General features: G+C 37.5%; 4 protein-coding genes across 13 annotated transcripts; 2 read left to right on the forward strand and 2 right to left on the reverse strand.

Annotated features, from left to right (window-relative positions):
• Positions 1 to 2,183: 2,183 nt before the first annotated feature.
• agap2 (ArfGAP with GTPase domain, ankyrin repeat and PH domain 2) lies at positions 2,184 to 25,560 on the reverse strand. Of its 6 annotated transcripts, none has more exons than XM_056257996.1 (19): positions 25,246 to 25,560; positions 16,074 to 16,132; positions 15,424 to 15,511; positions 15,225 to 15,310; positions 12,996 to 13,137; positions 12,773 to 12,907; positions 12,565 to 12,680; positions 11,338 to 11,481; positions 10,788 to 10,868; positions 10,520 to 10,624; positions 9,036 to 9,219; positions 8,852 to 8,959; positions 8,019 to 8,156; positions 6,468 to 6,527; positions 6,065 to 6,213; positions 5,215 to 5,305; positions 4,883 to 5,105; positions 4,525 to 4,792; positions 2,184 to 2,928 (listed from the first exon to the last, which is right to left on the reverse strand). In XM_056257996.1, exons 1-19 carry the CDS (start codon positions 25,406 to 25,408, stop codon positions 2,722 to 2,724), a joined length of 2,547 nt encoding a protein of 848 aa, XP_056113971.1. In that variant the 5' UTR covers positions 25,409 to 25,560; the 3' UTR covers positions 2,184 to 2,721. The 6 variants fall into 6 exon arrangements, with proteins under 6 accessions (XP_056113971.1, XP_056113968.1, XP_056113967.1 ...); XM_056257993.1 differs by lacking the exon at positions 25,246 to 25,560 and adding an exon at positions 19,780 to 21,695 and having other exon boundaries at positions 9,036 to 9,207; XM_056257992.1 differs by lacking the exon at positions 25,246 to 25,560 and adding an exon at positions 19,780 to 21,695.
• A 1,899-nt stretch (positions 25,561 to 27,459) lies between these two features.
• On the forward strand, positions 27,460 to 35,172 carry tspan31 (tetraspanin 31). The gene is made up of 6 exons (XM_056258022.1): positions 27,460 to 27,666; positions 31,111 to 31,278; positions 31,415 to 31,495; positions 31,603 to 31,743; positions 33,383 to 33,493; positions 34,327 to 35,172. The coding sequence occupies exons 1-6, from the start codon at positions 27,604 to 27,606 to the stop codon at positions 34,399 to 34,401; spliced, it is 639 nt and encodes a 212-aa protein (XP_056113997.1). The 5' UTR covers positions 27,460 to 27,603; the 3' UTR covers positions 34,402 to 35,172.
• Positions 35,173 to 43,490: 8,318 nt separating this feature from the next.
• marchf9 (membrane-associated ring finger (C3HC4) 9) lies at positions 43,491 to 56,101 on the forward strand. Its single transcript, XM_056258015.1, has 4 exons — positions 43,491 to 43,904; positions 53,671 to 53,826; positions 53,955 to 54,147; positions 55,709 to 56,101. The coding sequence occupies exons 1-4, from the start codon at positions 43,557 to 43,559 to the stop codon at positions 56,041 to 56,043; spliced, it is 1,032 nt and encodes a 343-aa protein (XP_056113990.1). The 5' UTR covers positions 43,491 to 43,556; the 3' UTR covers positions 56,044 to 56,101.
• Positions 56,102 to 64,796: 8,695 nt separating this feature from the next.
• Positions 64,797 to 102,921, reverse strand: hipk1a (homeodomain interacting protein kinase 1a). Of its 5 annotated transcripts, none has more exons than XM_056258000.1 (17): positions 102,660 to 102,921; positions 100,728 to 101,464; positions 96,810 to 97,183; positions 95,884 to 96,007; positions 95,136 to 95,255; positions 94,948 to 95,034; positions 94,527 to 94,708; positions 94,265 to 94,415; positions 91,491 to 91,695; positions 91,228 to 91,346; positions 89,428 to 89,571; positions 87,143 to 87,297; positions 68,044 to 68,187; positions 67,751 to 67,909; positions 66,540 to 66,706; positions 66,112 to 66,221; positions 64,797 to 65,310 (listed from the first exon to the last, which is right to left on the reverse strand). In XM_056258000.1, exons 2-17 carry the CDS (start codon positions 101,460 to 101,462, stop codon positions 64,921 to 64,923), a joined length of 3,366 nt encoding a protein of 1,121 aa, XP_056113975.1. In that variant the 5' UTR covers positions 101,463 to 101,464; positions 102,660 to 102,921; the 3' UTR covers positions 64,797 to 64,920. The 5 variants fall into 5 exon arrangements, with proteins under 5 accessions (XP_056113975.1, XP_056113973.1, XP_056113974.1 ...); XM_056257998.1 differs by having other exon boundaries at positions 87,143 to 87,300; XM_056257999.1 differs by having other exon boundaries at positions 87,143 to 87,300; positions 102,634 to 102,921.
• Between the last annotated feature and the right edge of the window lie 420 nt (positions 102,922 to 103,341).

The following is a 103,341-nucleotide window of genomic DNA, read 5'->3' on the forward strand; positions in this document are numbered from 1 at the left end:
CACTTATGTGATATTTAGAAAGAAAACCTTGATTATAATCACTCATTACATATACATTGAAGCAGCAGTTTATTCCAAAATCCACACCCTTCACCCCCAAAATAAACATCATGTTTGCTGTCATGCTTTCTGGGTACTTGTCAATAATCTGATGGATTCAGTACCACGGACAGTGATATTTCTGCAGGACTGTAAACATCAATCAATGCACACGAATTGTGTTATTGTGAGAGTTTAATGTTAATTGAAGATGCTATACAACAGGAAAACATAAAATACTGTTAGGTCATTCTTTTTATTCAGCACCTGGAGAACACTGTTACTCTGTAAAGTCTTTATTGCACTTAAAAACAGAAAAACCGAGGTGGATAAAACAGCAAGACATGGGCTGTAGTGTGTTCTGTAGGGTCCAGACAAGACCATCCAACTTGCTTTGGAACAGTCGGCCCATCCTTTCAAAACCTATTGAAATAAATCATATGTCATTATTAAAACCAACACCAACACTGTTCTTGTTCATTTTGATTTCAAATGAATAAATAAACATAAATATAAACAGATGTAAAATGAAGCGATTAACTATTTTCAGGAGATTACACATGATTTTCCACTTTCTACAGTCTGGATTGTTACCAGATTACAGTTAATGTTGCCTACATGTTCATTCTTTATTACACCTTTTTAAACACCATCATTATAATGCAGTTTTTATTGTTGCTAAAGGACATTCTATTGCATTAGAACACATAATGTGAGAGATATTTGCTGGTACATCTGTAGTTGGCTAAGATGTAGTTGTCTGTTTGCACACGATGAAAAACAATATAAACTTTTTAGACGGTCCCTATCTTGGTTACCACACTACATTGAATATTCAACAAAGTGTGTATGCATTAAAAATATACTTGCCCATTTTGATCGATTGTAGAAAATGTTGTAGTTCACAATCTTTGTTGTCAATATTGTGTAGCTGCTTCGAATCTGAAAAAAAAATTGCTTCATTGACTATTTAATTGAAAAAGTTCTTTAACGCGAATGTGCGAATATAAAACCAACTTTACCTAAGTGTCCCCGCATAGACAAGGCGGTGTTTCAAAGCCTAGTAAGCTGCCTACCTAGATCACTCGGTTGTGTCAGAACGTATCTGTGATTCCCAAAACTACTGTCCAAGGTAAAGAGCTCACTATATGTTTAATACACGGCCATTGTGCCATAAAGGACTGAACAAATTCAACACCGAACACTGAGAAGGAGCGCCTCCCATGGAAATCCATGTAAGCTGGCTTGCTACTGTAAAACACGTCCACATTCCCTCAGCAAACATGTTTGTTTCTGTTCGAAATTGCGTTCAGCAGTAATTAAAACTAGTTGGTTTTACGATCATATTTATGTAATATCATGAATGTATTTAACTATAATATCGAAGATCACAAAGATAGCAATATCTGAAATCCTTGTCCTTGGGGGGCAATTTTTGGTCCCATTAAGAAAAAACGCTCATAAATTTAAAGTTTTCTGTGATGGGTAGGTTTAGGGGATAAATGTAGCCTACAGTATAAATCATTGTCTATGTCTCCATAAAACATGAAAACCCAATAGGCCTATGTGTCCAGTATTTTTCTTCTGACGGCCCAAATTGAAATTGATAATGTATTATGGCAACAGACAGATGGACATATTTGCCCCCATAATTTAGGGAATACCCAAACCACACATACACACCCACACAAATAAAATTCATTTTTTTTTCTGCATAAATTTGTTCAGATGTAATTAAAGGCATCCAGTCTTCTGTTGTCATCCAGGTTTAATGTTGAAGTCACAGCCACATTTTAATGTGGTCATTTGAAGGAGTGGTCTAATTTAAGGAGAGGTCAATTTAGGAACATTTTGGAAGAGCTGCAGCTAAGCAAACTATATGCTCATGACGATTATCAGATGTGTAAATCAATTCAAAATGAAAATATTAGATAATAAGGCCAAGAAACATTATTCTATGAAGGCAATCTAGCATTTATATGCATGAGCTCTGTCACATATAATAGCACAATTTATATTTTAACCAGTGGAATTCTCTGAAATCAAACAGGCCTTCAATGACAGTGAAGTATTGAGGCATTATAATGTGGAAACATTAGCTTTTTGATAAAAAAAGATGGAAACTTAACAAGCAGTACCAATGAGAGGTTGAAGATCAGAGTTTATTGTCTATATTATTTAGAAATGATGCACAACGACAAATACTATTTCTTCTGGAGTCTGGATATAAACATGTTCTTACATTACATTACCCTCAGCCATGATTTCTATTTTAAAGAACAATGGTAATGACAGTCATAATGGTAAATACATTCCCTCAGATTGCTTTGGGAAACTCTCAAGCTACATGTTTCCATGTAATGGATCTATAATACATATTAATCAGCATATTATAAATAATATTGCTTTTTAGTTGGTAAAACAGCTTCCATTTTCTTTCAAAAGGCATGTTGAAATTTTGTAGCTGTCATTCTAAGCCTTCTAATAAGGACAATTAAGAGTTTCTTTTTTTCTTTTTCCCTTTTCTGAGGAATCCGCAAGGATATACGTACAGTATATAAATACAGCGTTGTTGGCGATATTCGGGGTGGGGATTCACAGACGCACGGAACACACAACTCTGTATGAAGAAATAAAAATGGCCCTGGTGAAAATGTTTATGTGATCATGAGCGTTCATGGGTTACGAGACCCTCCTCCTGGAATTGACACGTCCGACACTCGTGATGCTACTTTTGCGGGAGAGAACAGGAGTCGGGGAGGTGGGTGACGTCTCACTGGGACAGCCGTGCTGGACAAGAATCTCAGCACACTCTTTGCTCCCGGCTTGGCGCGCCAACGTCAGTGCGGTTCGACCTTGTGGATCCTTTGACTTCACATCACTGCCGTACTGTAGAGCACAATTAAGCAAAAAAAAAAAAAAAAGTACCTGTTAGAAATGCGCAAACAATGCAATACTGAAAGTGCAAAAGCTAAAAGGAATGGTTCACACAAAAAAGAAAATTCTACAAAAAATTGTCATTTAACACTATAAGCCTACAGTATCTCATTTTTTATATGCAAATTTCTAATTATCAACATGATTAAACCTTTGCTAAAAAAACCTCTCGTACACAAACTACATGCCTTCTGTCGTCTGATTGATAGATTCTATTTTTTAGCAAGTAAAACGCCTTTTAATGTAATTCTAAAAATGTCCACCTTCAGGTCGCGGTACATGTGACTTTCTGCTGTGAAATCGAATGATTTTTATAAAGTAAACGTAAGAATAACTATTATCTTGTTATCAGTATTTCAAGATGAACATTTACTGGACTGAAGCAACTAAGGTTTGCTTGATTACCCAAAGAAAAATCATGTTACAATGTGAGTCTCAAATATGATCCATCAGGATTTTGAGGAACATTTATTTCTCTCAATCATTACATTGCATTATATGTTTTGCATATGTTTTATATGTAGTTTTGCAATAAAAACTACAGAGCTTTTATTATAAAACTAATCATTTAAATATGATCTTAATAAGACATATTATTGGGAGATATAGAGCGACAACTGATATTTATATGCATTTTGGGAGATATAGACTGACAATATGCATTTTATGCTAGTAGTCTGCTATACTGTTATAAAAATTTCATTGATTTACAATACAAGCTATCAGATTTTCATCTTACTTTTTGGCCATATAAATATCAGTGTCTGCACCAAATTGCACATTTTGCTGATTTTGGGCCTCTGAATAAAACTGAGATGTTTTTTTATTTTTTATCTTTGAGTATGAGCTCCATATTCTCCTATATCATACTATCTGAGCCATAAAAGCCTGATGTATCAAATATGATACTCGACAAAAACACACCCTCATCCTTCCCTCGGGTCATTTTGACCCGAAACTAATATATATATATTTTAATGTAATGTTCATCTGAGTAGTCCAAGACCTTTGGACTCTTGTTGAACCAGAATATACAAAAAGAGAGATAAGGGAACACTCAAGCTCGGACTTTAGGACCCAGGGAAACAGCTCATTTGCTCCATTTGCGCTATAAGGCAATCTAGTGGCAAGAGTCATGAATATCATGTTATATGTCTTTTCCCACAAGAGGTCGGTAGAGACACCCAAATTGACCCAATGTGAGATATTGTGAGCTGATTTGAGCTGGTTATGCATGTATTGGAGAGTTGAATTAAATTATATTATTTATTGATCAAATCTAGTCATTTAAAGGGTACATACAATAAAAAATCTCCAAAAAATTGCATTAAAAATAGAACAAATATTATGATACAAGCTTTCTGAACAAAAATAAAAAGTATAATTCTAGGGCGTCTGGTATTTTTGACCCGCGAGGGAAGGATTTGTTACAGAATGCGAGGAGAGGATTAAAAATAAGTTGTCTAAAGGTTCAATAAACTTTCAAAAAATGTCTAATTCAAAAAATGTTTGGGCTTTTTATATCACATGTCAGGCTCAATAACTCACCCAGACCAGCAGCTGTGTCATGACCACGTCGCCCAGCTGGCAGGACGCATGTAATGCGCTGTGATGCTGCTGCCCTGCTCCTTCAGGCGGGATGTTGATCAGGTCCTTGGTGCTGTGCGCGAGGAGCAGCAGAAGTCTGGGAAGGTCCCTGTCGATTACTGCTTTAAGCAACCAAGTCGACATTGTGTCCTCTGAACACTGAGCGGGCAAGGGCGACACAAATGCCCGCTGTTCGTATTTGGCACGGATCCACGACTCCCTCTGCTCTCTGAGACAAACACCAAGCAAAGGCTAAATTATTACCATAGTGGCTCTGAACCATTGTCCACAATGACATTCACGGTCAAAGCCAGCTCACCTTGTTGCCTCAGGTGTCAACTTCTGGCACCCTTGGGTACAGGTCTCCCAAATGCTGTTGGCCATATGATTGCCTATAGCCGAAAGCACTTTTGTAAGTTCACTGGGCCAGTCGTCCAGGTCTAGCGAGCGCACACGGGACAGGTGCGTCCCCAGGTTCCGGTGTATCCCCGAACACTCGATGCAGATCAGAGCACCAAGATTAAGACTCGCCCATGTTGGATCTGCAAGGAGAGCGTAATGTTCTCATAATACTGAATAATGACAGAGATCTCAACATTCACATTTTGTGGTTTATATTTTCAGAACAAGGCATCATTTCAGGACACTTACTTGGTGCTGCACAGTCCACACAGAGGTCGTTCCCTTTGGCATTTCGAATGGCCTGCAAGGCAACAGCTTCACTTTGGCTGTTCCTTCGAGCCTGAGAGTTAAAAATTAAGTCCATTATACTGTTAATATGTATAGAATATTGTTTCTTAACATGATTTACGTATATAGAAGGAATCAGTGTCCTTTATTGATTCTATTAACCAATTATTGCTCTTCGATTTTAGGGATATGGAAAAGTTTAAGTGCCACTATTATGCTATTTTAAAGGTTCCTAATTTTGTTTGAGGTCTCCTACAATAGGTTTGCATGCATCCAATGTAAAAAAAAAAAAAAACACTTTCATTTTCTCATAACGTACATTGCAGCATCACCTTTTTTCTCACAGTGTTTGATAAAGGATTCGGTTTCTCTAAACTCCTCCTTTCCGAGAGTCTACTCTGCTCTGATTGGTCAGATGACCCAGTCTGTTGTGATTGGTTGACCGCTTAACAAAACTCCCATTACCAAATCTGAATTTCAGCTCCGGATCTTCCTCAGCACTTGATACACAGTGATATGAACAGTAACAATGGCGTCAGTTTTACTGTATCAATTCCAGTGCGAGTCCTCATTCTTTGGAAAAGCAGCAAAGTGGATTTGCTTTTGCGGCGCAGAAAACATCCTCTTTTCGACATGTCGACAACACGAACTAAACTCTTCCACTCTCAGCTACAACTACAGCGTTTGAGGGCGGGTCAAAGTAGACGTGGTTCACAGGCCGCCAATGAAGACCAAGACCATTATGCAAATTTGATAGACGGATAGAGATCAGATTAGAGCTTCTTAGATAAATATGTATTGCCCTCTTTACCTTATTTCTGCTCTCACAGCTCTGTAGACTTGCAAGGATCTGGCTTTCGATGGCCTGAACCCAGGCGTCCCTGTCCTCTTGACTTTGGGCTTCAAAATGCCAGCTCTGTCCTGAGCTCGATATGATGATGAAGTCCGTGCTCTCTTCTTCTGTTTGGGTGAGAGCAAAGAGTTATTTACACAAGAGGAAGGGATCAATAAAAACACCCATTGTGTCCTCAGTCTAATGTATCGTCTCAGTATAATTATGTGTTTCAGGAGACAGGAACACAGACAGAAAGACTCAGATCCATTTGCTGTAATCTAATGATGTGACAAGAGATGGACATAGAGACACATTCAGCAGAAAAGACAGCAAGATGGAGTCAGCTCAGCCACTCATACATTTCACACATTCAGGTTACCTGTTTTGTTAATGTTTCTCAAGCTACCAAAGCTTTTTAATTTCCACATTTTGCGCTTGGCTTGCGGTGCAAGAAATTAGTCCAGGGCAGCGGAGGATAAGAGGAAGAAAGGAAAGAAGAAAGTAAGAAGTAAAAGAGATTGTAAGAGGACCTTACAGAAAGCAATTAATCAGGTCCATATACTGGATTCATAAAGGAAAAGGGAAGAAAGAAAATTTGCAAACTCTTCGCAATAATACATCTTTATGTATTGCTTTAGCAGATTGCTTTAGCAGTAAACCTGGATCAATGTACGGTGGCCGAGAGAGCTCAACTCGCTGCAACTGAAGAAAACACATGCGAATGGAAAAACACCCGCAAATTAAAAAAACATCTTCATCAGTTTCACAACACACGTGTGCTCCAAATACTCACAACACAACCAAATACAGAAACACACTGCAAATAGCACAGACCACAACGGAAACGTTTCCAGGGGACCCAAATAAGTGACGAACCCGGCTGGGACGTGCTTATTGCTCGTGAGCATCCCTATGCCCTACTCCCTTCTAAGGGCAGACGGCAGAGCCCTTGAAGTGGGACTGTGGAGTGAGCAGGGCTCTAGTGTGCCATTATGTAGCTGTTTGGAGCGCACTTGATGAAGGAGCAACGAAAGACAACGTAATTTCCTCATTATTTTCACCTTGGATGTTCCCATGACAACGCAGCACGGTGTCCATCAGCTGAGAAGCTGTTATTACCAGAACTGTTAACATAACTGTTGGAAATAAATATAGATTTTAAACAAAAAAAGGTTTTAAAATATGCGTTATATATCTGTGTGTGAGTGTCTCAACTTTAAAACTTGCCGTCTCATAATTGGACCCTGCATTACCTAACATTTCTTATGAAACTTATTTAAACCTAACATGACAACATTTGTACGATGTAACTGATGAATAGATTAATATCTTTCCCTCATGTTTTTTTTCTCTATCTTTTTTATTTATTTTAGTTTTCAGGTCATTGTTCTTTTCTCATTAGTATTCTGATGACATTGAACATATCGTTAATACATGTTGTATATTGTATAAACATCTCATCTCTGTATGTTTAGCAAAAAAATAAAATTAAAATAAAGTAGACTTTGAGCTGTAAGCACGTCCCAGCTGGGTTCGTCACTTATTGGGGTCCCCTGGAAACATTTCTGTTGTGGTCTGTGCTATTTGCAGTGTGTTTCTGTATTTGGTTGTGTTGTGAACTTTTGTAGCGTGTTCCTCTATTTGGTTGTGTTGTGAGTATTTGGAGTGTGTTTCTGTATTTGGTTGTGTTGTGAGTATTTGGAGTGTGTTTCTGTATTTGGTTGTTTTGTGAGTATTTGGAGTGTGTTTCTGTATTTGGTTGTGTTGTGAGTATTTGGAGAACATGTGTTGTGAAACTGAAAAAGATGTTTTTTTAATTTGCGGGTGTTTTTGTATTTGCATGTGTTCTCTTCAGTTGCAGCGCGTTGAGCTCTCTCAGCCACCGTATTAATGTGACGTCTGTCAATCTTTCATAAATCTGATCTCTCACCCTCAGCCTGTCCAGCCGCTGCGTCTCCTTTCAGGTTAATACTTCTGTTTCGTTTCTTCTTCTTCCTGTCAGTCATTGGAGAAGACGGGATGTGTTCTTTTCCTAAGGGAGGACTTGTAGCCCCCTCAATGCTTGACTCTATTAAGATAATACAAAAAAGAGGACAGAATTTTGTCAAAACTTTTCCTGAAAAAGATTTGTAACTATTCTGAAGATAAATCCAAAGCCAAAGCCAAAATTCGAAATAATTATATATGAATTAAATATATTGAGTATATTGATATATTTACATTACATTTACATTGACTCATTTAGCAGTTATATAATATACTATACTATACATATATAAAACATACTGCTACATATTATACTATAATAATATACTATATAAAATATTTTTTTTTATATAATTATATAATATCATTATATTAAGTATTTTCCTGCAACAACAACAAAAAAAGAATACATGTCTCAATTACAGTTACAGCATTAAACACACAAATTGACACTAAATGTAACTAATAAAACTAAAAATACTGAGTTGAAACACAGTCATGGACTGGTGTATTTATTTAACTAAATATTTCAGTGCAAAAACGGACAAGTAAATAGAAAAGGTAACACCACTAAGTGATATCAATCTTTAAAATGAACTGTCAAAATGATCAGATTTGCATATGAACTTGATATGAACTGAAATGAATCACTACACTTCACAACAATACTGAGCTACCTTCATTTCCAGGTTAGTAGCATTGCTACTTTTAATTTATTATTCTCCAAAACTGTTATAGAAGGAATAAATGGAAGGTGTAAACTAAATATTTACGCACCCACACTGAACCCTTTATTAGACACAGATGACGGGCAACGTTTCACCCGTTGATCATTATGAAATGACAAGCCAGTTCTGGATGCCTCTTCTACAGTCAGAAGATTTGCTGGAAAGAGAGAAACCATGACAGTGAGAAATCGTTCAAATTATTTTATTAGGACATTTTAAAAGATTTCACTTACATGTAGCGCCCCCTTCAGATGACTGCTTGTCTTTACTAAGTCCATTTACACCTGGCACAGGGACAAGAGCCGGGCCAGGGGACGGCCCACCCGGAGTGACAGCGCGATGAAGACGCTTTCCTGGCACCTTTACTGTTACTCGCAATAAGTCCATCTCTTTCCCTTGAGCATTCTGCATAAACTCCTAAAATCATAAATATATGCATAATACTGGCGTATTTGTGAGTTAGGTCCATGGATTGTATTGCTCATAATGTCAACAACACTATATTATGAGTAAAACAATCCATGGACCTAACTGACAAATGCGCCATTTCTCTTCTACAGCCAAAAATAGCAAAACATTCAAGCTTTTAGGTTTTGTAAATTTATCAGGCAATTTCATCAAAGTATCATTGATTTTTTTTTATACCCAACAACCCAGTCCTGCGTCGGACAAAACATTTGTCATTACAAATCATTACAACACAGATTAGCTGTAAATCCACACCCAAAATATAATGATATCATTTTGTATTAATTTGTAAAAAATATAATCATATTGAGTACTCTATAATAGTATTATATAATATAATAATATTGACAATGAAAATTGACTGGTTTAATATATTGTTTAAATGTAATTGAATTATATAATATGATATTTAAATTGGTATTTAAATCGATTAATCGCATCTAACATAAAAGTTTTCGTTTATATAATATGCGTGTGTATACATTATTATATGTATTACATATATATATATATATATATGTGTATGTGTGTGTGTGTGTTTGTGTTTTGTACATACACACACACACACACATATATATATATACTATATTTAATATAATTATACACTGCAAAAAATATTTTCATTACAAATATCTAAAATTCTTAAATCAAGATACATTTACTTGAGAAGCTAAATCACTTAAGATATTAAGTGTTTTTTTTTTTTTTTTAATCTTCCAAATTAAGTGAGTTTAGGCTTTAAAAAATCTGCCAGTGGGGTCAGAAAAATAAACTTAATTCAAAGGGAAAACAAGATTATTTATCTTACTTCACTGACAGATATTTTTCTTGTGTAAAGCATAAACTCGTTTTATTTTGGTCCATTTTTCTGTAAACAAGACTTAATACCTTAAGTCATTTTGCTTCTCTACTAAATATATCATGATTTAAGAATGCTTATATGCTGGAAAGCAACATGAAAATACAGAGTAAGAAAATAAGTTATTTTCCTGGCAAAAGGCACTATTAATAAATACAGTTACAGCATCACACCTGAACACACTATTTTATAATAAACTAATAAATCTAAAAAATACTAAGTCAAAAACACAGTGATGAACAGCAGTATTCATTTTGGTACAAAAAAGGACAAAACACAAAATGTGATTATAAAAACAGAAGCATGCAGGAAGTATTTGTAAATGAAGGATGTGTAAAAACACTAGTGCTCTGATGAAAACAGAATGGGTTGCAAGAGAGCATTACTCACGTTTAAATTTGAATGATACATCAGCATCCCGTTGTTTGACAGCGTCACATACTTCTTCTTCCACTCCTTATTTAAAGAGCGTTCACTGCGTTTCCACAAAGTTCCCTAACAAAGAAAAACAACATAGCGATTTATTTAATTATTCCTCTAATGCAAATGAGATTCATACATTTTTCCAGCACCTTCTACACGTCCAAACACTTTTCGGGGCCACTGCATTTCACAGAAGCCCCACGACACACCAGCAATGCTGAGATCTCACACGCACCTGTTTGATGGGAACCGACCGACTGCTCATGTCACTTCTGCTATCTGAAGCTCTTTTCTCAGAGTCGCTCCCACGGCGGTTCTAAAATAACAGACATGTTAGATAAAGTACAGACGAGAGGAAGGCAAAACACGTAAAGGAAGGAAGACAGATGTGACTCATGAGATGAAGTGAGTGTTAGAGTGACAGAAAGTTCACAAACACAATCTCAGACTGGAGATGCTGTCATACTTCTGTTTTTTTGTAACAACATTTGAAGGTGACGTATGTAATTTCACTAGTATCACCAAAACTTTTTCGAAGAGGTTTCCCCATCTGCCACAATTAATAGTTATCTTCACATATTCAAATTTGGATAGAAGAAATGATTTTACTGTAAAAACATTACACACATCACCTTAGATTACATTAATCATTTAGATATAAGGCCAACTATACTTTAAAATATGAATAATACAATACAACATTTTCCACAGCCAGTTTCACTGGTGTTGCACATAAAGTAACTGGCAAGATTTGACACTCTTTGTAATGAGCTCAAAGAACTAACCGCAAATAAAGAGGTCCGTCGTCGGGGCGGATTTCGTTGCGAGCCCCCGTCTCCACTTGCCCCACCCCGTATGTCTTTGTGACTTATCACAGGGGTAGAAGGCAAAGAGGAGGGGTAATCACTACTTTGACCCCCATTACTGGCCTAAGAGAGGATGATGGGACATTAAGAAGACTGACACAGAGGTTGGTGGAATGGTGAATGGTGCAGACAGACTGATGAAGTTCATAATCATTTAAAACAGTCAAATACTCAACAACAGGGGTATAAAAATGTGCAATGCATCAATCTACAATTAAAATGTATTGATATGGAATTTTATCATTTATAATTCATCTACAATAAAATATAAGCATGTCATTTTAACTTTTATTAATTGTATTATAATGATTACATTTGTAAATAATATTGAAATAATATTAATACTGATTTTGTAAGCAAAGAATATGAAAGAAATTAGATCAGAAACAACGTGATGGTATTTAATTCCTTATTCCATATTTCACCAGAATTATAATGATAAAGGGGTCAATCTCACAAAGAAATGTCTAGGTCATATTTCAAAACAAAACAAAACAAAATTCGAATAAAGAAAATAGGTATATTATATTTAAAAATATTTTCTTAAATTAAAATATTTTATAATCATACATCATTCAGTAAGGCCATTAAGATGTGAGGGTTCTCATCACAATTTTCTCCCCAAATTCACAATATTGTAATGAGAAAAAAAAACTATTTTTGGTAACACTTTACAATAAGGTCTCATTTGTTAACACTGGGTAATGTATTAACTAACATGACCTAACCATAAGCCATACATTTGTTAGTCTTTGTTAACGTTAAGTAAAATACTGCCGTTCATTGTTTGTTGTTTATGTTACTTCACAGTGCATTAACTAATGTTAACAAATACAACTTTTGATTTGAATAATGTATCCGCAAAAAGGTTAATAAATGCTGTAGAAGTGCAGTTTATTATTAGTTCATGTTAACTAATGTAGTTAATGAATGAAACCTTATTGTAAAGTGTTATACATTTTTAAATTCAATTCATGAAAAGAAATAATGATGACTTACAACTGCACTTCACAAATGTACTTTTTTTTTGTTGCATTATAGTAATGAAAATGAGATTTTCTTTGACCCAGAATTGACCCAGACATGTCTTGACAGCTTTCATGAGATTCATCCAAGCAGCAGAGAGACTCGTAAGCATTGAGATACCTGTCCGGGCCCTGACAGTGGAGTCGAGGCCCCTGAGTGACTCGGGGAGTTTGGGAGAGATTTACAGGATGCCAGAAGTGCGGCTTGCTTCTTGGCAGCAACAATCTTGTGAGTCACTAAGAGGGAAACAAGTTTGTCCAATCAAAACTGTCATCCTGTTTGGAAGTAACGTGCTATATTTTAGCCCCTATTTTGAGATGAAACTCACTTTCATTGAATACTCTGTCCACATTAAGTCCATAGGTGGCACAGGTCTCATAGTAAGTGCAGCGACGCACATCTATACACAGCTGCTGGACCCTCTTGTCCTCAATCACACGGGCGTTAGTGCTACTAATCTTATCTGCAGGAAGAAAAACACTCAGAGTTGGTACGCAACACCATATAGCTCAATTAAACATCCCTGAAACCAAGAAGAGTGTATCTCTTACCTTGCGTTCCAACCGCTATAATGGGGATTTCTGCTATGTTACGATTTGCACTTAGCTCACTGTAGTTCTTGTACACATCCTGGAAACTTGCTTCATTTTCCAGACTAAAAACCAGGATGACACCATCGAGCCAGTTGCAGATCTACAATCACAAATTTAGGAATGAAAAACAGGGCGGAAGGGAATAATGCTGAATACACTACTGTTCGAAGGTTTTTTTTAAAGAAACGAATACTTTTGGAATTGATCAAATGTGAAAGTAAAGATATTTATAATGTTACAAAAAAAATATTTCAAATAAATGTAGTTCTTTTGAACTTTCTATTAATAAAAATAGCCTAAAAAAAATGTCATGGTTTCTACAAAAAATATTAACTCTTTTCAACTTTGATTTCTTGAGCAGCAAATCAGCATATTAGAATGATTTCTGAAGGATCATGTGACACTGAAGACTGGAATAATGATGCTGAAAATTCAGCTTTGATCACAGGAATAAATGACATTTTAAAATGTATTCAAACAGTTCTCTTAAATTTTAATAAGATTTCCCAGTATTATTGTTTTTACTGTATTTTTGAGCACATGAATGCAGCCTTGATGGCTGCTTTCAATTTGAATGGTGGTGTACATACAAATATGCTCTACACACAAGTACGTGCAGGCAAATGCTTCCTGTAACACGAGCTCAATTTCACACATCATTACAAAATGTGTAAGAAGCAATTCATAACACAACATGAGAAAGCAGCATTCTCAATCTTTCCACAAGGGGCACTATAGCGTAATTGCATGAACTGTCTTCTTCTTCAGTTTCTAGTTAAAGTTAGTTAACCACATCTGTGGTTGCGTTTAAATCCATTTTTTTATGCCCTTCCCTCGCTAACTCCCCTCTGTCTCGTTCACTTGGACGTACGTCATTGCTTCCTTGCACAAGTGCCCACTACTGGCAGAACCCTTGCAATGTGTTTAAATGGAACGCCATGATCACTTAGAATCCGCTATGAAGCTGATTTATTATTTACAGCTTTTTTTCCCATAAGCACTAGGATAAACAATGCCGATTTATTTTTTAAAGCCATCTTTGATCATATTGCACAAACGAAAATACTAACAATACAATAAACTATAACTCTGTCATGATTTACTCACCCTCATGTCATCCCAAACATGTAAAAGCTTCGTTTATCTTCGGAACATGAAGAAGATCTTCTTGATGAAATCTGAGAGCTTTCTGTCCCTCCATTGACAGCTATGCAAATGCCACTTTGACGCTTCAAAAAGTTCATAAAACTAATCCCTATGTATGAGTTGAGCGATTTAGTCAACATTTTCTGAAGAGACTCGATCGCTTTTTGTGATGAACAGATTTAATTTAGGCTTTTATTCACATATAAACATTGATCAGCGAACATAAACAGATGATCAAATGTGAAAACAAACCTCATTGGTTCTTGAAGAAGCTCAAACGTGATGCGTAACACGAGAATAAACCTTAATGGTTCTCGCAGGTCAAGCGAACATGCTTGAACATGCTTCCGTTCATGTTTATTTGTGGAAAATATTCTGTTCATCATATGAAGCGACCGAGTCTCTTCAGAAATTTCGGACTAAACCGCTCAATTCATATGGATTAGTTTTACAATCTCTTTATGAAGTTTTTAAAGCGTCAAAGTGGTAGTTGCATGGACTGTCAATGGAGGGAGAGAGCTCTCAGATTTCATCAAAAAGATGTTTATTTGTGTTCAGAAGATGAACTTACTCTCTTACAGGTTTGGAACAACTTGAGAGTGAGTAAATGTTGAAAGAATTTTCATTTTGAGGTAAACTATCCCTTTAAGTGTGATCTGCTTTGGCGTCACAATCGTTTTGCATTTTGGTCTATGGATCTGCCTGAAGTGTACATATTGAGTAGACGCTTTCTCGGTCAAAATCAAGGGGTCGAGAGTCTGTCCAAATAAACTTCCCCCGACTTTCGACGAAGTTGGACGCACTTTAAAATACAGGCGGGGATTCCCCCAAAGGGGAAATGCTTAGGGAAGTTCACAAGTCTAAAAACGAAATTAAATGCAGCTCGGTTTAATGGCATGGACAACTTGCTGTAGGTTTTAATACCGCCACACTAATGTTAAGTATAAAAGCAGGAGATGCACACATGCATTGGCTAAATATTTTTGTTGTGCAGACAGGTATGTTCCTGACTTAAGTGTTCATAGGGAAACATTCACACACCTGTGCACTTGGTGGACCAGATTCCTCTCGAATCAGCAATAACTGACTGTGTCCCTCCACCAACACTTCTTTTTTATATCTTCCCCCTTCCAGAGAAGAAAAAGAGGACAAAGTCAAAAGACAAGAGAACAATTATAATGCCTCTAAACGGTTAAAATGACAGTCTTCGAAAAGGAGACGAGAAAGAACAAGTTCTCACCCTCATGCGATTCAAGTGGAAGGTAACTTCCTGTGATGAATCTGTTTACCAGAGCAGATTTTCCACTGCGAAGGCTACCCAGAACCCCCTGCAAGCGGCAGAAAGAATAATATTTTTAATCATCACTTTTAATCATGATCTGACATTGTTGAGATCTCATCTGAAACTCCTGAGGAGACTCATCTGAGACCTAATTGAAATTTAAGCAAAAGTCTTTTAATTTTGTCAATGTTTTGAAAAAAATTCAGATTTTTTTTCTTCCTACAGTCAAATATGTATCCTTTTTGACAAAAATGCAACATTAATCTTCTTAGTAACATTTTATTTTACAGTGTCCTTGTTACACGTTACATGTAGTTTCTATAGTAAGTAATTACTATAAATTATGCATAATTACATGCAACAAACCCTAAACCAAACCTAATCCCAATCCTAACCCTATAGTAATGTAATTAATATAAATTAATTAATATTAATATTACTCAGTACTTAAATGTATAATTACACTGTAACAAGGACACCTTAAAATAAGGTGCAACCATCTTCTTTTTAGTAAACTGAACCAAATGAAATATTGTTTTTATAGACGTATGCCTAAAACATTTTGTTTATATGCTTAAGGAGTAAAAAAACTGTTAAGGTGTTCTCACCAATCGCAGTTCTGGGATGGCGCGAGTTAAGGTCCATTCCTGGCTATTGGCACATGATGCTGAAAAAAGAAAAGTCAAAGTTAAGTCTTAACTTCAAAACAATGAAGACAATTTTTGCGTAAAACAAGCCATCCTACTGTATTCTATTGCCTTGTAGGTTTCCAGGGCATTGCTATGCAGTAGCAATATGTTTGGAGTGAATATTAATGTGTTGCTAGCTATCCAGTTGCAAGGGTGTTTTGAATGGCTTTTGATGTGTTGCTATGCAGTTGCTAGGGTCTTTTAAGTGGTTGCCCTAGTTAAAAGAGCCCGTCCCCAAGTTTGATATTTTATATTATTATTCTATATTAAAAAAGCTTCCCCCCTTTGACTGAAATGGTGGGGTTAGTGTTACCAAATTCGGTACATATACGGATCTCAACAAACTTAACAACTTTCAAAATTATATTCATTAGCTCCCGCCCAACAGGAGGTCAATTATTTTGGATCGAGATTTTTTTTAATACTTCTCCAAGGGGATTCATGTGATCATCATCAAACTTTGTCAACATTAGGCCAAGACATTAAAGATGCTGAATTGCAAAAATATTTTCTCAAACAGATTTGCCATGGTGTGGGATTAAATGAATAAAGAAAAAGGGAAACAGGAAGTGTATTATATCTATTATATGTATTATCTATAAGTGCACTGTCTCATTTAGATCACATTGAGGTTCTATATTTGTTCATATTCTGATCTGTATTTGAGGTGCTTAGCAAGCACCACTAATAAAAGTACAACAGAAAAATAGATGAATCAATCATATAACAAAAAAAAGATGGAATATGTGCTGATTTATTAATATTATGTCTTGGTATCCTAGTGAAAAGAAACGCATGCAAAAATGTATTTAAAATATATGTATACTATACAAATCCATTAACATATTTACTGAGACTTACTGATATAAATTTAAAATGACTTCTTTATTGAACTTTATTGATTTCCTAATATTAAGCCAAAAATGTGTTTCAATATCACTATTAGTAAGGATAGTATGATCTCTCTATAATATCAGTCTTTAAATGCAAGATATTTAAAGTGCACATAAAGTATACTTGCAATAGTTCCACTTTAGCACAATCAAATATACTTAAGTATATCTCTAGTTGGACCTCACTATTTCCGGATAACTAAAGTGCATTAAGGACAAAATTAGTTGTTCCAATTTAGCAGACTTTACCCATTTAGTAAACCAACAGTACAATTGCAGGGTATTTATAAGTACATGCATGTGTGAATGTATTTGCAGTATACTTAGCATAAAATAAAATAAAATGTTGGTATATTTATTTTTTCACTATGGGGTGGGCCAGCTACTGAATTTGTTTTCTAAAAAAAGATCTCTCATATTGATTTACAGCTTAAATCCCTTCGTTCTGACCCTTGATGTCAGTGACGTGACTCACTTACAGGAAGAGCGAGTTTGACACGACTGAATGATCATTCAGTGATCCCAACATTCAGAACCTCCAAGCACTGAGCAGCAGAGTTAATAACATTATCGCCTCCCTTCACGTCAAGCCACATTATCTAAAGTCAGTACAGGCGCAATGATACTGTTGGTTTCTTACGCCAATCTGTGACCATTTAAACTCAGATCATGCACATTTCTATTCTGCATCGAAGTGAAATTTGATTGCACCTTCGCCTCGGATGACAGTTCATCTGGAGGTGTTATAAATCTCTGGTAATTCACAGGCCGTGAAGGACTGCAGGTGTATCCGAGCAGCAGAGAGCATGGAGCACCCACACCCCTCTTCGCTTTATATTAGAAGTCTTATCACACTCTCACTATTTTTCACCAGAGGCTCAGACCCGGCACCCAGTGATAGACGGACACGTCACTTGTTTTTTGTGTAGCTGCACAGCTGTGAGGGCATCAAGCGGCGGATGAGAGGCAAAAGATGCTTTTGTTAAGGGGGGAGGATCGGTGCGATACACCCTTGTGACCGGCGTGGACTGATTAAAGCAGCTCACGACGCACAGATGCAGGAGATCGGCGTACGATCTGAGTTGGCACTCATGCCGTTTGCAGTTTCCTCTCTCACACGCCACCCACGACACAAACGGAAGAGGTTTAACCCCCCTCCGAATTCAGCGCAATTCTATGAGGTCATTGTACGGCGGGGCACATCAGGAGTCGAGCCAGTGCGGTTAGACAGTGTGATCCTTATGTGCCATATACAACACGCCACCCCCTCCATCTAAACGGACGCTCTATGTGACACATTCTGGTCTCTCTCTTTTTCAAAAGGACCCCTCCTCGCATACCCTCACTCCCATTCATTTCATGTGTGGCTCGTTCCCTCGCATAACACAGCCACACAACAGGCAACTCTCTCAGCCCTCCCTGTTGCCATGACAACCCCACCTCCAGCCGCTGCTTCTGTTCACTCGGAGAACACATACGTAAATATTTTGTGTGCGCATGCGTCGTGTGTGCAGACACATCAGACCTTTTGCTCGTAGCATATTGACCACACACACACACCTATATCGAGTTCCACTTGTGCAATTATTAATTGCATCCTACAAAATAGGAAACCTAATTATCAAATCTATATTGTCGAGAAATACAGACGTTTGAAAAGAAGCCTTTGTTCAACAAGCTCTGCATATAAATGAGTTAAACTTGAAGGCATCTCTGCAAGATCACACTAGATCATTTGAAGAAAAACAGACTTACTTTGCTTGGGTGGATTCAAAATGCATGTGGCAAATTTTAAGCTCATCCATCCAATTGCCTGTTGATTCAGATACTGCTTTATGTCATTTAAAATGTTTCCTCACTACAGAAATCAGTGCTTTCCCTTCAGTTTAGGGTGCTAAAATTGGCTGGATATGGCTTTAAATGAAGAGACTGGTGATGAAAGGACTGAAGCTTCCGTGAAAGAATGAGACCAGAATACAGGAAGTGGGCGGAACATCAAAGATGGGATTAGGATGTTGGGCAAATTTATGCTGCCTGTGGCATGGGTATTATCAAATTTATTTTACCATTCCAATTTTTCCAGTGCAGCAACAGAAACAGTAGGGGGTGGTTGTAAATAAAAGACCAGTATGCTTTCAGCACCTTAACTCTACAACCCTAGGCATTTACCAGAATTCCTTAAATGTGTGTACAGACTTCAACATGTCAATTTTTTTTAAATTAATGGAAACTAAAACATCAAGATACTTCACTTTAAAAGGATTGTTCACCAAATACTGAAAACGGTCACCATTTAGACTCATTTCGTACCAAACATGTATGTCTTTCAATCTTCTGTGGAACACAAATATGCTTTTAAAAATTTCGTTTTATTTTTTTGTCCAGACAAGAAAAGTCAATGGGGTCCAATGTTGTTTTGTGCGCTGATGACTTTCATTGCATAGACAAAAAAAGATGGTTAAAACATTTTTCAAAAGAAGAACGTAAGTCATTCAGGTTTGGAAATACATGAAGGGTGAGTTATTGATGAAAACATCATTTTGGGTGAACAATCCCTTCAATATAAAAACATAACATTTAGAAAACATTACACATTCTTTATGCAAAGAATCCCTCTTTTTCAAAATGCGCAAGCTACCTAGTGTGTCCCCCTCCCATTTTCAGAAACAATCCTGCTTCTACTTATCTGAGAGCTTGAGTTGTGTATGGGTGAGTAAGCCATGTTCTCCTACCTTCCTCCTCACTGGATTCCCTCTGAATGGTGCTATAGACTGGGGTCACAATGGTTGCACTGGTTGCAACTGGAGTGCTCTTGGTAAAAATGCCACTAATAAATCTTAGCATCTTGCGGTCACGTGCTGAAGCCCCCTGGGACTGAGCTGTTCTAAAGTCAGATACCATTTGACCACCTTTGCACTTAAGGAGGTCCTCAGACAGACAATTCAAGTCGCTGTTGTCCAGGGTGCGACTCTTTCCTTTGCGTTGAGGCTTGGTAATCAAGGCGATAGGGGTCGGAAGAGATGTAGATCCTGCCTTTAATCTCTCGGCTCGAGGGCTTTGGGTTCGCATGGCTATGATGTCCCCTTCAGTGGGCCTTTTCATCCCAATACCCCCTTTGAGGTCTTCATCGCAAGTTTTCACCTCGCTTACAGCCCATGATGCCCGGAATGATCCAGGATTCGGGCTGGTTGGGGACTGAATCCTGGTCCGACTGTCCTTACGGTCAAGGCTCTTTGAGGAGGCATGGATGCTCTCTCTAGACTCCTTAAAATCACGACCACCGCCATGAGCTTTAAGGAGAGACACGGGACGCTGGGTCGCACGGACCGGTATGTCACCCAGATGCCTGGCTATATCTCGGGGAAACGAGGTTTGGGACATCCCGGTGGATTCTCTGGCTCTTCCATTCTCTGTGGTGGGTGAGATCATTGATTTTTGTCTATCACCAGGGTGAACACCATCTGCAAAAAGTGCCTTGTCGTCCCTTGGGCTTTGGAGTATTTCCTGTTCCACTGAGAATTTGACAGATTCTCCAGCTTCCAGCTCCACAGCCTCACCCATTTTCTGGCGTTCCTGGCCCTCATTATTGGATCCAGGGTGCTTGAGATGTTTCGCTCCATCAGCATCATACACCGCTCCCTCCACAGCTGGCCTGGACTTTTCCAACTCATTTTCCTCAGTGGTTTCTACCTTCACCAAGGTGAGGGAGATAAGGTAGGTGGTTTTTGACTGTGATGTCCCGCTTCGGTTCATGTGGTCCAGAATTTCTCAGCAGATCAAGGACAGAAAATTAATCAAATAATCTTGTTATTTATTTGTTTAATGGCGTCCACAGCATGAAAAAAAAAATCACGGAATTCATAGAAAAAAAGACAGTTCAAGCAAGTGTGTCAAAAAGAAGTAAACCGTGACCTTGTTCCCTAAAGTGGGAAAAAAATCAGCTAATGTCCTTTGTGCTCTTTCACACCTTCATGTTTCTTCCCAGACTTCGTATTGCTGTTCTTTGGTCCTCTCACACCTATTTTAAGCATGCAGACATGTGCCCAGCTCTCCACACCTGCATGAAAAGCACTCTCCCGATTCCATTGACTACATTCAACAAGAGGCAGATTCAAAGGCAAAAATGACAATGCACAAGATGGAAACAGGATCGCAAATTCCTTCAAGGACGACAAAGAGTAAAATTACATCTGTGAGACATGCAGAGCTGTTAACCTCAGATCAAGGCACATCGTTTCACCAACCTGCTCCACAGTGTGTGGAGGAGATGCTGACAGACTGAAGAGTCGAACTGAGGAGTCAGTCTACATGCCACATGGATCGGTGGAAACGTTTACAGCAAGTCCACAGAGAGTGATCCTAGTGTCCCCAAACAGAGTCTATCCATCACGCCTCCGGTGATCGGTGCGTCAAGCAGTCGGAGATGTCAATAATGCAAACGCGCGAGGCAATCATGCTTCATTCTAGAGAAGAAGGTGCATCTCACGCTAAAGGTTTCGACGAGTCACGCATCATGAACAAGGGTCTCTAAGATCTCTCCAGTGGAAGGTCTTCTTCAAACCCACGCAGAACGGCACCGTGCAGGAATACCCTGCTTCTCTCTCCATCTCCTGCTTCTCTCTCTCTCTCTCTCTCTCTCTCTCTCTCTCTCTCTCTCTCTCTCTCTCTGCCCTTGTCACCAGCCAGACAGCTCCCAGCCCCTGCTTTCCACAGCCTGCTACCCCCTCCTCTCGTTCTCCCTCCCTCCCTCGCCTTCTCCCTCTCTTTTCTCTCGCTCGCACGCTCTCTCCTGCTTAAAAAGCGAGAATCAGTGATGTGTTAAGGAATAAAGACAGACTGTAAAGCTAGAAAGGTTCTGACAAGGAAAAGAGGTCAACGCAGCACAAGAAAAACACAAATATGAGTGGTTACGTGCAAAGCTAATCAAGACTGACACATCAATGAGGCAAATTTTGCACTCGATCCAGTGTTGTATCAGGCAGCAATGTGCCACATATCACAGTCACAGTCAGTACAGTGATTCAAGAGCCGCCGTGTCCCCCCACCTTTCCTGTCCTAGACACTGAGCTTGCTTGTTACCAAGGTATTCCGAGGCTAAACTCCTCCTCCTTCATGCACTGATTCCATCTAGTCTCCCGTTCGCTATCTCCATATCTAACCCCCTGCTATGTGCACCAACTGTCCTTGCAAAGGTGTGTATGAATGAGTAGGTGATTGAGTGAGGGCATGCAATATTATTGACAATTTATTGATTGATCTGTTTAAATGTGCTTGATTAGAGTCAATACTACACTCGAATTCATTCAATAACTGGGATGAGAGTAAAAAAAAAATCAATGTGTCCTACACAAAACACAAGACTATATATATATATATATATATATATATATATATATTACAAAAAATAATCTTGTAAAGGGAGGAGTTTAATTTTTAAAATGTTAATTAGCAGTCATATAGAATTCACAAATCAATAATATTTTACATTGATTGCTATCAATCATGAAGACAGGTGCCATACAGAACACAATTCAGCAACATTTAGGAAGAGGGCGTGCAGTTACTTGTATGTGAATGTATCTCATTTGTTGTTCTCTTTATTGATTTGCTACTTTATTGCATATAAAGAAGAATTTAGTGACTATTACTATTGCTCATAGTTAAGTTCAATAGACATTTTTAATTCCATCATCATTTACTCACCTTCATGTCCTTCCAAACATTACTTTCTTCTGTGGAACACAAAATTATATATTTTGAAGAACATTTGGAACCAAACTACATAGAACCCCTTTCAGCATTAGTGAACAAAATCCAAAATAAAAGTTTGTGTTTACATAATAAATGTGTGTGTACTGTGTATAATTATTTTGTATATATAAATACACACAAATGCATGTATATATTTAAGATTTATTTGCATGTTTATTATACTGTATATAAATTTATACATAATTTATATTACATATACATATAAATATTTTATATATAAATAACACATTTGTCTTAAATATATACATGCATGTGTGTGTATTTATATATACAAAATAATTATACACAGTGCACACACATATATTATATAAACAAACTTTTATTTTTTATGTGATTTAATTCGCAATTAATTTTTTTTTTTTTAAATCTTATTTTGTGTTCCACAGAAGAACAAAATGCATACAGGTTTGGAATGCCATGAGTAAATGATGACAGAAATTACCCTAGCAACCAACCAGAAGAACCTAGTAACCACATAGCAACACCTTGGCAACCACAGGCAAGCTCCACTCATATTTTTATCAGAAAATGCAAAGCTTTAGTTTATGTATATAGTATATATTCTACTATTTCATGGTAGAGATTCCTTGGACTCTTTCTTGGAGAACTCCCACTCATAAATATATTTTCCCCTTTCTCTCTCCCCGCTAAATCGCTGTAACTCCGCCTGTCTCCCACTCTCTTGGCTCCCTGCAGTCATCAACATTTAAATGTGTCAGTCCTATTCGCAAATCCCAATGCTCAGAAGCCAACCGCAATGACTTCTCCTTTACAGTTTCCTTCACTTTTATTTTATTCCCATCAAGCATAATTTGAATCATCATATGACTATGTGGGCTAAATGAATATATTCAAAGATCATCCATACTATTTCATCCTGTCTGTTATGCAACTTTATTTATAGAACATCATTAGTGATGCAGGTTAATGCAAGTGATCAACTTTCTCCTGGAAAATGATCAAATGGGTGAAAAAATCTGAGCAATATCTAGGGACTGCAATATCATAGAAACAAGAAATCCATAAGCATCCAGAATACAATCATCCAGAATACCCTAGCAATCATCCAGAATACCCTAGCAATCATCCAGAATACCCTAGCAACCATCCAGAATACCCTAACAATCATCCAGAATACCCTAGCAACCATCCAGAATACCCTAGCAATCATCCAGAATACCCTAGCAACCATCCAGAATACCCTAGCAATCATCCAGAATACCCTAGCAACCATCCAGAATACCCTAGCATCATTGTGGCAAGTTTTGCATGGGTAAGTAATACCATAAAAATCTTGTTTAATTTAGATTTTGGTTTAAAGAGACAAAATGTCGGTGAGATTATGCTGACTGAGAACGTCTTCATATTGAGCTGAAATCTAGAGTGACAGATGCATTAACGCTCAAGAGGAAGTGTGAGGAGGAAGTAAATTATAAGGAGCATCGACAAACACTATATTAAAGATGCATTCGTTTCTGTTACCATAAGTTCAAACCTAAAAAATATGCACTGCATGGATGTTTACTAACATGATTTATAAATGTTGCATCTTAAAATAAATGCTTAAACTTTACAGCCGGCTCATTTGGAGCTTCAATGGATGCAAGATTATTTAAAGTCAAACAAAGAAAAGCGGAATCTTATGGAAAACTAAAAATAATGGTGTCGGATATGGAGATTAAGAGTAGCACTGTATAGACAGGTAGTGACTGAGATGAAGAGGATGTGGCTTCCGTGGGCAGCAAGAGAGCGTCAGACAGGAAATGGACCAGCACTTCGCGTGTTCAGAAGCCTGCCACCATGACGACGTCTCTAAGATGGTGCTAATGTTTCAACCTGGCCTCTTTAAACTAACATCCACCATTCTGATTCAACATCCGGGCTGTAGTAACAGTTCATCATCACAGTCTAATGGTGGAGCATGTGCATTTGCAGACGTCTGCTGGATATATAATTCAATTTAACACGAGTTAAAGCATTTATATTCCTTTTTATATGTCTGCCTTCTCTAAAATATACAGTCGGGACATTTTAGAATTTGATATTATTTTAAAACTCAAGATAATGCACATAATACTGCAAAAGTGGAACAATCAATAGCAATCAAACCATGTAAAAAAGCCGAATTCCTTGAATTTTTATCTCACACAAGGAGGTCTGATTAACTCATTTCCAGAATGTTTAGTAAGCTTGTTCTCTTCTGAGAATTATTTAGATATGCCTTTCTATCAACATAGATTTTCAACTCTAACAACATGCTGTTTACGTGCGAGTCAGTCTCCTCTGTAAGTGAAAGGACCCCTAAGGACCTGAAGTAAACATCACACTTTGCAAAATGATACGGGAATCTATCAGCAACTTTTCTAGCGGACAAAATAAACAATCTCATGATATTTATGAGACTTTTCCAATTAACTCAGGCTCACCTTGTATGCTGTGAAGGAAAACCTTTAGTCCTGTCCTGAGCTGCTGGTCCTCAACCCTCTCCAGCTGTTTGAGAAATTTGTTTAGAGTTTTTTGCAAGCTTTCATGTCTTCTCACCTCAGCTCTAATTGCAGTCGAGTTAACAACTTTATTTGTGGTATTCATATTTAGACCAATGTGACTGCTTAAAAGGCATGGAGTTTCTCCTGTAACCCATCAGCATTTCCTGCCCGTTCTTTCATGTCAATGTCACGTACAGCAGCAAAAAGTTGTTCAAACTCTAAAGCATGCAGCTCAGAGCAGAAGTAGTTCTGCTTGCATGAATTTCCCCTCTCTCTCTCTCTCTCTCTCTCTCTCTCTCTCTCTCTTTCTGTTCAATTCACTTCCTGATTTTAAAAAGTGTCACCATCTCATAGGCTGCTCTCTCGCAAACAGGATTTTGTGGTAAATTCAAGACAACCGTTTCAAAAAATAGGGTTTCAAAAAGGCAGCCTCAAATGTATTATCAGATTTAGAGCTGGGATGGTAAAACCTCAGCACTGATAATGAGAAATAAATACATTATGAGGAAATTGCATGCTGTTTGACAGACAAGGGAATTTTTCATAAATGTCACATTTTGTGACATTAATACTGGGGGCAAGTGTTTACAGGTTTCTTTATTAAAAAAAAAAGTAATTTCACACAATTAATTAGGCCTAAGTATAAGAAATGTTGTTATCCCAATAATGCTTGGATTTTTTTAAATATCATATTACAGGGTTTTTAATATAAGGTTAAGTTAAGTGTCAATATGTAACAAATTATTTAATGTATGTGCCTAAACATAAATTGACATTCAAAAATAAACCTATCCTGAGAGATATTTACTGAACTGAAAAGTGTGACAATTAGTCTCAGCCTCCCCCATACAGTTCCATAAAATAAGAAGATATTTGGCATTTACGGGAATTTGTTGCACGAGATGAGAATACATACATAAACATAAATGTCGTAGTGTCTTCAGGCCTTCTTAGTGTCTGATGTAGAAAGGGCCTGTCTTTATCATCAGTCCTCAATGCAGCATCCTGTGTCTCACACGTCCGTGACGATAGAGGGCGGGGCGAACTGTGACGTTGTTTGTTGCTACTCTGCTCAACCAATGAAGCTCAAGCAGTAAACACGTGACGCTTCAGCGCTGGTTTAAATATCAGTCCACAAGGTTCAGGATTTACTATAATCTTTAAATCAGCGCCCCCTTATTATTACATCAGAAACAGTAATATTCAGAAGCGTTTAAAACAAATTCACGTTAAACATGAAAATGATAGCTTTGTGTGAAAATACATGAAAATACTTGGCTTTCATGAAGCACGCATGTTTGCAGACAGGAGAGCAAATGTACTATAAAATCGTCCATGATCATATCAAGGTTTTCAATTAAATGTCTTTAACTGAGTATGTTAACTAATTAACTTGGAACTACAGTATGAAAACATGCGCGTGGTATTTGCTATCAATATGATAATTTAGTGGGTTGATAATTTCGTGCTTAAAATATTAGAAAATAATAACTTAATTAATAATTTAATTAATAGCTGTGATATAAAACATTGCTATAAATGACAATTACATTTTAGACACATCCTTGATTTAAAACGATGTTAAGACTGGAAATTGAAGAAATATTTTGAGGGTTTTTTTTACACTCTGGCTGTTTGTAAAAATCTTAATATAGCAGGTTTTATTTCAGTGAAAATTATGTTTAAATTGTATGCTTAGGAAATTCCTACAAACAAAGCACATGAGTGAAACTTCTGCCGCTAGAGGGTCTGCGGCTCCGGTTGACGTCACCGGCTAGCTCAGCCCAGGCGATGGGAACCGATTTCCGCGAATCAGTTCTTTTGAAAAGTCATTTCAAAGAATCAATTAAAACGATTCAGTGATTCATTTATTTCATGACCCAAATTCGTCATCATCACGTCGTAGACATTCATTCAAAAAACGTTTCTGTTTTTTTTAACGTTTTATTTGAGGTTAATTAACAATGCAATTTATTGTGAATTCATGTGTCTTAGTTCAGTTTGCTGCAGCCGTGATTCATCTCATTATTTATTATAACCAAAAAATCATTTGCATTGGAATTAAACAAGATTCATTCAGTCGCTGACTCGCGTTTGGTACCGCGAATGATTCAGTTCAGTCGGTTTTGTGAACCGGTTTAATTGATTCATCAAAAGCATTCGACTGAAATGAACGAATCGGACATCGCTAGTGCTCACCACACGAGAAGAAGAGCAGTTTATAGCATACTCACATCAGCGAAAACAACATCAGCAGCACATCATTTCATCTCACCGGTAAATGCCTGAAGATTCAACATGGTTTGCGGAGGATTTACGTGCTCGAAAAACGCCCTCTGTTCGCTAAATGTAGTTTATATGGTGAGTCGTATGAATATATATATAGCTCAGCTAGCCTGTTAGCAACGGCTAATCCTGTAAAAAATACTTAACATTAAGTTCTACATTTATACTGGATATAATGCGTATTATGGACCTTTTTCCTTAATATTTACTCTCTTGGTCTCTTATTATTGCTTGGTCGTTGGTGAGGTCTTTTATTTATTGCTAACAGTAACGTAAGATGAATCAGCTAGCTAACGTTACTTATCGTCACAGGCTGTACTAGTTAAATCAAATATTATTGTTTTGCTGTTAGTAGTGAAAGAAAACATCGGTTTTATGTGTTAATATTAAGAATGTTTTTGTAGTTTGTTTTTTGTAGAATAATGATGTTTCGCCATGCAGTGTTGCATAATCGTCCTTATGTTTGTTTGTGTAATCTGTTTTTCATTAACTCGTTTTGTTTACTTTATGGATAAAGTGTATTTTTAAGTTATATACAAAATTTGTGTATTTATGTCTATTTCACGACCGATTAGACTGATTGCTCTGAAAGACTTTGGTCTGGCAGCTTCATGCATGTAACGTTATCTGTCAAAACTCAAATGTCATTTCAGATTTTGCCGAGTTAATATTCATGCTTGCTTAATATGATGCACACAGTACTGAGTCACTGATCATGTATCTATAATGCCTCTGACTCACATGCGATGACAATACTGGGTTAAGATCACAGTGGCACAGTCACACTCACACTCAGCCAAAAATGAAGGACGTTGCATTCAGCCAGAGCTGTAAATGAGAAGTGCTAAAAGACTTTGGGTGGTGTAGTGTAGATCTGTGCTAGTAACCCAAAGGTTAAAACCCTTTAAGGTAAAGACACTTAACCTCAGGTTACTCCACAGGGGCTACTTTTGCTATAAGTGTACTACTGTATGTCACAGAGCCCCAAATATGATCATCCTTGTGCTAGGGACCCCCATCCTAAATTTTAAAAGACAGCTATATATTTTCTTGTGTAAAGAACCAATTTATACTGTGAAAAAATAATATTATAAATATGTGTAAAATATTATTTATAACAAATATTATTGTTACATTATTTTTTTTCTATTCACTATAGTACTGTACTTTTAGATAATTTAGATTTCTCTTTCTTTAAAGCTGCAGTCCGTAGTTTTTCCTCTTTGTCGCCATCTGTGTTTGAAATCTGCAATTGCAGACATTCGCAGAATTATCAACTTATGTGAGTTGTGCCTCGACACGGCGCGGATGAATCTAACCAACATAATTTTCACCGGAAAATTTAATCTTAACAAGTAACATCCACTTTTGTTCTGACCAACTAAGGGGGAAAAAAGCATTGAAGTAAATGCGCTGATTAAATCTTCTGAAATTGTTAATGTTCAACATTGCATTGCGTGACTACATTTAATGCCCTTCTGATATTTATCCTTGTTTTAAAGCATGGGCCCGGTTGCAGTCTCTTCTTTTCTGTAGCCACTTCGAAGTCCAAACGAAGTCTTTTGCATTTTACAACGTATGAATCTCTAGTTGTCACTGGGGATTGTCGTTTGAACCTTTCTGGATCCGCTATCGAATTCAAATTGACATTCACCAGTACTACTGGAATTAAAAACATTATTAAAAGCTTACGGTTTTTAATCGAGCTAAGGCAAGCAGATGGGCTAGTTTTGAACACTGGCTGGTTATGTACTTGCTCAATTTATTTTGGATAATGTTTAATCCAAAAAAGTTACGGACTGGAGCTTTGGATTTTTTTATTTTCTTTGTTTGTTTCACTAATATATTTTATATTACTTTAATTTATTTGTTGTTTTACATTTTATCTCTTTTTTTTCCTAGCAGACCTAATTTATACTATGAAAAATAATATTATAAACATGTAAAATATTATTTTGACTAATTCATTTCTATTGTTAAAAGATTCTACATGCTAGTACTGTGCTGTTAGATTATTTACATTCCGTTCTTTCTCCTTTCTTTTGTTCCTTCTTTCGTTCCTTTGTTTGTTTTACTAAATTTATTTTGTTTAATCTTATTTTTATTTATTATTTCTCTTATAATTATTTTCTCAAAGTTTTTTCCCACTGACCCCCCTAGTATTCCCTAGCAGAACCATTTACATTTACATTTTTCTCTACTCATAGTACTGTACTGTTAGATTTTATTTATTGAAATGTATTTATTAATATTTACTCATTTAAATTAATAATTTATTTATGTGTTTAATCTTACTTTCATTTTTTTTATTTACAGTTTTACTCTTAAGTTTTCCACGGGCTCCCTAGAACTCCATTGTGGACCCTAGTTGGAAAACCCTTCTGTAAATCACTTTACAATTGAGTAAAATCATTAATTAAATATGCAGTTTGCACAGAATCCATCACTCAGACCATTTTATGGTGTATTTGACTTGGTTTTGGTTCACAATGTTCTTCATAATGTCATAATCGTACCCCTCATGCTGGCATTTAAGGAGGGACTGTGTGTGTACACTGTGTACATTGTTCGGCGCTGGGTTTGGCGCGTGATATGCTGCCCATGTGCTGCTGTTTGGTAAATATGTTGCTCTCTGGACCTGCAATCTTTATCCTGCTGCCCTTTGCTTTGGGTTATATAGATTCCAGACAAACCCTTGAACTGCAGATTGACACTAGTCACAGCTTAGCTTGTTGAAAGGAAGTGAAGTAGACTTGACTTGTTTCATGTTGCTGTCGCAGTAGTTGTAATGAATTGAAACACAATATTAAGTACTCATCTTGATGTATATATTTTTTTTAACAACTGTAGACGTCACTTCAAGTCAACATTAAATCAACTTTGACCTTATTTACTGGTCTTATTGTGAATGCATTCCAGAGGAAAAGGTTTTTTTTTTCGTTTTTAAATCCTCCTCTCCAACTACCTGTCATATGGAGACCACGCCCAGCTAGCTTTTGGTTAACATGATAATAATGGTTAGTCCCTACTGATAGTCATAACTACACTATCTGTGGACAAAAAGCATATTTTCCATTCATAAGTTGCCAGCAGTTCTGGCAAAATAATTTTTGCAAGCGTCAAATGAACTGTAATTTATTTTATTTTAGATGTCTTGCCAGTGTACTATTTTTAACCTTTTAACTTACAATTGTAAGTTAAATTAAAAATGTATAAAAAAATGAAATGAATTAATTGAATTAAAATGAAAGTTAATTGTAACATACTTTGTTTTAGATGTCTTGCCAGTGTACTATTTTTATTGTATTTTATATGTATTTTTTAATCAACTCTATGGATAAAATCAGGTCCCTTTTTTCTCTCGTTAATTATGCTGTTCAACTAGCTAACATCATGTCACATTATGGAAGTAAAATGGGTTGTGAATGCCATTTCATGTTGACTTGAAGCGCAATATAGTGTTATTTCAGTTTGTACTGTTGTGACATGTTTCTGATTGGTCTCTTGTTTCATCCTCAGCTGGTGGGTCTTCTGTTGATTGTAGTAGCAGCATGGGGGAAAGGCTTTGGCATCGTCTCCAGCATCCACATCATTGGCGGCGTGATTGCCGTGGGCTTCTTTCTGCTTCTGATCTCCATTGTGGGGCTCATTGGAGCCGTCCACCATCACCAAGTCATGCTTTTCTTTGTATCCTTTAGCAGCCTTGTACTGCGTGCCTTTTGTAGTTCTATGCCCATAGAAATGGTGTTATAATTGTAAATATTTGAATAGTTCTCCCATCCGAAAGTTGTTAAGTCCTTGACAACAAATGCTTTTTGTACAGTACATGGTCATTCTCTTCATTGTCTTCCTCTTCCAGTTTGGAGTTTCTTGTTCTTGCCTGGCCATGAACCAGGGTCAGCAGGTAGGCCGAATTCATTTTAAAGCACACTTGTTGTTGTTGTTGCACAATTGTTTGTTGAGAAACTGAGAGTGATTCCTGGTTTTTCTCATGTCCCATTACCAAAACAGGAGAAGCTGCTGACCTCGTCCTGGAGAATAATGAGTAACGATACAAGAATAAGTCTTGAGAAAAAACTGGACTGCTGTGGCCTGTTCAACAACACTCATCCCCAGACAGATTTTGTGTCTGACTTAAACCTCTGTGAATCTGTAAGAATACCTTCTTTGTCTTCTCCTTTTTTGTTTTATTTTGGCTTTCTACCACCTTATTGAATAGATAAAGTTGAGAGAGGACAGGATTTTGAGAAAAGGGAGATACGATGAGCATGAGTCACAAAAAAAACGATCTCATGGTGCGTTCAAGTCATGTCAGAAAGATTGTATTTACGAGTTGAATGCACATGAACGCTACCACAATGTCCTTAATACGAGTGGGAAGCTCACGATTTTCTTTAAGCACCGATGTTTACGAGTTGGGACTTTCTACTTTCAGACAAACACAATTAGAGTTATACCAAAAAAATATCCTTGATATGATCCTTAATAGCTCTTCATACAGCTCCAAGGGGTTAATAAAGGCCTTCTGATGCGATATAAGCAAAATATCCATATTTAAAACTTTATAAACAAAAATAACTAGCAGATGGCCTACGCTAGTCGACTTGCGCCAAAAGAGTAACTTCTGATGCGATGTAGAAGTAGCGTAAGCTTTGACGCCGTTCAAACAAATAGGGCTGGGCAACAAACTCAAGCGCCTCTTCTCTTATATCAAAATCCTCTGATATTAATCTTTAAAATTCTCATTTTAGACATCTAACTCTTGACTCTTAACTTTTGGGTAAGCTAACCCTAAAGGTATTTAGCATTGATATTGTCAGGCTTTTCTATTTATAACGAAGTAAGCTAATTACCTACATAAAATATGAGAGCATTGTAATATAACAACAAAATATGTAACGATAAAGTTTACAGTGGCTTCATAAATTAATTAAAAACATTAAAAAGCAAAACGCATCTGATCCACATTCGTGTTCTTAATTTTCTCGAAGTATAGAGTTAAAAACCTTGCTGTATTTTTGTGTAGTTAATTAAAAGAGTCTACACCGCCATCTTACTCCGACGAAAATAACTTGAACGCACCTGGTGTCGTAAACACGTCTTCCCACCTCGTAAATATGAACTTCCCATGAGGAATTGAATGCACCATTATTCTAGCAAAGAACTGTCACTTAAGCCCAGTATACTTTGGGTTTCGGCGTATCGCGACGGTCCACGTGACATAATTTTCGTCATTGGGAGTGTCCGCGGACGGTGTGTGTACGACAGGACATGCACAAGGTAAATGTTGAGACAGAAGAGTCCACTATAGGTGACAATATGCACAGTTGTGATGTACTGTGCAGTAGCCGAAAAAGAGTGCGGTTCAAAGAGTGATAGAAAACCGTAAACACAGCATATCCTTCTTTTTGTTTTGGTTCTTGTTCTAAACTTTGCATATGCAGTGAAGGATCCGCTACTTTACTTCTATCCATCCTTACACGACTCTGACGTCTGGTAGAGTATAAAAAAAAGCAATTGTACTTTGCATGCGTGTAGAACTTGTCCGTCCGCGCTCATCCGTGGTTGAGTAAACTGTGTGGACACGGCTGTGCGCAAGACAGAGCAGAATAAGGGAAAATGAAGTGAACCCGGGCATTTAGACAGGAAGAAATGGTCTGACCCAACAGGTAAAGGGTCACACTACTGTTTATTTTGTTCTAAGATGAACAGTGAATGGACCATTTATTTCTGATGATGACCTGTAGATGTGAAAAATGAGAGAATAACACCCTGCTTTCTTTTCCCGCAGCTATGTGTAGGAAAGAAATCCTGCCTCACCTGCGGTGAAAAGATGCTCCAACATTCATCAGAAGCTCTGAAGATTCTGGGAGGAGTCGGCCTCTTTTTCAGCTTCACAGAGGTCAGTTCAGATCACATGCTGTGTGGGCCGCACGTGAATGCCACAAAAAAGTTGAAAACTGGAGATCTGGACTTCTTTTTTGTCCTGTCTTTCCGAGGTCTGGGCATGTTAGTTAGAGAATAAAGCTTGAAATAAATTGTAATTGATCATAAATAAGTTGTAATTAAGAAAGTGGCGTCCTACAAAAAAATACATTTACAAACTACATCTTCATTAGAAGGGTAAAATACATTAAAAAGTATCAATTACACATTCTTCATTTTAGTTTATTTTCTATTTTTATTTCAGTTTTAGTCATTTTTCTAGTAATTTAATTGTATCTCAACTTTATTTTATTTCAGTAAGTTCCCAAGGTTTCGTTTAAGTTCATATTCATCTAATATTTGTTTTTTTTATTTTAGCTTTATTTTTACTAAAATATTATTTTTATCTTTATATTTATTTTTATAACAAACAAATTAACACAATTGTTTCTTTATTTCTAATAACAATTTTTTAAAATAGTTTTAGTTAACAATACTAACACAAACATACACACAATATGTTACTGTATGTATGTGTGTGTATATATACTGTGTGTATATATACACATTTAAATAATGTTAGAATATATATAATATTACTGAATATATATATTTATTGAACATTGAACATGGATCTCTTTTAAAATATTTCTGATATAGCCTATAAATAAGTCACTTCCAGTCATGCATTAGTGTTAATTTGCCTGTAATGATAAAATCATTTTATCACATTGACTTTGTCTCATTAATAGCTATATATTAAACTCCAGAACTGTATTTATAATATTTTTTTCCCCCTTTTTTTCTCAGATCTTAGGAGTTTGGCTGGCCATGCGCTACAGGAACCAAAAGGACCCGAGAGCGAACCCCAGTGCTTTCTTATAGTCTCTCAGACCGTCTGTCCTAAACTACGTTGAGTGTAGTCCAGCTATTCCAGTTCCCTTTTGCACAGGTAGAGTGGAGCGCACCAAGAGACATTTCAAGCATTAAACACAGATCCCCGACACCCCGTTCAGAACACACAAGATAACGCACCACACTCCACATACAAACACATCCATTTTGATGATAGATCTGACCCATTTTCCACACAAGGTCTGCAGAGGGCTAATTTAAACCAGCAGGAGGAGGGATCATGTATGATAGGATGCTCGTTCTGGCACTCCCTCCATCCTTGATGTGAGAAGCTCTTCCTGTTCTGTGTATGCAAACCGAAAATCTGCAATGTAAAAGCCATCGATGTCTGCATGTTCATAGCCTCAGAATAGTTTCCTGTGACATGGTCAGCTCACTTATGGACACATAACCAGGTATGTAGTGCTGAAATAGATTCAGAAAGTTATCCCACATCAACTATATTAATGTTTAGTATCAGTTAGGGTGAAATTCTGTCGCGTATCTCCCAGGAAAACAGCATCCAGGTCTGCCTCGAATGAGTGCAGACCTGATAAACACCGGTGTTTTGTGCAATGCTTTATGGAATCCGTCTCAATGAGGTGACCTGTCCAGCCTATGGGGTGTTAGTTTAGGAATTAGACGTAGAACGTGAATATTTAAAAAAAAGAAAATAAAAACTTGTGTAACTGAGCCATGTGAATAGGAGGATTTACCCTGCCGACGGACTGCAGCCTTCCTGTTGTACATATAGTGACAGGGTCGACGACGTTCACCGATTTACCGCTTCTTTTCCATCCTTATTTAAAACACAGAGACCCTACCGCCTCAGCCGGGCCTTGCTATTCTCACTGGACTTTTTAAGTTCTCCATTTCCTTTGAAGCTTAGTATTACTCAAGGATATAATGTTTTAAAATCGAATGCATTGTTTTGTGGATGTTTGTGTTGAAATAAGCTCGGCGTGCCATTTATTTCCAATCATGTATCGCTTCTTTTCAGCAATTTTTAAAAACTGTACTAACAGCACTATAGGTCCATAATTTTAGCACTGAATAATGTGCCATTTCAATTCAAATCCTTCTTATTTTGTGTTTTGCCAAAATCTCTCTCTCGGTTTATGTTGCATTTCTAATTTTTTCTTGTTTTGTGCTATAAGTGTTAAGTTGCCATTCACTGTGTGCGTTTTTTTTTTTTTGCAATGTTGAACATTGTTATTGTAGTAAATAGATCATTTGTAATAGCTTATGCGCACGTGCATATGTTGATTCCATATGTCCAATATGTTCTTGTGTTAATTTGCTTACTCATATTAATAGAGGAACATATTGGCTAATACTCTCAACCACTTTGGTTTCCACCCCGCATGATCGAGAAAATGGGAACACTGAACCATCACTCAGTACAGCTCAGATGTGTTCTGCTTCACTTGGTCATGGTATTATGAGTGTTTCACTGATGGATTTTGAAGAGGTGAAATCAATGTCTGTGCTATAATAGTTATTTATTGCCATTGTGAGAAGGCCACAGTACCCGACTCAGTGAGCTGTAAGCACCCTTTCCCCTGGATTTGCCTTGTATTTTTGAAACTGACTTTTCCAATTAAATATTCTAAGATCAATACCTGTGCAATTCTTTTTTCTTCTTCTTCTTCATGCATTCATCATGAGTTGTTTCTCAACTGGTTTTGCGTCCAAACCCAGTTTCAGAGCAGTTTGCACTCAACGAATAAGCAAATTCTTATTGTTGATGAATTATGAATATTTATCTTATAGTGTTTATATTATACTTTCAAAGTCGCATTTCTAAAAAGCGAAGCTGCGTTATACATTGCTTTGACTCATCGATTTTTTTCTTTAATAATGGTTTAAAGGCTGAAATGTAAGTATTTTAGTTGTTGTCCTACTTCTACAAAGTGAATTTGAGTTTGCTGGGACACGCAGCCTTTGATGTCAACTGCAACAAATATGGGAAGTGTTTCTTCTCCATTTGAAAAGTTGATATGCTGGTTTTATTTAGCATTTATTTGAATTGTACAAGATTAATGTGCATTGTGACATTTTATTATTTGTATTTAGCTTTGTCTCCCCCCCAACAAAAAATGGGTTGCAACCTATCAGTTGACAACCACTGGATTAGAATATCAAAGCAAACTGCCATTTGTTGTCATTTACTTGAGCTGGAAATCACAAAAAAACAGCAGGTGTTTACAGTTCATAAATGCATTAGAGTTACAGCATTTTATTTCCACAACTAATAATCCGTTATGACAAAAAAATACTTTTTTTTCTTCTCCAGCTCAGTCTGTGAGATCACTTACTTCCTTTGTTTTCAATGTTAAGCTGCTTATTTTCTTGCAAACAACTTACACTAAGCTGTTATATATAGATAATGCAACTTGAGTAGGATGAGTGTGTAAAATGATTCATACAGGACCTGAAAAAATATTTCATGTTGTTATCTTACAAAATGTTCCCCTAGTGAGAGACAAAACACTGTTAGTTTGCTGTAAAGGTATTTTCTTGTTGCAATGTCTCTCAGAGACAAACGATTTCTTTGTGTAATACTCCACTTCAACTCTCAGCGTCAACAACAAACGTCCTGCTGTGTGTCTGCGGATTTATATTGTGGCCATGCTCTGTGATTTTACATCATGGGTGAAGTCATTATAAGGCAAGTGTCTTTGTATCTTAAAATGCACTGCCCTCATGTGGTGCCCACTGGAACATAAAGCAAAAGCAACAAACCCTTTATATATATGATCAAAAAAGCAAAGGCTGGTCTAATATGTAAAAGCTTCACATAGGTTTTCAAAAACGCAGGTGGGGGAAGATACAAAGGTCAGATGAATGTCTGCAGTATCATCTATGCAAAGCCTTCCTGTACTTGTTCAATCTTTGAATCTTATCATTTGCAAGTTGTCACCTCATTTGCACTGATGAGATTTAGCACATCAATAATTGTTGCCAGTGGCCACAACAAACAGATCGAACGCGTCACAGCTGAAACCATAAGCACGTCAGCTGGATTTAAAATGGAAGAACGGTGCATTTTAATGTTAGAGTTTTGTGTTCGAATTATATGCAAAAATGTACAGCTGATCTAATATTTTTTTTGTCTTTCTGTGCTTCTGGGTGCTTATGTTAGTCAAATGTGCACTGTAAGGTGTCTGGTTTCCTTGAGTTTCCGGTCAACAGGACTTAGGTCATGCTCAGCAAAGCGAACCCCTATCTTGTCAGCACACTCAGGCTCCAGGTTGGGACACGTGCCAGTTCTCCCTCCTTTCCATGAGTGTCCATATGCACAAACCAGTCTGACCACCTGTCAAGAGACAGATATAGCAAAAGGTCTATGAGATGTTTGAGAAGCAAGGGCCTAAATGTAGAAGTGCAACATATTGAGTGTTATGACCAGTAATGGGAAAACATCTCTGCATCCTGACCTGGTGTTGTCTGCTATGACCAATGCTATATTTGTTGGCTGAGTTTGATCCGGACAGATGATGGAGCGGATCGTGATTCCTCATGCAGATCCAGTCGGACAAACAGGAAGAGTAATCTCTCCCATCAGGACGGGGAGGCGAGCGGGTCAACAGCAGCATAAATAATGAAGACGGACCTGCTCGGCTGTCTGTGACCAGCATCGAGTGTGTGTACTGGACACTCCGATTGGTCAGCGTGACCTGTTTGGAGAGGACGGTCCTGGGACAGTGTTTGGAGTATTAAGCCAACCTGTGCACTTTCTAAACTCACTAAGCTTCATTTGAAATTTACATTCCAGGTTCAATTCAAGTTAATCTCAACCGACAGCATATGTGGCATAATATTGATTACTACAAAATGACTCATACCTCCTTTAAAAAAAAATTGACAGCAGCAAAGTTGTGAAATTGGATATTTTACACAAAGGGTTAGTGTTTTTTTTTTTCCCCCAAACTGAAATTATAGCACACATATTGTTTTTATCTTATGGCTATATTGAGTTTTTTTAGTCTTTATGAATTGTCCCCCTTTACTTCCATTGTAAGTATCTATCTATCATTCAGTCTAGCTTATTCAGTTTATCTATCTATATTTCTGTCTGTCTGTCTATCTTTCGTTCAGTCTATCTATCTATCTATCTATCTATCTATCTATCTATCTATCTATCTATCTATCTGTCTGTCTGTCTGTCTGTCTGTCTGTCTGTCTGTCTGTCTGTCTGTCTGTCTGTCTGTCTGTCTGTCTGTCTGTCTGTCTGTCTGTCTGTCTGTCTGTCTGTCTGTCTGTCTGTCTGTCTGTCTCTCAGTCTATCTATCGCTCAGTCTATCTATCTATCTATCTATCTATCTATCGTTCAGTCTATCTATCTATCTATCTATCTATCTATCTATCGTTCAGTCTATCTATCTATCTATCTATCTATCTATCTATCTATCTATCTATCGTTCAGTCTATCTATCTATCTATCTATCTATCTATCTATCGTTCAGTCTATCTATCTATCTATCTATCGTTCAGTCTATCTATCTATCTATCTATCTATCGTTCAGTCTATCTATCTATCTATCTATCTATCGTTCAGTCTATCTATCTATCTATCTATCTATCGTTCAGTCTATCTATCTATCTATCTATCTATCTATCTATCGTTCAGTCTATCTATCTATCTATCTATCGTTCAGTCTATCTATCTATCGTTCAGTCTATCGGATATACTATATTTGGATCGGCATATACGTCTGCGTGTTCTAGGTCCTGCCCTTATCCAGCAACTCGGACCCCCCCAATACAGTAAAACTGCACATTTTAGAGTGGCTTTTTATTGTGGACAGCCTAAGGCACACCTGTGCAATAATCATGCTGTCTAATCAGCATCTTGATATGCCACACCTGTGAGGTGGATGGATTATCTCGGCAAAGGAGAAGTGCTCACTAACACAGATTTAGACAGGTTTGTGTACAATATTTGAGAGAAATAGGCCTTTTGTGTACAAAGAAAAAGTCTTAGATCTTTGAGTTCAGCTCATTAAAAATGGGGGTAAAAACAAAAATGTTGTGTTTATAATTTTGTTCAGTGTATATGTATATATATATATATCTATAATGGTTTCAGTTGTGAAAGCCCATCAGTTGCATACATTGCATCTTTAGTGTCTCTTTAGTCTTCACCAGTGAGTGAGAACAAGGTATTAGAACTTTATCATATAAATATTTCCCAGGACGTGTCTGTCTGTATTAATGTACGTGTGTGCGTCCACTCACTTGGTTCCAGTTAAATTATTGATGTGCAAAACGGACACCCTATATGCCTCTGTGCAGCATAGTCATGACATAACAATAAATCAACAATATGTCTGTGCTGATTTGTTTGAGATTGATCTGTAGTGCCAGAGAGGACAGCAGTGAGTCTGACTCACTGTCCATTATAACTGATGAGGATTTATCAAAGTTATGCAAGTATGTTTATGTACAGTATAGCCCCATAAGTATTTTGTGTTTCAAGGAAGAAAATAAAGTCATATAGGTTTGGAACGACATGAAGGTGAGTAAATGATGACAGAATTGAATGTCATTTTATTAAATTACAAAATATCAAACCAAGTGGCATCTTAGTGAACTAACCTTATACTTACGTTTTGGCTTTTAATTAACCGTGGCAGTGATTTTTAGTGGATAAAGTCAGTTTCTTTTTTTAAAATCAAATTAACATGTTCCGTAGTTAAACCTGTTATTTTAAACTTTTTAAGAATTTTATAACGACAAATTACAACGTTTTTTTAAGTGTTCATGTGCTTTAAAAATGTCTTAAAAAAATCTAACTTGGTTTGATATTTAGCTGTTTAATAATATTTAATACATATTGATAGGGCTGTCAAATCAAGTAATCGTGATTAACCGGATCTAACATAAAAGTTTGTTTTTATATAATATATATAAAACACATATAATATATATATATATATATATATATATACACACACATATATATATATATACACACACACATATATATATATATATATACACTCACCGGCCACTTTATTAGGTACACCTGTCCAACTGCTCGTTAACACTTAATTTCTAAGCAGCCAATCACATGGCGGCAACTCAGTGCATTTAGGCATGTAGACATGGTCAAGACAATCTCCTGCAGTTCAAACCAAGCATCAGTATGGGGAAGAAAGTTGATTTGAGTGACTTTGAACGTGGCATGATTGTTGGTGCCAGAAGGGCTGGTCTGAGTATTTCAGAAACTGCTAATCTACTGGGATTTTCACGCACAACCATCTCTAGGGTTTACAGAGAATGGTCCGAAAAAGAAAAAACATCCAGTGAGCGGCAGTTCTGTGGGCGGAAATGCCTTGTTGATGCCAGAGGTCAGAGGAGAATGGCCAGACTGGTTCGAGCTGATAGAAGGGCAACAGTGACTGAAATAACCACTCGTTACAACCGAGGTATGCAGCAAAGCATTTGTGAAGCCACAACACGCACAACCTTGAGGCGGATGGGCTACAACAGCAGAAGACTCCACCGGGTACCACTCATCTCCACTACAAATAGGAAAAAGAGGCTACAATTTGCAAGAGCTCACCAAAATTGAACAGTTGAAGACTGGAAAAATGTTGCCTGGTCTGATGAGTCTCGATTTCTGTTGAGACATTCAGATGTTAGAGTCAGAATTTGGCGTAAACAGAATGAGAACATGGAACCATCATGCCTTGTTACCACTGTGCAGGCTGGTGGTGGTGGTGTAATGGTGTGGGGGATGTTTTCCTGGCACACTTTAGGCCCCTTAGTGCCAATTGGGCATCGTTTAAATGCCACGGCCTACCTGAGCATTGTTTCTGACCATGTCCATCCCTTTATGGCCACCATGTACCCATCCTCTGATGGCTACTTCCACCATGTCACAAAGCTCTAATCATTTCAAATTGGTTTCTTGAACATGACAATGAGTTCACTGTACTAAAATGGCCTCCACAGTCACCAGATCTCAACCCAATAGAGCATCTTTGGGATGTGGTGGAACGGGAGATTCGCGTCATGGATGTGCAGCCGACAAATCTGCGGCAACTGTGTGATGCCATCATGTCAATATGGACCAAACTCCCTGAGGAATGCTTCCAGCACCTTGTTGAATCTATGCCACGAAGAATTGAGGCAGTTCTGAAGGCAAAAGGGGGTCCAACCCGTTACTAGCATGGGGTACCTAATAAAGTGGCCGATGAGTGTATATATATATATACACATACATATATAGCCTAATATAATTATAAATATATCATATAAACAAACATTTATGTTAGATGCGATTTATCACGATTAATTGATTTGACAGCACTAACATATATAAATACAAACTCTTATGTTAGATGTTATTAATCACGATTAATCGATTCGACAGCAGTAACACATGTATTATATAAACAAACTTTTATGTTAGAGGACTAATTTTGATATTTGTAAGTGTACCTTTACGAATCACAGTAGTTGTAAATCTGTATCAGTATCAGTACATCAAGTAGGCAGTAATGAAAGAAACAATTGCCATTTCATTCTTCTAGCTTAACACAGTATGCAATAAATGTAATGGCTGAGTGTGAAAGATCAATTTTTAGGGCTGCCCTGGTAAGGCAAAAATTGACAAGAATCTCAATCAATAAACTGCATTAGAGTGCTGACCCTTCAGCTAAAGCATATCTTTAGGTCATGGATCAATCCTGCATTTTTTATGACCCTTTCATATTAAAAAAAAAAAAAAAAAAAATCATATTTGTTAGTTTTCTTCTATCTCCAGTAAAGTTGCCTGAGCTTGATCAGAGCACATAGGAGTAATTATGTTTTAATCTTTATACAAATTCTTCCACTTTATGTTGCATAGCAGGAATGAATGACCCGTTAAGCTAATTTATATTTCCCGCGTCTCTTTGACACGTAGGGGAAACGTCACGGCTAGAGATCAGCACCTTGGACAGCGGCGCCCGTCAAAAATCAGCACACTTGGATTCTCCCACGGGAGACTCGAGCAGGAGCGCGCACGGCAGCGAGACGCTTGTAAATGAATCATTTTGATTGGGCGAGAGCGCGCCTTGGAAACAAGGGCCGTGTGTTGATGCGCACGGCAGAACGTCCATTTCGAGGATGAATCAGAGGGGAGCAGCATCAGCATCAGCATCCCCATCACATTACGATCCACAGTATCAGCCGCCCCGACTGACTATCACACCCTGCGAAGAAGGAAAATAGGCGAATCTGCGCACGGTGCCTTTTATTTTTCCCTTTCTGGAAGCTCCATCTTCCTTTGAACGTGAACGTGGCGAGGAACCATATCGGGCCGGGAGGGGGATGGTGATGAACTTCAAATGGAGACGAGATGCTGGCATTTCCCCACTGCTCCTCAGCCCAAACTCCCATGATTATGATGGTTATTTTTTAAAACACCAACCTAATGGATTCTTCTGAGCTCTGTGTTTGGGATAGGAGGTGGCGTTGGAATATGTCAATGGGGAGATGCACAAGGAAATGATGTGAAAGCTTCGTCATGATGCCTCTGATGAACAATAAACAAAACTATAGGATTGCACATGAATCCAACTTCCAGCTCTTTTGGATTATGGTGTTATGCTGAAAGTTCCGCGACGATGACTGTATGTGGCAGTGATGCTCTGAAATGCCATTTTGCATCTTCCTCGTCTCTCATCCGTGCATCCAGGCTTTGGCTGGCTGGGAGTTTATGAAAATTACATCTCTTTAGAGCTGAAACAATGCATTGCTGGCTATTCATTGCAATACCATAGACGTATTATTGTCGACCTGTGATGATTGTAACAGCATTTAGAGAAACAACATCGGCCCTAACAAGCACATACATGCCATCAGACGGAAAACAACAAGCCCAGAGATTTTTCTGACCAATTACCTTTGGTTTGGACACTTTCCTCTGAGGCTTTAGGGTAGCAACTGCATTTCTGCCGAGTAAAATATTAATAATAGGCCTAAACGAATCAATAACAACAACAATACTAATAAAAACAATAATGCATCATAATAACAATATATAAAAATAACAAACACAACAATAATATAATCATTCTATATAATCATATTTTTCTGTTAACAATTAAACAATTTCGTTTCAGCCATATAACACACACATGTAGTCAAACATGTTCAAGAACCGGATCCGCATGTTTTTTAACGAACTGAAGGTGCTGGTTTTCATGCGATCCGGTTCTTCTCGACGCTCCGACAGTGACGCAGAGCCGAACAACAGACGCTCGGACAGAATGAGGGGGCTCGGGATGGGCGGCTGCGGATGGCCGCCCTTCGTTGACTGCTCCAGCCGCGATGATGAGGAAGAATACTACGGGAGCGACCCGAGGCCCAGGAGCCTGGCGTTTGAGGAGAAAGACCCGAAACTGCAGGCGGGCCTGGACGCGGTCAGCCTCACCAGCAGCACGGCCAGCGGCATGAGGACACCCCAGTGTCGAATCTGCTTCCAAGGGCCCGAGCAGGTACCTTTATTCCCACAATAACAAGGCCTGTGTGTGTGTATTTGCTTTATTTTTTTACGGCCATATTTACTATTTTAAATGTAAATGTGGGTGGTTGCTACACCATATTGCACATGCTGCTTGTTATTGTTACTATGAATTACTACAGATCCAAAGTGCATGTTGTTCATCAGCATTGCTCATTGATGTTACACTTTATTTTAAGGTGTCCTTGTTACAGTGTAATTATGCATTTAATACTGTGTGATAATAAGTAACTACATGTACTTACTATAGGGTTAGGATTGAGATTTTCTTTACGGTTAGTTGCATGTAATTATACATGATTTATAGTTATTACTACAGTAAATACAGGTAACATTAAGGTGTCCATGTAATTATGCATTTAAGTAGTCTACTGTGTGATAAATGATTAGGATTTGGATTAGGGTTAGTGGCATGTATTTATTCATATTACTACAGTAACTACATGTAACACGTGTAACAAGGACACTGTAAAATTAAGTGTTACCCTCATTTTTTCTCAATGCACTGACATATAATTAAAATAGAATTATGCACTCCAAAATATCTCCTTGCATAATGCACTTGTCCAAAAAAATTTTTTTTTGATGTAAATACACTTACATGAACACTTGGTAACACTTTATTTTACAGTGTCATTGTTACATGTTACATGCAGTTACAATAACTATAAATTATGCATAATTACAAGCAACTAACCCTAAACCAAACCAAACCCTAATCCTAACCCTATATTAAGTACATGTAGTTAGATGTATAATTAACAAAGACACCTTAAAATGAAGTGTAACCGAACACTTTAATATGATTGGTTACAATAATAATAATAATAATTAATTAAAAAAACGATTATACACAGAAAAAAAAAAATAAAAAAAAAAATAAAAAAAAGTTTTATCAAGAGAACTTTAACTGGAACACGGCTCAACTATTTGTGCAAATATGCATTTAGTATATGCATGATATTGTGTTTATTAATATTGTTCTGTAGTATTGCTTGCTTACAATAAATATAAATCACGTAAATTGTCTTAAAGTTGCAAGAAATTGTTGGTGAAGTATCGATAACATGTTTAGCTCACGGAACAAAGACCACCGGCAACACATGACCTAATAATGCATTTCTCTTTTAATGGGATACAGGTATGCCATTGGAGCGTGTCGATTTACAGGTTCACACAATTAACCTCTCTATTGCTTTTTTATGAGCAATAGACGTCTCTTTGTGGAAATGTATAGATCCTAGTGTGGATGTTAAAGCCTGAGGCTGATTCATTTGCAATGCAAAGACAGTTGTTCACACAGCCCATAAGCTGGATTCACATGGTCTGAAAGACTGAAATGTTTGGAAAAACAATAATAATTACATCTTGAATTCTTTTTTTTTTTAGTTGTAAAGATGTTCAGGAGTAAAATAGCTGTTGGTCGCTGATAGCTGATGATGGATGACCTGCTTGATTTGTCATCCGATGAGCTGAACGTCTGTATGAGTGTAATCAGATTCTCATGGATAAATCAGCGTGCGTTTGTATTTGGATCGTATAGGCGGAACACAGGATGGATGTTTGGTCAGCAGCCAAGCTGCGAAACAACAGATGTGCGAAGCCTGTAAAGCTCGTCTGCCGCAAGTTAGCCGTAGACATGAGCTAATATGGAGAGATGTTGGTGATGTACCAACACTATCCATCTGGCAGTCCATCTGATTATGTCAGCCTCGGTGTCTGTTTTCAATGCGAGATGCATTTGAGTGTAAGCCTGCCTCTCAGGTAGATTGTTTAGTGAGCTGTTGAAAGTGCCGGACTGACAGAAAAAAAACAGCCACTAGAATAAAGACATAAGGAGTTCGCTGTCAGGATTTTTCAGGGTCTGTTTGAGTATGCCATTCAGTGTTATTGTACTTTAGATGGTCATAACTGCACCATTTGGCAGAATTAAAGCGATAGTTCAACCAAAAATGGCAATTCTGTCATTTACTTACACTTAAGTCATTCCAAATCTACATGACTTTGTGCAAGAAAAAAAGAAAAAAAAAAGAAAAGAAAATATTTTTAGGAACATTGTACTCTAAAACAACATTGGACCCCATTGACTTTCATTGCAAAAAAAAAGAAAAAAAAAAGAAAGAAAATATTTTTAGGAACATTGTACTCTAAAACAACATTGGACCCCATTGACTTTCATTGCAAAAAAAGAAAAAAAAAAAGAAAGAAAATATTTTTAGGACCATTGTACTCTAAAACAACATTGGACCCCATTGACTTTCATTGCAAAAAAAAGAAAGAAAAAAAAGTAATTATTTTTAGGAACATTGTACTCTAAACCAACATTGGACCCCATTGACTTTCATTGCAAAAAAAAGAAAGAAAAAAAAGTAATTATTTTTAGGAACATTGTACTCTAAACCAACATTGGACCCCATTGACTTTCTATTATATAATTTATAAAAAATTTTTTTTATATATATATTTAAGATATAATATTTTAGAATATTTTTCCCTGTTTGCTACCTTTGACATCACAGCTCAAGATAATTTTCTAGAAAATTGCCCGTGCTATTTCGGGCTGTAAGATTTAAGGGGAAAAATGTAATTGCAGTTTTTCAAATAAAAATTGCAATTGTGATTAAAAATGCAATTAAAAGCTCCCCGGTTTGCTGTGTTTGTTTGTAGGGCTGCACAAATTGATTATATATCCATATGACAACAATATCATAATAATTATGTTATAAATAATTATTTTTTTCTTAAATACTCAATATTATTTTACAGTGCTGTGTTTTCTTCTTATTTTTGCAAGCACAAAATTAAAACGCTTCATTATATTATTGTAGATATTTTACCAGTGCCTGATTCTATTAAATGATCTCATATATATTTATTAACAATATCTAAAAATGTGATTATAATATTTTTTCCTTGTTTGCTGCCTTTGACGTCACATCTCTATTTCGTGATTAGTCAGCATTTGCGGCTCAGGTGATTGGCTCACGACCCGACTGCATAGTGATGTCACGTTTCAAATGGCCACACTGCTGTATAGATGGATGATAATGCAAACATACAGCTCCAGGAATGATAGACCTCCTTGCTTTAAACATGAAAGGGGGGTGTGTGATATCAGTCCTCATTACTCAGAGCTTCTGGAACATGTAAAATGAGTTGTTTTGATGTGTTTGTGCTTGATACCAGCTCTAATCAGATGAAGCTGAGAGGGATTTTGAATAATATTTCACTGATCGTGATCTGCCATGATGCTGCCGTCTCTTTTCACACATGAAACAAAGCTTTTTGTTCATGATTACTATGTGGAGAGAATGATTTGAGCGCTGCTTACGGATGTAGAGACGTTAGGCTGGATGTTCTGCTTGATTTTGGCCTGGGATCTCTGATAACAGCTAGATACACTGAACCAACAAGAGGAGGACAGGCTGTACTTTAAAGCACAGTATGACTCATCTAACTAGGTCCACTTATTGTAACGCTCACATTGATCAGACTGGACAGACTCGTGATGTCAACTGTACTGGAGAACTTGACGGGAAATGTGCAGGAGAGATACTGTTGGGTTCAGAGGTGAAAATGCTTCTGTTTTTGCATTCTTTAATTAGATGCAAAACTGGAGATTTTGAATTCGAATATAAGTGAAAGGTTGAGAAAATAATATATGAATTGCCATTTGATAGTCAGCGACAAGTTAATATGATCCAAACATTTTCTCCAGCATGATTGTGCCTTAATGGAAGCAAAAAAGCCCATAAATTAAATATTTCGTATTCATTTTATGTGATTAAGTTTAAAATGTTCAAACTTAACATTTATTTATTTTCACAATAAAATTAATTACATTTATTTATTTTATTAAAAAATTAAGTTTAAATGTAATTAATGAAACTTAAAAAAATATATAGATTTTAATACATTTTTATTGACTCATAATAATAAACTTTTAATTAAATGTATATATTTTTTCAGATTTTTATTGCAGACACAGTAGATCCAGAGTAGTGGCGAGTAAAAGCCCGATCTCGTTACTGGCCCGCTTCTGTGTTTATCAGACAAATTGAGATGAACACATTATAAATCTGTGTTTCTTCTCAGAATCAATAGTGATTATTAAGCTTAAAGTGGTTCTCATTCTAGTCACACCTCAAAATCGCATTTAGACACGCTGGTACCACAGTTAAAGAATCGATGCAATTAATGACCACAGATTGCTTTCCTCCGTTTTCTTCTTTTATGCCGCAGTACCTGAGTACTTCAGAAGCCATTCAGTCTTTCTCTAAAGATTATATCATTCTTACTGTCCTTTATCTCTGCCCCACAGTTGGACATCCTGTTCTTTATCCTCCACTTGTTATTCACATTGGATCTATTGAATGTTCTCTTGGCGGCTCTCTGAATGCTGCTCTTACATCTGTAATGTTAGTTGATTCATGGTTTCTTTTTGCTAAACATACCTGGCAGAGTCTGGATGCTGTATTATTAGTGGTTCTTCTTGCTCATACTTAGGGTTGAGGATTTGAACAAACCCCTAATCTTAGATATCATTTTTCTAGAAAATTGCACATGCTAGTTAGGGCTGCGAAGTCTGGGTAGAAAAAAAAAAAAAAGTTTTTCTGATAAAAAATTACAAATCCAATTAAAAAGCTACAGGTTTGCTGTGCTTGTTTGGCCAAAACGTTGTGATTATATATCAATATGAAAATATAATACTATTAAAAGTTATTATTATTTTGTTCTTAAAGGGATAGTTCACCCCAAAATGAAAATCCTGTCAGTAATTACTCGCCCTCATATTGTTCCAACCCCGTAAGACTTTCGTTCATCTTCGGAACACAAATTAAGATATTTTTGATTAAATCTGAGAGCTGGATCACTCCTCCATAGGCTTCTTAAAGGACAAGTTCGGTATTTTACACTTTAAGCCCTGTTTCAAGATCGTTTCTGATGAAATAGAATGGTTAAGATTAAAATTTGGACACATGCTGCTGGCCCGAGTTTTTGTCCAACTCCATTGACTTGGACAAAAACCTGTTGGAAAGCATCTTTTGCAGCGATTTTTGTGTATATTTTTGAGCATATCAGTGACCACTCGGTGAGTTTCACGTCTTTGTAAACTAAAGTTTAATGCGTTTTATGAAGGATTGTTCCAGTGCACCTATGCAACCATTGTTGGTTTCTGCAACCACAGAAACCGAAAATTCGAAAATTCTCGGGCCGGCAGCATGTGTCAAAATTTTAATCTTAACCGTTCTATTTCATCAGAAACGATCTTAAAACAGGGCTTTAAGTGTAAAATACCGAACTTGTCCTTTAAGGGATTGAAACTGTCCGGCCCAGAAAAGTTAAAGACATTGTTAAAATAGTCCAAATGACTACAGTGGCTCAATCTTAAATTGAGATTAACCTGAGATTTCACGTAGTGATATTGCGCAAACCTGTTGTACGTCTCACGTAGGCTCACTATTGGCCGACGCTGGTCATGTGTGTGATGCGTGTGACGTACAACCTAGAAGCTTTGCGCAGTTTCACTACGTGAAATCTCAAGGCCAACAGAGAAGGAAATTAATAGTTGAATAAAGTCGTTATTTTTGTTTGTTTTTTGCGCACAAAAAGTATTCTCGTCGCTTGATAAACTTAAGATTGAGCCACTGTAGTCACTCGGACTATTTTAACAATGTCTTTAATAACTTTTCTGGGCCGTCAAGTTTCAATCCTATGGAGGAGTGATCCAGCTCTCAGATTTAATCAAAAATATCTTAATTTGTGTTCCGAAGATGAACGAAAGTCTTACGGGGTGAGGGTGAGTAATTACTGACAGGATTTTCATTTTGGGGTGAACTATCTCTTTAAATACTCAACTTTTTTTTAAAATACCCCATTTTATTTTACAGTGAAATATTACAATAGTAATATGTATTATTTTGATTAATTTTATTATATAAATGAAAACACAATAGTAATAATAATAACATTTATAGCAGTCTTAATTCATTTTCAAACATCAAGATTTTATTTGGGCGGAAAACTGCAGGGAAAGCTTCAAGTTTTTCCTTTGTTGACAACAGCCTAGCAACCGCATAGCAACCACAGAATGCACCAGAGTGACAGTTTGCAAAAGCTGCTGCTTTCCCAATGAAATTTCTCAAAAGCTTTTCCCCGACAATCCCGGAGCTGCAGGACTTTCAGAGGTGTGTATTGATTGAGTGTCTGGATCAGTAGAGGAGAGAATAACTCACCCGTCTTTTAACTGCACACTCTTCAGATCCTCCACACGCTCATAAGTCTGCAGTCCAAAGCTCACGTCAGCAGCCGCATGCACACTGTGTCCGGGATCGATTTATCATTTGTTACGGCGGACAGGTTCATGAGTAATATCTCATTTACGTAAATCAACCGGACCACAGCACTGTCCCGGAGGGCAGTCCAGTCATGAGGATTGTTGGTTCTGCGGCGGCTGTAATGCAGCTTTAGGAGGCAACAGATGTCAGGACTGTAAAACCCATAGAGGCTTTCGGCAGATGTGTTGTGTTGTGATCCCACTGGATGCTCACGTGATTATCTGAGACTCTGGAAACCAACATCTTTGTTTGGAAGCAGTGACGAAATGAAATCGGAATGATTGTTTATGTTAGGCATAATATAAAACAGGAAAAATAGTTTCACCTGTAATGTTTTATTACACAAATCTCTTGGTTACTTGATTCTGATTGGTCAGTTGAACAGTTCACTTGTTTTCAACATTGATAATTAATAATCAGAAAGGTTTCTTGAGCAGCAAATCAGCATATTAGAATGATTTCTGAAGGATCATGTGACACTAGACGGGAGTAATAATGCTGGAAATACAGCGTTGCTATAGCAGGAATAAATGACGTTTTATAATATATATTCATACAGAAAACTGATATTTTACATTGTAATAATATTTCACAATATTACGATTTTTACTGTATTTTTGATCAAATAAATGCAACTTAGGTGAGCATAAGAACTCATTTCAAAAACATAAAAAATATTCTTACCAACCCCAAACTTTTGATTGGTAAAGTAAACATTTTTTGTTGGTAACACATTCGTTTAGTATAATTCTCATTATGAACTAGTGGCTTATTAGAATGCATATAACTAGGATATTTGCTGTTTATTAGTACTTAAAAATCACATATTAATGCCTTATTCTGCATGATTATATTATACATGCCTTAAAGGGATAGTTCACCCAAAAATGAAAATCCTGTCAGTAATTACTCTCCCTCACCCCGTAAGACTTTCGTTCATCTTCGGAACACAAATTAAGATATTTTTTATGAAATCTGAGAGCTGGATCACTCCTCCATAGGATTGAAACTTGACGGCCCAGAAAAGTTATTAAAGACATCGTTAATATAGTCCGAGTGACTACAGTGGGTCAATCTTAAGTTTATCAAGCGACGAGAATACTTTTTGTGCGCAAAAAACAAACAAAAATAACGACTTTATTCCACTATTCATTTCCTTCTCTGTGGGCCTCAGAGTGAGTTCAGGTAGTGTAACAGCGCAGCGCTTCTGTGTTGTACTTTAATCATACTCAATACCTAAACATAATAACTACCTTACTATTAATAAGCAGAAATTAGGAGTTTATTGAGGCAAAATTCATAGTTAGTTAATAGTGAGAATTAGACCCTAATCTAAAGTGTAATTTTTTAATTATTGAAAAATACAAGATATAATAGCATTGGTTACACTTTATTTAAAGGCGTCCGTGTTACAGTGTAATTATAAATGTAAGTACTGTGTAATAATTATTACAATAAGGTTAGGAGTAGGCCTAGGGGTTGGTTAGGGTTAGTTGCAATGTAATTATGCATAATATATAGTTATTACTACAGTAAATACATGTAACATGTGCAACAAGGACACTGCAAAATAAAGTGTTACCATAGCATTTCCATTTCAATTCACGTCTACATTTCCAAGTAAAACTGAATATGCCGCTGGAAATAATGCAGGTCTGGGACTTAATTGTGTTGCTCGGGATTTGACTGGATCATAATGTTAGGCTATGATATTTTTGGCTAATCTTATTTCTTCCTACTCACAGCCTTGGTGACACCAGCAGAAAATAGGCTATTTGAGAGGCAGAGAAAGCTATTATGATTGACAAAACATATTTTCCTGGCACAATAGACCTTATGTAGCTCCGCCTCTTTTCAGCGCTGCTCGTTGTGTTCGGTCTTCCGGGTTTGTATTTCCACAGCGTGAAGGAAAGATCTTACGGGTTTATGAATGAACCGCTCGTTTTAAAAATCTTCCCGGTCTACTGACATTTGTTCTGACATCCGCTTCAAACATTACAAAGCTCATGATAACTATAGTTAACTCTACAATAAGTAAATCCACTTAAAGGTACAATATGTAGGAATTTTGTAATGATAAAACATCCAAAAATCACTTGCACAGTGTGATATATTTCCTGGAGTTGTGTACTTACATAATATCCCAAAAGTCTCCAAAGATTTTTTATTTCAGAGAAATTCCAATTTTAAATAAGTGGCCGTCCCGGAAAAAAAATGTCGCCTGTCAATGACGCAATATCCGCGCTTTCCTCGGTTTCCGCTCGTACTGCCATAGCCATGACGTAACCATGGCGACAGACGTGGACAACTGTGTAGAGCGTAACGTTTAGCTGCACGCTGTTGTTGTTTCGTTCAATCATTATGGACCATGGCAAGCAGACTTTGGGACAAAAAAGGAGAACTAAAATGAGGATCAATATCAGCGTGGCGTTTTCGAGATGCCGAGAGCTCCACGTCCGCGACTAACTTGGAGCAACACTGCTCTTGCATATACTTTATTAGACAGGTTAGCAAATGTACATAAAACAAAAGGATGTATCTGTGTTTCCTTGCAACACATGCAACTGTCAATAATATCACTTATAAACAATGCGAGATACATACGCCTATATGACGTGACAGATCAATCATTATGCATATGTTGATTCACCTCAAAAACTATCAAGTGATCGTTATGCTGATGAAAATTCACAGTTATATTGCGCTTTGTACTTTGGTAATGCTTTTTATCACTTGTGTTTTGACCGAGATTATGGCAGTGCAATTAAATACAATCGGATGTGTTGTTAAACAATATTTAGCCATTACTTGCAAATGTTCGTTTAAATTTACTTTGAGTACGATTGGTTTGAACACGTAAAACAACACGGCATTAACCATAAACACGTAAAACTGCGCAGCATTAACCCAACAAATCATTTGACAAATAGCTGTAACAGGATAATATAGCATAACATTTCGCGTTCCTTGCAGTATTAATTCATTATGGTGACATAAAATATTGCGATCAGACGTACAGGTAATACAAAAACAAATAAAGTACCTCATCCGTGATCATGATTCATTAATTCCATAACATCTCTGGATGGTGAAAACGGCATCTCCCATCGTTCAACTCTCCCTCATAGCGTCACCAAGCTTCGCCTTTGTTATGGTTGGTAACTGCGCCCTCTTGTGGCGAAAAATTCTTACATATTGTACCTTTAACCAGTTGTTGAATCACTCTTCAACAGCGATGCCAATAGAAATATACAGAGCTGCCGCAAAAACGGAAGTTCAAAGACAAAAATCTAAAAATGGCGGCGCTCTTGTTTCTCTGGTGCATGAGGTCTATAAGTCCAGGAACATTTATTACAATAGTAGAGAGTACCATGTTTTGACTGTGTGTGTTCGTGCCTGCAGGGGGAGCTGTTGAGCCCGTGCCGCTGCGACGGCTCCGTGCGCTGCACACACCAGCCCTGCCTCATCCGCTGGATCAGTGAGAGAGGATCCTGGAGCTGTGAGCTCTGCTACTTCAAGTACCAAGTCCTGGCCATCAGCACCAAGAACCCGCTGCAGGTAAAGCGTCAGTTTGTGAAGTATCTGGGTCAGGGCTAAGCACCGGCTAGCATCTCTATTTATAGGCTTCTGCAAGCAAAGCGAGAAGATGCCATCTTATAGTGTTTTTTTAATGTTGTGTGTTTCAGTGGCAGGCGATTTCCCTGACGGTGATCGAGAAGGTGCAGATTGCCGCCATTATCCTGGGCTCACTCTTCCTCATCGCCAGTATCTCGTGGCTGGTGTGGTCTTCTCTCAGCCCGTCCGCCAAGTGGCAGCGCCAGGACCTGCTCTTCCAGATCTGCTACGGCATGTACGGCTTCATGGACATCGTGTGCATAGGTGAGGAATACAACCACATGGATAAATCAGTGCAAACACATGTTTGTTTTTGTAACGTTTAGGACCTCTTTTTGACTTCCTATATATAGACTAACTATAGACTAATATACACACATTTGCATATGATTGGATATGTGTAAATGTAAATTTGATTTATGGGAATTATGGGAAAATTATAGGAACTCTTTACGATTTGGTTTGCTAACAGTAGTTCATTTCTTTAGGTATCTTGAACTAACAATGAATGATAGATGGCTACCATGTTTAGATGGTTATGTTAATTTCTACATATGTTGATATATTTTAACATTACAATGAAACAATATTTTATTTTGTGAACAATAAATAGTATAAATATAATCTACTATTGTTAATAACTTTCATGATACTTTCGTTAACAATACATGAACTGATGATACTGATGTTAATTTATGCAATATATTATGTAAAATAGTTTTTATATTATTAAAAATTATGTTCATATAATTTTATATGCACATTTATATATGTATATGTCATTTGTAATAATTTTAATATAGTAAAGCATTAGGTATCTTGAACTAACAATGAACTATACTTTTTAAGCATGTATTAATCTTGAGTTGGTGCTAATTTCTACATACACTAATAGGCTATATTTTAATATGTTAATATTACAAAATAATAAGTTTGAGTATATCGTGAATGAACATCAGTTAAGTTGTTTATAGTAATATTCAAATGAATACAAAATAATTTAATTAAATATTTAAAAAAAATTGAATGTAAATGACCATTTACATAAACATTATATATTATTTTGATATATTTTTAATTTATATAAACATAATTTTAATAATACTTTAAAAAGTAATTAATTTTTGTTTTATTATATATATAATTTATGTAACGTATGTTACACGTATGATCATTTATGTTATATAACGTTACTATGTAAAATAATGCATATAAAATAATATATGTATATTTTTAATTTTAAAAAGTATTTTAGGGCTGGGCAACGATTAATCGCGATTAATCGCATCCAAAATAAAAGTTTGTGTTTGCATAATATATGTGTGTGTAGTGTGTATAATTATTTTGTATATATATAATTCACACACATACATGTATATATTTAAGAAAAATGTGTTATTAATATCAAATATTTATATTTATATATAATATTAATTATGTATAATATATATAAAGTATATACATGCAAATATTTCCTAAATATATACGTGCATGTGTGTGTATTTATATATACAAAATAATTATACACACGACACTACACACACATATATTATGCAAACACAAACTTTTATTTTGGATGCGATTAATCGCGATTAATCGTTGCCCGACCCCAATTTTTGAACTCAGGTTAATTTATGTGACATATTTATATTATAAAATAATATTAACCTAGTCCTAGATGAATAAATGCTGTTAGAAATCCTGTTCATTGTTAGTTCATGATACCTAGTGCATTTTCTCATGTAGCCTAAACAATTGAACCTTTTTGTAAAGTGTTTTGTAAAGAATCAATAAGTAACATCCCCTGATCTGTAATTCCCAACAGGCCTTATAATCCACGAGGGCTCATCCGTGTACAGAATCTTCAAGCGATGGCAAGCTGTAAACCAGCAGTGGAAAGTATTGAACTATGAGAAGGCGAAGGACTTGGGAGACCCGCTGAGCTCCAGCAGTAAGGCAGGCAACCGCGGCTCCCGCAGCAACACGCACGGCCTGGCCAGCGGCAGCAGGGGGGGCCAGCGAGTGCGCAGGTTAAGGACTATCCTCAACCACCACTGCGGATACACCATCCTCCACATCCTCAGTCAACTGCGGCCCAGCGACCCGCGGCTCGGCACCGCCACCAACCGCGAGGTGGTCATGCGCGTCACGACCGTATGAGGTCGGGAAAAAAGATGCCACCGCGTTTCAGGCTCCAAGCGCCTTTTCCTGGAAAAGACCGTTTTTTTCCTTGCATTACGTCTCACTTGGACTTTTTAAACGGACAGGAGCGCGACGAACAATGCGTAAGACATTGGCGCCATTCATTCCTGGAGTTTCTATTGGCGAGACTCTCATGATCTAGCACACTATTGCATTTTTAGTTCGATTTCCTCGCTGGTGTTGTTTTTTTATCGATGCGGTTTTTAAAACTTTTTGATTTTCTAAGGGAGAATGGTACATGAAGTGACACCGACATGTGATGTATATGGCGACTCATATGGACCTATTGTAAATGATGTTTACGGATGCTTCTGACGCAGCAAGAAAGCCAACCATAACCAAACGATCACGACACAATAACCAGGGAAACGAGATACGAATTGTTACATACTAAAATATATCAAAGGGGAGGGTGCAATAAGACATAATAAGATTATACAGAGAATTAAAAAGACGTAAACATTTAAAAGAATTTGATCTTCTCTGCAATAAAGATACCTGTACATTTTACAGTGACCTTTGCATGAGGGTAGAGTTTTATGCCTCCTCGACACATGGACATGATGAATTTGTTTTATTCAGAATGGTGCTCGTTTGAATAAACACTACTATTCATCTGTTGTTTGTGAAATGCATCATCACACAAAGGCTTTTGTTCGTTTAAGTGGGTTCCTCTTACAGACACACACACCTACAGTACACCACTTCTTTTGTTTGCAGAACTTTCATTTGAATATGAACACCAGTGAATTACAATCATTTTTATCATAACGCACAAGTAACATTGCTAAATGCACCTTGATTTGAAAGGACGTTTGATAAGCCTTAGTATTCGAAATGCAATGAGTTGAGCGCGAACAGAATTTGTCATAATGTTAATTAACACTTCTTAAAAACAAACAACAACAACAATGGAAGTAAATGCAGACATTTTTTGGAGGATTCAAAAGAATATAATTGCATGATTTATTTTATAAAGCGGTTAGAAATTCAAAACTTACCTCTTAAAAGAAATTCCAGGAGCTCAATTGACAAAATGTGTTTCATAATGTTGATTATTATATTATTTTTTTTAAAAATGAATGTGCCCTCATAATCTTTACTGTAATGAGGGCGGGGCAACCTGTCACTCACATGAGTTCCACCAATAGCAAACCACAACCATCCAATCAATTCCCCATGGACAAAATCACGTTCAGAGAAGCCGTTTCACTCGGATATACAATATTACAATAGGGAAGAAAACATTATCACAACTTTGAAGGAAAATTCTGAGTGCAATATGTTACGTTTAATTGACTAAATGTGTTGCATAATGTTGATTACCACAAAAATCTGCAAAAATCAACATTATGCATAACATTGCGTCAATTAGACTAAACATATTGAACCCGGAAGTTTCCGTTAACAAGGAATTTTGTTTTTTTCAGTGTAAAGGTGGTCACATTTACCACTGTTCTGTGAATTTTCTCAAATCCAGTCATTTCAATAGAAATCCACACAGGGTGAACGCTTTTCCCATGAAGTTTTCGCACCGGGTTCAAGTTGGTCATACAGATTTGTTGCGTTGACCAACATAAATCTGCTTGGTTTGAAAGTGAGCTGTGCTTTGTTCATCGCTACGCTATTTATTTCCTACGAAATTTTGCTAAAGTGACGGCTTCTACCATTTGGGTGTTTGCAAACAGTCATGACGTGTTTTACCCGGTGGCAGAACATGACAGTTTTGAAGTTGCAGTCTATGGAAGCCACGGAATATAAAAGATAATTTTGAGTTTATATCTCACAATTCTAAAAAGAAAATCAGAATTGAAAGATATAAACTCAATATTCCGTCCTTTTACCTTAAAATTGTGACTCTCACACGCTTCTTTATAAATAAAACAACCATCAGCGGCCAATTTTCCACACCACAAACTGACACACACATCTTAACAGCTAACACACACATTCCCCCTCCTCCTCTCCGCTCTCGGAGGCAGAAGTCTCCAAGCTGATCCTTTCCAATCCCACTACTACCTGTCCGCTTGATCCCATTTCTTCTTCAGTCGTACCTGCACTCACTCACATCATCTACACCTCTCTTTACACTGGTACATTTCCCACAACATTTAAGCAGGCTCGGATAACCCAATTGCTCAAGAAACCCACTCTAAATCCAGCACTTTTAGAAAACTACAGATCCCTTCTTCCATTTATTGCTAAGACACTTGAACGAGTCGCGTTCAACCAAGTGTCTTCCTTTCTTACACAGAACAACCACCTGGATAACAACCAGTCTGGTTTCAAAAGCGGCCGCTCAACTGAGACTGCCCTGCTCTCGGTTATTGAAGCTCTGAGACTGGCAAGAGCAGCTTCCGAATCCTCAGTACTCATCTTGCTGGATCTGTCTGCTGTTTTGACACCCTCATGACGAAGGGGATCTTAGGATCCGCACTCCAGTGGTTGAAGTCTTACCTCTCGGGTAGGTCCTTCAGAGTGCCGTGGAAGGGTGAGGTGTCTAAGTCGCAACATCTAGCTACTGGGGTGCCTCAGGGCTCAGTACTTGGACCACTTCTCTTCTCCATCTACATGTCATCACTAGGATCTGTCATTCAGAAACATGTTTTTTCCTATCACTGCTATGCTGATGAAACACAACTCTACCTCTCATTCCAACCAGAGGTTTCGACGGTAGCTGTTCGCATCTCAGCCTGCCTGACAGAAATTTCTTGCTGGATGAAGGACCGCCATATTTTACTCAACCTTGCAAAGACAAAACTACTTGTGGTCTCAGCCAACCCAACACTTCATCTGGTCAACCATAACTCCATCCAGGAAAACCAGAAACCTTGGAGTTGTGATTGAACTTCACAGACCACATTGCTAGAACGCCCTGGTCCTGCAAGTGAACGGCGCCTTGTGGTGCCATCCCAAAAAGGCATAAAATCACTTTCACGGACCTTCACCTTGACTGGTGGAATGACCTGCCCAACTTAACCTAACAAACACTGGTAGTGTTGTACAACAGGTGCAATTTCTATGATATTATACAGAATATTTTCATGGATCATGGCTCAATATTGAGCTGTTTTGTAGTTTCAACCCTCTCAGGTAAAAACACGTGTGAAGCCAACAAACAAATCTCATACTGTGTCTTGACCTTGATCCGATGCATCTTTGCTTTAGTGCTTCATAGATTATCACTCCAGGCTCCAAGCATGAGGTCTCCTGGGTGCCACTATCATTGGGCGGCCCTTGCAGAGGTCACAGCGCTTCAGGGAGGGCATCTGTCACATGCGTTCACCTGGCAGATGTGTGTCAACGCCAGAAACCCACTGCGAGTCCTCTCACAATGTCACACCACTGAAACATCCAAAGACAGCAGCAGCAGTGTCTAAAGAGTTTAAAAGATGTGTGAGATTAGAATATGCAGTCGTTGTGTTCAACCGTCCATATGCTTATATTTACGATTTAAAGATCTTGGCAAGCAAATTGCTTAATATTTGGCTTTACTTGAGAACAAATTAGTATTTAGAAATGCACATGGTCCCTGGAACCATTCAGGAGCTACATTCAGGAAAAAGGCATTCGATTTTAAGAAAAAAAAAGGTAATTGTGGCTTTATATCTCGCAATTCTGACTTTTTTCCCCTCTCAGAATTAGACTTTTTTTTCTCACAATTTTGAGTTTACATTTCACAGTTATGAAAACAAAATGAATTGCTGGACATAAACTCATAATTGTAAGAAGAATAGTCATAATTCTGAGATAAAAAGTCGCAATTTCCTTTTGTTTTTTTTATTCTGTGGGCGAAACAAGCCTCCAAAAGGTCTCATTATTTAACATTAGTTTAACAAATTAACATTAAGCAACAATGAGCAATACATTTGTTAGTTTTTATCTTCGTTAATGTTAGTTAACAAAAATACAATTGTTCGATGTTCGGTCATGTCAGCTGAGGTCCATTAAATAATTTTATCAGATACAACTTTCGATTTTAATAATGTAGGTATTAGTAAATGCAGAAATTAACATCAACTAAGATTAATAAATGCTTTAGAATTTTTTCATTGTTAATTCATATTTGCTAATGTAGTGTTAACAAATGAAACCTTGTAAAGCGTTACTAATTTGAGTTCAAACTGGAAAGGTATATTTTATTATACTAGTAGCAGCCTCATATAAATAAACTGTAGGAAATATTTATTACAAATATTATTAGATACAGGGCTGCCACAGCTATGAAAATATTTTGTTTTTGTTTTAAATGGTGTTTTACAGGCCTGGAAAAGTTATGGAAGTTTATATAGCAAATACATACAGTAAATATATTTATTTTTTCAAGTAATGCTTGGCTAAATATTGGCCTTAAATAAACTAAAATGTTTTATTCAGCAAATAGTTGGTTGTTGATAAATTGGTCAAACTGATTCACAAATTGGTCTAAAAGACTAAATTCGAGGAATTTGAATGATTTAAAAAATGTATCCAATAACTACAAATACTGACACACACTCACCTAAAGGATTATTAGGAACACCTGTTCAATTTCTCATTAATGCAATTATCTAATCAACCAATCACATGGCAGTTGCTTCAATGCATTTAGGGGTGTGTTCCTGGTCAAGACAATCTCCTGAACTCCAAACTGAATGTCAGAATGGGAAAGAAAGGTGATTTAAGCAATTTTGAGCGTGGCATGTTGTTGGTGCCAGGCGGGCCGGTCTGAGTATTTCACAATCTGCTCAGTTACTGGGATTTTCACGCACAGCCATTTCTAGGGTTTACAAAGAATGGTGTGAAAAGGGAAAAACATCCAGTATGCGGCAGTCCTGTGGGCGAAAATGCCTTGTTGATGCCATAGGTCAGTGGAGAATGGGCCGACTGATTCAAGCTGATAGAAGAGCAACTTTGACTGAAATAACCACTCGTTACAACCGAGGTATGCAGCAAAGCATTTGTGAAGCCACAACACGCACAACCTTGAGGCGGATGGGCTACAACAGCAGAAGACCCCACCGGGTACCACTCATCTCCACTACAAATAGGAAAAAGAGGCTACAATTTGCAAGAGCTCACCAAAATTGGACAGTTGAAGACTGGAAGAATGTTGCCTGGTCTGATGAGTCTCGATTTCTGTTGAGACATTCAGATGGTAGAGTCAGAATTTGGCGTAAACAGAATGAGAACATGGATCCATCATGCCTTGTTACCACTGTGCAGGCTGGTGGTGGTGGTGTAATGGTGTGGGGGACGTTTTCTTGGCACACTTTAGGCCCCTTAGTGCCAATTGGGCATTGTTTAAATGCCACGGCCTACCTGAGCATTTTTTCTGACCATGTCCATCCCTTTATGGCCACCATGTACCCATCCTCTGATGACTACTTCCAGCAGGATAATGCACCATGTCACAAAGCTCGAATCATTTCAAATTGGTTTCTTGAACATGATGTTCACTGTACTAAAATGGCCCCCACAGTCACCAGATCTCAACCCAATAGAGCATCTTTGGGATGTGGTGGAACGGGAGCTTCGTGCCCTGGATGTGCATCCCACAAATCTCCATCAACTGCAAGATGCTATCCTATCAATATGGGCCAACATTTCTAAAGAATGCTTTCAGCACCTTGTTGAATCAATGCCACGTAGAATTAAGGCAGTTCTGAAGGCGAAAGGGGGTCAAACATAGTATTAGTATGGTGTTCCTAATAATCCTTTAGGTGAGTGTATATAGACACACACACACACACACACACACACACCCGTTAGGCATATTCACACAGGACAGACCAAGTCCCAACCTGTCTGTAAAAGCATAATTTCCTATAGTGCCAGAGGGACAAAAAGCCAAACTGCCTCTAAAATTGGCAGTGACAATGGATCATCACCTGAATAAATTCCCCTTAGAGAGATTATAAAAATAAACCCACAGCTATGAGTGTAGTAAGCAGTTCGAGCGGTTCATTCATCACTCTCACACACTGGCTACTGTACCTCAGATTCATCAGGTCCACACTGTTTTCTGGATCAAAGTTTATTGTGATTTCATCTACTCTGCAGTTCACTTCACATGGTGATTAAACAGTACAAACAGCCATCATTGCACCAAAGCCAAGAACCCCGGCGACATTCACGAGACGAGCTCAGTACAACACATCAAGTGCTCTAAGATCAACTGAGATGAACAGCTTACATGTTACCCATCGGTCTAAGCGCTATCTCAATAGTTAGTGTTATCTGTGAGAGGTCTCGCTCTTATTTCACTGTGCACCAAGGGCAAGTTCCCACACGACAACACTCCATCCAAACGTCATCTTTTAGACATTACAGAACAAATAACAAGTAACTGTCGTCACAATTCACACTGACAAATTCAGTCTTAGGTTATGGATAAAACACTTAAAATACAAATCAAATAAGTGCTAGTAGAATAAGAGGATACTTTCAAATCAACAAATTATACATTATAGTATACAAAGTTGAAGAGAATTACAAGGATTTAAAAGAAAGAGCATCATTATTAGGTTAAATATAAACAGATAGGCTATAAAGTTCCAATAATAATCCACGCATATTGAATAAATAAATTAAGCACAATAACAGTTACATTGAAAGTGAAAACTTGACTATGTAGTGTGTAACTAAAAGCTCTCTGCAGTCATGTCACCAACTTGATATGGCAATAAATCTCACTTATTAAAAACATTATATGAAAGCAGAAAAAATAAATCATGTTCTTATGGTTATTTCAAGACATGAGTGATCTACAGCGGTTTAATGGCAATCATAAACTCAACTAGGAATATATTTCAGAATCAGATATATAAAATTTCTGTGTATCACTTTCTACAGGTATTTTGGCCAGTTCAGGTTCACATTCAGGTTCCCGTCACCAATAAACAGCAGTGATGATGACATCCTGTGTCTTGTTGCAACTTAAAAATATGTTGCAAATGAAACCATCCCAAATATAAAATTTGGGTCTGCCAACAGAATGCTTTAGTATTGTCAGAGTGACATCACTATCATGTATCATTTCAACACATTATAATTGGGCAGACGTCAATGAATACTTATAAATATCTTTCTGGGAGAGATCGCTTCTGCTGACACACGCCCCGAAGACAGCTTAAACAGTTAAGAAACATAATTCTCTGAATGACAGTTTAAACTAAATTTCCATTATTTTGAAAAATGTTGCCTATTTTTAAACATCATTAACATTTTTCAGACTTGACAGTTTTATATGGATATGGAATACAGCTTACTGCATACCGCCTACTGCTTTTTAAAAAATAGTATGCAAAACAGAATTTTCATGGTATTAAGAATTAGGTGGGGAAATGTGATATTTTCATAACATAAAATTCTTATATTAATCTTATCACTAAGAATAATAACTTTTTTTTTGCATTTTTAATGTAATTTTTGTATAAAAATGTCTTATTGTTTTGCCAGTCCAATTAAATAAGTCACTTTGGATAAAATCTAGTAGGTCATTTCCTTGCTGTACACATGAGTAGTAGGCTAGCATGTTATTCCAAACACAGCCATGTTTCAAAGTTTTTTTACGCCTGGTATTAAGAAGCGTTTTCGTCTATCCGTTCACAAGTGGATGACGCTAAATACAGGTAAAAAGGGTCTAAACCGGTTTGATCTTGTCCACTTTTGACCACTTCCAGTAGTCAAAAACACATTCGACCGGATTGCTTTCGTAGTGTAAACGCTCATGTGTTCGAACAGCCACAAAAGATGCCAACTCTGTCCCTACTGAGCAAATGCGTGAACATTATGGGAAGCGCGCTAGCCCGACGGGATTTAAACTTTGTCGGCTGAAGACCCAAGTTTGGTTTAAAGATGAAAAACGTAACAAGCATAATGTTCCCTCATCATTCCTGATTTCACTCACTCACTCACTCACTCACAGCGTTCAGCTGGTCTTGTAGCTGTCAGAGCAGAAACTAAAGTTGATGCTCTCCGTATATTTTTCTGTCGTCTCCAGGCGCGTTCATATGTAAATTGCTGAGTTTATTTTGTCCATTAGATCAAATGATCTGAGCCACACATTACCTGCCCATAGACCCTCCCCTCGAAGAAATCAGGACAGAAGTGGTTGAAAGTGGACAAAATTCAAAATTCTGTATCAAAATTTATGGGCAAGACAAGTAGTTTGTTTAGGCATGGGTTGTATGGAATTACAAACCTGCGCACATATATTTTCAAAAGCACATAACTATAGAATCAATTCTGAATGTGCATGTGAACGCCATCAGCGTTAATCACAGGTTCGCGTTTAAAAGTCTGATCATTTTGACGGAGGTGAATCAATCAAAATTAACTTTAGCTGGAAATAACATTATTCAAGAACCGTTATAAAGCCAAAACAATCTCTGTTACCTTAAATTATATGTTTATCTCTGTAAAGCTGCTTTGAAACAATCCATTGTTAAAAGCGCTATATAAATAAAGATGACTTGACTTGACTTGACTTGACTTGACAAAAGAGACGGATTAAAACACCAGGTGTAAACGGGAATGTGTCTCCCTCGTCTACTTGTAATACGATCGACCAAAACACATCTTAATACCAGGTGTAAACAGGGCATTTGTTGCATTTTTCAGACATAAAGTAAAGTTCTTAAAATTATATTTTAAGAACCGGCTGAAATAAGACCAATGTTTTCCATTTATGGCATAGTTTTGAAATGCAAGAAGTGCTCCTTTGAAATGCTGTATAGAAAAACACTAAAATGAATAAAATAATCTAAAATGGTATTTCTACTTGAACATCCATGACACCATCCTGACATTTCCCCCCAGCACATATCAAAGCTCACGTTGAGATGGTCCTCCTCACAGGTACGGGTACTGGTGGAGTTTCCTCTGGCTGAGGGGAAACGCTGCAGGCCGCTGGTACGGAGCTGAAGCCTGACACATGACGCCCATGGCACTGTTCTTCTGCAGAAGGCTAAGAGAGGCCGAGTACGGCCCGGCGGTGCGTGTGTGTCGGCCGGAGGAAGAGGAGCAGGAGGAACCGGCTGAATTGTGCAGCTGGTCCACCGCCTGCGACACAGAGGCCAGGGCCGCAGATGCCGGGTATGCGTACAGGCTGGAGGCGGAGCCGAAGAGTGACGCTTCATGAAGCCTGTAGGAGTGGGAGGGGCCTGTAGGAGGGTAGGTGGGTTGGCGTCTCAGGGATCCGCCCCCTGCACGATCGTGGGATGACATCATTGATTGCTGCGCCTGTTGAATGAATTAAAAACGTAAGAATCACTTGATGACTGAGTCGGAAAAAACAACCTAATGATAGATATTAAAAATAAACCCTGGTTTGACACAATCACCCTTGGGTTGGCACACAATTGCCTTCTGTTTGTGTGTTTCCTATTGAAACAGGAAGTTGGGGCAAATATATTTCATATTACATGCATTTATCTGTATACTCTCATTTACAACACCATTCAAAAGTTTGGGGTCAGTACGATATTTTTTACGTTTTTGAAAGAAGTCTCTTCTGCTCAAGGCTGCATTTCAGAAATGCAGTAAAAAGAGTAATATTGTGAAATATTACAGTTTATAACTATTACAATTTGTAATTTATTCCTGAGATGCAAAGTCGATTTTTCAGCATCATTACTCCAGTCTTCAGTGTCACATGATCCTTCAGAAATCATTCTAATATGATGATTTGCTGCACAAGAAACATTTATTATTATCAAAGTTATTATCAATATTGAAAACTGTTGTGCTGCTTAATGGAAACCATGTTACATTCTAAAGATCATTTTTAGGATTCTCTTTAGGATTCTTTAATGACCAGGATGTTTATTTAAAATTTCAATCTTTTGTAACATTAAAAATGTCTTTTACTGTCACTTCTATCAGTACACAAAAAAAAGTACTGATTTCTTACTGACCCCAAACTTTTGACTGGTAGTAGATAAAGTAAACCAAAGCTAACATGTATAGACTAAAAGCCACGAAACGTCCATTCTGATGTCATGTGGTGTTTAATAAGCATGCAGTGCACCTGTACAGATGTACCTGGCTCAGGTTGAGAGGCTGAGATCTGTTTGATGCCGCTCTCTGATGCCGGTCGCTGGACTGTGAGGCCGTTCCTTTCTTTAATTTTCCAGAACTATTAGCATTGTTCTCTGAAAGCAAAGAAAATAAAAATCAGCTATGATGTCACAAGCATGACAACATTATCATATGACCGGCATATCCATGTCTATCCAATATTCAACAACTTGTTCTTAATCACATGCACATTTCACATTGACTTATAAAAAGGTACAGTAGAACAAAAGCCTGTTTAAATCTAAAATGGAGATTTTAAAAACTGATTATGATTGTTTTTGGTGTATGAAGCATTACTATCATGAATGAACGGAAGGGAAAAAGCTACACAAGTGTTAATGAATCAAAACCTAATATTCAGATGACTAGAAGTCTGAATGACTCTGACGAACCTCCTGGTGCTCCGTCCCAGAGCTGTGTTTTCACGGAGGGTGTGACCATGGCTAGAGACTTGGGAAGGCGTTTGGGACTGAGAGGGGTGCTGGTGGAGGAGTCAGAGTCCTGGGAGTCATGGACAGTCACACAGCTGATGACGTTTGTACGCTGGTTCACACTACAGCTGCCACACAAGAGAAGAAAGATTTTTCTCTGTTTTTGAAAGAAGTCTTTTATGATCTCCAATGCTGCATTTATCCATTAAAAGGTGTTATTGTGAATTATTAGTACTATTTTAAATAACTTATACAAATAAATGTTCTATTTGTTTATATTCAAATTTGTATTTATTAATGTAAGAACAATCTTCAGTGTCACGATGCAATATGATTCGTGATCCTTCAGAAATCATCCAAATACCGTATGCTGATTTCTGGTGCTTAAGAAATAAATGCATTTACTGTCACTTTTGATCAATTGAATGCGTCCTTGCTGAATAAAAGTGTATACATTTTCTTTTTACTGACCAAAATCTTCCTGACCCCAAACCTTTAAATTCTAGTGTATAGTCGCTTTTCCACGGTCGGGACAAAGCCAAACCATTCCCGTTTCTTAACCGCTCCATTCCGTGCCGATCCGGTCCAGCCGGTACGGATGCGGTTTCATTTTCCACTGTGGGGTTGATCTTTATAATGCAACACAAATAGTAACGCAAGAGTTTATGATGGTATGAGATGCAAATAGCGGCCGCATTATGGAGGATGATACGATATTGCTTTTAATTTTACTTTAACTTGTGTTTACGTAGCCAAGTGTGCTGAGAATCCCAGGCAGAAAATGGTGTAATCGTTCAGATTCTAAACTCAAGTGGAAATATAACTGGAATGATCGTTCCTTGCTGTTCTTAGAGCCGTTCGGCGAGACGGTGGATTAGTCAGTAATATTGTTTTAATCAGCATTAAGAGATTCTGATGGGATGAGTGATTTTTTTTTTTGTATCTGTATTGTTGTAAATTATTGTACATTTTTGATACAGAAATTTATATTTTTATATTTTTTCTACATTAAGATTACCATACCTTTTCTTTGCAAATTTAGAAATAAGGTGTGTGAACTGTAGGCATTACTAGTCTACAAAGAAAAAAAATACATAAGACACATATAACATAGTATAATATATGTCAAACTACAATACAGAGTTTTAGTTGGGATGTAAAAGTGATCTCACCTTTCAGGAGGAAACTTCCTGTCGTCATCGTCCTCAGTGTCGCTGTGGATGGTGATGATGCTGACAGCAGGGCTGGGGGTGTCGGAGATGACAATGGGCTGGGACGCATCACCACAGCTGTGCGCTCCCAAAGAGGCCGCCTGCTGGGAGGACGTGGGTCTGCGAGGTAAATAAGAAATAAAATGACTTGAAATTAACAACAGATTTTTGAATATGTTAGCATAAGAAACTCCCACATTGAACAACATTATTCAGAGATGGCTGCACATATTGAGACTCATTAAGAGCGTTACCTGGCTCTGCTCTCAGCACGTCGACCCTTTGACCTCTTCGCTCCGCTCTGCTGTGTACGACTGCTGGCTGCTCCCGCGTGGGAGGGCTGAGCGCTCACGTTACGCCCCTGCTGCATCCCATCACACTGACCTCCATGTCGACCCCTGGCAGAGTGTATTAAATGCATGCCGTTTTGAGAATGGTTATAATTGGTTATTAGCTATTTGCAATTCATAGAATTCAGTTTTTACGGCAGAGGCATGTTGTTCTACATTACAATCAGCAGCAACAAAAATCACACTGTCATCCTGCAATGAGTTTTATTGGGTAACAACGAGAAATACATTTGGAAACACAGGTGACAGCTTGGTGTATTATTCCAGTTCATTACTTTTAAGCTGTTTTCACACCTAGTACTTTTGCAAAATGCTTTTTGTGTCACCAACCTGAACACCACTGGAAGGGCTGTCACTGTAATCAGGCAATAACGCACATGTGAATCAAACAAAAAATGCCAAGAACATGTCCAGGTCATATTTCACCTCAAATTTATTTTTCAATTCTTACCATAAAGTTTGTTATATATACAGTATATATATCTATATACACATACACACACAACGTTTTATGTTAGATTAGATTAATCGTGATAAGCACTAAATACGTTAGAAACATTGATGGTAATACATTTTTATTTTATTTAAATATTTATAAATTAAAAAATCTTCATTTTTATATTTACAGTAATGAGAATGAGATTTTTTTTGCATTATGAAAATTATTTGGGGAAAGGTGCTTATCAAATAATGTAAAACAATCTTCATAACACAAATAACAACAACAACAACAACAATTAAATAATAAAATATATATTTTTTCTTGTTATATATATTCTTGATATATATATTTTAATTTATTAAATAAATCATTATTATTAATAATAATTTTCTTTTGCTTTTGAGGTGAAATCAGTGTTATTTTAGTATCATTGAGATACTATTACAGTTATAATACATTTTCTGTTTATATTTTCTGTTATGTTAATTTCAGATAAAGTTTTAATAATTTTGCTGTTTATTTTTATTTTTACGTTTGAAAAAAAATGTGTCTATATAGTTATTATTAGGGCCCAAGCCCAAAGGGCGAAGGCCCTATTGTTTTCCTTAGGATTATTTATTATTATTATTATTATTATTAGGGCCCAAGCCTTGAAAAGGCGAAGGCCCTATTGTTTTCCTAAGGATTATTATTATTATTATTATTATTTTATCGACTATTCGGGCACTTTTGGGGCTCTTAACGTGCACGAAAACTCTTGAAACTTTGCACACTGGTCAGAACCCGCGGCCATCAGGGCCGGGCTGAAGCTGGTACCCGGGCGTGGCAGGGGGGCTCGACAGCGCCCCCTGGAACGGGGTCCGAAAACTTGGTCCATAAATCAAACACGCTTCCATGTAATAATATGAAACTCGGTACACATATAGATCTCATCGGTTCATATATCCTTTGTACTTTTACTTTTTACCCCAGCCCAACAGGAAGTCGGCTATTATGGTTTGTTTGGAAGCGTATGCCCCTGGAATTCGATATACTCCTCCTAGAGAATTCAACCAATCGCAAGGAAACTCGGTCAGCATGATGTCAAGACATTGAGGATGAAAAATTGCCAGGGGATTTTTCATATCTCGAACGGTTTGGCCGTGGCGAGGAAACAAATTTATGGCGAATAATGGAAACAGGAAGTGTGTTATAACTTCTGCATACATTAACTGATCTTGATGAAACTTCAACAGTATGTTCGCTGTAAGAGGCCGATCACATGGATGTGACTATTGTGAGTCAAAGTTATAGCGCCACCAACTGGCAGCAGGAAGTGTGTCACTTTCTAAATGCTTTTGACAAAAGTGGGGGGGTTAGTTTTATCTACAGTTACAAAACTCAGCGTGTATATTCTTCTCATCAAGCCAAACAACTTTCTAATTTAAAGTAATTAGCTCCGACCCTCAGAAAGTCAGATATTGTGGTTTGAATAGGGTCATTTTCTCTCTCTCTCTCTCTGAGCCAATATGGCAAGCCGCTTTAACATTTAATCATTTTAACCTACTAGTCTCTATTTTCATGCTACTAGTACTTATTTTTAGATACTAGTATCTATTCCATTAAGTACTGGTACTTATTCATTAGCGACTAGTGCTTATTCTTTAGTACTAGTGCCTATTCTTTAGATACTAGTGCTTATTCTTTAGATATTCTTTTGAATACGTATTAGTAGCTAATGAATAAGTACTGGTATCTATTTAATAGGTACTAGTATCTAATGACTTAGTACTAGTATTTATTGAATAAATACTAGTATCTGTTAATAGGTACTAGTATCTAAAAGGTCATTTTCTCTTTCTCTCTCTCTGAGCCAATATGGCAAGCCGTTTTAACATTTAATCATTTTAACCTACTAGTCTCTATTTTCATGCTACTAGTACTTATTTTTTAGATACTAGTATCTATTCCATTAAGTACTAGTACTTATTCATTAGCGACTATTGCTTATTCTGTTTAGAATATTCAAAGTGCTTATTCAATTTTTTTGCTTATTTATATTTTCAGAGCAGAAAATCCGATTTTTCTGCTTATTCAATATTGCATCTAAAAATGTAAGTGACTTGACGTGTGTGTGTGTGTGTGTGTGTGTGTGTGAGAGAGAGAGATGTGTCTGTTACAGTGACAAGAGTTTAACCCTTTAAGGCCTTGTCTTTTTGGATATATATTTTTTTTATTAAAAAAAATGCATACAACCCATATATTTTAAATGTATTGTTTGCTTTAAATTAAATTAAGATTGTATGTTTGGTAATTGAACCTAAATAAATTTTAAATTAATGTGCTATATTTCAGATCAATATATTTGTTTTCCTTCATTTTAATCAACACTAACTTTATTCTCATCTGAATTATAAAGAATTTATTTCTGTATAAAATAAAAAATCCCGAATAATCCAGACCAACCAGAGCGCACTATTTCTACAACATCATCAGTGCTGAAGCGAAACTACCAGAGCCGTTCGGCAGATAGCAAGCAGATATTTTGTGTCACGTCGTGCACAATAACCCTAAAGGCACCAGGGTGGCGGTGCCACCGGCTTTATATATATATATATATAAATATATATATATATATATATATAAATATATATATATATATATATATATATATATATATATATATATATATATATATATAAAAATATAGCTGCGAGCAGCGATTACGGGCCCAAGCCGGCGGCACCGCCACCCTGGTGCCTTTAGGTAACTAAAGGCACCGGGGTTGCGGTGCCACCGGCTTGGGCCCGTAATCGCTGCTCGCAGCTATATTTATTATTATTTTTTTACTACCTTTTGGACACTTTTGGAGGCCTTAACATGCTCAAAAACTCCTGAAACTTTGCACACATGTCAGAACCCGCGGCCATCAGGGCCGGGCTGAAGATGGTACCCGGGCGTGGCAGGGGGGCTCGACAGCGCCCCCTGGAACGGGGTCCGAAAACATGGTCCATAAATCAAACACGCTTGCATGTAATAATATGAAACTCGGTACACATGTAGATCTCCTCGTTTCATATATACTTCACACTCTTACTTTTTACCCCAGCCCAACAGGAAGTGGGCTATTTAGGGTTGTTGGTAAAACACACGCAATGGAATGTGAAATACTCCTCCTAGAGAATTCAAACAAACGGCACGAAACTCGGTCAGCATGAAGTCAAGACATTGAGGATGAAAGTTTGCGAGGGGATTTTTGATATCTCGAACGGTTTGGCCGTGGCGAGGAAACAAAATTATGGCGAGAAACGTGAAACAGGAAGTGCGTTATAACTACTGCATACATTAACTGATCTTGATGAAACTTCAGCAGTGTGATCGCTGTAAGAGGCCGATCACATGGATGTGACTATTATGAGTCAAAGTTATAGCGCCACCAACTGGCAGCAGGAAGTGTGTCACTTTCTAAATGCTTTTGACAAAAGTGGGGGGGTTAGTTTTATCTACAGTAACAAAACTCGATATGTATATTGTACTCTTCGAGCCGGACAACTTTCTAATTTACCGTAATTAGCTACGACCAACAGGAAGTCAGATATTTTGGTTTGAATGTGGATTTCAGATTCTGAGTTTTTAGCTACTCCTCCTAAGTAGTTTATTTTATTCATGCCAAACTTTTTCAACATGATGAAAATACATTGAAGATGCTAAATTGTGAACAGATATTGAATATCTCAAACGGTTTTGCTATGGTTGAGGGATTCAAGTAATGTCAAAAAAAGAATCAGGGCATGTCTCATATCTTTCTAAAATGTAATTATACACCATTTATTTGTATATAAAATTATACAAATATTAGAACTAAACCCATTTTATTCCTTTTTTTCAATTTAAGAATTATTTTTAAGTTTAAAAACAGCCAGAATGGTTGTTTAGTCAAAAATAATAATAATCCAAATCATATATAGTGCTATACTGCCCTCTTGTGTTCAAAATCAGGTAGGCCTATTGAATTTATATATATTTATATATTAGGGATGTTACTATGGGAATATTTTCCCACCGGTTAATCAACGTGTGATTGTGTAAACCAATTGTGTAAACCTCCCGCTGGGGGGTTTAAAAACACTAACTTGAAAGCGAAAGTATAATATGGACGTCCGCACGGACATTGAAATGGTGGCGCTCGAATGAATTCCTATGGAAGTAGAAATTAACTAAACGTTCGCTCTGTTCTGCTCGCTCGTCGCCATGGACGCGCACCATTATGAATGCCAGTGCAGCCGCATACTTTTGTAGTGTCACTAAAATTAGTGCAATTTCGGGGGCCGATTGCTTGAATTGTGAGTTCAATAGTCTATTATTTTTCACGGAAAACACAACAATAAAAGAGTACAATGACAGATTCGCTTAAATAGGCGTTTTTACATAAAATAGCCTATTCCGTCATCATCTTTTCAGTCAGCTCTTCACTCTCGTGATGAATGAAATTTGACTCCTGTTGCTGATATTTGCTGCAACTTTCGTTCAGCTCACAATTTAGTAAGCAAACACATTTCAAATGTGTTTTTATTTTATTTTTGTGTATGTCTGTGTATATGTATGTATATATATAAATATAGCTTATGTTTCAAATATGAGTTAATTAACAATCGTTGGAAAGAATGATACTTTTAAACATAACACTAAACCGTCATTAGGTGTCGCCAGGCGACCGTCTTAATGAGCGAGTCATTGATTCATTCGTTTGAACGACTGAGTCATTCATGAATGAGATAGATGTTTATGGATTGATTGGTCATTGAATCTTTGAGTCAACCGATTCGTTCAAAATGCTGAATCATTCAGTAATGAGAACGCGTTGCTGTGAGATGCGCGATGGTTCTGCTGTGATCTTTGTTTAACTATTTTCGCTGCTGAAACAGAAAAAAAGTCAATATTGCATGTAAAATGTAAGTGATTTGACTTGTGTGTGTGTGTGTGTGTGTGATTGTGTGTGTGATTGTGTCTGTTACAGTGATAAGAGTTTAACCCTTGTTAAACTTTAGGCCTTGTCTTTTTGGATATATATCTTTTTATATTAAAAAATAGTCATACAACCCATATATTTTAAATGTATTGTTTGCTTTAAATTACATTAAGATTGTATGTTTGGTAATTGAACCTGAATGAATTTTAAATGAATGTGCTATATTTCAGATCATATATTTGTTTTCCTTAAAATTTGAACTAACACTAACTTTATTCTCATCTGAATGATAGATTATTTATTTCTGTATAAAATAAAAACACATTTGATTTTTCTTTTTTAATCAATGTAGAATGTGTAACTGAAAAAATAAACAGATTAGGGCTCTGTTTGATGACAAGAAATGAAAACCAATGCGATATGATGAATGTCCAAAAGATGGCTCCCACAGACTGTTTTTAAATAGGATTGTTTGATATTTTTTGCTTTTAAACTGTGTGTGTGTGTGTGTGTGTAAGAGATTTTGGTTGGGTGACAGTTGTAGTTTACAGTTTGACAAGAGTTTATAGCTTGACAAAAGCACAATGTTGTGTTTTATTGCAAGTGTACACAAATATAAGTAAACACTTTGCAGTTTGAATAATGTACTGTATGAACAAAAGGACGGAGTATGTTTTTATGTCTACATTGTTCAATTACGCCACACACACACACAAACACACACACACACACACACACACACACACACACACACACACACACACACAAACACTATTTTTCTAATCAGATCAGGCAAGTAATATTCTGTCTTGTCTCTTAAAAAAACAATATATATATATTTATGTATATATATATATATATATATATGTGTGTGTGTGTGTGTGTGTTTGTGTGTGTATATATATAAATATAGCTGCGAGCAGCGATGAAAGGGCCAAAGCCGGCGGCACCGCCACCCCGGTTATAGCGCCACCAACTGGCAGCAGGAAGTCTGTCACTTTCAAAAAGCTTTGAAATCACCTGATTGCTTCAAACTTCACTACTATGATGTAAACACACGGCAGATGTAGACCTGGATGTAGACCTGACCTTTCAGAAGGTTGCTCTCGCATACTTTGTGGTTGATATGTGCCCTCAATGCACACTTTTGCAGAGCCCACACTGATACAAGCTCTACAGCACACTTCTTTTCGACAGTCAAAGCAGGGTTACGTTTTTGCACGTCGTGCACAATAACCCTAAAGGCACCAGGGTGGCGGTGCCACCGGCTTTATATATATATATATATATATATAAATAAATAAATATAGCTGCGAGCAGCGATGAAGGGCCAAAGCCGGTGGTACCGCCACCCCGGTGCCTTTAGGTAACTAAAGGCACCGGGGTTGCGGTGCCACCGGCTTGGGCCCGTAATCGCTGCTCGCAGCTATATTTAGGGCCCAAGCCTTGAAAAGGCGAAGGCCCTATTGTTTTCCTTAGGATTATTAGGGCCCAAGCCTTGAAAAGGCGAAGGCCCTATTGTTTTCCTTAGGATTATTTTTTTTTTTTTTTTTTTTCTCTTTTATTTTTCTTACGACTATTCGGGCACTTTTGGGGCTCTTAACGTGCACGAAAACTCTTGAAACTTTGCACGCGGGTCAGAACCCGCGGCCATCAGGGTCGGGGTGAAGATGGTACCCGGGCGTGGCAGGGGGGCTCGACAGCGCCCCCTGGAACGGGGTCCGAAAACTTGGTCCATAAATCAAACACGCTTGTATGTAAGAATATGAAACTCGGTACACATATAGATCTCATCGGTTCATATATACTTCATGCTCTTACTTTTTACCCCAGCCCAACAGGAAGTCGGCTATTTAGGGTTGTTTGTAAAACGCATGCAATGGAATTTAAAGTACTTCTCCTAGAGAATTCAAAGAAATGCCTCGAAACTCGGTCAGCATGAAGTCAAGACATTGAGGATGAAAAATTGCGAGGGGATTTTTGATATCTCGAACGGTTTGGCCGTGGCGGGGAAACGAAATTATGGCGAGAAACGTGAAACAGGAAGTGTGTTATAACTTCTGCATACATTAACTGATCTTGATGAAACTTCACCAGTGTGTTCGCTGTAAGAGGCCGATCACATGGATGTGACTATTGTGAGTCAAAGTTATAGCGCCACCAACTGGCAGCAGGAAGTGTGTCACTTTCAAAATGCTTCGAAATCACCCTCTTATTTTAACCCAATTTGCTTCAAACTTCATCTGTATAATGTAAACATACGCCAGATGTAGACCTGTGAATGGATTCTTGATATCTTTGATACTGTTGCCGTGGCAACACATCAAACTTTAAAATTCTTTTTTGATGCTTTTGAGACTCTTAGCATGCTTGAAATTGCATGAAACTCGACAGACATGTCACATATATTAGCCAGTAGACATGTGCAAAGTTTCAGGAACGGGCGTGGTGCAGGGACTCAGTAGCGCCACCTTTTGACAAAAGTGAGAGGGTTAGTTTCATAGTTTTACCTGCAATCTTAAAACTCGGTAGGCATATTGTTCAGATCAAGCCGGACAACTTTCTTATTTACAGTTTTTGGTTCCGAACAACAGGAAGTCAGATATTTTGGTTTGAATGGGATGTTTTGGAGTAATCTCTGTCCCTCTCTCCCTCTCTCTGCATACCTCTGTGTCTGTGGGGGGAGGGGGATGTGTCTGTTTGAGTGACAAAGCTTTTAATTATTGTTGATCAAGGTTTCGGGGGCTTTTGGGGCCCTTAACATCCTCTAAAACTCTTGAAACTTTGCACACGGGTCAGAACCCGTGGCCATCAGGGCCGGACTGAAGCTGGTACCCGGGCGTGGCAGGGCGGACCGACAGCGCCCCCTGGACTGGGATTCGAACACTTGTCCATAAATCAAAGACACTTGCATGTAATAATATGAAACTGTGTACACTTATAGATCTCATTGGGTTGAACAACTTTCGTGCTCTAAGTTTTACGACATCCCAACAGGAAGCCGGCTATCATGGTTTGTTTGGAAACGCATACCCCTGAAATTCTATTTAATTCTCCTTGGGAATTGATCGGATTTCAAGCAAACTCGGTCAGCATGACGTCAAGACATTGATGATGCTAAATTCCGGAGGGATTTTTGATATCTCGAACGGTTTGGCCGTGGCGAGGAAATTAATTTTATGACTAAAAAAGGACACATAAAGTGTGTTATAACTTTGCTCGTTTTACCTACAGTTACAAAACTTGCCACGCATATTGTTCTCATCAAGCCAATCGACTTTCTAATTTAAAGTCATTAGCTCAGAGCAACAGAAAGTCAGATATTGTAGTTTGAATGGATTTCTTGTCCCCCTGCCATTCTGTTTGTGTGTGTGTCTGTGTGGGGAGGGGAGCAGAGGGGAGGGGAGGGGAGCAGAGGGGAGGGGAGGGAGGGAGGGTTGGTGTCTGTGTTTATGTGTGTGTGTGTGTGTGTGTGGCTGGCTGTATGATTTTTCCTGCATTAAAGGATAAAGAAATCTCTAAGTCCTTGTCTTTTCGCATAACAATTTTTGTATTTTTTTTTAAATGACAAAATATGCATCACTCCTCTTAAGTGGTTTATTTTATTCCCACCAAACTTTTTCAACATGATGAAAATACATTAAAGAAGCATAATTGTGAATATCTATTGAATATCTCTAATTGTTTTGCTATGGCGAGGGATTAAAGTCATGTAAAAAAAAAAAAAAAACACTAAAAGCTTCATATCTTCTAAAAATGTAATTATACACCATTTATTTCTAGATAAAATTATACAAATATCAGAACTAAACCCATTTTATTCTTTTTTTCAATTTAAGAATAATGTACAAGTTTAAAAACAGCCAGGATGCACTATTCAGTTAAAAAATAAATATATCAAATAATACATAGGGCTATACTGCCCTCTTGTGTTCAAAATCAGGTAGGCCTGTTGTATTTAAATATAGGTAGCTGCTATGTGACTCCGAGAATTTTTTCTCACCGGTTATTTGACGTGTAACACCGGGGGCTTTTATATCGCTAAGTTAAAAGTGAAAGTAAAGTAAGGACATTTATAGTGGTGGCGCTCGCAGTGCGCTCGAATGAATTTCTATGGAAGTAGAAATGAAAAAACGTTCGCTCTGTTTTGCTCGCTCGTCGCCATGGATGCGCACTGTAATGAATGCCACTGCAGCCGCATACTTTTTAGTGTCACTTTAAAATTAGTGCAATATCGGGGGCCAATTGCTTGAATTGTGAGTTCAATAGTCTATTATTTTTCACGGAAAACACAACAACAAAAGAGTACAATGACAGATTCGCTTAAATAGGCGCTTTTACATAAAATAGCCTATTCCGTCATCATCTTTTCAGTCAGCACTTCACTCTCGTGATTAATGAAATTTATTGCTGATATTTGCTGCAACTTTCGTTCCGCTCACAATTTAGTAAGCAAACACGCTTCAAATGTGTTTTTATTTTATTTTTGTGTATATATATATGTGTGTGTGTATATATATATATATATATAGCTTATGTTTCAAATATGAGTTAATTAACAATCGTTTGAAAGAATGATACTTTTAAACATATCACTAAACCATCATTAGGTGTCGCCAGGCGACCGTCTTAATGAGCGAGTCATTGATTCATTTGTTCGAACGATTCGTTCGAACGGCTGAGTCATTCATGAATGAGACAGATTATGGATTGGTCATTGAATCTTTGAGTCAACCGATTCGTTCAAAATGCTGAATCATTCAGTAATGAGAACGCGTTGCTGTGAGATGCTCGATGGTTCTGCTGTGATCTTTGTTTAACTATTTTCGCTGCTGAAACAGAAAAAAGTCAATATTGCATCTAAAATGTAAGTGATTTGACTTGTGTGTGTCTGTGTCTGTGTCTGTGTCTGTGTGTGTGTGTGTGTGTGTGTGTGTGTGTGTGTGTGTGTGTATGATTGTGTCTGTTACAGTGATTGTTTAACCCTTGTTAAAGTTTAGGCCTTGTCTTTTTGGATATATATCTTTTTATATAAAAAAAATAGGCATACAACCCATATATTTTAAATGTATTGTTTGCTTTAAATTACATTAAGATTTGTATGTTTGGTAATTGAACCTGAATGAATTTTAAATGAATGTGCTATATTTCAGAGTTTTCCTTAAAATTTGAACTAACTTTATTCTCATCTGAATGATAGACTATTTATTTTTGTATAAAATAAAAAAGAGATTTTGGTTGGGTGACAGTTGTAGTTTACAGTTTGACAAAAGCACAATGTTGTGTTTTATTGCGATTGTACACAAATATAAGTAAACACTTTGCAGTTTGAATAATGTCCTGTATGAACAAAAGGACGGAGTATGTTTTAATGTCTACATTGTTCAATCACGTTTCACACACACACACACACACATACACACACACAAACTTTTTTCTAATCAGATCAGGCAAGTAATATTCTGTCTTGGCACACTTGATTTAACTTTCAATCTTGTGTACTTATTTCATGTGTCCATTAAGTCCATGAGACCGTAGGGTGTCTCATTTTTCATTTTAGGTTTCAGAAGGTTGCTCACGCATATGATATGTGCCCTCAATGCACACTTTTGCAGAGCCCACACCAATGCAAGCTCTACAGTACACATCTTCTCAACAGTCAAAGCGGGGTTAAGTTATTGCCCGTCATGCACAGTAACCCTAAAGGCACCAGGGTGGCGGTGCCACCGGCTCGTTTATATATATATATATATATATATATATATATATATATATATATATATATATATATATATATATATATATATATATATATAAATATAGCTGCGAGCAGCGATGAAGGGCCAAAGCCGGTGGCACCGCCACTCCGGTGCCTTTAGGTAACTAAAGGCACCGGGGTTGCGGTGCCACCGGCTTGGGCCCGTAATCGCTGCTCGCAGCTATATTTATTATTAGGGCCCAAGCCTTGAAAAGGCGAAGGCCCTATTGTTTTCCTTAGGATTATTAGGGCCCAAGCCTTGAAAAGGCGAAGGCCCTATTGTTTTCCTTAGGATTATTATTAGGGCCCAAGCCTTGAAAAGGCGAAGGCCCTATTGTTTTCCTTAGGATTATTATTATTAGGGCCCAAGCCTTGAAAAGGCGAAGGCCCTATTGTTTTCCTAAGGATTATTAGGGCCCAAGCCTTGAAAAGGCGAAGGCCCTATTGTTTTCCTTAGGATTATTAGGGCCCAAGCCCAAAGGGCGAAGGCCCTATTGTTTTCCTTAGGATTATTTTTTTTTTTTTTTTTTTTTTCTCCTCTTTTATTTTTCTTACGACTATTCGGGCACTTTTGGGGCTCTTAACGTGCACGAAAACTCTTGAAACTTTGCACGCGGGTCAGAACCCGCGGCCATCAGGGTCGGGGTGAAGATGGTACCCGGGCGTGGCAGGGGGGCTCGACAGCGCCCCCTGGAACGGGGTCCGAAAACTTGGTCCATAAATCAAACACGCTTGTATGTAAGAATATGAAACTCGGTACACATATAGATCTCATCGGTTCATATATACTTCATGCTCTTACTTTTTACCCCAGCCCAACAGGAAGTCGGCTATTTAGGGTTGTTTGTAAAACGCATGCAATGGAATTTAAAGTACTTCTCCTAGAGAATTCAAAGAAATGCCTCGAAACTCGGTCAGCATGAAGTCAAGACATTGAGGATGAAAAATTGCGAGGGGATTTTTGATATCTCGAACGGTTTGGCCGTGGCGGGGAAACGAAATTATGGCGAGAAACGTGAAACAGGAAGTGTGTTATAACTTCTGCATACATTAACTGATCTTGATGAAACTTCACCAGTGTGTTCGCTGTAAGAGGCCGATCACATGGATGTGACTATTGTGAGTCAAAGTTATAGCGCCACCAACTGGCAGCAGGAAGTGTGTCACTTTCAAAATGCTTCGAAATCACCCTCTTATTTTAACCCAATTTGCTTCAAACTTCATCTGTATAATGTAAACATACGCCAGATGTAGACCTGTGAATGGATTCTTGATATCTTTGATACTGTTGCCGTGGCAACACATCAAACTTTAAAATTCTTTTTTGATGCTTTTGAGACTCTTAGCATGCTTGAAATTGCATGAAACTCGACAGACATGTCACATATATTAGCCAGTAGACATGTGCAAAGTTTCAGGAACGGGCGTGGTGCAGGGACTCAGTAGCGCCACCTTTTGACAAAAGTGAGAGGGTTAGTTTCATAGTTTTACCTGCAATCTTAAAACTCGGTAGGCATATTGTTCAGATCAAGCCGGACAACTTTCTAATTTACAGTTTTTGGTTCCGAACAACAGGAAGTCAGATATTTTGGTTTGAATGGGATGTTTTGGAGTAATCTCTGTCCCTCTCTCCCTCTCTCTGCATACCTCTGTGTCTGTGGGGGGAGGGGGATGTGTCTGTTTGAGTGACAAAGCTTTTAATTATTGTTGATCAAGGTTTCGGGGGCTTTTGGGGCCCTTAACATCCTCTAAAACTCTTGAAACTTTGCACACGGGTCAGAACCCGTGGCCATCAGGGCCGGACTGAAGCTGGTACCCGGGCGTGGCAGGGCGGACCGACAGCGCCCCCTGGACTGGGATTCGAACACTTGTCCATAAATCAAAGACACTTGCATGTAATAATATGAAACTGTGTACACTTATAGATCTCATTGGGTTAAACAACTTTCGTGCTCTAAGTTTTACGACATCCCAACAGGAAGCCGGCTATCATGGTTTGTTTGGAAACGCATACCCCTGAAATTCTATTTAATTCTCCTTGGGAATTGATCGGATTTCAAGCAAACTCGGTCAGCATGACGTCAAGACATTGATGATGCTAAATTCCGGAGGGATTTTTGATATCTCGAACGGTTTGGCCGTGGCGAGGAAATTAATTTTATGACTAAAAAAGGACACATAAAGTGTGTTATAACTTTGCTCGTTTTACCTACAGTTACAAAACTTGCCACGCATATTGTTCTCATCAAGCCAATCGACTTTCTAATTTAAAGTCATTAGCTCAGAGCAACAGAAAGTCAGATATTGTAGTTTGAATGGATTTCTTGTCCCCCTGCCATTCTGTTTGTGTGTGTGTCTGTGTGGGGAGGGGAGCAGAGGGGAGGGGAGGGAGGGAGGGTTGGTGTCTGTGTTTATGTGTGTGTGTGTGTGTGTGTGGCTGGCTGTATGATTTTTCCTGCATTAAAGGATAAAGAAATCTCTAAGTCCTTGTCTTTTCGCATAACAATTTTTGTATTTTTTTTTAAATGACAAAATATGCATCACTCCTCTTAAGTGGTTTATTTTATTCCCACCAAACTTTTTCAACATGATGAAAATACATTAAAGAAGCATAATTGTGAATATCTATTGAATATCTCTAATTGTTTTGCTATGGCGAGGGATTAAAGTCATGTAAAAAAAAAAAAAAAACACTAAAAGCTTCATATCTTCTAAAAATGTAATTATACACCATTTATTTCTAGATAAAATTATACAAATATCAGAACTAAACCCATTTTATTCTTGTTTTCAATTTAAGAATAATGTACAAGTTTAAAAACAGCCAGGATGCACTATTCAGTTAAAAAATAAATATATCAAATAATACATAGGGCTATACTGCCCTCTTGTGTTCAAAATCAGGTAGGCCTGTTGTATTTAAATATAGGTAGCTGCTATGTGACTCCGAGAATTTTTTCTCACCGGTTATTTGACGTGTAACACCGGGGGCTTTTATATCGCTAAGTTAAAAGTGAAAGTAAAGTAAGGACATTTATAGTGGTGGCGCTCGCAGTGCGCTCGAATGAATTTCTATGGAAGTAGAAATGAAAAAACGTTCGCTCTGTTTTGCTCGCTCGTCGCCATGGATGCGCACTGTAATGAATGCCACTGCAGCCGCATACTTTTTAGTGTCACTTTAAAATTAGTGCAATATCGGGGGCCGATTGCTTGAATTGTGAGTTCAATAGTCTATTATTTTTCACGGAAAACACAACAACAAAAGAGTACAATGACAGATTCGCTTAAATAGGCGCTTTTACATAAAATAGCCTATTCCGTCATCATCTTTTCAGTCAGCACTTCACTCTCGTGATTAATGAAATTTATTGCTGATATTTGCTGCAACTTTCGTTCCGCTCACAATTTAGTAAGCAAACACGCTTCAAATGTGTTTTTATTTTATTTTTGTGTATATATATGTGTGTGTATATATATATATATATATAGCTTATGTTTCAAATATGAGTTAATTAACAATCGTTTGAAAGAATGATACTTTTAAACATATCACTAAACCGTCATTAGGTGTCGCCAGGCGACCGTCTTAATGAGCGAGTCATTGATTCATTTGTTCGAACGATTCGTTCGAACGGCTGAGTCATTCATGAATGAGACAGATTATGGATTGGTCATTGAATCTTTCAGTCAACCGATTCGTTCAAAATGCTGAATCATTCAGTAATGAGAAAACACGTTGCTGTGAGATGCGCAATGGTTCTGCTGTGATCTTTGTTTAACTAGTTTCACTGCTGAAACAGAAAAAAGTCAATATTGCATATAAAATGTAAGTGATTTGACGTGTGTGTGAGAGAGATTGTGTCTGTTACAGTGACAAGAGTTTAACCCTTTAAGGCCTTGTCTTTTTGGATATATATCTCTTTTTTTATTACAAAATGTGCATACAACCCATATATTGTAAATGTATTGTTTGCTTTAAATTAAATTAAGATTGTATGTTTGGTAATTGAACCTAAATAAATTTAAAATTAGGAAGTCGGCTATATAGCAACAATAGTTACATCCATCTGATCGGCCTTCCTAAACCCATATATTATGGGTTTAGGAAGGCCGATCAGATGGATGTAACTATTGTGAGTCAAAGTTATAGCGCCACCAACTGGCAGCAAGAAGTGTGTCACTTTCTAAATGCTTTTGACAAAAGTGGGGGGGTTAGTTTTATCCACAGTAACAAAACTCGATATGTATATTGTACTCTTCGAGCCGGACAACTTTCTAATTTACCGTAATTAGCTCAGACCAAGAGGAAGTCAGATATTTTGGTTTGAATATGGTGAGCCTCTCTCTGTCTCTCTCTGAGCTAATATGGCAAGCCGTTTTAACATTTAATCATTTTAACCTACTAGTCTCTATTTTCATGCTACTAGTACTTATTTTTTAGATACTAGTATCTATTCCATTAAGTACTAGTACTTACTCATTAGCGACTAGTGCTTATTCTGTTTAGAATATTCAAAGTGCTTATTCAATTTTTATGCTTATTTATATTTTCAGAGCAGAAATTTTTTTTCAATTTAAGAATTATTTTTAAGTTTAAAAACAGCCAGAATGGTTGTTTAGTCAAAAATAATAATAATCCAAATCATATATAGTGCTATACTGCCCTCTTGTGTTCAAAATCATGTAGGCCTATTGAATTTATATATATTTATATATTAGAGAGAGATTGTGTCTGTTACAGTGACAAGAGTTTAACCCTTTAAGGCCTTGTCTTTTTGGATATATATCTTTTTTTTATAAAAAAAAGTGCATACAACCAATATATTTTAAATGTATTGTTTGCTTTAAATTAAATTAAGATTGTATGTTTGGTAATTGAACCTAAATAAATTTAAAATTAATGTTCTATATTTCAGATCAATATATTTGTTTTCCTTCATTTTAATCAACACTAACTTTATTCTCATCTGAATTATAAATAACTTATTTCTGTATAAAATAAAAAATCCCGAATAATCCAGACCAACCAGAGCGCACTATTTCTACAACATCATCAGTGCTGAAGCGGAACTACCAGAGTTGTTCGGCAGATAGTGAGCAGATATTTTGTGTCACGTCGTGCACAATAACCCTAAAGGCACCAGGGTGGCGGTGCCACCGGCTTTTTATATATATATATATATACATATATATATATATATATATATATATATATACATATATATATATATATATATATATATATATATATATAAATATAGCTGCGAGCAGCGATGAAGGGCCAAAGCCGGCGGCACCGCCACCCTGGTGCCTTTAGGTAACTAAAGGCACCGGGGTTGCGGTGCCACCGGCTTGGGCCCGTAATCGCTGCTCGCAGCTATATTTATTATTATTATTATTATTATTATTATTTTATCGACTATTCTGGCACTTTTGGGGCTCTTAACGTGCACGAAAACTCTTGAAACTTTGCACACTGGTCAGAACCCGCGGCCATCAGGGCCGGGCTGAAGCTGGTACCCGGGCGTGGCAGGGGGGCTCGACAGCGCCCCCTGGAACGGGGTCCGAAAACTTGGTCCATAAATCAAACACGCTTCCATGTAATAATATGAAACTCGGTACACATATAGATCTCATCGGTTCATATATCCTTTGTACTTTTACTTTTTACCCCAGCCCAACAGGAAGTCGGCTATTATGGTTTGTTTGGAAGCGTATGCCCCTGGAATTCGATATACTCCTCCTAGAGAATTCAACCAATCGCAAGGAAACTCGGTCAGCATGATGTCAAGACATTGAGGATGAAAAATTGCCAGGGGATTTTTCATATCTCGAACGGTTTGGCCGTGGCGAGGAAACAAATTTATGGCGAATAATGGAAACAGGAAGTGTGATATAACTTCTGCATACATTAACTGATCTTGATGAAACTTCAACAGTGTGTTCGCTGTAAGAGGCCGATCACATGGATGTGACTATTGTGAGTCAAAGTTATAGCGCCACCAACTGGCAGCAGGAAGTGTGTCACTTTCTAAATGCTTTTGACAAAAGTGGGGGGGTTAGTTTTATCTACAGTTACAAAACTCAGCGTGTATATTCTTCTCCTCAAGCCAAACAACTTTCTAATTTAAAGTAATTAGCTCCGACCCTCAGAAAGTCAGATATTGTGGTTTGAATAGGGTCATTTTCTCTCTCTCTCTCTCTGAGCCAATATGGCAAGCCGCTTTAACATTTAATCATTTTAACCTACTAGTCTCTATTTTCATGCTACTAGTACTTATTTTTAGATACTAGTATCTATTCCATTAAGTACTGGTACTTATTCATTAGCGACTAGTGCTTATTCTTTAGTACTAGTGCCTATTCTTTAGATACTAGTGCTTATTCTTTAGATATTCTTTTGAATACGTATTAGTAGCTAATGAATAAGTACTGGTATCTATTTAATAGGTACTAGTATCTAATGACTTAGTACTAGTATTTATTGAATAAATACTAGTATCTATTAATAGGTACTAGTATCTAAAAGGTCATTTTCTCTTTCTCTCTCTCTGAGCCAATATGGCAAGCCGTTTTAACATTTAATCATTTTAACCTACTAGTCTCTATTTTCATGCTACTAGTACTTATTTTTTAGATACTAGTATCTATTCCATTAAGTACTAGTACTTATTCATTAGCGACTAGTGCTTATTCTGTTTAGAATATTCAAAGTGCTTATTCAATTTTTTTGCTTATTTATATTTTCAGAGCAGAAAATCCGATTTTTCTGCTTATTCAATATTGCATCTAAAAATGTAAGTGACTTGACGTGTGTGTGTGTGTGTGTGTGTGTGAGAGAGAGAGATGTGTCTGTTACAGTGACAAGAGTTTAACCCTTTAAGGCCTTGTCTTTTTGGATATATATTTTTTTTATTAAAAAAAATGTGCATACAACCCATATATTTTAAATGTATTGTTTGCTTTAAATTAAATTAAGATTGTATGTTTGGTAATTGAACCTAAATAAATGTTAAATTAATGTGCTATATTTCAGATCAATATATTTGTTTTCCTTCATTTTAATCAACACTAACTTTATTCTCATCTGAATTATAAAGAATTTATTTCTGTATAAAAAAAAAAATCCCGAATAATCCAGACCAACCAGAGCGCACTATTTCTACAACATCATCAGTGCTGAAGCGAAACTACCAGAGCCGTTCGGCAGATAGCAAGCAGATATTTTGTGTCACGTCGTGCACAATAACCCTAAAGGCACCAGGGTGGCGGTGCCACCGGCTTTATATATATATATATATATATATATATAAATATAGCTGCGAGCAGCGATGAAGGGCCCAAGCCGGCGGCACCGCCACCCTGGTGCCTTTAGGTAACTAAAGGCACCGGGGTTGCGGTGCCACCGGCTTGGGCCCGTAATCGCTGCTCGCAGCTATATTTATATATATATATATATATATATATTTTATATTTATTTCAGTTTTGGTTTCAGTTTTTTTTAGTACATCAAGTTAAAACTAAATGAGAAAATGGGAAATGTTGCTGGCAGAAATCAAATAAAATATATAAAAAACCTTAAACTTATTTCAGCTAACATTTATTTTATTTCAAGTAACGAGTTTAAAAAAAAAAGGTTTTAGTTTAATAACCCCAGGGGAAATATGACAGACATATTTTGACAGGCTTTGTGAGAAACACCTGTAAAGCAAACCCCAGATGCAGTCAGACTTGAGTGCATCACCATAGCAAGTCTTTCACACAAATCAAACTTGATGGTTGATTGAACCCAGGCTTGCAACAAAACCTGGAATGTAAAACTGCAAGTGTAAACTTTAGTGGGGGCAGTTCTGACCTCCAGCTACTGTTCTGTTGGGTGGCGTTGTCTGAGAACAGAGAGCCCATGGGGGAATCGGACAGCACAGTCTGGCTGGGATTGTGCATGGCCATGCCTGACATCTGCTGCCATGAAGAGGGAATGAGGATCTGCTGTGTGCCTGCAGGCCAGCCCTGCTAAACAAACACACACACACACACACACAGTGTCACAAATCCAAAAACAACCTTTTTAGTAACTATTCATTTGTAGCAACAAGGCCAGTTCACACTCCCAAAAACACTCCCGTCAAAAGCTTTAATGCAAACTGTGATTCAATAAACTGAATTTACAACAGAGGTGACCTTTTATCAATAATAGCAAGGCTTTTGTAATAGAATGGTGATTGGTGGGTATAGTATAAATATGCATTACATACTTCCTATTTCATCAACAATTGCTTTTCATATCACTCCTTTTTGCAGTGAATGTTTACTCTTGGTGCAAACAGGGCTTAAGACATTGATGCACTTTGATTGACAGATGAATAATGAGCACCGTGGCGTCGCTCAGTCTGTCTTTGTTCGATCTCTTCCTGTCATACGTGAAAAAAGGATCTTGTCCTGCAAGCTCTTAAAATCATGCAGAACTTCATTAAAACACAAAACAAAAGAGTAATAAAGTCAATTTCAATTATGTAGCTTGAATAATTGTGAATCCTTAACGGGAGTCAAAAAAAAAAATCATGATTTGAACAGATCAGCCTTTTATAAAGAGAAGAATAACTGCAAGATACGAAAGAAAACTATAACAATTGAGCAGGGAATTTAACTCAAGTGATCACCAAAGCAAAACAAGTGACGAGTTACGGTTGCCAGTCCATTTATCTGCATAGAGAGGAAGTGACTGGTTAGCAGAGGAAGAAAAAGGAGAATGAGACAGTGGGGAGACATTTGTTGCCACAGGAGTGGGTCTGTGGAAAGAGAAATCACTTGGATTGCACAGAGTCAAGCAGCCATGCTTCACTGGATAGAGCCCTGGGGCCCACAAGAGATGCAGCTCCAGTCCAAAAGAAAAGCCGCCTTGTTAAATCATGATTGATAGGTGAAAAAAGAGGAGAACTAAACTAAAACAGCCACTTTCCACCCCCAAAAAACTCCTTAAGAAATTAGGGAAAATAGAAAATCACATCAATTCTTTTAATATTTTCCTTTCATAACTGCCTTCACAACGTCACAGAGCAATAGCAATGTGCAGTGAATTTACATTAGATACCTATGACACTTTAGGTCATAATCATAGTCTGTGCATCTACGCAAATGCACATGTGAATGAGTCTATACCGTATACATGTTGGTTAATTTTTAATAAATGATATTTCAAAATAATATACTTTTTTAAAACGTTAAATATAAAACTATTAATATTATTGTATTAAAATATAATTGTGACCCTGGATAAAAAAAAACAGTCAAAAGTAGCATATATTTGTGGCAATAGTCAACAATACATTGTTTGGGTCAAAATGATCAATTTTTCTTTTATGCCAAAAATCATTAGGATATTAAGTAAAGATCATGTTCCATGAAGATATTTTGTGAATATCGTAAATTTATAAAACATTTATTTTAGTGAGTGAATGCAGCACAATCACAAACATAAATTGACAACTTTAAAGGCGATTTTCCTAATGTTTCGATTTTTTTGCACCCTCAGATTCCAGATTTTTTAAATAGTCGTATCTCGGCCAAATATGGTCCCATCCTAACAAACCATACATAAATGGACATCTTATTTATTCAGCTTTCATGTGATGTATAAATCTCAATTTCAAGACTGGTTTTGTGGTTTTATAAAAAAAATATTTTAATATTTAAATAGCATTTATTAAAAAATAACTTACAAATATGCATCTACAAGAGCAACTAGTCAATACTGATACTGAATTAAATTTAGACATCACTGAAAAGTAATGATAACTTGCAATTGAATGAGTTAGATGATTCAGGAACCTCTTTGTCTGATTCAGCGAGTCATTCAGAGAAGATTTCATTCAGCTGATTCAAAACTGGTTACTGTTGTTTTTGATTGATTCATTCAAAGAACCACTTCATAAAAGTCATGTTGTAAATTACACAACACTGATTGGTGGTCGCATAGTACAGTTGTTTTTGTGTGCAACCCATGACCACACATATATCTTATTCAATTCAATTCAGAAGTTTGGCCTAAAAATGCAACATGCAGCAAGGCAAAGAATGTAAGAGAAAAATAGTGAGAAAGAAGAGGAACTAGGCGTGTCTCATGGCAGGGCGCAGGTTTACCAGCATGGTGGCACTCTGCTCCAGACGCCGAGAGCCCAAGGCCAGCGGCGTCATTCCCGCCACTGGAAGGCGCAGGGAGGCCAGCGCCAGCGGGGTGCTGCTGCTGCTCTGGTTGGGGAAGGGATAGAGGGATGTGTGGAGGAACTGAGGATGGAGGAAAGGGTGGCACGGTTACAACACGCCGGCTGAGCGGACGGAGAAAGTAACTCGCCCAAAGACTTTCCACAAAATGAAGAAAATATTGACAACAAGTTCAAAACAGATCAGTATCTTTTGACAGTAAAGGCAGCAAATCACTAGTCGCCAACCTACCGACTGTTTGTACGGAAATCCCACCCTTTCCATTCAGAGATCCTTCAAACTCACTGAAAATACACTACCGTTCTTGTGGCTGGATTTGAGGAACCCTGCGGTAGGATTTTGTTCAAGAAATTGATACTTATATTGAGCAAGGACATATTAAATTGATAAAAAATGACAGTTAAGATATTTGTAATGTTACAAAAGATTTCATACAAATTATGTTTTTTTGGCCTGATTTTTCATCAAAAAAATCCAGATGGTTTTCACAAAAATATTAAGCAGGACAACTGATTTCAATTTGGATGATAATAAGAAACGTTTCTTGAGCAGCAAATCTGCATATGAACAGAAACTGTAACTACAACAGATCAGATAATAGAACATTTTAGGGATGCACCGATATGAAAATGTTGGCCGATACTGATAATTCTTTATGTTTGACAGTCGATAACCGTTACATTGGCCGATAAATCTAAATCCAAATTTTCATATAATTTTTTTTTCTCACTCTTATTTTTATTGTTTTAGGCAGGTCAAAGACAAAGCATGGTGATCTCAATTTTGAGTATGGTTACAAAATGCAAAAATAAAATAAAAATGAACAATTAAACATAAGACAGCAACCAGATGTCATGATATAAAAAATAAATATATATATAAAAAAAAAACTTCAGATTACACAGTTTCTAATGCTAATCTATATGCTATCCATTTGCGCCATTTTTCTTTAAATTCAGCTTCTTTCAGTTAAATTTTCATATAATTTTTGAGAGCCTGATTACAAAAACAAAGGTTTCACCATTAAAAGCCATGTCCCAAACACACAATTATAATGTTCTCATTATCATTTTATGTAGCCTATATGACAGACTTGCGCTGCATATGTAGCACTTAACTGTATTTTCCTTCTTGCAAGTGATTCCAATCATATTTCAAGCAATTCAAATCCATCATGGCAAACAGTGCACATCTGAAGTGTCTCAGCTGAAGGAAATTATCCATCAATTATTGGCTTTAATATATCGGCCACATTTTCTTATTGGGCCGATAACGATAACATTAAAAATGAACATATCGGCCAATGCCGATATGGTGGCCGATATTTCGTGCATCCCTAGAATATTTGAAATGGAGTAAATGCAGCGTTCATATGAGATGATCCTGGTTTAATCATATTTTATGTAAATCCTGGCTGATGATGATATTTTTATGGAAAGACTGTGTTTACAGTTCATGGGACACATGGTTTGAAAAACCCTCTAGTGAGACGCTGACTCAAAAGGACTCAAAACACCGGTCCCTTTTGTTTTTAGTCTTCACTGTTATTCTTACTTCAAATTAAAGAGGAATATAGTGATTTAGTAAAACCAAACACCTAATCCTAAATACCAACGTACTAAAAGGGTGGGAATCACAAGAACAGAGAAACAGTGAACGAGGAGCAACACCTCCAGATAACACACTATTCGCACATGGACACACAAACACGGTGCTTACCTGCGTGAGCATGCTGGGCTGAATGTGTAGGGGCTGGGTGGATTGGTTCTGGGGCACTATGGGTACTGAGTTGTCCATTCTCACTGGATATCCAGCGTGTTTATTGGAGGTCTGCAGCCCTGGTGAATCAAACATGATTGATTCAGTTCAAATGCATTTGGAGGCAGCATGAGTCTAAAGGAAAGGAGGGTAGGATGTAGGGAGAAGCGGGTTTGGACAAAGCTGTAGCAGGGTTGGGTAAACGGGGTAGGGTACAGGCTCACCCTGGATGGTAGGAGGGCACACAATGAGGGTTTGCTGGAAGGGCTCTGTCTGGGCACACAGCTGAGTAGGCCGAGCCTGCAACGGCACACTCTGCTGAGCCAAGCCTGGTATATTTATAGTGGCCTGCTGGTACAGACCAGGCTGGTAGTTGAGTAAAGGAACGTTGCTGCTAAGAGACAGGGACTGGCCCCCCGAGGAGGCCATCTGGCAGTTACGGAGAGAGAGGGAGATTCTTAATACCACTGACTAAGCACAGAAATAGCACTGAAGACCTTAATATAGCATGCATACTACACTTTAAAGATATAATTCACCTAAAATGTTTACTCACCCTCACGTTGATCCAAACCTCTTTATTCAGAAAATTCATAGTGACCATGTCTGTCAAACTTAAAAAATGACCAAATCAACCACATATAAGTTAGTTCATATGTCTTGTGCACTACAGGTGAAACTCGAAAAATTTGAATATCGTGTAAAAGTTAATTTATTTCAGTAATTCAACTTAAAAGTTGAAACTAATATATTATATAGACTCATTACATGCAAGGTGAGATATTTAAAGCCTTTATTTGTTATAATTTTGATGATTATGGCTTACAGCTTATGAAAACCCCAAATTCGAAATTAGAATATTGTGAAAAGGTTTTCATATCTGTAAGCCATAATCATCAAAATTATAACAAATAAAGGCTTGAAATATCTCACGTTGCATGTAATGAGTCTATATAATATATTAGTTTCACCTTTTAAGTTGAATTACTGAAATAAATTAACTTTTGCACGATATTCAAATTTTTCGAGTTTCACCTGTATATTCCAGTGTTGTCATTGTTAAAGGGATAGTTCACCCAAAAATGAAAATTCTGTCAGTAATTACTCGCCCTCATGTTGTTCCAACCCCATAAGACTTTTGTTCATCTTCGGAACACAAATTAAGATATTTTTGATGAAATCTGAGAGCTGGCTCACTCCTCCATAGGCTTCTATGCAATTTCATTCTGCTGGTCCAGAAAAGTTAGTAAAAACAGTGGCTCAACCTTTGTTCATCAATAAAGTTTATCAAGCGACGAGAATACTTTTTGTGCGCAAAAACACACACAAAAATAACGACTTTATTCAACTATTCATTTTCTTCCCTGTGGGGCCGGGCCTCTGATGTGAGTTCACGACAGTGCCACGACGCATGCTCGAGAACTGAGAAGATGACGCTCATGATCATTTAAAGGAGAAAGTGTGAAAGGTAAGTCATTCATTCTGTGGCATTGGTAAGGCACTTTCTCGTTCACACGTTTTCTCGTTGGTTTCACACAATTCGGACATCCAGGAAATGCACACTTTAGAACCATTTTAAACACTACATCGAGACCCATCTGAGTCCTCTTCTCAGTTCTCGCGCATGTGACGTGGTGCTCTCGTGAACTCACTCTGAGGCCCACACAGAAGAAAATGAATAGTTGAATAAAGTCATTATTTTTGTGTTTTTTTGCGCACAAAAAGTATTCTCCTCGCTTGATAAACTAAAGGATGACCCACTGTAGTCACTTGGACTATTTTAACAATGTCTTTAATAACTTTTCTGGGCCGGCAGATGCAATTACCTAGCAGTCTATGAAGGAGTGAGACAGCTCTCAGATTTCATCAAAAATATCTTAATTTGTGTTCTGAAGATGAACGAAAGTCTTACGGGGTTGGAACAACATAAGGGTGAGTAATTACTGACAGGATTTTCATTTTTGGGTGAACTAACCCTTTAACTTAAACTATTAAAAATATTTTTTTAGTAATATATATATATATATATATATATTCATGTACTATTTATATTATATTTATATATATATATATACACATATACAGTACATATATATATAAAATATAATATAAATATTACATGAATAACCTGAACTTAAAAAACTTAAATAAAAATTAGGAATGTTGCCTTGGCAACTAACTGAAATAGTTAAATTAAAATACAAAAAAGACTAAAACTAAAATAAAAAAGAAAGAAAACTAAGATATATTAAAAAATATAATAATATAAAAAAAATTATTAGAGCACAGAACAGAAATCTAAAATGAAAACTGAAAATATTACAAATAAAAGCTCATTCAAAATATTAATACTGTAATAGTATATAAATAATAATAAAATAACACAGCTATATCTCAAGTCTTCTGAAGTAATACGATAACTTTGTGTGAGGAACAGAGCAAAGTTTTATTCAAATTCACCAGTAATCTTGCCCTCCTTTGACCTGCTAACTCGAGAACTGAATAATTGAGTCATTGAGTTGAACTTGAGATCCAGATCAGTTTGATTTGTGAAGGAAGCTTTTGTTCAATTCAATATTCGCTTCGTCGGTTCTAAGATTCTCAACGGTTGCAGTGGTTCACAAATGATCAGAAGTCATATAATTTCAGAAGACTTGCGCGAGACATACAAACCGATTTTGTGGAAGTTTTTTGTCATTTTTGGAGATTTAACAGACATGGCCAATATGAACTGACGTTGTATGGAAAAGAGCTCCGTCAAAAAACATTGTCTTTCACAGAATAAAACGGGACGGCATATGGGTTTGGAACGTCATGAGGGTGATGACAGAACTGTCATTTTTAGGTGAACTATGGCTTTAACACACACAAGCATTACCAGTGATACTCAGTTGCTTAATTATATTCTTATATTATTACACTACAAACAACATACTGAATCCAAATGCATTGCAAACGAATGAAATTTGATGTAATGCATCTGTGCAGTAGCACACACCTGACTGTGCTGATTGAGTTGACTGCTGAAGGTGACCGTGAGGTTGGCGGCCGCGCTGGGGGTGTTGTGGCTGGCGAACAGGTTCTTGTTATTGTCGAAAGCTGTACACCTGCGCTTGCAGATCTCCATGTTTTGGAAGCAGGACTTCACACTGCACAAGAGAGGGCGGCACTGAGGTTAGTGTCCTCAGCGGAGTACAGACAGAGATTTGGCTATTCTATATACATTATATGTAGATAATCAACTCATCAGCAGGGCTTACTGAGAGCTGTGTGGGAAGTGAAGTAGGTGAGCCATAGTCACAAACGGGTGGTTAAGGGTCTTCGTGGGCGTGATCCTCTTGTCTGCGTCTAGTGTTAGCATTTTCTTAAGCAGGTCAATGAACTCCCTCCGATCAGCCTTCTCCGCTAAAATGTCCGTGCCTTCCAGGTTAGTCATGTTGACCTGGAGTGAAGGCACTATGTGTCATAAGAAAGTATTTACAAACTCTTTTATGATTGGAAAACCAAGTTGTGAAAGAAGTCTCACCAAGGATGCATTTATCTGATCTAAAATATGCCAAATACAGCAATATTGTGAAATATTACTACAATGTCGGAGTGTCGTCCACAAGGCTATCGGCTCCGACCTGAGTGTACAGACCTTTATAATTATTCCACACATTACTGTAGACACAGCACTACCTGCATCATGTCATCAAGGCAGTTAAAAATGTATTTCCGAGCCTCTTTGGACTTGATCCCAAACTCTGCCTCGTGCTCTGCGGGAGTCTAAAAACAGAAACATATCCGTCAGGAAAGCGTTTAATCATCTATTGACCGCTGATGTCTTAGAAAATAAAATAAACAGCAGTGCTTTAAGGGGGACATGCCTTGAGTCTCCAGAGAGGGTAGCTGGAGTCTGGACCCCTGTGGAAGAAACGGCTGGTTTTAGTGCCAGCGCTCAGGAGATACTCAGCTGGCAAACCTTGAGTCTGGGAAATGTACCGAATCTGTAGAAAAAACAACCAGGCATATATGTTACATGTAGATTATACACCCATTCCTCACAGATGGACACACTGTAAACAGTTTGTTGTAGCTAAGTAGTGTATGCAGTGACAGATAACTAGTCCATAATTGTTATTTGTGCCATGATAACTCTCTGAGTGTTTGGCATGGTAATGGATGTGACAATACAAATGCTGTACAAAATAGCATACATTATCTATAGCAGATCTATACAGGTGGAGCTGGGGAAGGAGGAGGGTTTCTGAAAGCGCATTGAACTGCTACAGCACATGCTGACCAGTATTTTAAGGTTGAGCAACGATCTCATTGGCTACTGATACAGAAGGAACCAGTCAGCTGTGTCCTATAGAGATATCAGCCTGCGCCATCTAGAGCAAAAAAATCGGATTTGGGACACATTTACCTGCAGTCTGAACGTAGCCTAATAAATCTGCCAGTATTGACCGTTATGAGATTACTGGCATTGGCTTGAGTTTTCAGTAGAAGTGTTAGAGCCCCCTTGTATCACTTCCTAAATCTACTGATAGCTTTCTCATTTCAATTTTGCACAAAACGAATTGATTCTGCACAGAACTGATTAAATCGAAGCAACAAAACCTTATTACTGACCTGATCATATTCTGAAGCTCCCGGATACAAAGGCCAGCCCAGAAACAGTTCAGCAATGACACAACCCAGTGACCACATGTCAATGGCCTCACAGAATGGAAGGCCCAGAATGATCTCAGGAGCTCTGCAGCGCAACAGACAAATTAATAATAAATTATAATAAACTAATGAATAAATTGGGGGGGGGGGGAGAATGTCATTGGGAGAATGACAGGACACATATGATGTCGTACATCTAAACAAATACTTTAGGAATGAAGGATAGTAAGTGACTGACAGATTATAATATTGATCTTTGATATTGACAGAATCTTGCTATTTACCAATTTTATGATTATCCTCCAAATTTTCAATTTGTGTAATTTCCACAGAGATAAAAAAAAATTCCCCCAAATATTTTAAGTGAATATTTGAGTGAATTTCAAATTAATATATTCATATATTATATTAGTATATTTAATTTTAGCTATGTTATCTATAAATCCTATTATATATCATATATCAGAATTAATGCCATCAGGAAAATCAGCTGACCATTACAAATTATTGGGAACAATAGACGTCTAGAGTTCAATATTGGTAGCCAACAATATGAGAAATTAACAGCTATTTATGCATAATAAATTATGATATCTTAAATTTTTTTATAATGACTGGCTTTGGAAGCTTGTAAAACTGTATAAAACCGAAAAAGAGTTTCTGCCAAATAGATTTTGGTTTATGAATAAAAAAATGTTTAAAAAAAACCAACATTTTTAACAGTATTTATAACATTAGCCATTGTATGAATTATTGATCATAATTTACATGTAGGTTTACACACAACCTGGACTCGGAGTTGCTTTAGACGGCGTCTTCTAAATGCACAAATGTAAATGTACTTCAACTTCAACTGTCAGTTCCTTTTGACATCAAGTATCCCTTACCGGTAGTATCTAGACTGCAGGTAGGTTGAGCACACGGCCTTCGAGACGTGACTGGCTGAACCGAAGTCGATGACTTTGACTCTGTAGGGCTGTCTGATGGGGTCGACAAGCATGATGTTCTCAGGCTTCAGATCAGCGTGGATGAGACCCAAACTCTTCAGCTTCATCAGAGCCGTGGAAACCTGCTGCAGGACCGGCCGGATGCATTTGAGGAGCAGCGGGCTGAACTTGCTGTGCTTGAGGAAGTCGTAGAGGTTCTGCTCCAGCATCTCAAACACCAGACACGTGTGGTTCTTGTGCTGGAAGCACTCGTAAGAGCGCACAAAGTTGAACTCGTCTGCATTCTCTGTGCTAAGACGGCTGAGGATGCTCACCTTTAAAAAGACAGGATTGAGTTCAAATTAAACTTTCTATTTATAGGGGTCATCTGATGGAAAATTCACTGGTGTTTGCATATAAAAGTGTCTTTGCAGTGTGTGGACACAACCACCATACAATGAAACAAATCCATTCACTTCTTTGTTTTTAATCCTAAAAAAGCCTAAACACTCTCAATAATCAAGCCGTTTGGATTTTCTGAGTAATATGTCATATTGCTCATGCTCCGCCCACGACCGCTGACGGACTGTCCCGTATTAGCATATTTCCGCCCTCAGCCATTTGTATACTGAAGTTTACGTGTCTTGTGTCGACACCTCCCATGGAAGGGGGGGGGGGGGGGGGGTGAGCAGTTGCTCATTATCATTTAAAGAGACATGCACCGAAACGAGTCGCTGTTTTTGAGGAGGTAAAAAGGGTGTTGTTTTACACAACCATTTGTGTAAACCAAAGTATGTTACAAACTTTACACGAAGACCCTAAAGAATCATAACAACTTGTGGAAAATGGGCATCCGATGATCCCTCTAAGCAGGGCTGGACTGGGACAAAAAATCGGCCCGGGCATTTTGGCCCAGACTGGCCCACTACATTAGCCTGACTTCGTCAAACTCATATTCTAGTCAGAATGTGAGTCTGATACTGCTCCATAGGGCTTTGATTATGAGGCGTGTCTTAACCGAACCAGGAAAAAAAAAACTCTGCACTCAATTGGATAGACCTACAACCAATGAGAGCAACGCAGTAAGTCAACTACTTTGCATAGCACAGTTGTCAACTACAGAACTCAAATGCACGCACGCTGGAAGAAGTAAAATAACGAGTGTTGCTTCTTTTACTTGGCCCTCTATGAGTGCGACCAAAGGAGAAACCACAACGACCACAGGGTTTTCATTGGGTCCCATCTTCTTAGTTACCATCGGAGCCAGCTGATAAATTAAACTTTTGCCGAATCCCATAGGAAGGACGGCAAACACATCTTTCCGATCGACAAATGCCTTGATTGCAGTTCTATGTTCGTCTTTTAAAATGAATGTGCTGTCGATTTCTTTTACAGCAGACGCGATAGCGGAATCTCTACATCTCAGTTCTCCAGCGGCAGTCATCTGTGAGGGAAACCAGTTCAACCCAAGCGCTCTTTGATAACGTGATAAATTTGATTGGCCCGACGATTTCTGAACCGATCATAATTACTCCTCAAAGGAGCGAGTCCAGACCGAACTTCCCGATCAAAAAATGTTGTGGGAGGGGTTCGGGCTGGCATCCAGGCTACCACTACATATGATAATAAACACAACCGAACTTTGCACGCACTTGAATATGTATACCAGGTCCTATTAAAACCACTAATGCCATGTCATAAGTGAATAGGAGTGAGTAAGAGTTAACAGATGAAATAACTACTAAATTGAACTATACTCCACAGTAATCCTAAAACAAGCTATAAGCTGCATTGGGATATCAATACCGATTTTTCCCACAGGATTTTTGTAAATCTGTGGTGAGGGCACCTCTGTCCCTCTAGGGGGGTTCGGGGGCATGCTCCCCTGTAAGAAAATTTTGTGCTTTTTAATGTTAAATTCATCAATCTGATGCACTTTGAGAGTTCAAAATTAAGAGCTCCAACCCATATTCAGTGTGCAAATTGAACAAAGAAAAACTCAAAACTCTTTTAGTTGTGATATAGTGTCTGTCTACATTACACTACTATATAATACTAGTTATAATATTAATCCCATGGCAGTAATAGCCATATGTTGTAAAACAAATGCACTGAAAAATAAAAGCAACTTTCATAATTAGTTTCGTACTAATTTCTATACTTGAAAGAGATAAGCACATGATCTTTTATTTTGACGGAAACGGCATCGATCTTTTTTTTTGGCGAAAAAGATGGTTGTGCAGATTGGAAATAATGCGTAACTGGGTAGTGGGTTCCTACATAGCCTAAGTGTTCTGAAAGTAGCCTAGTTCTGCTTACCACAGTTCTCTGCACTCACTTATTTCTCTCCTTATCCTCCTCACTATCCTCATCAGTCACTTGGAGGGCCTTTGAAGTTTTTTTTTTTCACGCTATTTCTCTGCACATTTCTTGCGTTTCTTCTCCATCGCTCTGACTATTTTGACAGATACACACTGACACTGCTCGCTCACTCAGAGCTCAAAGGGGGAGGAGTTTAAAGATGTGATTGGACCAGCCCAGTGTCAATCAAGAAAATAACCAATGGGCCGCTGATCTACGCGTTTCATCATGCGCCGGTCTGTGAGAGAAAAAATAAACCAACGCTGTGTCCAATGCATTACACCGGCACAAAGATCCCAGCGCCGCCAATTAAGCAAAACTAAACGCAAAGGGCCGCCGATGTGCGAGTTTTATAGGCCGTTCAAAAAAAAAACAAAAAAAAACAAATTCAAGTATGTACCGGCCCACAAAGCACGTCGGCCCACCGGGCAAATGCCCGAAATGCCCGATGGCCAGTCCAGCCCTGCCTCTAAGCAAATTAACATCAAGCACATGATTGATGATTAATTGCTCACTTAGAAATAGATGGAGTAGACATATGTTATTGCATCAGTCCAATATTAATTCTGAGAGATATGACAGATTTTGTTATGGAAGTCTGTTTCCACCTCAGAGTAAAAATTATTTCTTGAATGTGCAACTTTTCAATCCGTGACTATTAATGATAATTGTTAGCCTGGTTAAAACCAGACCATTCTCAGTAGTAACTGAGTTATGGTCTGGCAAAGTGTCATAGACAAATCATTTCCAGAGGGGCGTCACCAACGGACGTCGCGGATAGACCTAAACCAATCAGAGCGATGAAGGAGATGACGTATGCAGAGCGGTGGAGAAACATCTCCGAGTGTTGTTCTTTGCTCGGTTTTTAACTAAAAGGAAACGTTCAAATCGCTTAAAACAGACGCGATAGCTGATTCGAACGAGTGATGTTCGACGGCGGCATCCATCTTTGTAATGTAGGCGTCAAAATCCCAGCGCTGTCGTCATCGTGTAAAGCCCGCCACAACGTTTCTGATTGGTGCCTCGATTTCGACGGATTGGAAATGGGCTTGAATGAGCTCTTTGCCAGACTAACTTTCAGAGCAAATCTAAATTTGCCGGAAGTTGTCTGGGTTTTCCCAGGCTAGATAATTGTGGTAATTTATCTCACAATTGCGACTTAGCATCTCATAACTGCTACTATTTCTCGTAACTGGGCCTTTATATCTCACAATTGCATCTTTTTTTCATAATAGTGATTATATATCTCACAATTGTATCTTTTTCTTGTAAAAGTGATTGTATATCTCACAACTGGGCCATTTATATCTCACAATTGCAACTATTTCTTAATATTCCGACTGTATATCTCACGATTAGAACAATTTCTCCACTTTATATTGCAACTTTATATCTCTCTCAATTGCGACAGATTATTTATTTCTTGTTGAGACTTTTCACTTTTACTCTGAGGAACTTCGTTTTACTCACTAATATACAATTATTTGGGAAAAGTTTTGATTCCGGTTATCTGCTCACCTCTATTTGACCCTGGCGGGCATATGACGGATGATTCTTGAGAATCTTAATGGCCATGATCTCATTCGTTCCACGCTTCCAGCATTTTGCGACCTGCCCGAATGTCCCCCGGCCGAGGAACTCCAGAACCTCGTAGCTGTTGGAGACGGAGCAGAGGATCTCGTGTTGCACCAGCTGGTAGTCGCCCTCACTGTGGGAGTTGCTGCTCTTGGTGGTGGACGTGGAATGAGCGATGGACTGAGCCGTGGCGTTGCCTCCACCTCCGGCCACGCGGTTGGGGAGCACAGGAGCCGAGAGCTCCTCCAAAATCTGCACGCTGTCGCTGCTGTCCACCTCCTCGCTCTTCCGCTTCCGACTGCCCTGTTTCTGATAGCCCTCGCCTGTCAGAGAGGTGGAGCCCTCCTCTTTTCCACGCCGACTGGATGTGGACGATGATGAGGAGGAGGATGAAGGCTCCGGGACGCTGCCGGTGCTATCCGCGGCGCGTACCACTGTCTGTTCCCGCGAGCCTCCAGGAGGAGGAAACACCAGGCTGGAGGAGTTGTAATTGGGGTTGAATCCAGACGTGGAGGGGGAAGAGCCATTCGTCTGGTTCGGGCTGTTCTGGTAGTAGCTGCTCTCGCCTGATTGGCTGCTCACGTTCCATACATGGTTTTCCACCTTCAGTTTTTTGGAACGGGACAGGCCACTGGAGGACACGGAGGGAGAGGAAAACGCTTGCATTTGTGAGGACATGCCTAGAAAAGTTAAGAGAAAAGAAAGTTTATAAAATAATTTCCTTGCACCTTGCATAACCTAATAATTTTCAAAAACTTTTTATATAATATTATGAATGTTTGAGAAACAAATATAAAGATGTTTTCTAAGGGTTACTTAATTTGATGTGAATAAAATGACAATAAGGCTTATGTATGTTGGTTATGCTATGATAATGACATGATGGATTTCAAATATTAATATTTTAAAACAAAACTGCTCCCCTGCTAAGCAAATAATATTATACCAAACTTCTTTTTAATGAGATTTTTTTTCAGTGACATTTATACCTCCTAGATATTTTTCTCTTTATTTCTTTACAAAATATCAAAATGTAAAAAAAATAAAAAATGTAATTGTCTGTATGACAGCAATTTTAATGTTTTTTAAAATAACTTTAGTTTTAATTACATAAAATAATTTAATTGCACTTATATTTTTATAATTATTTAGTTTTTTTAATATATACAATATACATTTTAAGAAATGTATGAATTTTTTTTTTGAATTTAACAAATTTAAATAGGTTTTCATAAGGTGACTCCATTTGACTTGAACAAACGTTAAGTTTAAAAAAAGTTTAAGGATTTTACTGAAAACAAGTTAGTTATGTTTAAAGTTTTAAATATATTAATATTATAAAACATAAGTGCTTCACGAAATAACAAATAATAATAATATTATGCCCAATGTCATTTGTCAAAACTAGGGGTTTTTTGCAAGAATTTTAACTTTTTATTTACAATTTTCAGTTACATGCTTCATACCACCTAGATTTGTCACTTTAAGAGATGCATTCAAGTCATTGTCTGTATGACTGCAATTTTAAGGTATGTCTGACTATCCAGACGAAACAAGTACAAATCAAACGTCCGTTGCCATAGCAACCGCTCTAGCTAGGTGATCCAGGGTGGTTGCTATAGAAACGGCTGTAGCCAGGGAGGGGTTGTCATGGCAATGGTTGCTACTGTTTGATAAAAAAAAAAATAGGTGTGGCAGCGACGAATGTAGCACAAACAAACTATTCAACTTTCAATGTGACAGTCAAACATGTCTTAACCTTACAGTTGACGTGACGGTGACAAAGATTTCGCTGGCTGCGTAAATACAACCTGACGTGCTGTATGCATTTATAAAACCTCAAATTTACTGTCTTCGTGAATCTTTGCAGCTCACCTGTTGTGTGTTGAATTCCTCAGCTTGACACTTGTTCTTCATCTTTCCCATTAGGCCTCATTGTTTTTTCTTTTATTATCAATTAGTTCCTCCGTAAAAACATCGCTTTATTAAAGCCGACGAGCTTCCAGGTGTCTAATAACATTACACACAGTCCGACGCACCGTCAACACCATCGTTACACATTAATATTCCGCAAGGACAGCGAACAGAAATATGATTGAGACCTGGAGAGGAATGTAGGACATCAAATGGTCACCATTTCCGGGATGTGAGCTCGAGCGCTGATTGGCCGGACGCGGGTCACATGATGTGTAAATCAGTGGGTCAGACTTGTTTTGAGTCGCTGAGTCTTTGTAACTCACCCGTAACAACAACAACAAAAAGCATTTAAACTATGTAATCTTTTGATGATAACCTCCTTGTGTAATGTTTTAAATATATATATATATATATATATATATATATATACATAATATATATAAACGTATATACGGTAGAGTATTTTATATATAACAATATACAATACTGTTCAAAAGTTTGGGGTCAGTATTTTTCTTTTCTTTTTTCTTTTTACTCTACTTTTATTCAGCAACAATGTGTTAAATTGATAAAAAGTAATAGTAAAGATTTATATTGATAAAAAAAGATTTCTATTTAAATTATTCATCAATGAATCCTG

This window comes from Rhinichthys klamathensis, unplaced genomic scaffold (genome assembly GCF_029890125.1).
Source record: "Rhinichthys klamathensis goyatoka isolate OS25496 unplaced genomic scaffold, OSU_Roscu_1.1 h1tg000147l_1, whole genome shotgun sequence".
In the NCBI taxonomy this organism is placed as follows: domain Eukaryota; kingdom Metazoa; phylum Chordata; class Actinopteri; order Cypriniformes; family Leuciscidae; genus Rhinichthys; species Rhinichthys klamathensis.

What these genes read in the sequence shown, in the direction of transcription:
- agap2 (XM_056257992.1), bottom strand. Translation starts at nt 20,800, where the DNA reads ATGAACCGAAGCGGGACATCACAGTCAAAAACCACCTACCTTATCTCC. An exon ending in GGAATCCAGTGAGGAGGAAG is followed by an intron (nt 16,133 to 19,779) that starts GTAGGAGAACAT and finishes TTCTTTTTTCAG; the next exon opens with CATCATGTGCCAATAGCCAG. An exon ending in GCTGTGAGAGCAGAAATAAG is followed by an intron (nt 5,306 to 6,064) that starts GTAAAGAGGGCA and finishes TTTAACTCTCAG; the next exon opens with GCTCGAAGGAACAGCCAAAG.
- tspan31 (XM_056258022.1), top strand. Translation starts at nt 27,604, where the DNA reads ATGGTTTGCGGAGGATTTACGTGCTCGAAAAACGCCCTCTGTTCGCTA. An exon ending in ACCAAGTCATGCTTTTCTTT is followed by an intron (nt 31,279 to 31,414) that starts GTATCCTTTAGC and finishes CTTTTTGTACAG; the next exon opens with TACATGGTCATTCTCTTCAT. An exon ending in ACTTAAACCTCTGTGAATCT is followed by an intron (nt 31,744 to 33,382) that starts GTAAGAATACCT and finishes CTTTTCCCGCAG; the next exon opens with CTATGTGTAGGAAAGAAATC.
- marchf9 (XM_056258015.1), top strand. Translation starts at nt 43,557, where the DNA reads ATGTTCAAGAACCGGATCCGCATGTTTTTTAACGAACTGAAGGTGCTG. An exon ending in GCTTCCAAGGGCCCGAGCAG is followed by an intron (nt 43,905 to 53,670) that starts GTACCTTTATTC and finishes TCGTGCCTGCAG; the next exon opens with GGGGAGCTGTTGAGCCCGTG. An exon ending in CATGGACATCGTGTGCATAG is followed by an intron (nt 54,148 to 55,708) that starts GTGAGGAATACA and finishes AATTCCCAACAG; the next exon opens with GCCTTATAATCCACGAGGGC.
- hipk1a (XM_056257998.1), bottom strand. Translation starts at nt 101,462, where the DNA reads ATGTCCTCACAAATGCAAGCGTTTTCCTCTCCCTCCGTGTCCTCCAGT. An exon ending in GAGCTTCAGAATATGATCAG is followed by an intron (nt 95,256 to 95,883) that starts GTCAGTAATAAG and finishes TTTTTTCTACAG; the next exon opens with ATTCGGTACATTTCCCAGAC. An exon ending in CTGGGACGGAGCACCAGGAG is followed by an intron (nt 66,222 to 66,539) that starts GTTCGTCAGAGT and finishes CTTTGCTTTCAG; the next exon opens with AGAACAATGCTAATAGTTCT.